General features: G+C 36.2%; 2 protein-coding genes across 2 annotated transcripts; one reads left to right on the top strand and one right to left on the bottom strand.

Moving 5' to 3' along the window:
* The first annotated feature begins 50,029 nt into the window (after nucleotides 1-50,029).
* On the top strand, nucleotides 50,030-114,676 carry CCDC39 (coiled-coil domain 39 molecular ruler complex subunit). Its single transcript, XM_058295389.1, has 20 exons — nucleotides 50,030-50,290; nucleotides 71,490-71,609; nucleotides 74,114-74,260; nucleotides 75,434-75,592; nucleotides 76,783-76,875; nucleotides 76,972-77,100; nucleotides 80,088-80,279; nucleotides 82,055-82,158; nucleotides 82,480-82,612; nucleotides 84,606-84,800; nucleotides 87,643-87,807; nucleotides 90,747-90,884; nucleotides 92,516-92,724; nucleotides 100,210-100,333; nucleotides 108,597-108,756; nucleotides 109,146-109,252; nucleotides 111,133-111,273; nucleotides 111,415-111,594; nucleotides 111,742-111,827; nucleotides 113,396-114,676. The coding sequence occupies exons 1-20, from the start codon at nucleotides 50,201-50,203 to the stop codon at nucleotides 113,550-113,552; spliced, it is 2,829 nt and encodes a 942-aa protein (XP_058151372.1). The 5' UTR covers nucleotides 50,030-50,200; the 3' UTR covers nucleotides 113,553-114,676.
* Nucleotides 114,677-116,361: 1,685 nt separating this feature from the next.
* On the bottom strand, nucleotides 116,362-127,122 carry TTC14 (tetratricopeptide repeat domain 14). Its single transcript, XM_004477626.5, has 12 exons — nucleotides 126,962-127,122; nucleotides 126,367-126,491; nucleotides 126,058-126,257; nucleotides 124,846-124,930; nucleotides 124,579-124,708; nucleotides 124,079-124,234; nucleotides 123,600-123,671; nucleotides 122,644-122,763; nucleotides 122,414-122,536; nucleotides 119,979-120,096; nucleotides 118,642-118,751; nucleotides 116,362-117,779 (listed from the first exon to the last, which is right to left on the bottom strand). The coding sequence occupies exons 1-12, from the start codon at nucleotides 127,120-127,122 to the stop codon at nucleotides 116,870-116,872; spliced, it is 2,310 nt and encodes a 769-aa protein (XP_004477683.1). The 3' UTR covers nucleotides 116,362-116,869.
* Nucleotides 127,123-144,179: the final 17,057 nt, after the last annotated feature.

The following is a 144,179-nucleotide window of genomic DNA, read 5'->3' as shown; positions in this document are numbered from 1 at the left end:
AATGAGTTTCAGAAAAAGTCTTTATCTTTGGAGATACGTACTGAATATTTTGGGTGAAATTATATGATGCCTGAAATATGCTTCCATAACTTCAGGGCAGAAGGGGAATAAAGGATACAGATAAATCAGGATTGATATTGTATTCGTAAAGGTTGAAACTGGGGAGTACATATAAAGAAGTGCACTATATTAGTTCTTGACTTTTGTATTGATTTGAGAATTTCCATATTAAAAACACTCTCTAAAAGCCATGTGTTTTAAGAGTCTCTTCTGGATATTGGGAAATAGAACAGAATGCCACTGAATTCTTCCTTCTTTTAGGTCATCTCTCTTTGCCTGAATTAAAACATAATTCTGACCAAGTAAGAAGAGTCGCAGGAAGAAATAAAATTCTTAGGAGGAGACAAACATGTTAATATCTCAATGTTTCATCTCATGACATAAAGCAACTAGCCATTTAAAGATTTTGGATATTAATACATTTAAATGATTAAAAATATGAATCATTGATACTTCCCTAATATCCTTTGGTTATTTATTCAACCCATGTTAGAATGTGCAAAGTGATGAGGAAGGTTCAGAACAGCCTAAAGGATTTTGTAAGTTCATGGAAAAAATTTTTAACCGGTTTGCCGGCACACTTGGGGGTGGGGTGAGGCAGAGATTTCACCACATGAAATCCTCTAAAGGAAAGGTCTATCAAATTATCACCTCCATGGTTGAGTTTGTGGAAGTTGATCTAGCCACATTCTTGAAAAGATAAAAAATTCTGTAAGAATAAGAAGTTGGTAAATTAAAACTTAGTATCAAAATAAAGTCATATTATTAAATATATGTCCTGGAGACTTAAATCTTTGGTCTGTTCATAGGCCGATTGAGCCCTGAATCTCAGCAGAGTTGCAGCCAACACCTACTGTTCAGATCACTGGACTCACCCAGGATAACTAACAAAAGGATGATGACAGACAAAGCCCATCCCAGGAAGTGGAGAGTGTTTGCAACTGCAAGCAAGACGGTTCCATCCATCTGCCCCATGGGATCTAAGCCCCCTTTCATTTGGAGGCAGGGTGGGCATCACCATCCCCAAATCCTCGAGACTGAGGAATGAGCAAACATAAGGGGGGAAAGCAATTATGGACTAAAGTAGACTCATTATTATTCTAGCAATGGAAGAACTTGTATCATTGATATAAAGGCAGTGGCCACCAGAGATTCTAAGGGGAGAGAGAGGGAAGAATAGGTGCAATATGGAGGCACTTTGGGGACATTGAAATTGTTCTGGATGACACTGTGATGGTGGATACAGGCCATTATACATTTTGTCAAAACCTATGAAGTTGTGTAGTGCAAAGTGTAAACTATAATGTCAACTATAGATCATGGTTAGTACAATGTTTCAATATGTGTTCATCAATTGTAAAAATGTATGACACTAATGAAAGATGTTAAGGTAGTTAAGTGAGGGAGGGTGAGGGGGTGGAGGATATGGCATCCCCTATGTTTTTTATATATTTAATAACATTTATGTAATCTAAAGCTTCGTTTAAAATATATACTTTAAAAAAGAATAAGAAACTACATACACTGGCTAGGCAGGTAATAGATGCTCAATAAGCTCCTTTTTAGTGAGTAAAAAAATAAAAATAAAAATAAAGTAGTATTCATGACAGTTTGGAAAATGACAAAGGCAACTACTGTGCAGGCTATAGAATATTTAGCAATATAGTTGCTGGTTTCATCCTTGATTTTCCTTTATGGTAGAGCATTTATTTAAAAAAAAAAACTTGTTGAGCACCTATGTAATGCAAAGCACTGGACATGGGAAGACAAATAATTCAAAGATCCAACATAAAGCTCTGGTATTGTAGGCAGCTGTGGGTTCTGTACCTCTGATTACCCTCTCATTCTCTCATTCCCCCAGCTTATATATATATTAAGATCAGGTTAAGAAAATCCTGAAAACCTTTATTTATAGTTAGTTTGAACCAGTTAGATACACATAGATTTTTTCTCTTAATAACAAGGAGAAGTGAAGATGAAACACTATTGGATATTATAGTTTGGTGCATTTGAGAGCTAAGTGTAGGGAAAAGTCGTTTTTCTTCTCAATTCATTTCTTCTCCCATGTATTTCTTCTTTTTTTTTTTTGTCTTTTTATTTTTTTTAATATTACATTCAAAAAATATGAGGTCCCCATATACCCCCCACCCCCCTCACCCCACTCTACCTGATAGAGCCACAGTGAGAATTATTTTAATTTCCAAAAGCCACTTCTGCGGAATAGAAAAACTTTCATAGGTAATAGAAAGAAATGTTAAAGCAGGCAGAGTGCCATCTGTGAAGGACACTGAAGTAGCTAATAGTTCCCCTAAGAGATTACCAGTGGAGTGGTCCTGCATGAAATAAAGGTGGCATAAAAAATCATTGCTTCAATTGTTATTACTGGATTGCTAGTCCCACAAAAATCATCTGGGGAATCGTTCTGATTGGCCAACTGGTCCCATCAAAGGTTGTTTGTTTAGCTGTGTGACTAATGCCACTGTTTTCAAGGTCTGTTCATGGTACTTCAATGAGCTGGAGGCTGTGGCAGTTGGAGGAGCTTTCTTGAACTCTGCTGAGTTTCAGGAAAGGAAAACTTTTCCATTAACTGTGAAGTTAAAAAAAAATCCTATAATGTATTTCTTAATCAGATTAGAAACCAGAACCTTGGTAGACTTTTGTTATTTTCTGAGGGTGCTCTGCTCAGGCCATGGAAAGAATGAATAATAATTCACATTGAAAACCTTAGCATTTTACTTAAAAGCCTTATTTTCAAGTTTTGGAAAATGTGACAGCAAGAATTAGTACTGGAACTTCTGTTTCAATAATGGTGGTGATATTTAAATGACAACAAATGCGTAATTGGACTTACATGCACATTTATGGACACAAAAATGTTATTACCTATTTTGATGGAACATTTTACACTTCTATAAATAACAAAATTCAGCTTAAGTTGTTTTTATCTATAAGCAATGAATCAATGTGAGAAGCCCTTGGGTATCCTTTCTTTGAGAAAAAAATATTTTTTTTATTTCCTGATTTTGAAAGGATGAAATTGTATATTTTAAATATGACCCTTGATGAGTTTTCCTAAAATAAATTTTAATCCATTTCATAACATTCTGAAAGGTCTTTTGAAGATCAGTAATTAGATACCTCTCCAAATTAAAAGATAGAGACAAATTGTAGCATAACAATCCTATGCTTTCCTCAGTTTGATTGAGCTGAAATTGTGTATTATTGAGTGTGATATTTAGTATTTTATGGTGAGAACAGGGAAAAGGAATTAGGAGAAAGAATGTCATGGGAAGAATGGAAGAACTCATTGATAAGGCCCTGGGTACCAACCGATTTTCCCTATAGAAAATACAGCATAAATAAAATGAAATAAACGCAATTATAAAAATGTGCTGTGATTAATTGTACCAAATGTTCCACACCAATGCAAGGGGGGTGGTGTATGGGAATCCTGTATTTTATGCATGATTGCTGTATAAATGCACAACTGCTTGAATAAAGAAAAAAAAGTGAACACACATGAAAAACAACTACTCTTCTCCCAACTACTGCATAGATTTCCATTAAAAAAGTAAGAATAAAATTAATTTAGATATTAATGAGAAATATGGTTATGTGCTCAAAGACTTGCTATGAATTCCTGGACTCCTGCCATGTCTCTCTCTAATTTTCTGAGACAGGTAAGAGTCACAAATACTCTTATTGTTACTTTGGCTGCCAGTTTCTTTGTATTACTCTATATTCTATTTGTTCACCTGAATTAAGTTAATTAATTAAAACATATGGTGCCTTAGTAGGGTGTTATCCCGGATGTTGGATTAATATCACAGATGTTGCCAACCTAAAGGCTACACATGTATGAAACTTCAAAATGGCCATTAAACTGCTAGTTTTCTCCTAGATACCATTTAAGTCCCTCTATTAGTTGGAACATAGGAGAAAACCTTGCAAATTAAATATGCAGAACAACTAGCTACACAAATGTATGTTAAGATTGTCCTGTCTTTAGTGTCTTTTATAGGATGAATCTGTTTTTTCTCTGTTACAGTGGCTCAATGAGAATGTGGCTGTTACTGTCAGTTGTATAGATTTACAGTTTCTTTCCAAGGCTTGGAAAAGTCTCTGTCCTGGTTTGACCAGGTTGCTTATAAGCCCTCAGTATTTCCTGAATCAAATAAAACGGACACTTCTTCAATAGATGGCCAGTACAATTTGTGTTTATCTTGGATTCTGAGGAGGAGTGCAAGCTGTCTCAAATGCAGCCCATGGTGGACTGCTGTGCATTTTTGACCACTAATACCTGGAATGATCACTCTTCTCCAGTAATGTCCTTCTGTCGTTATTTAGTGACCTTATGCCTTTTTTTCTCCTATCAAACCTAACCTCAAGAAATAATATTTTAAACTTACAATTATAGTCTAAATAAATTCTATTATTTAAAGGATTATATATCTCAGGCATGTTTACTAGCTGACATAAATTTTAGATAATAAAATTATTCTTTATTGGTAGAATTTTGGGTCTCAAAGAGCATGTTGGAAAGTTTTGGGGCGGCAGTGGGGTTGTGAGTCAAGAGGTCCTGTCTAGATTCGGAATATACTCCCAGTCTCTTACTTTGCTTACTTACAAGATTAGTTCTGGTGAAGAATAACTTCCCTTCTCCAAACCATCTCTCTCTCCCAACCTTTATATTGAAAATCAGAGGAAACCTCCACTAAGACACTTTTTTGATTAGTCTCACCATGCTTCAGCCAGCCTGTTTAAATTCCCAGCCACTCTTCTACCGTTATCAGGTTAAGACCTCTGATGGCCAGGGTCCTTCCACTTTTAAAGACCTACCCCACATCCCATCACATCAAAATGCACCAACATCCCGCATTAGCTGCATATATATATATGTCATTTGAAAGGATTTTAGTACTTTTACATCCATAATTATTTGGCTATATGTAACTTGCTTATTTTAAGATTTTTGGTAATCATTGTGCATACTCAGATATTTCTGTGATGAAAAGATATACCTTACTTTAAAAAAAATAATTTTTTTAACCTTACTTTTTAAAATGCAGTTAAATTTGTATGAACATAAAAGTTCACTGGGAGAAGTGGACATGGCTCAACTGATAGAATCCATCTACCATATGGAGGGTTCAGGGTTCGAGCCCCAGGGCCTCTTGACCTGTGTGGTAAGCTGGCCCAAGTGCAGTGTTGCTGTGTGCAAGGAGTGCTCTGCCACGCAAGGGCATCCCCACGTAGGGGTGCCCCATGCTCAAGGAGTGCACCCTGCAAGGAGAGCCACCCTGTGTGAAATGCGGCCTCCCCAGGAGTGGCACCACACACATGGAGAGCTGACACAGCAAGATGATGCAACAAAGAAGAGACGCAGTGTTCCACCAGATAATGCAAGCAGATGCAGAAGAACACACAGTAAATGGACACAGAGAGCAGACAATGGGGGGCAGGGGGAGAGAATTAATAAAATAAATCTTTAAAAAAAAGCTCACTGGTAATGAAGAAGACATTAATGTGACAGTTGGTGGAAACTTAAACACACTAATTTATTTTTAAAGGTTTTTTTTTTTTTTTTTGGTATTTTGAAGGACTTTTTTTCGGGTCTCAAATGTTTTTACAATCCATGGACAGATCAGAAACACTAGTTTTAGCAACTCCTACCTATCAGACAATGTGCTAGCTGCTGAAGTTACAAAGCTGAAAAGACAAAACCCCCGATCTCAAAGAGTCAAGATATGAGGCAGACAGATATTTATGCAAGTAATAACATTGTGGTGTGATAATACTATAATCACAATAGAATTAGGAACCCACAGATGATTATAACTAACTCTGCTTAGTCAAATTCTCAGAAGGGGTAACTTTTGAGTTTAAGAATGACTGACCGCAGTCTTTCCTCAATTGAAGAGTCACTAGCTTATATATTTCATGGAGGACTGTCTCCTTAGTTTCACATTCTATTTCTTAACTAAACCAGTCTTGAGATGTTATCACAGAAAGTTGGAACAGCCACAAGAATTGATCTGAAATGATTTTCAACCCATTAAGGCATCCTCTTTTCAGGCACATCCTCTTCTACTGTAGGGAAGGAATATGACTCAGCAGGAGGATCCAGTTCCATGTCATCTTCAGAGAGAGCCTTCAAGGTCAGAGCTATCACTATCCCATTTTACAGGTGAAGAAATTAAAACTCAGAGAAGAGAAGTCATTTACCTAAAATCAGTGAGCAGTAAAATGGCAGGGTTGGGATTCAATCTTCCAGCTGTCTGACTCCTCAACCCTTCACCTTACCACTATGTAGACTGGGACCCTAAATAGCACCTTCCAAAAGGCATTCCTGTGTTTTCTGTTCTCTAGATAACTTTGTATGCACATTTTCTTATTAATTTCCTTCTCTGACAATGAAGTATAAAAAGACTGAAAAAAACAAGGTCGGGGGGAGGAATCTCAATATACCCAGGAAGAGGTAATAACTTATATCAGGAAAAAACATTGAGCATAAAATCATCTTCTATGTGCCCCCAGTCTTCCCTCTAGCTTCTTTTATAAGGCGACAAGCATTTTCATCTTCACACTATATTTTTGCCTACCTTAGCAAGAAATATTTTGCTTGAAACATAATTCTTGATAAGGGAAGATTCATCAGAATAAAAAACTATAATATGTCATATACTTGAATGAATTTTAGGATGGAAGCTAAACAGAACAATTCATATTCATATTATAATTATCCAATTTTAAGGTTTTGTTAGAAGCTGAAAGTAGAACCCATACAAACTGATTTAGTAGATTTAGTAGAACCCATACATACTGATTTAGTGAAAGGTACTAATAGCAAAAATTCCTCAGAGCCAAGAAGATTAGTCTTTGCTATAAGTTAGGATAATATTCTGTTAGGAGAATTCTGACTTCAGTATTGTGCAAACTGTTTTCTTAATACATATACTCTCTGCCTAGGTGATATTCATGAAATAAAGCATAGATAATACATTTAGTAACACTGAGGTGAATCATGAGAAACATAATTTGTGTGCAGTTTTGGGGAGTGTAAAATAAAAGTTGTTTTAAATGTCAGAGAAAAACACCCATAAAAATAAAGCATTCTAATCAGAGAAAAAAATTCGAAAGCTTGTGTCATAAAGGAAAACAATTTACTTGTGCTGGTACCCTTAATAAGTGCCCAAACCGTTCCAGTGCTGTTACAGTCTCTAATGATATTACAGTATGTGGCACATCTCATCTAATCTGTTAGTAAAATCCTAAAGTCACTTATGTCAGTCTCTAATGCAAGCCAAATGAGTCTTTCCAGTAATAAGAAGCTTCGCAGAATTAGTTTTCGTTTTGCAGAAAATTGCCATTGGGGCTGGCACTTTTATCTAAAAATTTCACTCGTGCATAAGCAAAAAACTCATATATTATTTGGTTACATTCCATCAGTATGAGAAATAACATTGTGAGAATTCTATGCATGCTAATGATATATAGAAATCCACCTGCTTTCAGATAAAATGAGTTTAATTTTCTGTTGCCCACTGCCTGGTTGGCCTTTCATAAATTACTTATGCACAGCTATTATTAAAATAGAGGAAAAGCAAATTAGAAAGTCCTCCTATCTCTCCACTGGATTTAGCCAAGGCAGGGCTGTGACAGCTAGAGTCAGCGTTTTTGAAAAAATTCTGCTCTCTTGAAAAATTTTGCATCTCTATACAATTCTATACCACTGTTGTAAACGTTCTGACCTGCCTTCTTACCAAATTAACCTAAATCCTTTCTATTTTTCAACATTAATGGAATCCTCTAGAGCCCTGCTGATATATATTAAAATATATTTATTGGTTAATTTGAATTCCAGCATTTTGTACCTCATTTCAAGCTCTCCTGTTATATCTGAACAGCCTTGGGCTTTAGCATTAAAAACTTATAAATTAAGATACCTACAGTACATCTTACAATTATCAGATCAAAACAACTTAACTTTTATTGGAGGACAGAATGGCAAATTTAACTTTCTGATAAAATGGAAAATGAGGGCTGTCTGTGTGAAAGAGTTAATTGGATTTCAAAGAGTGTTTTCTAACTGATGGAGGGTCTTTATTGGTCAGTGAATACTTGACCTCTTCGTTTTAAGGACAGGTGAAAGGTTTTATTTCTAGAGGGTTTTGAAGTCCAGAGTTCCCAATCATGTAAGATTAATTTCACTTAATTATTTTACTTTGTTCAGTTATCATCACAAGTTCCTCAGAATGTATCAGGGATCCAAGCCTTGGTGGCTGAATAAAAATCATTGAGGAACCTCTACCCTTTTGATGCCGTGGTGCTAAAAGAGCTAGCAAAACACTAAATTTCAACTATAGTTCTTACTGAAAAATATCACATAAATAACAAATCTTCCAAACATTTCATAATATTTCTAGTATAAACATCATTTTTCAAGAGACTTGTAGCCTGTTCTAGAGAGGGTGGCTATATTACTCAGTTACTCAAGTAGCATTTCAACCTAATTCTGAAAATTAAAGATGCTCATTAGTTTCTGTTGTTAAGATACTTCTTCATAGTATTCTGATAAAAGTTTTATACATACATAAATATACATTTTTAAAAGAGCATCTTGATAGTATAAGTCATTAATACAAATAAAATTACAAATTAGTATTTGTGGTGTTATGTGTGGGGTGGTCATGTGGGGACTTGAGAAAGTATGATGGGATGGTGAAGAGGAACACATCTTTTTCTTGTCTCTGCCCTCAACCCAAATTAACAATTTTTCTTCCTTTTTAGAAGAAACATTTCAAAGGTATCAAACATACTTATGCTATTTTTAAAACGTGTTAAAAAACAATACCAACCAAACAAAACCAAGCAGCACAACTCAAAAGACATTTAAATGAATCTGAAAATGATGCTGTTATAAGAAACAGAGGAAAATGACCATTTTCAGGTCTTTTCACAGCAATTTTTAAATAGGGCCATCTCTCTTCCTGGCAAAATTTAATGACAAAGTGTTTGTTCCTTGAGAGCCCTGGATGATAGTTACTATTTAAGTATCCAATATTATTAATTCTAATATTCAGTGTATAATCATATGCTCTTAAGATGCCTTTAAAATACAATTTTCTGAAATTTGCAAAAGTGAAATTCACTAGTATTTGCCAAATGTCTCAAAAGACAGACTATAAAGTTTGAGATCAGCCAACAACTTGGACCCTGATATGCTAATCCTCTGTTTATAAAATAGTTAACTAGTTCAAACTTCTTAGAAGTCTTGTTTTGACCTTGGTAATAGTGGTTTGAGACAAAAAATATCTCAGGGATGTCAAAGTGTCCCCAGGCATCTGCATAAAGTCTAGTACCTGCATGAAAGATGAGCCATCCATTCTTTTAGTTTAAGCTCTCAGCATGTTTGGCATCATGTTGACACAGCTTCCTATCAGTTCTAAGAGATTTGGAATAGGAAGAAATTTAAATTTAAATTAAAAATAGAAAATGAATCAAATTATCAGGATAATTCAGTCTAAATTAAAACATCCATTTTTAAATTAAAAAACCAGACTTTTTAAAAACTAATCCATTAGTTGATTGAGTAATTGTATCTCCATAAATTGCCTAAGAGGAAGCATGCATGGGGTTTTGAAAGCTATGAACTTTTGCATCTAACAGACTCAGATGTGAAACATTGCTATGGTGATACCTAGTTATTAAGACATTATTCTGGCCACTTGAGTCTCAGTTTCTTCATTTATAAAAATGGGATTACAAATACTTTACTCATAGTTTGTTGGGAATATTAAATAAGATTGGGCACGAAAATGATTGACTTTACACATTTTCTTTAATTTATTTATCACTGTAAGTATGTAAAACTATTGTGTGTATTTCAGATATTACATATTTTTGTAGTATATTGGTATAATTTCCATACACAACTTGTCAATATATTTGTCCATGAGTGACGCAGAGAAGGGTTAGTTTTTCAAAAGAGAACGGGGACTTTGAAAATACTAAGTGTTTTAATACATTCTTAAACAAGAAAATCCCTGAGATGATCATTGCAGCATTTGATGGAAATATCAAACAATATAAATGAAAAAAAACCCTCTTTCCTTCCATATTCCAAAAATAATTATTTGTCAACATTTTAATGTTTTCTTTCCATCTTATTTCTAAAAAATATTCATGCTTTTTTTTTAACAAAATCAAGATCATATTGTATTTGTTAAGATTTGATACACATTTCACTTAATTTTTATTAGCACTTTCTCATATATTAAATAATTTTGTAAGCATAATTTTAATGGCCACAAAATATTTAATTGAATAACCATACTATAATTTATCAAACCGTTTACTATTTTGGGGTGCTTAGATTGTTTCTCAATTGGGGTTACACTACAAATTCATTTAATTATAAGTTCTTGTCCACATTTCTTAGGTTAGATAGCTGTTAATCAGTATAAACATTTTGAAGGTATTTAGGATTCAAACCAAACTCCAGAAGAGTTGTATCTCTTTATACTCCCAATAGCAAAATTTGAGAATATCCTTCTCAAATCCCCTCTGCAAAAGTTAGACATGGTATGTTTCAAACGCTTATAAATATGAAAATTGAAGAATTCCATTTCTATCAACAGTGTATGTGTATCAGTTTTCCTGTAAACCTCATAGGCACTGGGCCCTAGCAACAAAACACTGTGTAGACACAGCTTCCTATCAAGGTCTCAGGGATTTGGAACAAAACAAAATAAGGTATTTTACTGGTTTATATTAAATTTATTTCAAAAGCAAAGGTATGCTTGCTTTACTAGGACTTTTTATTGCTAGTGAGTTTGGACTTTCTTTCTGATGATATTGGAATTTGAATATCTTCTTTGGTAAACCATCATTTCTTATATTTTGTTCATTTATCTACTGGCATGTTTAACTTTTTCTTATTGAGTTATAAGACTCTTTTTATATTAAAATATAAGTCCTTTATCATTTTGCCTTTATTGTTTGCTTTTTAAGATTATGATGTTTTAAAATTTATCTTTTGCATTTTGTATAGTGATAAAGTTAGTTTCCTTTATTTTTAATATTTTAAACTTTAGTAATTTCATAAATATTGCTTCCAAACAGTTCAGTCTTAGAGATTAGAATAATTAATTCTAATTTTTTTATAATTTAGTTTTCATGTGTTATAAAATCCACCTGAAATTTATCTTTATATTTAGGATGAAATAATATTTTAGCTTTTTTTTTCCACATAGTAAGCCATTTTTTCCAACTTCTTGTATCTGAATGTCTCACTGATTTATCACACTTTCTGACTTATTTCTCAGCTATTTGGATATATTTATCTATAGACAATTTTTTTTGCTATATTGTACTCCTTTATGCAAATACAAATCTTAGCTATTTATCACTATTTTGTCAATAATAAAATAATAGTATTTATTACAATAAATGATGAAGAGATGGTAAGTATTACCACTTCAGTTAAGCCAATGACTCACTTGCTAGGTATCCTTCGGTTACTTAACACATATGGACATTTTCTCATCTGTAAAATGGATGCTGTATTACCCAGTGAACATTACGGTTGATGTCCCAACATTCATTCCACTCTAGCTCTTTAATGGCTGATTATCATAGTCTTATGACACTTATCAGAGATGACTTAGATAAGAGCTGTGTAAGCCAAATTGGCTAATAAGACTTGAAAAGTCTTGTTCAGGGGCTTCTGGGAAAGAAGCTTCCTTCCTTTTAACAGATAGGAAGGAATAGTTCCTCTGTGTCCCTACCTCTATGACACATACATGCTTTCTCCTTAGACATGAACAAAGTCCTGTTGCTGCATGCCATCTGGAAAATATGAGCAAGTCATTCTGTGGACTAAAGCTGTCTTAAAAAGAAAGGAAAAACTGAGAAAAATAAGATGAAGTGGACCCTGGAGCCCTGATAACACTGCCTGAAGCCCATGTTACTATGGAAGTCCAGTTATAAAAGCCAATAAAATTCTTCATTTTATAAGCCAATTTGAGTGAGTTTACTACTACTTGGCAAACTAAAGTATCCTAACTGATATATATGATGTCTTCTTAGCATAGTGTGCTAATTAGATAAGAGCACAATTTCAAAGTGCTTTAAAATAATGCCAGGAATGTGGCAATAAGAGACCCTTATTTAAATGTCATTAAGGGGAAGCGGATTTGGCTCAACTAATCGATTGTCCGCCTACCACATGGGAGGTCCACGGTTCAAACCTAGGTCCTCCTGACCCATGTGGTGAGCTGGCCCTTGCGCAGTGCTGATGCATGCAAGGAGTGCTGTGCCACGCAGGAGTGTCCCCCACATAGGGGAGCCACGCTCAATGAGGGCACCCTAAAGGAGAGCTGCCCTGTGCAAATAAAGTGCAGCCTGCCCCGGAGTGGCACTGCACACATGGAGAGCTGATGCAGCAAGATGACACAACGAAAAGAGACATAAATTCCTGGTGCCAATGGCAAGAATACAAGAGGACACAGAAGAACACTCAGCAAATGGACACAGAGAGAAAACAACTGCGGGGGGCAGGAAGGGAAGAGAAATAAATAAAAAATCAATCTTTAAAAAAAAAGAGACATCATTAGGTACAAAAATGTCTAGTTGGTGCTGGGGTTTAATATATACCCAGGGAATCTGAATCTCTGGACTGACCATATGATAGCCAGGTCCTGAGCCTCAACAGACTTTAGCTCCTACACTCTGGTTATTGGACTTATCCCACTCAGCTAACATGGAGTTGAAGAATGTCATCCACCACACCATGGAGCCAAGAGTGCCTACAACTGAAAGCAGGAGAATTGCATCCAGCATCCATGTGAAATCTAAGCCCCCTCTTGATATAGATGTGGAGTGGACACAACCATTCCAAGGTCCACAGGATGGAGGAATAGAGTATGGATGAGAGTGGACTTACTGATATTCTATCCATGAACTATTGTGATTAGTAATCGAAGAAAATGTGGCATTGGTGTGGAGAAAGTTGCCATGGTGGCTGCTGGGTGTGGGGAATGGGAGGAAGAGATGACATGTGGAGGTGTTTTCCGGACTCGGAGTTGTCCTGGGTGGTGCTGCAGGGACAGTTACCGGACATTATATGTCCTCCCATGGCCCACTGGATGGAACGTAGGAGAGTGTGGGCTATGATGTGGACCATTGACCATGAGGTGCAGCGGTGCTCAGAGATGTATTCACCAAATCCAATGAATGTCTCATGATGATGGAGGAGATTGTTGCTATGGGGGAAGGAGTGGGGTGAAGGGGGTGGGGGGTATTTGGGGACCTAATTTTTTTTAATGTAATATTAAAAAAATAAATAAAGACAAAAAAAAAAAGATGAAAGAGGTTGTTGATGTGGGAGGAGTGAGGTGAGTGGGGTGTGAGGTATGTGGGAACCTCTTATATTTTTTAACGTAATATTTTTGTGGTCTATGTATCTTCAAAATATACAATAAAAAATAAATGGTAAAAAAAATGTTCTCCCATTATGCATGAATTAGTTATTTCTGAGCATGTAGCTCCAATGACACGGGTTATGTATGTGTAATATATAGATATAAAACATATATTCTGTATATATGTCACACTGTATGTTATATACATTATAAACCTTCACAAAATTTGAAATGAACTAGGAAGTGATAAAACTGAAATAATTAATTTAAAAATAATTATATTTTGCTCATTTATTTGTGTATAGAAAGACTCCTTTCTCCACTATTATTAATATCATTATTATTTTTAAAATTTATTTTATTAAAATATCTGCTGTGTAACACACCAATACCAAACACTGTCATCTCAGAAAAGGTCAAGAATTTTGTAACAGTTGTCCTAAAAAAAGTTACAACTCATTTTTAAGTTCAACCATCCTTTTAAGCACTTCCTGAGGAGACATCTGTAATATACAAGAGATTTCATGATCACTCCAAACTAATTTCAGATATTGTAAAGATTCTATTCTTTAAAGAAACATCTCTATGTATATTTAACCTCACACAAACTGCAATAGATTGCTTATCTATTATCTGAAAGCATGTGGATGAATTAAGGCTTTCCAGTCAACCTCAGGCATTGCTGAAATCATGCACTTCCATCACCAAACTTGATACATCTTTTATGACAGGTTGACCAATTTAGGATGCCAGTGTCAACTATATATTAAATACTTTTAGAGCTGATTTCTTTCCTTTTTAATATAAAATAAATATAAGCATAAACTCATATTTTCCCCATATGTCATGGGATTGTCTTATGCCCTCTTGGCCTGTGAATGCCCCACATTGGAGTCCATTGATTAGATCTCATTTGTGAGCTGCTAAAAAATTTAGCAAAGTCTATAAATTTTTCAGAACAACCACTATGAGATAACATGTCAAAACAATTGAAAAACAAATCCTAAGCAATAGACTATTTTAGTTAATAAACCATTATAAATGCAGTGGCTTTTGTTATTTTAGCTGTAGTATTTATTACAAACTTTTTAATCACAGTAAGGAAAGGCAAAATTAAGTTAGTGATCACTTCTGTTAGCTAGGGAATAGAAATAGGAATTTATCATGATGTAACAAAACTGTATAAAGTATAGTCTTTAAACACTTTCCACATCAATAGAATGCCAGTAATGTTATCATTTATTTCTAGAAAAATTCTGCTGGTTTTAAAAGATAAGGTGAAAATATGGTTGAGCCCAGGTACTATGATCTCTTGGCAATTGAACTGTACTATATAACCAAAATTTTCTATGCCCTAAGGACTAAATCCTCAATAATCACCTATTTTAATGTATTTTGATTGAAAATTTTTCTAGTGTAAGTTTCAATAATTTATTTAGTAAATAAGCAAACCTCTCCAAGAGTCTTTGGCAGATTGTTATAGAAGGCTCCTCTGAGCTGTGTAAGACCATTTGCCATACCCTGAAACGGCTTCACACGGCTTCTTTTTGAGTTCTTGCTTTGCTTTGTATGCTGTATCTGTCTATTTTTTTTCCTCTGGATTGTTATTTCTTATTCAAGTATCAAATTCTGCTTATAGGAAACATTATCCAAGATGCACTCTTTCCCTGTCTATGGCAGTCACTGTTACATGTAAACCAACTTTTCATTTCAAAGATTTAAGGAGGGACTGTAAAAAGAGTGACTAAGGAGTCATCTCCATACAAAATAGTAAGGAGTCATCTCACTATTTAATAGCCTGATCCAGGGCCATTAGAAACAGGTCTTTGGCTCTCTACCCATGTGAAATAGGCTACTGGAACAGATAAGGAATTCTACCTTGCTTCTTCGAATCTTGGAAGTAGTCTTTAGGATGACATATGACATATTGATACATACAACATTTTACAATAACAAGTCCCTTGCCCCCAGAAGCTAATTTCCTTTTTATTTAACACAGAACATATCCTAGGAATTTAGTAAAGGGCATGCTACAATATTAAGAATCCTATAATTAATCTTGGCTAGGATTTGAATTTAAATCCTTTACTTTTCAGGATTTAATTAAAGACTGACATTATTGTGAGTGGAATAAGGCATTTTCCTGCCCAACTGTATATTAAGGTTTTAATGTGTAAGGATTTTATGTTAAAAGTTTAAAACATATTTGGAATAATGTGTTTTCCTTTGATGTCAGAAAGAGTGAAAAGTTATCTTGCCTTAACATAAAAGGAAATCACCTTTGATAAAAAATGGTCTTATTAGGGCAAATGGCAAATATTATTTTATTTCTTTACAATTCTTAGTAGTTCTTAAATACTTTGCAAAATTGTAAATTTAATTATGGATTCGATACCAAGGTAACTGTTGTAGTTTAATGGCTTTTAATTCTAAGTTACTAATCCATTTTAGATCACATTTTTTGCTGCTAAATTTAACTCTTTGGGGGATAATGTTAATATCTGCACATAGCTTAACTGCAAAACAGTTGATATAACTATTGAGGACTGTTGTATATTCAAGTGCTTAATTTTAGGTCTTCCTTGGGCTTTAAGAGGTAGCTTAATATATATTATAGAAAGTAAGCTAACAGAAAATAATCATGTATCATGTTTAAAATGTACTCTAGAAAGGAAATACTATTCATTTTCTGTTAATCAATGCATCCAGACCATTAACTTACATGTATTAACAACATTAGCACGTTAGATATCTGTAGCAACTTACTCTCTAATAATTCGAATGTTTCCACATTTATTATTTCATTGTATCTTAATATCACCATATGTACCTTATTATATTTCAAATCTGCAAATCAATGTTAATTGGAAATAGCACTATAGAACGTAAACCTTAAAGAGAAATTCATAATTGCTGAAATCTATAAACTATACAAGTATAACAAAACCAAACTTCCACTGTGTCATAAAGGAATATACTTCAAAATTTTCAAAGAGGAAAATAGCGGAATTACTTAAAATTCAACTAATAGTTAATGATATCAGCAGGTATAAATAAAACTCCAGAAATGCTATAAAATGAGCCTTCAATTTTTGTGTAAAATAAGTGTGTTTTCATGCTTATACAGGCTTATAATCTTCTGCCCCACTTCTTCCCTGATCTTAGGAAGAAAGGTTCAAGTTCTTCTGCTTTTTCCTCTGTTTTGTCAAAACAGAAATCATAGATCTTAGGAGAAGGCAGCAAAGAAGCGAACAAAGGGCAAAGTTGAGGACCAAGTGGGCCAAAATCAAGTTGAATACATTTCCTCAAATACCAGCATTTTCTGGAGTCGGCTTTTTCAACTCTTGTGTAGTAGTAGTAGAATAAGTATTACTCATTTCTCTATTCTTCCTGAAAATAGAGAAATGCCTGTTAATTTCAGGAAGAGTATAACCTTCACAAAGCCCTTCAGGTAAGATTAGTGCACTGAAGGGAATGTATGAGTATTCACCCATGTTTAATTTGAAATTGAAATTTGATGATTTACCGTTTGATTGTTATCATCAGCAAATCCTAAGGACAGATCTCTTGAAACTTGCTGTGTTTGGGTTCTGCAGCAGAGGGGTTAATTTTCCTTCCAACTTGCCCTAAGCTTTTATTAGAAATTGGGAAAGCATTTCTCCCAATTCCCAATTAAGTTATTCATGGCAGTATAAGGCAGAACTCAAATTCTTCTTTTGAAGAACTTATCACTTCTCAGACTGTAAGGAAATCTAAAGAAGGCTGCCAAACTGCTTCTCTAAGGCACCTCCTCACTTCATAAGAGAGATAAAAATGGAAGATTTACAAAGCAAACTTCAGTGTATGCAATACATATATATTTAAAAACCCGCCACTTTGTCTTATTTGCATGAGCACAAATTGCTTTCAACTTAATGCTGAAGAAAAAGGCAACATTCCCTGTGATGACTTGCTGAAAAGCTCACTGTATTTGTTTGATAATGGATTTTAGTTCATTGTCATGTACTTCACTCTTCATCAGCAGGAGCACTTCAGGGTAAAGAAACAGGCTTTTACCACACTGGAACAAAAGCTATATAAGAAAAAAAAATCCCAAGCAGATGGAATATTATTTGCATTTGCACAAATAGTGCTTTTTAGCACAATCCATATTACTCCATTGTGAGCTAAGGGAAGCCAGATGTGTCTACATCATGCTACAGATGCAGAATCGGCTTTTTGTTTGTCAGACTCAGAGGTCGCAACCTTATGATATCTTTGTGCTTGTATATCCATTAGTTTTATTTCAGGTACTTTTCCATAGGGAAAAGAAGAATATGGCAGTATGTATTTAAGAGGAACACTGCACTGAGAGCCAAATTAACTATTTTTTATTTTCATGAATAAGGATCAAATAGGTTTCGGGTATCTGAATGTCCATCTTGAGGTCTGCATGATAATGCAAAATTTAAAAACCCAGAATGTGACATAATAAAAATCATTTCTCTGTGATTACATTCAATAATCTTAGACATACATTTTTCCTTAAGTATCACTCATGCAAAGTAGTTCAACAAATTATTCAACATGGTTAAAAGAGAATTTCAGAAATGAAAGATATTTTCAACACCATCTAGTCCAACTTCCTTATTCTACAAATCTGGAAACTGAGGCTCATGGAACTGAGGGACATATAGGGCGGTGGCCTAGATGGGCTCAGGGCTGGTCTCCTGACCTTGAATCCCATACTCTATCCATCTATTAGCATTTTCTAAAATGTTTTACTTAGGTTCCAAGCTCAAATACCTTTGACAAATTCAGGGTTTAACAAAGTTAAGCTAATCAGTGTTTTCTGTGTTGTACTGTATTTACTTGTATTTACCTCCTAGAGCAGGTAATAGTAAGCAGCACTTGTCAAAGTTACGTGGCACAGAACTACACTGAAAAGACTTTCAATAATCTCTTTTGCCCATTTCCAAGTCTTGGATATTTTTCCTGACACAACCATGCCCTCCCTTTTGGTTGCATACATTTAAATTTTTTTCCCATTGTGAAATAACTGTCTCTCTACTTGCTTCAACTTTCAAGCTACCTCCATGCTGTTTTCTTTCCTTTTACCAATCAGTATCTTATGAAAGTTGTCTATACTTCCTGCTTTTTACATTCCCTTACCTCGTTTATCTAGTAATCACTGTATTCTCCTTTTAGCACTCACCATTTTATTAGAACTGCTATTACAGAAATCTTCAAAGTTCTACATGCACTATCTAATGCCATCCTTGTTCTATTGGATTTCTCTGAAGCACCCGATATTTCTCGAAATGCTCTTCTCCCTTCTTTCCAGCTTCTTTCTTCTCTCTTGATTATCCTCTTATTTCTCAGGCTTCTTATCTATTCATGTGTTAATTCAATGTACCTTTACTGAGTTAGTCAGGTGCCAGGCACTGTCAGAGAACAGATACACAAGATAATTAAACACAGGACTTGCCCTAAAAAAGTCTGGTAGGTGAAAACAAACACAAGCAAATAATATTTACCATTACTCTAGTGTTTTCTATGTGCTAGTGACTCTAGGAAGAGCTTTACAAATATCTCCTTTATTTTCAAAATGACCTTGTAGGTGTGAGAGAGAGAATATTCTGCTGCTTTTTTACATAGGAGAAAACCATGGCTCAAAGAAAGTTAGCTGGGAAGCAGATTTGGCTCAAGAGTTAAAGCATCCACCTACCACACAGGAGGTCAAACCCAGGGCCTCCTGACCCATGTAGTGAGCCGGCCCATGCACAATGCTGATGAGCACAAAGAGTGCCAGCCCACACAGGGGTGTCGCCCATGTAGGAGAGCCCCATGTGCAAGGAGTGCGCCCCATAAGAAAAGCCACCCCACGTGAGAAAAGTGCAGTCTGCTCAGGAGTGGCACTGCACACATGGAAAACTGACACAGCAAGATGATGCAACAAAAAGAGACACAGATTCCAGGTGCCGCTGACAAGAACACAAGCAAACACAGAAGAACACACAGCGAATGGACACAGAGAGCAGACAACTGGTGGGGGTCGGGGGAGAGCCGGGGGGCAAGAAAGGGGAGGGAAATAAATTAAAAATAAATCTTAAAAAAAAAAGTTAGCTAATTTGCCCAAGGCCACATATCTAGTAGATTGTAGAATGGAAATTCAACCCAGGTCTGCCTGAAATCTGAAATCTGAAGTCTGTGTTCTTGTCCCCAATGCTACAGATGTATGATAAGAACTATAATAAATACATTATTGTACAAAGCCCCATGGACCTGGGACAAAGGTTGAAGTGCTCAATTCTAGTAAGAGAGGAAGAATGGAGAATCCAACAAAGCTTTACAGTGATATTGTGCTTTAGCAGTGTCATTATAGAATGCTATACATTGCTACAGTAGACAAAGGGAAAAGAACACTCCAAGGTGAGGGATTAGCACACACAAAGGCCTACTCTTTAAAAGCTGGTGGGGGAAATGGTAAAGACAAATGAGTTAATATGGCTGAGAGACTTCAAAATGAGTCAGGAGGTCATCAGAAGGGCCATGCTTACATCTCAGCAGGATCTCAGAGACAGCCAAAGTAAATACAAACCCAGGTAGGAGTGTTCCTGAGGGTTACGGAGACATCCATGTCTTACAGTTATGACAGATGGCTCTGGAGTTCAGTGCCTTGTCAGTGGGCCCTACTTTGGAATTTGTGCTCCTGAGTGTGATAGAGTTGGACTCAGATGTGACCTCTCTATGCATACTTCTTCTGTCACTTTTACTGAAACTGTGGTTGGCACTGGGGTTCATGTATGCTCAGGAGACTCGAATCTCTGGACTGTCCATGTCCCGGCTAGGCCCTGAGCCTCAGCTGAGTTGCAACTCTTACTCTCCAGTTTGTTGGACTTACCCAGGTCAGGTAACAGGGAGGTGAGGATGGTCAACCACCACACCAGGGAACTGAGAGAGTCCACGACTGCACTCAGGAGAATCATATCCATCAGCCATGTGGGATCTAAGGCCCCTCTCGATTTAGAGGTGGAGTGTCCATCGCCATCCCAGGGTCCTCAGGATGGAGGAATAAAATATGGATTAGAGTGGACTTGCTGGTATTCTACTATAGAACTATTGTGACTCTAGCAATGGAAGAAATTGTATCATTGATGTGGAGACAGTGGCCATGGGAGTTGCTGAGGGTAGGGAGAGGGAAGAAGAGATGTGATGTGGGGGTATTTTCAGGACTTGGAGTTGTCCTCAATGATATTGTAGGGACAGATGCAGGACATTAGATATCCTGCCATAACCCACTGAATGGACTGGGAGAGAGTGTAAACAACAACATAAACTATAATCCATGCTGTGTAGCAGTGCTCCAAAATGTACTCATGAAATGCAATGAATGTACCACACTAATGAAAGAAGCTATTAATGTGGAAGGAGTGGGGATTGTGGGGAGTGGGGTATATGGGAACCTCTTATATTTTTTAATGTAACATTTTGTGTGATCTATGTATCTTTAAAAAGAAAAGATAGTAAAAAAAGAAAGAAAAAGTGTATGTTTTGGGAAGCGGACTTCACCCAATGCGATAGGGCGTGATAGGGCGTCCGCCTACCACATGGGAGGTCAGCAGTTCAAACCGCGGGCCTCCTTGACCCACGTGGAGCTGGCCCACGTGCAGTGCTGATGCGCACAAGGAGTGCCGTGCCACGCAGGGGTGTCCCCCACATAGGGGAGCCCCATGTGTGAGGAGTGCGCCCTGTAAGGAGAGCTGCCCAGCGCTAAAGAAAGTGCAGCCTGCCCAGGAATGGTGCCGCACACATGGAGAGCAGACATAGCAAGATGACGCAACAAAAAGAAACACAGATTCTCGGTGCCGCTGCTAAGTATAGAAGCAGTCACGGAAGAACACACAGCGAATGGACACCGAGAGCAGACCACTGTGGGGGGGAGGGGAGAGAGAAACAAATAAATGAATAAATCTTTAAAAAAAAAAAAAGCAGATGTTTTAGAATATAGAGGGTTCATCTTCCACCATCTTTTATTTCTCTCAATATAGGCTCTATATGAACAATCTTATCCACTGCAGAGGCTGTAAACACTGGTATAGATATATTACCCTCAAACCTATATATTTTTGTGAGTTCCCTATGGATCATCAGAACTGTATTCTTTTTTTTTTTAAAGATTTATTTTATGTATTTCTCTCCTCTTGCCCCCACCTCCACCAGTTGTCTGCTGTCCGTGTCCCTTCACTGTGTGTTCTTCTGTGTCCACTTGCATCTCGACAGCGGCACTGGAAAACTGAGTCTCTTTTTTGTTGCGTCATCTTGCCGTGTCAGCTCTCTGTGTGTGTGGCGCCACTCCTGGGCAGCGTGCGCTTTGCTTGCGCAGGGCAGCTCTCCTTACTGGGCACGCTCCTTGCACATGGGGCTCTCCTACGTGGGGGACACCTCTGCGTGGCATGGCACTCCTTGCGTGCATCAGCACTGCATGTGGGCCTGCTCACCATATGGGTCAGGAGGCCCTGGGTTTGAACCCTGGACCTCCCATGTGGTAGGCAGATGCTCTATCAGGTGAGCCAAACCCGCGTCCCCAGAATTGTATTCTTAACAACCCACTGGATGTTTCCACTTTGATATTCAGCAAGTGCTATAAATGAAACCTGTTTTGTTCCCCTCCAGCCAGGTTTTCCTCCTATATTTAGGTTAGTCTGATTTCAGAATCTTCTTAGACTTCTTACTCTTTCTCAACATTTAAAATCCTTTTTAAAAAATCACTAGGAACTATTGCTTCTTTCTTAAATATATCCTGAAATCTGTCTGTTCATCCTATCCTTACTGCTATTGACTTAACAGCTTTTATTTATTACCTAGAATGCTTTCTGATGGTATAGGAACAATGTAGCATAGAGATGGTAAAGTAAAAAGAGCATAGGCTTCTGAGTTAGATAAACCTTTAAAATACCATTTCCAACTCTTAATAACTAACTAAATCTTTGGAAGTTACTTAAGTTCTTTGAGTCTTGGTTTTTGCCTTTGTTAAATGGGGAGTCATAACATCTACTCTTCAGGTTTATTGTAAGGATTTAATAAGACAATGTGCATAAAGTACCCAGCACCATGCCTGGTAAATGGCAGATATCTTTTACATTAGTTAGGACTTTTTTTCAGTTGCCAAGTGAAAGAAATATAACTCAAATTAGCTTCAACAAAAGAAAGACTATATTAATACATGTAACTGGGAATTTCAATTCAGGACTGAAGCATTGTTCATAGGGCTCTTCCTCTCATCATCTTTTTGCTTCTTTTTCTTCATGTGTTGGCTTCATTTCCACACTTTCCCTATGTAATGGCAGAAGTTCTGCTAGGAACCCCCAGCCAACATCCTTAACATATTATCAGGAAAGAACTTCAGGAAAAAAATAACAATGACAACAAAAAACCTTAGAAAGGAATTCAAATTGGCCTGGTTTGGGTCACATGTTTATCCATAAACCAATCACTGTGTACCAAGAAATGCAGCATTAGGACTGAGCCAGCCTTGTGGTTGTGTGGGACACTGTGATTGATTGACAGGCCCATCATGACACCGCAAAGTGGAAGTGATGAGGTTCTCACCAGGAAATGAAAACTTTCAGACAAAAACAACATGCTGACCACATGGAATTATCTTTTTAAAATAAAGAGAGTATTATGTGACTTTCCAAACCTTAAAAAAAAATTGTATCTTGCTCAGAGAACAAATTGCCAACCTCTTTAAGGGCTTCAAATATGCACACCAATGTGACCCCAACCAACCACACCTTCCTTTCTGCTCTCTTCCACCCAAACCTACCATTCCTTCAATTCACATAAGAGTTTTCACTTTTCTTGCCATGTTCAAACTCTTTTTTCTGTTTTGCATGCTTCTTTTGTCCATGATAGCTTATGCATGGCCAATCTGTCTTTTTAGCCTATGAGGGAATTTTTTTTTGAGGGGGGTTTAGGCAACAACCCTCTTCTTTTGAGATCCTGCTTCCTTTCACTGCAACTATGTGTTTCTGGAAGCAGGTTGGGCCAATCATCATGCTTGTGGCCACAAAGATTTGTCCAAGGATGAACAAGTAAGCTAAGCTGGGCCGACTGGAGCCCTTTCTATATTGAAGCTGGGGAAGACACACTCTCTTTCCTTATGGATTATTCATTTGGACTGATGTCAGTCCACAACTGCTAGTGATCATGTTCCATTATATGAGGAGAAAGCGCACATACAGTAGAAAATGATGAAGCCAACTAGAAAGAGAAGCAGATAAGAGAGACGGAGAGAAAAAGTGAGTCTTGGTATTCTAGCCCTTGGTCTTGCCTCCATCCCATAAACTCTTTAATATCAAACTACTTTGAACTGAGAGCCCCTATTACTTGAAAGAAATAGTCACCCCAGGTACAACTTAAATATTTCTTTCTCTAGGAAGCCTTTCTGGACTCGGTCCTTTGGTTCTCTTTTATTAAACTGACTATTGTCTGCTTACTCTGAAGATACATTTAAACAGTTACCTACTTTACTAGGTTCATTCATTCAGTTACACTTGCCAAGTGTTACCATGTTTCTGGCAGTGTCAGACTGTGACTTGACTCTTAACCCTCTCAGAACAAGGTTTGGTACACAGTAGAGATTCAGAAAATGTTTATCAAATTGGATTGCCAGAGGTCATGGAAAAAAGGGTTTTCTTCCTATTTTGCCTGATGAAACGAATTTCTCTCTCCATTCCAAACTGTGCACTGATAAAAGAATTACAAATAATCTAAAATATTTTAAAATATTTCACTGAAAAGTAATTTTTGAAAAAAAAAATGTGAACAATTGGAGAATATGAGCTACATTTGAAGTAGAAAAAGGTTACATTTTCAATAAAGAAATCAAGTCATTTCTCGGTCTTACCTCTAAATAGCAGGTACAAATTGGTTTATTTGCATTTTCTTGGTTAATTACACATTTTGGAATGATCTTTCCATGTGGAAGTCATTGATAACAGGATCTAATTCCAGAGACTAAAGAGTCATTAGTTCCTTTGAATTGAAGCATTTTCAAGGGTTGGAGTCAAAGCCTGGAAATTAGAAATCATGGGTCTTAATTACATCATGGTCACAGATTGGTTGTTTTCCTGGAAGCATATAGCCTCAAGAAATTCAAGTTTTTGTGTTTTTACATCTGAAAAATGAAGATGAGAATCTTTGCTTTCAACATCAGATCCTTACATGGTCTGGTGAAATATTATCTAAAAAGACCTTTGAATCCTGAGGATTGTGTGCTCCTACTTCCTTGAGCCCTTAAACAGAGGGGTTATTTTCTCATTGTGGAACAATAGGTAAATTAAGATCTCGAGGTCAGTGATATGCAGAGTCTAGTTGTTCGTTAAGGAGGCACAGAAACAGGGTGGGAGGAAGCTGTCAATTGGGTGCCTAATTTATAGCAACTGGGTTCTGGGTGAAGCTCTTTACCTATCTTTTAATACTTAGAAAAATTTTATGAGAATTTTAATTTTTATAAAATTTTAATAAAAAGAATACATTTTATCTATAATGGAACTGAACCTCAGATATTTTCAAGGTCTCAGAAGAAACAACTGGATGATGGTTTGTGTGCTAGTCTTTTGTAGACTCAATTATATTGTAAAAAGCTATGCTATTGGTTCTAGCAGACTAGGTCATTTACTTATAACATTTAATAGAAACTAGGCACCCATTATAGGCATCTTATGAAAAGTAGTGCTTTACATTTTATTATTTTTTTTAGCAATAAGGGGAAATAAAGGATGCATTTGAACTTTAGTGTGCTTTTGTTCTGAGTGGCTCACAAACTTAAAAAGAAAATAACCACTGATGTTGTCTCTAGATGGCACTATAGATGTCCTCTGGGCAGTTGTTTTCAAACTACATAAGATTGGGTCTCAGATTCAAAGGCAAAGCTTGTTGAAAAAACCAACCCTTGGTCCATTTCACGTAGGCTCTGACTCTGAGTCAGTCCATTTGCAGTGGGGCCTAAGTGTATGTGTGTGTATGTGTACCTGCTTTTCACAAAACCCATTTGGCAGAGCCATTACCTGGTCTTAAAATGCTCTGGTCTCTCAATCTGGAGCAGACTGAAACCAAAACAGTGAAGAGAGGTGAGGAGGCAGCACTCTGGGTGAATACATGAAGCAGCTAAAGTGAGAGTCCTTTGGCAACAAGCCGAAAACCTTACCATGAAGGGAGCTGCATCTCATTCAACTACCAGATAAGACAGGATAATGACCTTCATGTTTCACTTGGCCAGTTCATAATATGCCACTCTAAAGGAAGCAAGTCTGTCAAGCTTGTGCTACATTATCTGATTTTTCCCACACTGCTCCTGCCATCCCCGCATTGTGTCAGAAGTGCATTACTTGTTGGAGCAGTGAGGCTCAACCAATGTGGAGAGTGGGCCTGGGAGGATTACGTGAGGAGCAGTGAGGCTCAACTAATGTGGGGAGTGGAGAGAGGCAGAGAGACACATAACACAAGCTCTGCTTTGCCTCACACGACCAAATCCAGTTGAAAAGCTGGTTCAGATTTCTGTGTAACAACTCTATTGGCAATAGACAGCGAGAGTTTTTATAAAGCTGTTTCTTTTGAGCTCAGAGGAAACACTGTTAGAAGAAGGTGAATCCCACTCCCTTAATTTCATTTATTGAAAGGAAGTCTAATTATGTGTGTACGTGTGTGTGTGCACCTGTGCACGTTCATTCATTATTCCTTACACTGGCACGGAAACATGGAAGAAATCTTTTTTAGAAATGGCTACAGAGTGCTAAAGGAAAAAGCTATTTCATTATTTTATTTTATTTTTTTGCCCACAAAACACAAAATTCCTTTCCCATGGAAATGGGCAGAAGTCAAGCAAGGGAGCATGGATGTCTACTGAAGATTAAGGTGTGTGAGGGTTCCCATCTTTTTTTTTTTAAGCAGTTCATTGAGATATAGTCACATACCATGCTATCCATCCAAAGTATACAATCAATGGCTCTCAGTATAATCTCAGAGTTGTGCATTCTTTCACAATCAATTTTAGAACATATTCACTACTCCAAAAAGAAAAACCCCATGCCCCTTACATTCCCCTATTATTGATACCTAGCATTGGAGTAGTACCTTTGTTACAATTGATGAGAGACTATTAAGATATTACTTTTTTTTGTTTTATTTTTAGGAGGTACCAGGATTGAACCCAGGACCTTGTACTTGGGAAACAGGCGCTCAACCACTTGAGCTACATCTGTTGCCCAAGATATTATGATACTTTTACCTATAGTCACTGGTTTGTATTAGGTGTAATTTTTCCCCATGTATCATTGGGCTCACATCTATATGTAAATGCAATTTGTTAATTATACAAACTATGAAAGGGCACTGTTAAAATATTACTACTAACTATAGCTCATTTCTTATGTTTAATGTATTTTTCTGTTATTCCCACCTGATTATTAACACCTGTATTAGATCATCTGGGGATACTGAATAATTCATTTAAAAAACATTATTTCTTAGTCAATTTAAGTTTAGTAATCACTGATTGATCCATAGGGATCATTTAAAATATTGACAGTGTAACAAGTTGAAAAAGACGTGGTCATAGAGGACATCCTCCTTTTTCTTACCTCCTTGCCAAATAAAAATTAAAATTGTTCAGGTGAGAATACCTTTTAAAAAGTGTGCAATAACTTCTACCCAAGAGCATCAAATGAATTTTAAAAATTAACATTAAAGAGTAAAATATAGTAATAATAAAAATAGCTACCATTTATTGAATAATTATTATATGCCCAACATAGTGGTGTTTTACATGTATTTCATGTAATTCTCTAAGCCCTATATACTTGATGCTTTTAAAATCCCCAATTTACTAATGAGGAAAATAAAGCCTAAAGTGTTCAAAATAACACAGGTACAGTAAGTAGTGGATTTTAGGAATGGAACCTGTGAAGTCCTGATTCCAGGAACCTAGCACTTAATCATTACTCTAGCCCAGAGATGTAACAAGAGGATTTAATAGACTTGTCATATTGTGTATCTAAGGCAAGGTTTTCCAAGTTTGTAATTTGGAGTGGTTCACTAGATCATATAAGATCTGTGTTACAGCAAATCAAGTAATCCTTCTTATTTGTTCGTCTGTGGTCAGTAAAGGATGGACCAGAGATCAGAATTTCAGTTAAAATTTGTTCCAAACAGGGTCGTTCATATAAACTTATATAATGTACACAATTTTCATAGTCAAAAGGACCCCTGAGGTTCTCTAGTACAACCCTTTGGGTTATTTTGTAAAATAAAATTTTATTGAAGTATATCATTCATACACGAACATACATAAACAATGAATGTATAGTGAAAGTTGTGAACTTACAAAACAGACATGCATATCATGATACAGGGTTCCTGTAATCACCCCACCACCAACACCTTGTGTTCTTGTGAAACATTTGTTATTAATACAAACTATGAAAGAGCATTGTTAAAATATTACTACTAACTATAGCTCATTTCTTATGTTTAATGTATTTTTCCCTTACCCTTTATTAGTATTATATATTTGTTGCCATTCATGAGGGAACTTCCTCATGTTTGTCCTCTTAATCAAAGTTACTTTTTAATTAAAAATTGCTATTTATAAAAGCAATATACTTTCATTGTAAAAAAAAGAATGGAAAATACAGATCTATTCAAGAAAAATATCACCCATAATCTCAACATTCATAGACCACTGTTTACTTTTTATTGTTCCTATAGTCTTCCAGTCTGTTTTCTATGGCTATATGTCTCTATTTTCAAAATGAAAATTAGAAATGCCATAATATAATTTCATTTACTATCTGTTATGGGTTGAATTGTGTCCCCCCAAAAAGACATGCTGAAGTCTTAACCCTGAGTACTTCCAAATGTGACCTTATTTGAGAATAGGCCAGTTGCAAATGAAATTAGTTAAATGCAGATGAAGTTGTACTGGAGTAGGGTGGGTCCCTAATCCAATATTACTGGTGTTCTTATAAGAAAAGGAGAAGATGATAAACCCAAAATAATAACAAGGCCTAGAGCAACTTTGTGCCTGGGAATTTCCTTCTGTCAGCCTTCATGTTACTCAAATGTGGCCAGTCTCGAAGCCAAACTCAGCATGTAAATGCAATGCCTTCCCCCCAGCGTGGGACATGACACCCGGGGATGAGCCTCCCTGGCAACGAGGGACCACTATCAACTACCAACTGATGATGCAACTGGAAAATGACCTTATACGGAAGGTTCAATGCGGATCAGCAGAATATCCATGTCTACATAAAATACCATGACTTTAAAATGCTGTTTGACCTAAAGTAAGGGGGAAATGGAAAGGAGAAATGAGTTTATATGGCTACGAGTTTCTAAAAAAGAGTCTGGAGGCTGGCAGAAGGTTTGCCCTCATGCACAACTGAGCAGAGTCAGAGAGACAGATAAAGCAGATACAACCCCCAGATATTGGTTCCTTTGAGGGCTAAAGAGACCCATGGGAGTTATGGTCATGGCCGATGGGGTTAACTACCAGGGCAGATGGCCCCTCTTTGGAAATGGTGTTTATGTGTGATGAATCTGGACTCAGATGGGATCTCCCTTCATAAGACTTTCATGCTAATGTGCTGGAGGTGCAGTTAATGTTGGGGTTTAAGATATATTTAGGGGATTTGAATCTCTGGACTGACAATGTGATAGCCAGATCCTGAGCCTCAACAGACTCCAGCACCTACAATCTGATTTATTGGACTTACCACACTCAGCTAAGATGGAGGTGAAGAAGGACAACCACCACACCATGGAGCCTAGAGTGATTACAACTGAAAATGGGAGGATTGCATCCAGCATCCAGGTGGAATCTGAGCCTCCTCTTGACATAAAGGTGCAATGGACACAACCAATCCAGTGTCCACATAGAAGAGGTGGCATTGGATTGGGAAAAGTGGACATAATGGACAAAGGGTATGGGGAAAGGCAGGAAGAGATGAGAGGTGGAGGCGTCTTCGGGACATGGAGCTGCCCTGGATGGTGCTTCAGAGGTAATCACCGGACATTGTAAATCCTCACAGGGCCTACATGATGGAATAGAGGAGAGTATGGGCCATGATGTGAACCAATGTATATGAGGTGCAGAGGTGCCCAAAGATGTACTTACCAAATCCAATGGATGTGTCAGGATGATGGGAACGAGTGTTGTTGGGGGGGGGGGAGAGGGGGGGTGGGGGGGTGGGGTTGAATGGGACCTCACATATATATTTTTAATGTAATATTATTACAAAGTCAATAAAAAATAAAAAAATTAAAAAAAAAAAAAAAGAAAAGGAGAAGAGACAGACACAGAGAACCCCATGGGAAGATGGAGACAAGAAAGACGGTCATGTGGAGATGGGGGCAGAGATTGAAGTGATGCAGCTACAAGTCAAGGAACACCAAAGATTGCTGACAAACGCCAGAAGCTAGAAGAGTCAAGGAAGAATTCTAAAGACTTCATAGGGGCCATGGCCTTGCCAGTACCTTGATTTTGGACTTCTAACTTCCAGAACTGTGAAGACAAAAAGTTTCCGTTGTTTTAAGCTGCATCCTTTCTAGCACTTTGTTACAGCAATCCTAGAAAACTAAGATACTGTCTTTACTTATACATGTATCATAAATATAATGTTATTAATACTTGCTTCCTCTGCAAGAAAATGTTTAATGATTAAGGATTACCGTATGTATTTTTCAAATACCCTGCTAGACATTTCTTTCTTCATTTTTGCTTATATGAACAGATCTATAATGACACCTACTCGTATCATACTTTACATGATTATTTTTTAAGTCCTAATTCCTAAAATTAAAACTACCGGATATTGCAGTGCTTAGGAGCATAGGTTATAAAGCCACAGCTCAATTTCAGGCCTTATGAACTGTGTGACTTTGGGAAAATTACTTAGTTTCTAAGTGTCTCAATGTGGTTTTCTAGAAAGTAGGTTTTAGTACCTATCCTATCATGTTGTCATGAGGATTCATTTTTATTATTTGAGAACTACTTAGAGCATATAGTATCACATAGCTATTTGTTAAATGAATAAATAAATAAATGCTGAAAACAAAGGATATGTACCTTTTTAAGGATTCTAATTTATATTACAAAATTAGCTTCTGGGAAGATGCTATCAGCTTATGTTTTGTTCAGCAGTATATAAGTTGTCTTGACCCCAGACATAGTGGTTAAGAGTGTGGAAGATCAGACCATCTTATCTCAGAATCCAGCTCCACCACCCAGAAGCCATTACTTAACTATGCTAAGCTTCAGTTTCCTTTTCTGTAAAATGAAGATGAAATAATACTACCACTAATGGAGATGAAATTAATACTTACTTTATAAGTTTGTTGTGAAGATATAATGAGATGATATAAATACAGTGCTCAGCACAGTGCCTAGGTTAGAGCAAAGGATTGATAAATGCTGTTACTTGGTTTGCAGTCCCTTTATTTAAAAGATTAGGAAAATTAGATCCAGAAGGAATGGCATCCATGGTTGAAGCACCAAGCTAATAAGCCCAAATGACACATGAGATCAGGTGATTAAAAGGAAACATATGGTTCCAGATGATAATTTATTTGTTCCTGAATGATTGAAACATCTTTATTAATAGTGTCAACTATAAAACATTGCAAATGATTACCAAGGTAAGCTATGTAGTCTCTTCAGAAGTATTTAAAATAGGACTTTTTTTTGGTAGTGGTTTCAGATTATTTTGTTGGGTCTTAACTAAAGGCAGCAGAATAGGCTAGGTAGACTCTCAAGTTTCCTTTCTATGATTTTATGATTTTTTAAAAAGACTTGATCCTATAGAGATTGCTCTGGCTTCTTTTCTATTGCAGCTACCCAAGGAATAGCTGTTGCCTTGACAACAAGGGACAGACTCAGGTTCCTCATATGCTAATAGGAAAACGGCCGATTTTCTTGTTCATAAAAGAACCTGGAGAAACTGTTGGTTAATGTGTGTATCTTTCTTTCTCTCTCTCTCTCTCTCCTACCATTGCTAGCTACCCTTCAATGAACCTCAGTGAGAGGAAGAGTCAAAAGGAAATAAAGGATAGAAGAGTTTGTATCTGCAGAAATCCCAACTGAAACTTAGGAAACTCATTCACAAGAGAATTTGGAGTAAAATAATGCTGTGGAAATATCAAGAAATCAGCATTCATTGTGAAAAGGAAAACAATGGACAGCATACAATTCTTAGCCCATAGAAGAGATTCTAAGAGGAAGGAGTCAATATACCTTCATAAATATCTCAATGTGGGATGGCATCTGTAAGACAGTTTTTCAAATAAGTGCCGCCAACTATCCAGGCACATATATACAAACATTATGTACTTTGGATTAAACCGAGTAGATTGTGTTTAGATCCAGTTTTACATAGGACTCACAGAACAGAGCTGAAGAATAGCAATTACTTCCACACACAAGTCACTAAGGTAATAGGCAATAATTAGTTCCCCTAGGGTAAAAACTATGGAATAATCCCTGCTTTTGCTTTTGCTACTTGAAATGTAGCCAAACGCAGACCAAGAAACAGATTGACAGCTGATAAAAAGTGCTTTGAGTAAACTTACCCATATATTATGTGGAGAGCTACAGCTCACAGAGTAAAAGCAAACTACTGCTCTCCAGTTTCTCTTAAAACCTGAACTATTTTAAAGCCAAGTTTCTTACCCCAGTAGAGAGCTGCTTTTTTCCATGCAGCAGCATGTAAGGTTCTAACCAGAATTACATACCAGCCTTGTTTTCGTGCTGTGCTTACGTGGCTGGTGTGTACAGTACCGTGACAAACACATTTCCTTGTCTATTTACCCAACATTTTTCTATACAGTAGTTACATGTGAGTATGTTTTTCGATTATTGTTTCACCATTCCCCATTCCCTACCAAGAATTTTTTTCCTTGGTATTTTTGTTGTTAAAAATTATTTTCTTCTCATTATAAAAGTAAGACTTGCTCATTGAAAAGAATACGGAAAAAGTTCAGAAAGGAACATAGAAGGAAATCAAAGAATCTTTGTATTATTTTGAAGCACAATAGGGAAAGTGAAGAAAGCCATTACCAGTGTTTCTCTTACCAACTGCTAGGCAGCCTGAGACATGGAATATAAACACCCTTCCTTTTCCTGTCCCTGTCTTTCTGTGCTGAAGCCTGTAGACGCACGGACCCTGGAGAATAGAAGTGCCATTACCAGTGTTTCTCTTACCAACTGCTAGGCAGCCTGAGACATGGAATATAAACACCCTTCCTTTTCCTGTCCCTGTCTTTCTGTGCTGAAGCCTGTAGACGCACGGACCCTGGAGAATAGAAGTACTCTGATGATGCACACAAATGTGCAGGTGCCATAGGTGTCAGTATACGCTCTGGGAGCTTAAAAGGGCGTGGTTATGAAGCACATTGGAGGATAAATAGGGTTTGGAAAGACAGGCAAAACACATTTACACTTTGATGAGGTAATCTTGAGGAGGTTTTGAAAACTTTGCCATGTGTGGCACAATATCACTGGTAGCTTTTAGGGTTAACTTTTCTCACCTGAAACTCACTGTTCTCTAATGTTCCCACAGGAGAATACCATCCTCTTGGCTGGCTTCACTCTAAACAGACATAAAGTGTTACCTATTCTATCTCTTGTCTCTTCCCTTATTTCTGTCACCTTTACTGGTCTCTCTTCCTTCCATCTCCCCGATTTGAAATGATTGCCTACAAGACAATATTTTTGTGATCTGGTAACTTTCAACTTTCCCAGCATCATGTCACTTTCTGTAGCAGGTTGAATGGTGTACCCTCGAAATTCACATCCACCTGGAAACTCAGGATGGAGTTAAGAAGAAGTCCTACTGGATTAGTGTAGACCCTAAGTCCAATGACTGGAATCCTTGTATGAAGAAAAGCAGACTCAAAGAAATGCACATAGAAGGCAAGAAGGCCATGTGAAGATGGAGGCAAAGACTGGAGAGCTGCTGCTACAAGCCAAGGAATGCCAGGCAAGGAAGAGGCAAGAAGTGTTCTTCCCTAGATCCTTCAGAGGGAGCTGATATCTTGATTTTGGACTTCTAGCCTCCAGAGTTGTGAAAGAATAAATTTATGTTGTTTTAAGTCCCTCAGTTTGTGGTAATTTATGTCAACCCTAAGAAACTAATACACTTTCCCAGGCAAAAACCACTCTTGAAAACCACACTAGTCTCCAGCTTTTCCACATTATTCTCTTTTCATTGCTGTTCCTTCTAGTGCAATGCACTTTGACCTCAACTTTTCACCAGGAAACCTTGTGTTCCCATCTATGAAGCTTCATGAAAGAAACTTTTCTTGTGGGAGTGGCTCTTCTACCCATTTCTCTCCTACCTGGAGACATAGATGTGCTTTTCCTAATGAGTCCTGAATAGCCTCGCCATACTGTGTGCATTTTGTCCTCTTTTGTTTATTGAACAAAAGTTCTGGAAGGCAGCATCCTAGGCTATTTTGTTCACTGATACATGTCCACCATCACTTACTACAGATAGAGTGTCATAGATTAGGTTGTCAACTTCTATTGATACAAAGAATGAATGAATGAATGTCCCAAGTGTTTGAGAGTCAGTGCTAAATAAGCTTGACCTATGTGCTTACAATGTGGTAAGGGATCCAGAGAAGTAAACAGTATAAGAAGTGTCATAATAGTGAAATCATGCTACTAGGAGAGCATGTATTCAGACAAGTCTAGATAGAGTGATGTTGGCTGGGTAAATATGGGAAGAGTGCCCAGGCAGAGGGAACAGATATGTGAAGGTTTGAAACGAGAGAGAACTCAAGAAAAGGAAATAAGTTCAATGGGCTAGAATTTCCAGTGTGAGGTAAGAGAGACTGGGAAAATCTGAGGCCAATTCATGAGGGCCTTGTTAGCCATGTTAGAGAGCCATGGAGGGCCTTCTTGGGGAGGGGGTGATGTGCTCAGATATGAGTTTCAGTAAATTCAATTTGGCTGTTGTACAGAGATGGTATTAGAGAGATCAAGGCAGGAGGTTGGGATGTCAGGAGGCAGCTTCTGTGGTAGGCTTCTCCACTTGAAGGTGAGCTCCTTAAGGGAAAAGATCATTATTTTTCAACTTTGTAACCTAAGGATTTGGCTCAGTGTTTTTACAAATGCAGTGTTCCTTTAATGCAGGACAAATCTTTACTTATACAATTATTACAGCTAAAAAAAAATCCAATAAAAAAGTCACTTCCCCTAAGAAGTTGTATCCCTTATGGCTCATCTGGTCATTGGGTCATTGTTACAGCCTACAGGTAGCCTGGTTACACAAAGGAGATGTTAGCAGCACCTTTCTCTGTCTTTATCTCCCAAGTTGATTTACATTACCTCATTTTGCCCTTATTAAAATTGATCATTTGAATTGTTTTCTTTGTTGTTTTCATCAGGTTCTCATTCCCTGGTTAAAGCCATGGCTTTTCCATGTGATGCAATCTACAGAGGAATAACCAATTTCAGTCCTGCCTCTGAGTTTGCTTGAAGACTGGTAAAATAATGAACAAATGAAGGGAGGAAAGCATAAATGGCAGAATAGTCATCTTTAAGACAAGTTCTGACTTCCCTGTATTTGTATTAGAATCTAGTCCTCAAAGGGGTCTATTTTGAAACCATTGGTCAGCAGATTATGAATGTCTATATTTTGTGTAGCACTCATTTATAATTAGTGAATATAGCTCTCATTTTTCTTTTGGTTCAATGAAAAGAATAAAAGAATTTTCAATGAATATGAAAGGACTTTATGAAATCACATCACCATTAAGTAAATCAAAATTAAATGCAATAAATCAATACAGTAATGACAATGTCTAATTTTTATTATTCGTTGATGTCATCTTTATCTTTGATTTATAAAACACTTTCAAAGTATTCTGAATATGTGAACTAATAACATTACAAATCTACAAAATAAAAGAAGGCAAAAAAATGGTAACTTCTGATCCAGATTTCTTGTAAGTTTAATCATTGTGTTTATAAACAATAAGTAACATAAATCAACTGTTTGTAGGTTGCTGGATGATATGGATTATTGTGTTGATACCTAAATGTGGTCCAGAATTTTCTAAAGCTTTCAATTATTGATGATTCACAAATCACCATACTAATTTGTATGGTTAGCTTAACCACCAATTCAACAACTAACTTCATGTTTAGAAAATTTCATGTACCTGTTTTTAAATGTATGCCATGTTCTTAAATGGTTGGTTTATAAATCAGCTAATTCATTAAAATCCTAAATTTGAACTTATTATTTATTATTATTATTATTTTGGTTGCTACAAAACAATGCCAACTAACACTGTTTATAAGAATAAAAGAGACTAAGATTTTGTATCTGGATATTTTCAATGACTGACAAAGAGGTCTGTGAGAAACCAAAGATACTGTCCTTTTAGAGTGAGAACGAACAGAGGAAAATAAACTGTTAAAGATTGTTAGGTTGGTATTTGGTAAATAATTATTTCTGGGGAATTTTCTCCTTAAATACATCTCTTGTGCTTCACCCAGAGATTTGGCTCAGATGCCACGAATAATGATCTTCATTATAATAGTAGATGAGAGTTCTGGCATACACGTACACAAAAGGCATTTGCGATACTTTATATATACAGACATGTAGCACCATCTACTGGATTAGAGTACATGAATAAAATCAATAAACTGTGCTTCCACTGTCAAAAGTGTGAAAACATGAATATCAAAGCTTCTTATAGTATTTATTGGTTTAGCCAATTCTTCACGATTTGAGGACTGTTTTACCGATATGTAAGAATACTTTGATTTAAAGGGCCATCTTTTTCCCTTTGGGCTGGGATCCTATTTTTTTCCAATGAGTCAGTGGATTTCCATGGGCAAAATAAAATTTTTAAGTGCTTATTTCCAGAGGTCTTTCCTCTTGCTGAAGTAGAAAATATTTTATTTAAATATAGTTATGGCTCTTGTTATTGGAGAAATAAATCCTTAGGACCAGCCGTTCATTAATTCATTAATTCAGCAAGTATTAATCAAGCAATTACTACATGCCAGCAACATTTATAAAAAGGCAAAGGAACAATGATTTCAGGAATACTGCATAAAAATTTGGCTGTTATTATCAGTGCTCTTTTGTAAAGACTTATATCTATCTCTTTCACTAAGGTATAACAGAACAGCCAAATATCTAATACAGCCTTATAAAATGTACACGTTTTCTAAAGGTTATAGATACTGGCTAAAGCGTTCATCAATAAAAACATGTTTTGTTTGGTAGGGAAATTATAGAACATAGCAATTGTGGGATCCCTCTGGCATTCTTCTTATGAGTCTACCATTTCATTATCCAAGTGAATAATATGTGTAACCAAATGGATTTCCTCAGGAGGTAGTGAGTGCCTGGTCAGTGAGAGTGTAAAAGCATTGCTGAATGCATGTCTTAGCTGGGGCACTATTCAAGGTTTCTTCCAATCCTGAGGTTATACAAATGTTCTGTATCTAGTCGCATGTATCTCTGTTAATGATTAATTACAAATTTCTGGATTGGAAGATAATATACTAAATGTGTCAATTCTCCTTAAGTTGTTTTTTATTCCAGGAAATTTCAATAAAAATTACTAGGACCTGTTTTTTGTTTTTTTTTTTTAACTTGACAGAGCTGATTTCAAAGTTCATTTGGAAGTATAAGTATTTGAAATTAGGTGAAAAAAATTTAGAAAAAGGAAAATAGTTATAATGATGTTTCTACCATATTAAAAAGTTAGGCTCCTTAAAACAGTGTTGTGTTGGTGTAGAGATAAATTAATTAATAAAACAGAAGACATCCAGAAATGTATGTTTGCATATATGACAACATAGTGTACAGAAAAGATGTGTTTCAAACCATATGAGAAGGATCAACTATTCAATTAACAACACTGTGACAATTAGTTTGTTTTGAGAAAGAGTTATGAATTTAATTCCTCTTGTACACAAACATAAATTCATATGTGTTAAAGTTTTTAATGTTGAATATATAATTATAAACGTACTAGAAGAAAATAGTGTAGAATGTTTTTATAATCTTTGGGAAAGACCTGCCTTAGTGTGGCACAAAAAAGTCAACAAGGAAAAGAATGTCAGGTTTAAGTACATAATAATTTGAAAGGCTTCAGTCACACATTATTTTCTCAATAGGTATTTATTGAGCACTACTATGTACCAGGTAGTGTTCTAGTTTCTTAATATAGGATGAACAAAATACATATTGTTCCTACCTGTATGCATCTTATAGTGTAGTGGCAAAGATAGAAAATGAATAAGTGAACAAGCAAACAAAAGCATAATTACCAATTGTGGTGAGTTGTCTGAATGTGAAAGGTGCTATAAGAGAGAATAAATGGGAAAAGCTATTTGGATTGAATGGGTATGGAGGGTCTCTCTAAGCAGGTTTTATATAAACTGAAGCATATGGAGTCCCAAAAAATATTATAGAATAAATCATTAGGGAAGGAAAAAGGTCCAGGCAGAGGGACCAGAATGTATAAAGACCCTGAAGCTGAAAAGACCTTGGTTATCTGAAGATCTGACAAAATAATTTTTGAAAGTCATTATGGCTGAAAGGTAGTGAATGAATATGATGGTAAGAGATAAGGCTGGAAAAATAGGTAGGGTTTAGATTATGCAGGGCTGGTGATCAGGTTTGGGAGTTTGGATTTAATTCTAACTGCTTTGGGAATCCATTGAAGGAAAATAAATCTGATTTGAGTTTTTTAAAAAGATAACCCTTAAAATGATATAACTTTGGAAAAAAAATTTAACATTTTCTTCACAAACTAAACATATACCTAAGTATGGTCTAGTAATTGCACATTTTGGTATGCATCCAGGAGAAATAAAACGTATTTATACAAAAAGACAGGTATGAGGGTACAGGTTAACAATTCTGAAACTACTTTAAATGTGTATTGGGGATGAACAAATAAGTAAATGGGGGAGCAGATATAGCTTAGTGGTTGAGTGCCAGCTTCCCATGTACAAGGTCCTGGGCTCAAACCCCAGTACTTCCTAAAAAAAATAATAAAAAAAAGTAAATGGATAATGTTGGGGATAGTTTTGTTTCTCAATGTCAGAGAGGATGGTTACAAATAAGTAAGAAGGAAAGGCTAGAATGTGGTACTACATTAGAGTCAGAGACATCAGCATGAATTTGTGTTTGGCTTATATAGACAGATACAAAAACAGTTATACATATGTATGAATTCATGGATTAACATAAATGCATAAATTGCCAAGCTCTGTCTGCCAAGAGGGCCCAGAAGCAATGACACCCCAATGCCGAGAGGGCCCAGTTAAGCAGCAAATACACCCAACACCCAGATCTTGGTTTCTAAATACCATTCCCCAATAAAAGGAAGCAGGGCTCTTTGGAGAAATGGATGATTCTATGGCTGCAGCAGGGAAAACATAAGACGAGTTTAGAGAATCCTGTAGCAGCAGAAAGTAAGGAGGTGCTCAAAAACAAAAAGAGGGAGGGAGGTCAAAGACACACAGGAGCCAACCTGTAAGAGCTCCCAGTGACCAAACTAGAACAAATTAAACAACAAAATAAATAAATGCAATTTGAATACGAGTCCATAAGGATATAAATGATCGAAAAATAAACAAATGGAGAAAAGACAGTCTTTCTAATAGAAAAATACATGTAGATGCTCCTTCTCCAGGAGGTAGAGCACAATCTCTCTTCCAAACCCTTTCTCTTCCAGGGTGGGTTGAATTTAGCACCTGGCTTCCAAAGAATAGTGTATGGAGAAGGAAAAATAGTAACTTTACTATTTTGGAGAAGACTGGCAAAGACTACATAAAAAAATGATGTCATGTGGGTATCATGTACCCCTGAGGAAAGACACTTTATCTTTGTGATAATCTTCCCCCAAATCCATAAATTCCAGTCTAATTTTGAGAAAACCATTATGCAAAACTAAATTGAGGGACATTCTACAAAATACCTGACCACTAATCCTCAATACTGCCAAGGTCATGAAAAACAAGAAAATATCACAGACCAGTAGAGACAAAGAGACCTGACAGCTAAATGACAAAGTTACCTTGGTAATGTGAAATTATAAATTAGGGGAAATTGAAATTGGGTGAGGGGTATTTGGAACTTTGCAATTATTCTGTAAATCCAAAGTTATTCTAAAATAAAATGTGTATATTAAAAATACTCTTATAAGATTGTTTATAATAGCTTTTTAAAATCAATTTTATTGATACATATTAATAAAGCATAAATCCGTCCAAAGAGTACAATCAATGGTATTCCATGTAATCACATATTTGTGCATTCATCACTTCAATCATTCTTAGAGCACATAAATTATTTAAATCATAATTATAAACAAAAAACAAATGAACAAAACTCATCACTTCTCAATCACTCTATGCTTCCCTGCCATACATAGCTGCTATTGTTATTCTCTCTCTAGTATATTTGTATTAGCTGCTACTCTTATTCTTTCTCTCTAGTATATTTGTATTTATATTTTGAAAAAAAAACAGTTATATATACAATATCACCCTAATTCATGTTTTAAATGAGGTTTTACTATCTTATATAGCCCCATGTTATAGTTTTTAGCTTTCCTTTTAGTAATATACATGACTTTAGACTTACCCTTTCAACCAGTCATACCCATATAATAGCTTTGCTAGTTCCAAACACCATGATGTGCTTTCACCATTTCTACTCATTTCCGAAGATTTACAAGCAATCTTTTTACCAGTTCTGCACAGATTAATCCTCAGTTTTCCATTCTCTACCGTTATTGTATTTTCTTGGCATTTATATTCTAGTTATTAACTCCATGAATTTACATGATATATTTAGTTCATAATAGCACAATCATACAGTATTTGTCCTTTTGTGTCTGGCTTGTTTCACTCAACATAATGTCTCCAGGGTCATCCATGTTTTCACATGCTTCATGACTTCATTTTTTCTTACCACTGCATAATATTCCATTGTGTGTATACACCACAATATGTTTATCCACTCATTAGTTGATGGGCACCTGGGTTGTTTCCAACTTTTGGCAATCGTGAATAATGCTGTGATGAACATCGGTGTGTAGGTGTCTGTTTGTATCTCTGCTCTCGGTTCTTCTGGGTATATACCTAGTAATGGTATTGCTGCGTCACATGGCAAGTCTGTATTTCAACTTCCCTAGGAACTGCCAAATAGTCCTCTACAATGGCTGTACCATTCTACATTTCCACCAACAGTGAATAAGTGTTCCTATCTCTCCATAACCTCTCCAATATTTACAGTTTTCTGACTTTTTAATAGCGGCCAGTCTAATAGTTTTGAAATGATAACCCATTATAGATTTGATTTGCATTTCCCTAATTGCTAGTGTTGTTGAACATTTTTTCATGTGTGTCTTTGTCATTTGTATTTTTTCCTTGGAAAACCATCTTTTCAAGTCTTTTGCCCATTTTTTAACTGGGTATTTGGTCTTTTTATTGTTGAGTTGTATCACATATTATTGGATATGTGAATGCCAAGTATTTTTTCCCATTGAGTCAGCTGCCTTTTCATCCTTTTGACAAAGTCCTTTGAGGTACAGAAGTGTTTAATTTTTAGAAGGTCCCATTTATCTATTTTTTCTTTTGTTGCTCATGTTTGTGCATAAGGTTTAAAAAACTACCACCTACCACAATATCTTGAAGATGTTTTCCTACATTTTCTTCTAGGAGTTTTATGGTTGCAGCTTTTATATTTAGGTCCTTTTTTTTAATTCAAAGATTTATTTTATTTTATTTTATTATTTATTTCTCTCCCCCTCCCCCACCACCCTGGTTGTCTGCTCTCCATGTCCATTTGCTGCATCTTCTTTGTCCGCTTCTGTTGTCCGCCGCATGGGAATCTGTTTCTTTTTGCTGCGTCATCTTGTGTCATTTCTCTGTGTGGGTGGTGCCATTCTTAGGCAGGCTGCACTTTATTTGGCGCTGGGTGGCTCTCCTTACGGGGCGCACTACTTGCGTGTGGGGCTCACCTACACAGGGACACCCCTATGTGGCACAGCACTCCTTGGGTGCATCAGCACTGTGGATGGGCCAGCTCCACATGGGTCAAGGAGGCCCGGGGTTTGAACCACAGACCTCCCATATGGTAGACGGACACCCTAACCACTAGGCCAAGTCTGCTGCCTTATATTTAGGTCCTTGATCCATTTTGATTTAATTTTTGCTTAAGGTATGAGATAGGGTTCCTCTTTTTTCTTTGGGATATAGCTATCCAATTCTCCCACCATCATTTGTTGAATGGACTGTTCTGGCCAAGCTGCATGGGTTTAACAGCCTACTCAAAAATCACTTGACAGTTGATGTGAGGGTCTATTTCTAAGTTCTTGATTTGGTTCCATTGCTCAATCTGTCTGCCTTTATGCCACTATGCTGTTTTTACCATTGTAGCTAAGTTATATGCTTTACAGTAAAAAAGTGAGAGTCCTCCAACTTCATTTTTCCTTTTTTTAAAAGACATTTTTGGCAATTTGGGGCCTCTTACCCTTCCAAATAAATTTGATTATTGGCTTTTCCATATCTGTAAAAAAAGCTGTTGAGATTTTTATTGGGATTACATTGAACCTGTAAATCAGTGTGGGTAGAAATGACATCTTATCAGTATTTAGCCTTCCAATCCATGAGCATGGAATGTCCTTCCATTTCTTTGTCTTCTTTGGTTTCTTTTAGCAATGTTTTGTAGTTTTCTGAATACAGGTCCTTTATGTCCTTGGTTAAGTTTATTCTTAAATATTTGATTGTTTTTGTTGCTGTTATAAATGGAATATTTTTTCTGATTTCCTCCTCAGATTGCACATCAGAAGTATAGAAATGTTATTGATATTTGCTTATTAATCTTGTATCCTGCCACTTTACTGAGCTTGTCTATTGATTCTAGGAACTTTGTTGTGGAGTTTTCAAGATTTCTAGATACAATATTATACCATCAGTGAATAGTGAAAGTTTTACTTCTTCCTCTCATATTTGGGTGCTTTTTATTTCTTTATCTAGCCTAATTGCTCTACTTTAATACCTCAAGCCCAATAATGAATAATAATGGTGACAGTAGGCATCCTTAACTTGTTTCTGATCTCAGCAGGAAAGCTTTCCACCTTTCTCCATTGAGTACAATGCTAGTTGTAGGTTTTTCTTATATGCACTTTATCATGTAGAGAAAGCTTCCTTGTACTCCTATCTTTTGGAGGGTTTTTATCAAGAAAGGATGCTGTGTTTTGGCAAATGCTTTTTCTGCATCAATCGAGTGGATCATGTGATTTTTCTTCTTCAATTTTTTCTATGTGGTTTATTACATTAATTGATTTTCTTGTGTTGAACTACTCTTGCATATCTGGGATAAAACCCACTTGATTATGGTGTATAATTCTTTCAATGTGTTGTTGGATTCAGTTTGCAAGTATTTTGTTGAGGAGTTTTGCATCTATATTCATTAGTGATATTGGCCCATAATTTTCTTTTTCGTAGTATCTTTGTCTAGTTTTGGTATTAGGGTGACATTGGCTTCATGAAATGAGTTTGACAGCATTCTTTCCTGCTCAATTTTTTTGGAAGAGCTTGAGCAAGTTTGGTATTAGATCACCATTGAATGATTTGTAGAATTCACCTGTGAAACCATCTGGTCCTGGGTTTTTAATCTTTGGTTTGTCTTTGATGACTGTTTCAATTTCTTCACTTGTGATTGGTTTGTCGAAGTATTCTATTTCTTCCAGGGTCAGTGTAGGTGGTTTGTATGTTTCTAGAAAATTGTCCATCTCCTCTATATTGTTTAGTTTTTTAGCATACATTTGTTCATAGTATCCTCTTATGATCTCTCTTATTTTTGCATGGTTAGTAGTAATGTCCCCCCTCTCGTTTCTGATTTTATTTATTTGCATCTTCTGTTTTTTTTTCTTTGTCAGTCCAGCTAAGGGTTTGTTGATTTTGGAGTCTTCTTGAAGAACCAACCTTTACTTTTGTTGATTCTATTGTTTTAGGTTCTTTTTCCTCTCAATTTCATTTATTTCTGCCTGATCTTTACTATTTCTTTCCTTTGACTTGGTTTGGGAATAGTTTGCCATTCTTTTTCTCATACCTCCGGGTGTGCAGTTAGATCTTCAACTTCAGTTCTTTCTTCTTTTTTAATGTAAGCAATGAGGGCTTTAAATTTCCCTCTCAGCACTGCTTTTGTGGTGTCCCATAGGTTTTGATATATTGTGTTCTCATTTTAATTCATCTCACGATATTTGCTGAATTCTCTTGCAATTTCATCCTTGACTTATTATTTAAGAGTATGTTGTTTAATCTCCATATATTTATGAATTTCCCTTTTTTCCATCCATTATTGATTTCCATCTTCATTCTGTTATGATCAGAGAAAGTGTTTTGTATAATTTCAATCTTTTAAAATTTATTAAGACTTCTCTTGTGACCCAGCATATGGTCTATCCTGGAGAAAGATCCATGAGTGCTTGAAAAGAATATACATCCTGCTGTTTGGGGGTACAATGCTTTATAGATGTCTATTGGATCTAGTTCATTTATAATATTATTAAAGCTCTTTGTTTCTTAATTTATCCTTTGTCGAGATGTTCTATCCAATACTGAGAGTGATGTATTGAAGTCTCCAACTATTACTGTAGAGACATCTATTTCTCCCTTCAGCTTGGCCAGTGTGTGCCTCATGTATCTTGGGGCACTCAGGTTAGATGCATAAATATTTAGTATAGTTATTTTTTTGGTGAATTGCTCCTTTTATTAATATATAGTGGCCTTCTTCATTCCTTATAACGGTTTTGCACTTAAATTCTATTTTGTCTGATATTAGTATTACTACTCAGCTCTTTTTTGGTTACTATTATATTTCTATGGAATATCTTTTTCCAACATTTTCACTTTTAACCTGGTTGTGTCCTTACAACTGAGGTGAGTCTCTTGTAGACAACATATAGATGGTTCATATTTTTTTATCCATTCTGTCAGACTATGTTTTTTTATTTGAGAGTTCAAGCCATTAACATTCAGTGTTACTACTGTAAAGGCATTACCTACTTCATCCATTTTGTCCTTTGGCTTTCTGTTATATCATACTATTGTCGGTCTTTTTTACCCTTTAATTTATCCTTCCTGATAATCTTCATTTCTACATTCTTCTCCAAGTCTCTTGCCTTGTTTTTTCCTTTCAGACTGCAGCACTCCTTTGTAACTCTAGTTTTTGGGTAACATAGTCTATCTGTTATTGTTTGTCTATGTAGACTTTGATCTCTTGCCTTTTTTTTTTTTTTTTGCAGCTCTTCTTTGATATTTGGTTTGACCTATTCTAGGTCATTAAAATTGCTCAGCTTAAGTTATCAAGGGAATTCACTAATGGGTGCAGATTTTCTCCCAGGTGTTGAGTACAGAGAATATCAACAACAGTTTTTGTCCATGCAATTTCCAGACTGGCCAGCAGATGGCCTTCATCAGCACAGCTTTCCATGAAGGTATTTCAGTCTCTGCCATCCTGTGTTTTGGTTTGGTCAGAGGGGAATTTCAAAGGTGGCTCTGCTGGTCAGATTCACTGAAGAAAAACTCGACTCCCTGTTGGGTCCAAGCCCCTCAGCCAGAGTGGGGGAGTCAGGGCCATTAGCAGAGAAAAAGGCATGAGCAGCCACGGGGAGTTTATGCATATTGAGTTTATTCCATGCTCCTTCCCTTCCTCTGCTCTCTCTCTGCTCCTGTTCCCTCAAGCTTCCTTTGTTTTTTCTGCTCCTCTGTTTACATGGGAGCTGCTTTTATATTATGACTATCAGAATATATGATTGGCTCTTATAGTGGCATACCCATCATATCACATTTCCTAATTAGCTGGCATATGTGTCAGTCAGAATCAAGTTCATTTCCTGGAAGCTGAGTGCAGTTATGCTGTGTCATTGAGTCCCAGATATAGCAAAGAAGTATCAAGGATACTAAGGCCATTTAACTATTGGGCTCTAGCTATCCCTACACTTCCCCTCCCTCTTCCCTTGTAACCACTGACAGGGCGGAAGATGTCTGTTCCCCTCTCAGTCAGGTGCAGTGAGCCAGGATGTTTTACCCCAAATTAATATCTTGGGGATGGGAGAGGGGAACCCTTTCTGCTACCATGGAGGTTTGGTAGTTCAAGTTTGTTGTTTCTGGTTCTTTGGCTCTCTGTCCCTTAGAGTGTGAAGCACTCTCCTGGTCCACTGACCCCCAAAGTATGTTCTTCAGCCAAGTTTTGGCTCTTCATTTTTGTGAGAGAGTTGAGCCCTGTCTGTCAAATCTACCACCATCTTCCCACAATCCCTATATGACTTTTCTATACTAAATGTATTCCTAATTGTTCCAAACTAGAAACTATCCCATAGTTCATCACCAGAAGAATGGATAGGAAATTGTGTTATATTTAGGAAAGGGAATCTTTTTTTTTTTTTTTTTTTTTAAGGAGGAACTGGGGATTGAACCTGGGACCTTGTATGTGGGAAGCAGACACTCAACCACTGAGCTACACCTGCTCCCCAGGACAGGGAATACTACTCAACAGTAATAAGAAGAAAAAAAAACCCAACCTATTGATTCATTCAACATGGATGAATATAAAAAAACATGCTGAATGAATAAAAAGGCTTACATTGAAAAGTATAAATCTGGCATCAATTAAGAGAGTGGAAGCACAGAGTTTGAACAGGGAAAGTTTAATATAAAGCAGTGTTAACTGCAACAGAGGATTACAGTAATGAGGGATTGGCTGTTATGAAGTAAAGAAAATTCTAAAGAGTAAAGAAATAGCACCTATAAGGAGCAGCCACTATCCTGAAAGCAGAGATAGAGAACCCAAGGAAGAGGTATCTCAGGACTGGCTGAATAGCAGGGAAGTTGCTGATGTACAGTGCTGGGGAACTTGCTGGAAATCTACTGCTGGGGGTGCCAGGGAAATCAGTGAACCAGACATGTCTCACCATTGGGATCTCTGGTGTGAAGTGAGAAGCTGCCAAGGGTGCTGGCTGCTGTGCATTGCAGGCACTGGGAACTGGAGCTAGATTCTGGAGAAGCTGTTCAAGATGCAGGAGCCTGTAGGTGAGCACACTGGAACAAAAAATAAAAAACATTTTCCTCCTGCAATGTCTCCTCTGTGCCCTACACTGATTAAGCTTGATGTACCAAATGTCAAAGGAGAAATATTTCAAGGGTTTGTGTTGCACAAAGCAGCACAAATGGTTCATTTGTGCCAAGAGGCAACATAATAGTATATTGGTATTTTATTATTATCAAATAAATAAATTTCCATTTATTTGAAATTTTAAAAGAGGGAAAAAGTATCTATGATAGCGAAATCATCAGAATAGTAGTTGCCTCTGGGTTGGGGGAAAGGGGTGTCTTGGAGGTTGAAAATGAGGGCAAGGATTGACTGGAAGGGGCAATTGGGAACTGTGTGGGGTGGTGGTAATGTTCTACATCTTGATACTAGTTTAGGTTTACCAGGTGTATGCATTTGCCAAAACCCAAGATTTGCATGTATTATAACATGTCAATTTTACCTTAGGAGAAAAAATGTAAACAAAAGTTAACATATGTATGCTGAAGTATTTGGGGGAAGTGTATTTATGCCTGCAAGTTACTCTGAAATGCATCAAGAACTAATGAATACAGAAATGGACAGCTGGATAGAAATGTGATGACACAAAATTATTAAAGTGTTAATGGTAGGACCTAGGTCAAATCTAGATGTCAGGGATATTAGTATTCATTGTACAATTACTGCAACTTTTTTGTAGTTGAGAGAGAGGAAGCCCAAAGGGGAAGGTTACACCTCCTAGATATCAGCGATCATTTTGCTTCAACACGTGAGAACTGACTTTGGTAAGAAAGTAACCTTCGGTTGGACTCTTTAGGGCCTTGTAAATGTATCCCAAATAAATACCCTTTATAAAACTCAACATATTTCTGGTACTTTGCATTAGCACCCCTTTAGCAGATTAATACAGTAGCTATTATTGTTAAGTGAAAATACAAATATAGAGAAAAATATTTATGATTCTGTTTCTGAAGGAAAAATGCAAGTATGTATACATTTATAGCTTCATTTTTAAAAAGCCATTAGGGTAAACATAAAACAGTGGTAACTTCTTGGGAATGGGGTTGGCACAATGGTGAAAGATATCTTTGCCTTTTCCTTTATATAAATGTACATTTTTCTGTTTCCCCCCTCCCCCCAAATAAAGAAGCCTCACCCATCTTTTTATATTTTAACCTGAACAACCTGATCTGGGTAAAGTCAGACCTATCTAGGAATGAGATAGCAAAATTTATTTTAGTAATTTTTTAAATTAAATTGATTATGTCATGGTTAGTGACAAACTTAGGGTTTTGTTTCCAAATCTAGATCTGAAAGAAATCAAAGAAAGTTATAATACACAAGTAGTAGAATTATAATAATGGGAATTAAGTGATATAGTATGCTGTGGTGATGTGGTAGAGGGGCAGAGATATAATTTTAAGGCAGAATCAGAATTTGAAGAATGCGAGAAATAGAATCTTTGCAATATGAGATATGGGGCTCTCTGCAGGCCTTTGGTTGCCAGACTTTTTTCATTGCCCCTGGGGCTTTGAGGAGTTCCCACCAGAGACAGCTGCAGTCATGTATTTGGCAGCAACAGCTGATTCCAAGAGGGGAGGATCAACCCATCAGCACAGGCCAAGGCAGCTGCCTCAGTATTCACATTAGGAATCAGCATGGGAAATTGGCAAGGAAATGCTCAAAATACATTCAGTAACAAACTAATAATTTAAAAAAGCAGCATTGCCACAACAAATCTCAAGTATAAATAAGTATATGTCATCCTCATATATGCTGAATACTAACATTTTCATCAGTAAATATGACTATTGTAAAATAAAGGGATTGTACACAATGATCTATAAATTTATTTGAGTCCTAAAATTTCATTATTTCATTCAGGTCAATAATCCCTCAGCAAGGTGATTCTCTTCTCCCTCCCCACTTTGAAATTTAAGCATTGGGGAAGTAGGGAATTAAATGCCTTGCTAATTCCTGTCTTTGAAAACATTTTATCCACAAGATTAAATTTATGGAAAACAATCTAGGCATAAAAAGACAAAGCTATTAAAGGACTATTTTAAAAGTACAGATGAAAAACCAACTGTAAAATGATATTTTCAGAATAATTGAAGAAATATGAATATGGAATGGTTATTAGATAATATTAAAGAATTTTTATTAATTTTGTTAGAAAACAATAAACACTCCTAATGAGTGCTCAAGAATTTAGGGGTGAAGTGTCATGATATCTGTGATTTATTTAACATACTGGAACAAAAAAGATACACATGAAACAAATGGCAAATGTTAAATCACGTTGATGAGTATTAGGGGGTTCATTATACTTTGTGCTCTATTCTGATGTATATTTTAAGTATTTTATGATTAAAATTTAACAAAGTACAGGTAAGATATATTTTAAAAAGGGCAAAAAAAGTTAGAGTTGGTAGCTTATGGGATATGCAAAATTAATATTCACGATGCAGCAGTACAGGGTATTATTCCGGCCAAGAACACCTTGGATTGGAAGACATTTAATCCTAGTGTAGAACCTGCCTGCTTTTAATCACTTCACCTTGTGGAAGCTCCGTTTCTTTATCAAGAAAACGAAAGAATTAAATTAGTGGATTGCTTCGTTCTTTCCAGTTCTGAGATACTATGCAACAGAGGCGACTCAAATGGCTACGAGTGTCAAAAAGATCAGATTAGTGAATTGGTGAAGTGCGTGCAGGTCCAAAGGGGTCACCTCTATAGCTGAATATTACCTTTTTGGTACTATGGGCTCAATGTGATCTAGCTTTTTTTTCCCGAGAAAAGAAGAAAATACTGATTTGTAAGTGAAACTGCAGCTTTTTAAATGTTAACAAGTGCAAACAAAAATAAAGGCGTACGAGTGGCTGGGTACAGACAGCTAAACTTGGCATTGCAAGTTTGCAATCTTTACGCGGATCACGTCTGCGGTCCGCTAGACGTCTGCAACGGGACGGAGGAGCATTGTGTGAAAAGCCAGAAAGGAAAAGCACGAAAATGAGATATCCAGCAATAACTCTAGGGAGTGAATTCTGTTTGAGAATACCACTCTACTTCGATCTGCGCGATTTTATCTACAGTAGCAAATACACAACTCAATAAACACGATTTGAAAAGAAAACTCGGTTTAGCTTCCTTAGCTTTGATCTTCACTCGGCATAGAGCAATTCCATTCCAGTACCCTGTGCTCCCCCAGCTGACTCCAGGGGCCACAGATTTTACATCCTCTGGGACCACCGGGAAACGCTCCAGAAACGCAATTTGACGGAAATTCACGCGGGCGCCTGGCAACCCAAGCGAACCTCGGGACGAGCAGCTTGCAGGGTTTCCCTTGGCGTCCAGAAAGACTAAACGGCTTCCACCGGTTCGAGGGAGAGATCTTAAACCGGAAGTTTCGCTTCGCTCTCTGAGCGCTTCCTGTTTGGTAACCAAGGCGCTGACCGGTTGCTAGGGCTCCGGTGGCAACTACCTTGGAGCTTTGTGGGTAACTCAGGTTGAGCCGGGTACTGTTCACAGGCGATACAAGGAAGCAGATCTTTCCTTTGCACCTTATCTGGGGTCCCCTAATCGTCTGCTATTATGAGTAGCGAATTCCTGGCGGAGTTGCACTGGGAGGATGGGTTCGCTATCCCGGTGGCGAACGAGGAAAACAGGATCCTGGAGGATCAGGTGAAAGCGCGGAGGAGGAGGTGCGGTTGGGACTGTGTGTTTGGGAGTGATTTCTGGTTGTATGGCATACTACGGCCCTTTTATTTCTTTCTCTCTTTCCTCAATCCCGTTCTTTCTCTGTCTAACGCTCCCCTGACCATGTCCTCCTTTATTCTATCCGCACTTTCGGAACTTGTTAAGCATTATTATTTTTTAAAATATTTAACAACAGTTAAATTTCAAGGTTTATAAAACCGCATCGATAGTCCGTTCCCCTCTCACACTCCACTTACTCATTTCCATCCTCCTGGACAGGAGAGAAAAGGCTGGTTCTCGCGCCCCCTTTTTCTTTTCTCAGAATGAAGCGCTCCTTGGAAATGGACTTCTGAGGTGTCCGTAGCAACAGTTATTTGTGGAAGTTTATAAACAATAAAGCATGTTCTGGTTGACTTTTTTTGAGTGTGATTTTCTGCCTATGATTTTAAAGCTGAAGGTTTTCAAGAAAGACGATCTAGTAAGAATGTAAGATATGTAATTTACTGCTTTTTAAAGTGAGGATAAAATTGCCACATAATGCTATGAAGTATTTTACGTTGTAAGGAAGTATATGGCCAGCTTGAAACCAATTCATATTAGTTGTTGCAAAAAAAAAAAAAAAAAAAAAAGCAACGCTTCAGCAGGCTTTTAAAAACCTTGCTAGCAGGTAAAGTTCCATTGTATGATAGTTGTGTGGAAGAGGGTCCATGAAAAACAGATAATGCTTACATTATTTTATAGAAGAGAAGGTTTTTCTCCTCTGAAAATCTTTTGATATATTTTGAAAAGAATGGAAACACTTTTCAAAAAATTCAGACCTATTTATTACTGTCTAATTTAGAAGACTGAATTTTTTCCTAAATGTGACTATATAAGGAAACATAAGTACTCAGTAAATACTGAGATATAATATTTCTAAGAAGTATCCAACCGTGGGTTCAGAGCCTATTTATCAGAAGTCTGTTTCTTCTATAAAATGGAGGTAAATAAAATAATGCCTTCACAAGGTTGTTATAAGGTTTTAAGGAAATAATATACGTGAAAATTCCATTAAACATGAGTTTTTAAAGTACTTTTGCCACTATATTTGCCTCGCAGATTTTATGTATATTATTTATATCAGCTATTTTAAAAATTACAGAATAGTAAAAAGAAAAAAATGAGGGCCATAATCTCTTTTTTTGTTATTTTATTAATTTATTTTTATTAGGGTAGTTGTGGGTATACAGAAAAATCAGGAATAAAATATAGCATTCCCGTATACTACCTATCATTAACACTTTGCACTGGTACTTTTGTTGCATGTGATGAAAGCATATTTTTATAATTATACTATTAATCTAGTCCATGATTTAACTTAGGGTTCACTGTATTGTACAGTCCATGAATTTTAAAAATTTTAATCTAGTAACATATATTTAACCTAAAGTTTCCCCTTTTAACTGCATTCAATTATATAACTCAGTTCTGTTTTCACAATGTTGTGCTACCATCACCACCCATCCATTACCCAAACTTTTCCAACATCCCAATACAAACTGTATTTGAAACATTAACTCTGTTTCCAACTACCAACCATCCCCTGGTAACTTATATTCTAGATTCAACTCTATGAGTTTGCTTATTCTAATTATTTCAAATTAGTGAGATCATACAATATTCATCCTTTTGTGTATGGCTGTTTCACTCAGCAGGCTGTCTTCAAGATTCATTCACATTGCCTCATCTATTTCTTACATTTTGTGGCTGAATAATTGCATTGTCTATATCACATTTATATATCCATTTACCAGTTGATGGACATTTGGGTTGCTTCTGTCTTTTGGCAGTTGTGAGTTATGCTGCTATGAACATCCGTGTTCAAATCATTGATTTCAATTATTTTGGTGTATACCTAGAAGTGGGACTGCCGAACCATAAAATAATTCTATACTTAGCTTTCTGAGGAACTACCAAACTCTCTGCCACAGTGGCTGCACCATATATATTGCCATGAACAATGAATGAATGTTCCTTTTTCTCTATGTCCTTTCCAGCACTTGTTATTTTCTGTATTTTTTTATTTTTTATTTTATTTGTTTTAGGAGGTACCTGGGATTGAACCCGTGATCTCCTACATGCAAAGCAGGAGCTCGACCACCTATCCACACTGTTCTGATGTGTTTTCTTTTTTTAAAATAGTAGCCATTCTAGTGGGTGTGAAATGGTATCTCACTGAGGTTTTGATTTGCATTAACCTAATGGCTAAAATGAAGTTGACCATCTTTTCATGTACTTTTTTGACTATTTCTATATCTTCTCTGGAAAGATGTCTATTCAAGTCTTTTGCCATTTTTAAAATTGGGTTTTTTTGTTGAGTTGAAGGATTTCTTTATATATTTTGGATATTAAACCATAGTTGGATATGCGACTTCCAGATGCTGTCTTCCTTTGAGTAGATTGTCATAATAAAGCCCTTTGATGTTGGAAAGTTTTTAATTTTTATGAGGTTCCATTTATCTATATATTTTTTTTGTTGTTTGTGCTTTGGGTATGAAGTCTAAGAAACCATTACCTAACATATGGTCTGAAGATGCTTCCCTAAGTTTTCTTCTAAGAGTTTGAGAGTTCTAGCTCTTATATTTATGTCTATGATCCATTTTGAGTTGATTTTTTGTATATATTGCAAGGAAGAGGCCCACCCTCAATCTTTCACATACAGAGATGCAGTTTTTCCAGCCCCATTTGTTGAAGAGACTATTCTTTGCCTTTTCAAAAACCAGTTGACCTATATAAAAACAAAAACAAAAACAAACAAACAAAAATCAGTTGGCCAAAAGAAAAAAACAAATAAAAACAAACAAAACATCAGTTGGCCATAAATCTGAAGGTTGATTTTTGAACTCTCAATTCTATTCAGTTGGTCTATGTGGCTGTCCTTGTGCCAGCACCACGCTTCTTTTTTTTTTTTTTTAATTATGATTGCATTGTAATAAGTTTTAAGATTGATGGGTGTGAGTCTTCCAGCTGTGTTCTTTTTCAAGATGGCTTTGGCTCTTCCAGGCCCCTTAACTTTCATATAAATTGGATGATCGGCTTTTTCATTTCTGCAAAGAAGACTGTTGGAATTTTTATTGGGTTTATGTTGAATCTGTAAATCATTTTGGGTAGAATTGATTTCTTAACAATATGTAGTCTTCCAACCCATGAACACAGGATGCCCTTCCATTTATTTAGATCTTCTTTGATTTCTTTTAGCAATGTTTTTTAGTTTTCTGTATACAAGTCATTTCCTTGGTTAGATTTGTTCATATTTGATTCTTTTAGTTGCTATTGTAAATAAATTTTTTTCTTGATGTTTTTTCATCCAATTGTTCATTACTAGTGTAAAGAGGTGCTACTGATTTTTGAGTGTTGATCTTGTACCTCGCCACTTTGATGAATTCACTTACATCTAGGAGCTGTGTTGTGAATTTTTTAAAGACATGTTTTTTATTTATTTTTAAAACATACTTAGATTACATAAAATGTTACCTAAAAAAAATATAAGGGGGGCAGCAGATGTGGCTCAACTGATAGAGCATCCGTCTACCTTATGGAGGGTCCAGGGTTCGCTCCCCAGGGTCTCCTGACCTGTGTGGTGAGCCAGCCCATGTGCAGTGCTGCCGCATGCCAGGAGTGCCATCCCATGCAGGGGCGCCCCCGCACAGGGGTGCCCTACGCACAAGGTGTGCATCCCCAAGCTGCCCCATGTGAAAAAAGTGCACCCTGCCCAGGAGTGGCACTGCACACGCGGAGAGCTGACGCAGCAAGATGACGTGACAAAAAAGAGACGCAGTTTCCCAGTGCCACCAGATAATGCAAGTGGACACAGAAGAACACACAGTGGATGGACGCAGAGAGTTGACAACAGGGGGGATGGGGAGAGAAATAAATAAAATAAATCTTTAAAAAAAAAGAGAAACATTGCTAGTAACCATGGTCAATGGTTTAAAATACATATATATATTTTATATAAGGGGCTTATATATATATATAAGGGGCTTAAATATATATAAGGGCTACAACCAGCAAGATGGCAGCAGAGTAAGGAGCTCCAAGAGTCAGCTCCTGCTACAGGGAAGTTAGTAAACACCCAGAGCATTCTTGAGCTGGCTGAAGCACCTGTTTGGGGGCTCCAGGAGACCAGAAGAGCATCCTGCCACATCCTTGAAGAAATGGAAGGAGGAGACTGCCCACCTGCAGAGAAGACTTGTAAGTAGAGTGCTCCACACCACAGAGGCCAGTGCCCATCCTCCACTGGAGGCACAAGCTGCCTCCGGAGCTGTTCTGTGGCTGGAATTGAAAGTTCCACTTCCCCAAAATGGGGGAGGAAGAGACGGTTGGGCACCAACTTCAGCTACTGATGAATAAATTCAATGGGCTAAAGTTTGAGCCTGTCCAAGTCAGAAAGAGGCCAGTAGGCACCACCTTAACTCTCTGCCTGGCATGAGGGGAAGTGGAGTGGACTGAAAATCACAGTGCTGGTGGGGACTGGCTTCCTTCTATCCAGATCAGATTGCTGGTGTAGCCTAGGCCCCAGTCCCACCTCTGGCAGGGAGAATCTGGGGGGATCTGCACCAGCCTCTGGGAAATTACCAGCCAAGCCACAGAGGCTGGTGATTATCCCACACTGACAGCACAAGCTGCCCAATAAGCTATTCTGTGGCTGGAATTGGAAGCTCCATTTCCCAAAAACAGGGGAGGAGGAGATGGTTGGCCACCGATTTTGGCTACTGATTAGTAGACAGGGCTGGCTAACATATGACCCTAGAAACAGCTAGGTTGTGAATCTGTCTAAGTTGGAAAGAGGCCAGTGGCTGCCATTTTGACTCTGCCTCAGGCACGAGGGTGAGGTGGGCTGACTGAAAATCACCGTGATGGTAGGAACTGGTTTCTTTCACCCAGATCAGCTTGCAGCCCTAGACTAGGCTTCAGTCCTGCCTCTGGCAGGGAGGAGGCTGGCAGGCCCTGCACCAGCCTATCCAGATAACTGCAGGTAACTTTGGCTGGCACAGACTGAATAACTGGAAGTCTACCAGGGCAACTGTAGTCATCTTCGACCCACATTACATAGATTGCTGCCCACACCTGCAGCCCCATCCCTGCTCTAGGCAGGGGAGAAAGGGGCTTGAAGCTTCAACTAGCATCTAGGCTTCCACAACTTGAATTATTCCACACAGCTGTGACTCTGTCGCTATCCCTGGCAAAGGACAAAGTTAGGAGAAGCTTCATCAATCCCTGGGGCAATGAGAGCAGCTTGAGCCTCCACAGCTTATAGCACCAACTACATCCTTGGCTCCTACTGCACAACCAGCAAGGGAGAAAGGGCAGAAAGCCCTATACTAAAGAAAAAAAAAACAACTGCACCCAGAATAAATACTCTAGTATGCTAGATGCCAAGGTACTAACCAAAAATTACAATCCACACCAAGAAACAGATATGGCCCATTTAAAAGAATAAGATAAGCCTCCAGATGACATAAAGGAGTTGAGACAACTAATCATAGATGTTCAAACAGATCTTAATAAATTCAATGAGAAGGCTAAAGAGATTAAGGATATTAAGAAGACATTGGATGAGCACAAAGAAGAATTTGAAAGCATACAAAGAAGAATAGTAGATCTGGGAATTAAAGGTGCAATAAATGAAATTAAAACAAACATTGGAATCATATAATAGCAGATTTGAGGAGGCAGAAGAAAGGATTGGTGAGCTTGAAGAAATGGCCTCTGAAAGTGAACATACAAAAGAACAGATGAAGAAAAGAATGGAAAAAAATTGAACAAGGTCTCAGGGAACTAAATGACAGCAAAAGGCATACAAACACATGTGTCATGGGTGTTCCAGAAGGAGAAGAGAAGGGAAAAGGGGCAGAAGGAATACTTGAAGAAATAATGGTAGAAAATTTCCCAACCCTATTGAATGACATAGATGTCCATGTCCAGGAAGCACAACATACCCCCTCCAAAAAAATCCAAATGAACCAACTCCGAGACATACTCTAATCAGAATGTCAAATGCCAAAGACAAAGAATTCTGAGAGCAGCAAGAGAAAAGCAATGCATAACATATAAGGGATACCCAATAAGATTAAGTGCTGATTTCTTACCAGAAACCATGGAGGCAAGAAGGCAGTGGTCTGATATATTTAAGATGCTATAAGAGAAAAACTTCCAGCCAAGAATCTTATATCTAGCAAGACTGTCTTTCAAAAATGAGGGTGAGATTAGAATACTCACAGATAAACAGAAACAGAGCATTTCTAAGCAATAGACCAGATTTTCAGGAACTACTGAAGGGTGTGCTAGAGCTTGAAAAGAAAAGACAGGAGAGAGAGGACTGGAAGAGAGTCTAGAAATGAAGATCAGATCAATAAAAGTAATTAAAAGTGTCAAGAGAGTGGTGAAAATAAAATATGACAGATAAAACTCAAATATTCTGGAATAAACTTAACCAACAATGTAATGCACTTGTATTCAGATAACTGCAACTCAGTGTTAAAATAAATTTAAAAAGGCCTAAATAGCTGGAAGAACCTTCCATGCTCATGGATTGGAAGACTAAATATCATTAAGATGTCAATTCTACTCAAATTGATATATAGATTCAATGCAATCCTGATAAAAATTCCACCAACATTTAAAAAAAAATTTGTAAGCACAATTATCAAATTTGTTTGGAAGGGTAAAGGTCCTGAATAGTCAGAAACATCATAAAAAAGGAAAAGCAAACCCCCATCTCCAGACTTTAAATCATATTACCTAGCTTTAGTGGTATAAACAGCATGATACTGGCATAAAGATAGACAAATAGACCAATGGAACCAAACTGATTGTTCAGAAACAGACCCTCACATGTACGGTCCAGTGATTTTTGACTGTCCTGTCAAACACAGCTCGTGCAGAACAGTCCATTCAACAAATGGTGCTGCAAGAACTTGATATTCATAGCTGAAAGAAGGAAAGAGGACCCCTATCTCACACCTTATCCAAAAATTTACTCAAAATGGATCAAAAACCTAAATATAAGAGCAAGAACTAAAAAGCTTTTAGAAGAAATTGTAGGAAAGTATCTTCAAGACCTGGTGGTGGGTGGTGGATTCTTAAAGGAGATAAGAGAAGGACTGAGATGAACTGCTGATGTTTAATGTATGTAGAAGTTTTAATTAGCTTTATTGTAAAAGTGTGAAAATGTATAAAGTGGATGGTAACACATAATGAGTAACAGTTTATAAATTGGGCTGTGGCTGAAAATGGTAGTCTAGGTATGTCAATGCCAATTGACAGAATGCTAGAGAATAATCTAGGAACTAAAAAGCACAGTAAACCAAGAGGTGGATGGGAATTGTGGTTGATGGTATGGATGCAAGAGTTTCCTTTATGAGCTAGAGCAAATATATATCACTACTGCAGGGTAGTGGGCATGTGGAGAAGCATGGAAAAAATATAACAGTGGATGGTGGTTAGCAGTAATAATATAATATTCTTACATCTAAGCCAAAGACGTGCTGTGTTGATAATGGGGCAGTATGGAAAATGTGAGCTAAATGTATACTATAGACATGGTAACAATCAGATGATATTATCTTATCTGTAACAAATATTCCACCACAGTGTGGTGTGTTAATAGAGGGGTGTTATTTGGGAATTCAGCACATGTGCATGATTGTTTTATAAGTTTACAACTCCTGTCATAAAAAATTTATTTGAAAAATAATAATAGGGTGGGTTGGGGGAAAAACATACCAAGTGTAAGATAAGGACTATAATTAGTAATAAGATTTTGACAACATCCTTTTTTTTTTTTTTTTTTTTTAAAGATTTGTTTAATTCCCCCTCGCCCTCCCCCGGTTGTCTGTTCTCTGTGTCTCTTTGCTGCATCTTATTTCTTTGTCCACTTCCGTTGTCGTCAGTGGCACGGGAAGTGTGGGCGGTGCCATTCCTGGGCAGGCTGCACTTTCTTTCGCGCTGGGCAGCTCTCCTTACGGGGCGCACTCCTTGCACGTGGGGCTCTCCTACGCTGGGGACACCCCTACGTGGCACGGCACTCCTTGCGCGCATCAGCACTGCGCATGGGCCAGCTCCACACAGGTCAAGAAGGCCCGGGGTTTGAACCGCGGACCTCCCATGTGGTAGACAGACACCCTAACCTCTGGGCCAAGTATGTTTTCCGACAATATTCTTAATAATTTGTAACAAATGTCTCATGACAATGCAAGATGTTGGTGGAGGGTTGATATATGCGACCCCTGTATGATGTTATGCATGTTTGCTTTGTAAGTTCACAAGTTTTACTACACACTTATTGTTTATGTATGTTCATATATAAATGATATAAAGATAGTAATAATAGGGTGGTTTGGGGGAAAATACTTTGGTTAGTAGTAATATTTTGACAGTGCTCTTTAATCATTAGTTGAAACAGTTTAACAATAATGCAAGGTATTGGTGGTAGGGTGAGTTATGAGAGCCCTGTATCATGTAATATATGTTTGTTTTGTAAGTTCACAAGTATTACTATACACTTATTTTTCATGTATGTTTATGTATGAGTGATATATTTCAATAAATTTTTAAAAATGAAAAAAAAGTAGAAGGGATTCCCATATTCCCCACTCCCCACACCTCCCACCCTTCCCCACATCAACAACTTCTTTCATTAGTGTGGTACATTCATTGCAATTGATGAACACATTTTGGAAGATTGCCACCAATGATGGATTATAGTTTACATTGTAGTTTACACTTTCTCCCACTTAATTCTGTAGGTTATGGCCATATATATAATGACCCATATCTGCCATTGCAATGTCACTGAGGACAATTCTGAGTCTTGAACTTGCTCCCTATATTACACCTCTTTGTCCCTCTCCCTGACTTCAACACTTCCATGGCCATGGTCTCCAAGTCAATGATATAATTTCCTCCATTGCTAGAATCACAATAAGTCTACAGTAGAATACTAGTAAGTCCACTGTAGTCCATATTTTATCCTCCAATCTGAGAATTCTGGGATGGTGATGCCCACTCCACCTCCAATTGAAGGGGGGATTCAGTCCCATATGACTGATGGATGGGAGTCTCTGCTTGCAATTGTAGACTTTGTAGACTCTCTTGGTTCTTAGTGTGGTGGTTGTACATCCTCACCTCCTTGTTAGTTGCCCTGGGTGATTCCAGTGAACTGGAGAGTAGATGTTTCAACTCTGCTGATGCTCAGGGCCCCATTGGCACTTGGACCACCCAGAGATTAAAGTCCCTTGGATGTACACCTATCAACTCCAGCACCATCTATTTGTTCAAATAAAAGGGACTGAAGTGACATGTGTAGAGAGGTCATATCTGAGTCCAACTCTGTCACACCAGGGAGCAAAATCTCCAAATTAGTGCCCATTGGTGAGGCACCAACCACCAGAGCTATCTGCCATGACCATAGGACCTGAGTGTCTCCAGAGCCCTCAGGAGCCCCACAATTTGGGGTAGTATCTACTGTGACTATCTATGAGATCCTGCTGAGATGTGCATAAGCGTTACCTCTGGGAAGATCACCCAACTCATTTTGAAGTCTCCTAGCCCTATAAACTCATTTGTCTTTACCCTTTCCCCCTTTTATTCAAGGTCTTTTTCCAATTGCAATGCTCATTGGTATTTGGTAGTAATCCCTTGATGCTGGGGAGGCTTATTCCTGGAAGTCATGTCCCATGCTGGGGGGAAGGTAATGCATTTATATGCTAAGTCTGGCTCAAAGAGAGGCCACATTTGAGCAACAGGGAGACTCCCAGGATGCAACTCTTAGGCACTCTACAACACCAGGCTATGTTGCAACTTCAAGGTCAAAGGTTCATAAGGATAGTTTTAAATATCAAGGGCCCATCAATGGACACTAGTCATTGCCCCTGTAGTTGGATGATTGTTGCTGTTCCATTAGAGAATATGGCAAAGCTCCCCAGAATGGGAATTCAATATTCTTTCAATTGTGTGAATCTCTGCACACCGTGGCAATGCTCATGAACATTTGAACACATCCATATATCCTATATGTATGCCCAAATGAACCTCCTCCCAAGGATCCCCTATCACCAACACCCCACACCAGTGGTCCACACCTGCCACAGCTGCAACCCCTCTGTGATCCAAAACCTCCTCAAAAGTGAAGCCCAGAATATTGCCACATACAGTTATTAGGAAGATGAAACAACGATAGTTCCAAATAGAAGAAACAAAACATGTAATACTTTCGAAAAACTGAAACTAAAATAAAGTAAAAAAAAAAAAGGAATATTAAAAAAATAATAATTAAAAAAATTTTTTTCACATTTTGCCTTTCATAACTGTAATATCTGTTGTCCTGTATGTACAGTGGAATTTTTTTCCATTTCTTCCCCAGTGCTTTACTTTTTTTTTTCACTTTGTCTTCAAACAAGTTTTAGGTCACAGTAAAGTCACATATAGAATATAGGGGACTCCCATACATCCACTATTGTCTCGCCTTTCCCTGCTCTTGAATCAACAACCTTTTTACATGTTAATGGTACACTTGCCACAACTGGTGCACAAATTTTGATACATAGCTACCAACCATGGTCACATTATGGTTTATACTTTATAAAATTTTTGATAAAATTTAACATGTCCTGTTTCCATCATTGCAGGATTGTGCAGAACACCTACATTGCCCTGTATATACCCCCTCTTCCATCTATTTCACTTCTCCCTCCCCCTCCCCCAGGGCCCACTGCAACCACCAGGCTTCTCTCTTTGAAGGACAAAATTCATAGATACCTGCATCAATGCTGAGGGCTTGACACACCAGTCTGTCCTTCCCCATTAGGAACCTCCCATGCTCTCAAGAGATACCTTCCCCTCTGTTTGAGAACGTATCAGGCTTTCCCAGGATGGGAGTCCAACTCCCCCCCTGCTCACCATGTGGGTCTATACCCACTGATTGTGTTGTGAATTTTGAAGAATTTTCTTCATATAGGATTATGTCTTCTGCAAATAGAGTTTTATTTCTTCCTTTCCAGTTTGAATGCCTTTTATTTCTTTTTCTTGCCTAAGTACTCTGGCAAGATCTTCCAGTATAATGTTGAATAACAGTGGTGACAATGGACATCTTCATCGTGTTCCTGATGTTAGTGCGAAAGCGTTCTGTTTTTTACTGTTAAGTATGTTGTTAGCTGTTTTTCCTGTATGCCCATTATCATGTTGAAGAAATTCCCTTGTATTCCTAGTTTTCTAAGTGTTTTTTATCAAGAAACTGTGCTGAATTTTGTCAAATGCCTTTTCTGCATCAATTGAGATGACCATGTGGGTTTTTTCCTTCATTGCATTAATGTGCAATATTATATTTACAGATTTTCGTATGTTGAACCATCTTTGCATATCTGTATACATTCTACTTAATCATGGTTTATAATTCTTTTGATGTGCTACTGGAATCAGTTTCCCGGTATTTTGTTCAGGATTTTTGCATCTATATTCATAAGAGATATTGGTCTGTAATATTCTTGTCTTGAGGCATCTTAATCTGGCTTTGGTATGAGGGTGATGTTGGTCTCATAGAATGAATTAGGGGGTGTTCCCTAATCTTTAAATTTTTGGAAGAGTTTGAACAGGATTGGTGTTAATTCTTTTTGGATTGGTGAAATTTCCCCATAAATCCATCTCATCCTGATCTTTTCTTTGTCGGGAAGTTTTTTGATTATCAATCTTTTTATTACTTATTGGTTTGTTAAGATCTTCTATTTCTACTTAAGTGAGTATAGGTTGTTAGTGTGTTTCTAGGGATTTTCCCATTTCATCCAGGTTATTTTATTTGTTGTCATACAGTTCATAGTATCCTCTTATAGTCCTTTTTATTTCAGTGGGGTCAATAGTAATACCTTCTCATTTCTGATTTCAGTTGTGTCCTCTCTCTTTTTTTCTTTGTCAGTCTAGCTAAAGGTTTGTCAATTTTATTGATTCTTTCAAAGAGTCTATTTGCTGATTCTATTTTTTTCCTTTATTTCATTTATCTCCACTATAATCTTTGTTTCCTTCCCTTTATTCATTTTGCTCTTTGTGTGTGTGTGTTTCAACAAGTTGGCCATGTTACTCACTGCAGTGAGGAAGAATACATTCCATGAAGAATTGTACAGTTTCTTTTTTAAAATTTAATTACCTTTTTTATTTTTAAAGAAGTTTTAGATTGCTTAAAAGGTACACTGAAAATAGATTTCCATATACCCTACTCCCTCCCCTTCTCACATTTTCCCTTATTAATAACATATTTCATTAGTGTGGTACATTTCTTATAATTGAGGAACAAATATTGAAGCATTGCTACTAACCATGGTTTATAGTTTATGTTATGGTTTACATTTTGCACTGCACAATTTTCTATGTTTTAGCAAAATGTATAATGGCCTGTATCTGTCATTGCAATATCATGCAGAACAATTTCAATGTCCCAAATATGCCCCAAGTTACACCAATTCTTCCCTCTCCCTACCCTCAGAACCTCTGGTGACTACTGTCTTTATATCAATGTTATAAGTTCTTCCATTACTAAAATAATATTAAGTCTACTTTGGTTCATGGTTGCATTCCTCCTTTATGTTTGTTCATTCCTCAATCTTGATGATTTGGTGATAATGATGCCCACTCTGCTTCTGATTGAGAAGAGGCTTAGATCCCACGAGGCAAATAGATGGAACTATCTTGCTTGCAGTTGTCAATTTGCTCTGGGTTATTTTTGGGATGGGTGTTGTATATCATCATCATTTTGTTAGTTTTCCTTGGTGAATACGATGAACTAGAGAGTAGGTGTTAGCTGCAACTCTGCTGAGATTTAGGGCTCATTTGACATATGAACAGCTGGAAGATTTCAGTCCCTGGGACATATATTTAATGGATTTTGTGCTAATTATAGGTTCAAATAAAAGGGGCAGAAGAACAAAGTGTAGGAAATTATAAATGCATCTGTTACATTGAGATAGATTATTTTGTATTCCAAGGTAAGGCCCTCCAATGGGGGTCCTGATTTCCTGGGGTTGTCTGCCCTGCCTGTAGTGTTCAGATATCACTAGAGTCCTCAGGAGCACCACTGCTTGAGGCATTGTTTACTGTGGCAGTCAGTGAGAGCCTCCTGAGATGTGCATAAGCATAACCTCTGGAATAACCTTCTGACTCATTTTGAAATCTCTTAGCCATAAAACTCATTTGTGTTTAATATTTCCCTCTTTTAGTCAAGGTCTTTTTCCAAATGCATCACTATTTGGCACTTAGTAATAATCCCTCAGTGCCAAGGAGGCCTATTCCTGGGAGTCATGTCCCATGCCAGGGGAAATGTGATATGAGCTTACATGCTGAGTTTGGCTCAGGGAGAGGCCACATTTGAGTAACAAGGACTCTTAGGCAATATATATTACTAGGCCAAGATTCAATTTTACAAGAAAAAGGTTCATAATTACAAGCATTAATATTAAGGGCCTGGTGTATTGGTCTGTCCTCTTTTACTATGCACTGCTTATGTACTTTAGAGATCTTACCCCTCTGTTAGAGAATGAGGCAGGAGTCCCCAGGATGGAAATTTTAATATTTCATTGATTGTTGTGTGGGTAGTTCACTCTTCTTTTTCTAGTTCTTCCAGTTTTGAGATTAGGTCTCTGGTTTGAAATCTTCCTTCTTTTTTTAAATAACATTTTATTGAAGTATATCATTCGTGCATAAACAATAAATGTATAGTAAAGTTTTTGAATTGACAAAACAAACATGAATATCATCATTTAAGTCTCCCATAAATCTCCCCACCTCCAGCACCTTGCAATTTTGTGAAGCATTTGTTGCAAACTGTGAAAGAACATCCTCAAAACATTACTACTAAATATAGCCCATATCTTATATTTGGTGTACTTTTCCCCAACCCACCCAATTATTAGCACCCTATATTAGTATTATATATTTGCTATCATTCAGGAGAAAACATTCTCATATTTGTCCTCTTAACCACACACAGTCCATTATCCAGCACTGGATTCCCTGTATTATAAAGTTCCATGCTTTGTACAATCCATTCAAAGTGTGTACTCATTGGCTCTCATTTTCATCAGAGTTGTGTTGTAATTATCTCAGTTAATTTTAAAATGTTTTCAGTTTTCCAAAAGGAAAAATTTCATACCCCTTATATCTCCCTATTTTTTTCCTTTAGTTTAAAAAAACCACTTCTTTCCATTGCTGCAAAATATTAAAATATTGCAGTTATTATTTTATAAGTTACATTAGTTATAATTTTCCTGTGTATCTTCATATTATTAGCACTTGGCAAAAGAAGAGCATATTTATCTTTATACTATTAACCACAATCTTTATCCACCACCAAAATCACTCTTATACCTATTCTAGATTATTCTTTATTTTCCTTTCAGTTGACATTACTTCTACCTACTATCCCTTTCAGCCACAATCACATCTATAAATCATCAGTTAGTTATTCTCATTATAATGTGTTACTCTGAACTCTATTCATTTTCATTCTTTTACAATTAACTTAATAATGTTAAAAGAATTAATCATCATCTCTCATTCTCAACTCACTTTGTTTCCTAGGAACCTATACTCTAGAGTTTACCTAAGTGAATTTACTTGCCTTGTTTAGATAATATTAGTGAGACCATATAATATTTGCCCTTTTGTATCTGACTTATTTCACTCAACATAATATCCTCTAGGTTCATCCATGTTGTTCATCCATGATGTCATATGCATCCTGATTTCACTTCTTTTTACAGTTGAATGGTATTCTATAATGTATATATAACACATTTTGTTTATCTATTCATCAGTTGATGAACATTTGAGCTGCTTCCATATTTGAGCAATTGTGAATAATGCTGCTATCAACATCAGTGTGCAAATGTCAGTTCGCATCCTTGCTTTCAGTTCTTCTGAATATATTTCTAGTAATGGATTGCTGGATCATATGGCAGTTCTATTAATACATTCAACTTCTCGAGGTGCAGTTGAACTATCTTCTGGTGACACTGCACCATTCTGCATTCCTACCAGCAGTGAAGGAGTGTTCTGTCTCTCCACATCCTTTCCAGCATTGGTAGCTTTCAATTTTATTTTATTTTTTTAAATAATGGCCATTCAATAAGGTGTGAGATGGTAACTCATTGTACTTTTGGTATGCTTTTCCCTAATAACTAGTGATGTTGAACATTTTTTTCCATGTGCTTTTTGATCATTTATATTTCTTCTTTGGAGAAATGTCTATTCAAGTCTTTCCAAACATTTTTAAATTGGGTTGCTTATCTTTTTATTGTTGAGTTGCATGATCTCTTTATATAACATGAATATCAAATTACAGGATATGTGATTTGCAAATATTTTCTTCCTTCGAGTAGTCTGCATTTTTACTTTGCTAACAAAGTCTTTTGAAGAACAAAGTGTTTAATTTTTAGGAGATTTATTTTCTTTTGTTGCTCGTGCATTGGGTGTAAGGTTTAAGAAATTAGCACCAACCACAAGATCTTTTTTTTTTTATTGACTTTGTAATAATATTACACTAAAAATATATATATATATGAGGTCCCATTCAACCCCACCACCCCCACCTCACCTCTTCCCCCCCCCCAGCAACACTCATTCCCATCATCATGACACATCCATTGCATTTGGTAAGTACATCTTTGGGCACCTCTGCACCTCATGGTCAATGGTCCACATCATGGCCCATACTCTCCCCCATTCCATCCAGTGGGCCCTGTGAGGATTTACAATGTCCGGTGATTGCCCCTGAAGCACCATCCAGGGCAGCTCCATGTCCCAAAGACGCCTCCACCTCTCATCTCTTCCTGCCTTTCCCTATACCCATCAGCCACCATGTCCACTTTTCCCAATCCAATGCCACCTTTTCTATGTGGACATTGGATTGGTTGTGTCCATTGCACCTCTATGTCAAGAGGAGGCTATGTGGACATTGGATTGGTTGTGTCCATTGCACCTCTATGTCAAGAGGACGCCTCCACCTCTCATCTCTTCCTGCCTTTCCCTATACCCATCAGCCACCATGTCCACTTTTCCCAATCCAATGCCACCTTTTCTATGTGGACATTGGATTGGTTGTGTCCATTGCACCTCTATGTCAAGAGGAGGCATTGGATTGGTTGTGTCCATTGCACCTCTATGTCAAGAGATTCCACATGGATGCTGGATGCAATCCTCCCACTTTCAGTTGTAATCACTCTAGGCTCCATGGTGTGGTGGTTGTCCTTCTTCAACTCCATCTTAGCTGAGTGTGGTGAGTCCAATAAATCAGATTGTAGGTGCTCGCTTCTGTTGAGGCTCAGGACCTGGCTATCACATTGTCAGTCCAGAGATTCAAATCCCCTAAATATATCTTAAACCCCAACACTAACTGCAACTCCAGCACATTAGCATGAAAGTCTTATGAAGAGAGATCCCATCTGAGTCCAGATTCATCACACATAAACACCAGTTCCAAAGAGGGGCCATCTGACCTGGTAGTTAACCCCATCTGCCATGACCATAACTCCCATGGGTCTCTTTAGCCCTCTAAGGAACCAATACCTAGGGGTTGTATCTGCTTTATCTGTCTCTCAGACTCTGCTCAGTTGTGCATAAGGGAACCACAAGATCTTGAAAATGGTTTCCTACATTTTTTTTCTAGGAATTTTATGGTTGTAGCTTTTATATTTTGGTCCTTGATCCCCTTTGAGTTACTTTTGTATAAGGTGTGAGATAGAAGTCCTCTTTGTTTCTTTTGGATGTGGCTATTCAATTCTCCCAGCACCATTTGTTGAATAAACAGTTCTGGCCCAGTTGGGTAGGCTTAACAGCCCTTTCAAATCTCACTTGACCATAGATATGAGGGTCTATGTCTGAGTTCTCGATTCAGTTCCATTGGCCAATCTGTCTATCTTTATGCCAGTACCATGCTGTGTTTACCATGCTGTAACTAAGTAATATGCTTTAAATTCAAGAAGTTAGGGTCCTACAACTTTGTTCTTTTAAAAGACATTTTTGGCTATTCAAGGCCCTTATCCTTCCAAATAAATCTTAAATTGGCTTTTCCAATTCTGCAAAAAAGGCTGTTGGGATTTTTATTGGGATTGCATTGAATCTTCAAATTAGTTTGGGTGAAATTGACATATTAACAATAATTAGTCTCCCAGTCCATAAACACAGAATGTTCTTCCATTTATTTAAGTCTTCTTCAGTTTCTTTTAGCAATGTACTGTAGTTTTCTAAGTAAAGGTCTTTTATGTCCTTAAGTTTATTCTAAAATGTGGATTCTTTTAATCTTAAATGGAATTTTTTTCTGATTTCTTCCACCAATTGCTCATCAGTAGGGTATATAAATGCTATTTATTTCTGCATATTATTCATATATCTTGCCACTTTGCTGTACTTGTCTATTCTAGTAGCTTTCTAGTGGATTTTTCAGGATTTTCTAGATATAGGATGATATCATCAGTGAATAATGAAAGTTTTATTTCTTCTTTTCCTATTTGGGTACCTTTTATTTCTTTATCTAGCCTAATTGTTGTAGCTAGAACTTCTAGCACAATATTGAATAACAGAGACAGTGGGCATCGTCTTGTGCCTGATCTTAGCAGGAAAGCTTTCAGTCTTTCACCATTGAGTACAATGCTGGAGCTAGGTTTTTCATATATACACTTTATCATATTGAGAAAGCTTCCTTCTATTCCTGTCTTTTGGAGTGCTTTTATCAAGAAAGGATGCTGTATTTTGTCAAAAGCTTTTTCTGTGTCAATGGAGAGGATTGTGTGAGTTTTCTTCCTCAATTTATTAATGTGTTTATTATACTAATTGTGTAGACACCTGGGATAAAACCCATTTTATCATGGTGTACAATTCTTTTAATATGATTTTGGATTCAGTTTGCAAGTATTTTGTTGAGGAGTTTTGAAACTATATTCATTAGGGATATTGGTCTGTAATTTTCTTTTTTTGGCTGGTTTTGGTATTAGGATGATGTTGGCTTCATAGAATGAGTTTGGTACTGTTCTTTCCTGTTCAATTTTTTGGAAGAGTTTGCCCAAACTTGGCATTAGATTGTACTTGAATGGTTGGTAGAATTCAGCTGTGAAACTATCTGTCCTGGGGTTTTCATCTTTTGGAGGTTTTTTTGATGACCATTTCAATCTCTTTACTTGTGATTGGTTTGTTGAGATCTTCTATTTCTTGTAGGTTCAGTGCAGATTGTTCGTGTGTTTCCAGGAATTTGTCCATTTCTTCTACATTGTGTGGCTTGTTGGCATATTGTTGTACATAGTATCCTCATACGATCACTCTTATTTCTGTGGGGTTAGTGGTAATACCCCCTCTCATTTCTGATTTTATTTGCAAAAATATCTTCTTTTTTACTTTGTCAGTCTAGCTAAGGGTTTGTCAATTTTGTTGATCTTCTCAAAGAGTCAACTTTTGATTTTGTTGAATCTCTATTTTTTTTTTTGTTCTCAATTTCATTTATTTCTGCTCCAATGTTTATTATTTATTTCCTTCAGCTTGGTTTGTGATTAGTTTGCTGTTTTTTTTTTCTAGTTCTTCCAGGTATATAGTTAGATCTTCGATTTTAGCAATTTCTTCTTCTTCCCTTCTTTTTTTTTTTTTTTGGGAGATACCAGGGATTGAACCCAAGACTTCATACAAGTGAAGCAGGCATTCAACCATGGAGCTATACCCACTCTGCTCCTTTTCCCTTTTTAAATATTTATTTATTTATTCCTCCCTCCCCTCCAATATTTGCCCTCGCTCTATGCTCTGTTTGTCTTCTTTTTAGGAGGCACTGGGAACTGAATCCATGACCTCACATGTGCTAGGGAGGCACACAATCACTTGAGCCACCTCTGCTCCCTGCTTGTTGTGTCTCTCATTGTGTTTCCTTGCTATGTCTCTTTATTGCATCATCTCTCTGTGTCATCTTGTTGTGTCCGCTCACCATGCCAGCCTGTCACTTCAGCTTGCTGTCCTGCTCATCTTCTTTAGGAGACCCAGGAACAAACCTGGGACCTCTCATGTTGTAGGTAGGTGTCCAGCTGCCTAAGCCACATCCACTTCCCCACTCTTCTTTTTTAATGTAAGCATTGAGGACTATAAATTTCCCTCTTAGCACTGACTTTGCAGTGTCCATAGGTTTTGATATGTTGTGTTCTTGTTTTTATTCATCTCAAGATATTTACTGAATTCCCTTGCAATTTCTTCTTTTGACCCACTGATTTTTAAGACTGTGTTATTTAATCCCATATATATATGAAGAGATAATATATATGTATTTTTATTATTATTATTATATTTTTTTTTATGTACCATGGCCTGAAAATTGAACTTGGGACCTTGTAAATGGGAAGCTGGTGCTCAATCACTGAATCATATCAGCTCCCCTGAGTTGGGTTTTTCTTTTGTTTGCTTGTTGTTTATTTTTGTTTTTAAGAGTTACAGGAACTAAACCTGGGACCTCCCATGTGGGAAGCAGGCACCCAACTGCTTGAGCCACAACCTCTCTCCTCCATATATTTATAAATTTTCCCTTTTTCTACCTGTTATTGAGTTCCAGCTTCATTCTGTTATGATCAGAAAAAATGATTTGTATAATTTCATTCATACAGTCATATGTTAGACTTGATAAATTAATCTTTTAATTTTTCTCTCATTTCTTTCTCTCTCTTCATCTTTTAATTCTAGTTTCTGTGAAATACCTTCCATTTTTTTCTTCCACAAATTGCATTGCATTTTTTTTAATTTGGGAAAGTATGTCAATCATATTTTAATTTTTCAGTTTCTCTACTTGTTGCTTTTTTGTAACACTGTGGTCTTGTTTTAAGGATACAATATCATTTTCCAATCTCTCTGATTGTGTATGTATGTGTTTATGTGTTTTTAGTTCTTGTCTTATATGTCCTGAATTCTCTGTTTACTCTGGAGTCAGTTCTTTTTGGTTTGTTTATTTATCTTGGTATACATCACATAATATACATTTTGAATAACTATCTGGTGATCCTTTCTTGTGCTTTTATTTTAAGACCTCTTGAGCTTTTATTTTTAGCATCTTGACAACTTATTGCAGGGAAAATGTTTCCACAACCAGTAGGATGCAGAAAATGCTTTCCAAGAGTTCATCAAATCCTGAATCATGGATTTTTACACTACAGGAAGAAACAAACTTATTTCTCATTGGCAAAAATGTGTAGATGGTAATGGTTCCTATTTTGATTAATAAAAGATGTATTTGAGCCTAGTTATAGTGATTTAAGATTCACGGTCTGAAACTGCAATTCCTTTTGCACCAACCTAATAGAATCTCACTTTTTCCTAAGAATATAGTCCTGCTCCATGAAAAATGCATATTAGTAGTTGACTCTGCTACTGCTGTAAATCTGAGATCTCTGTTCTCTACTACTAATAGTACTAATAGTACTAATTTTCCCACAGTGCTTTCCCAATTGCAAAGGTATTTTATAATATTTATAAGTTCAAATGGATATTTAAATAAGCATGGTTAAATGGAAAGAGGTGATAGCAGCACATTATTGTGAATACAATTAACAGCACGGAATTATGTGGTTTTGGTTGAAAGGGTTAAGTTTAGGGTCATGTATGTCTTTAGAAGGAAAGCTAGAGGATAAAACATGGGACCATATAACACAGAGATCTTGGTTGTGGATGGTAACTCTGGTTAATAGTACAAATATAAGAATGTTCTTTCATGAACTAGAACAATTGTATGTAACTATTACAATGTGTTAATAATAGAATGTTACATGGGAAAATACACCTAATGGGAACTATGGACTATAGTTAAAAGTAATATCTTAATATTCTCTCAGTTGTAGCAAAGGTACCACTCTAGTGCTAAGTGTCAATTATGGCAGAGTATAAAGGGTATGGGGTTTTTCTTTTTGGAGTAATGAATGTGTCCTAAAGTTGAATATGGTGAAGAATGCACAAGCCTGTGATTATACCAAGAGCCACTGATTTTACACTTTGGATGGATTGTATGGTGTGTGAATATGTCTCAATAAAACTGCTTAATAAAAAGAATCAGAGTAAATGAACCCTTAATTTTCTTTTGGTTTTAGGTCCTACAATATCATAAAAACTTGGTAGGGGTTTGATTCATTCTAGAATTTATTATTTATAGTTGTCCAAGCTGCAAAACGAAAGGTCAAGCTTGCAAGATCAGCTACGTGACTATGAAGATCGAATTAATGCTATGACTTCTCACTTCAAAAATGTGAAGCAAGAGTTCTTGTTTACACAGGTACAAGTATTGTAGAAATTCATGCTGATTGTATGTCATGGAACATATCACAGTACATTTATATCTGATTTTATTTTAGTGATGTAATAGGAAACTTTAACATATCTAAACTTTTGTTAACATAAAGTTGAATTTAGAAGCAGGTAGAAAAAAGTCTTTGAGAAACTACTTCCATCAAGTTCAAGTAAAATCAATTTATATGAAAGGAGAAATCATTCAAACAATCTGATATTAGGCAGCACATTATATTAGAAAGAGACAATGATGGCAGTGGAAAATGATGGCTGTAAGCAGAAACAGACTTAATGTAACATATAATAGAGTTTCTATCTACTTTTAAATTTTTCAGCACAACCCACTGGGGCCATTTTGAATGGGAGTAACAGTAGCCCCTAGGATATATGGTATTTTATTTTATTTTATTTATTTTATTTTATTTTATTTTATTTTATTTTATTTTATTTTATTTTATTTTATTTTATTTTATTTTATTTTATTTTATTTTTTCCTCCCCCTTCTCCCCTCTCTGTCGTCCCCCTCCCCACCACCTGCTGTTTTTTGCTGTGTCCATTTGCTGTGCGATCATCTATGTCTGTTTTTCTTTTTGTCTTCTCTTTGTTTTCTCCTCTAGGATTTACTGGAATTCAATCTTGTCACTTGTGCCACTTCAGTTCCTGGTTTCTGCCACGTTTTGCCTTGACTCCCCCCTTCATCTCTCTTTTTGTTATATCATCATCTTGCTGCATGGCTTGCCAGGCTGGCACTAGCTCACCACATAGGTAACCGCTTGGGCACTGGCTGGCCATGCGGGTCATGGTATGGGCACTGACTCGCCTTTCTTTTTTTTTTTTTTTTTTTACCAGGAGGCCCTGGGGATCAAACCTGGGTTATGGTATTTTAGTATTGTTTAAATATTGAAATTTAAAATGATAATTCTGCGATAATATAAAAGTTAAATTATGTTTAGGAGACTTTGTTTAAGAGAGCTGGGGACAGTGTAGTGTCTTTTAGAAATATTTTAACACATAATAATAAAAGTTAAAACTTTTATTGACTGTTTTGTGGCAATCTATTTGTGTGTAGTATCTTCTCCATGATGATGCCCAGCAAACTAGATTGCTTGACAAATTAGCATTAGAGAGTTTACTAACTTCCATCTTAAACTATATTTTTAAATGCATCTATTTCTGAGAAAAAATATGTAATTCTTAAAAATCAATAGTCATGTTTTAATACAAATTCATAACTAATGAAGTAACTGTTTTCATGATTAACAAGTTTTATTAGAAAGTTTTAAAATGTAATGAACTTTTAAGAGCAATTTTCTAGATTCTTGACCCCTAATCTGACTAAGTAAATAATAAATTTTTTGGAATAGTATTTTTTCCCTAAATTATTATTAAACCACTGAGTTGGGGATTGGAGAGACAGAGACTATGTGTGTAGCTCATTTCAATTAAAGCTCAATTAAACAGGATTATGGAGACAAAAGACAATAAACTTCCTATGATATTAGCTTTTAATACTGTAAAGTTAATATTGCAGGGAAGTGGATGTGGCTCAAGCAATTGAGCTCACTTCTACCATATAGGAGGTCCAAGGTTTGATTCCTGGGGCCGCCTGGTGAAGGTAAGCTGCCCACACCAGCTAGCCTGAGTGGGGAGTTAGCCAACGTAGAGTGCTGACCCACGCAATGTGCTGGCCTGCACAGGAGTGCTGGCCTGTGTGGAAAGCCAGCACACCTAGATGATGCAGCAAAAAGAGACACAGAGCAGAGAAATTAAGAGATGCAGCAGACCAGGGATCTGAGGTGGCGCAAGAGATTGAGCACCTCTCTCCCACTCTAGAAGGTCCTAGGATTGGTTCTTGGTACTGCCTAAAGAGAAGACAAGCAGACACAAAAGAATATACAGCAAATGGATACAGAAAGCTGACAGCACAACATGGGGGTGGGGGTGGGAGATAAATCTTTACAGACAAATTAATATTGTGAATAATAACTTTGAAGCACTGCAAGATTAGTAGTTAACAAATACTATTTATTAAGTAAAGCTTAACATAAAAGCATGATTGTGTATTAATATATTTTAGGAAATATTTATAACCACCAATGTTTAAATAATTATTTAAAATGGTCTCTGTTAATTAGAATATGTGATAATTCATATAAATATCCGATTTCCCAAATATTTTTTTAACATTGTTTCTTATTTTTAGATAAATAATTAAAAATAGTTAAGTCTCACTTTATAAACTTTGGTTTTCTTTGGTTTCCCTAGGCCAGTATAGTATATGGAAACTGCTGACAACAGTATTTTCTCCTAGTCCAGTCCATGGATTGATGACACTGTGATCACAAAGTTGAATGTGGTATAGGTTTTACAGTAGTGGAATTAATAATAACTAAGTTTTGTTGGAATTTTATTTTTTGTCTAATGGATGATTATAAATGTTTCATAATATTAAAATTTAAAAGTCTTTCTATCTTATATGTTATTCTGTAGTCTCTTTGCAAAGCCAGGGAGAATGAGATTGAAAGTGAAGAACATTTTAAGGCCATTGCTCAAAGAGAACTGAGTCGAGTGAAGTATGAGATCCAACGACTAGAAAATGAGATGGCTTCCATACAGGAAAAGAAAAGTGATAAGGAAGTATGTGTTGAAATGTCATCTAAAATTTTATACTACAGCAACTTTTTCCCTCACCAAAGAAGCATTACTTTTATTTGTTTGTTTGTTTGTTTATTTATTTATTTATTTAGCTTGTGCAGGAAAGGCATTCATTAGTTTCCTGGTATTTGCTTCCCTTTTTTTGACAATGAAAGGTACATGAAGTTGTAGTTTGAATGAGACAGTAATAGAAGTTTACATTAATTTTCCCTTTGTTCATTCACCAACTGCTTATTGAATCTTTAATATACAAAGTACCATACTGGCTACAAAATACTAGGCATAATTTATATGTATAAGAGCTACTTTGTAAAGTCACATTTAAAAAATCACTTTTAGTTTTGAATTTCATTAAAATTTTACTTTTTGTATTAATTTACCATGTTTGTGACTCTAATATTAATCTAATTTAACCTATTTTCCTGTCTTTTCTTTAGTTAAATAATTTAGTTCTTTCCAAATTCTGAACACTATAATCTTCTCTTTACATATATATAAATATACACATATGTAGATATTTTGTTACGTTAGTTTGTATTTGTTATCTTGATCTCTGACTTCTAATATTAATCTACATTTGTTAAATTAATACATTTACAGAAATATTTTAATCTCCTTAACTACTATATTCATTTCAATTAGAGGTGTTTCTAAAATTTCTGTATAGCAGGTTCTTTGGAGCAGCAATCTGATTGGAAATGGGGCTGAAGAGGACTTGTCTTGGGCTTGAGTTACCATATCAAGCACATTATTTTTGCTAAGATTACATACATATTTGAGGTGGCTTTGGGGGAATGATTAATGAGATTATTGTGTGCATTTATTGTTTATGTATGAGTGATATCTTTCAATAAATTTTTTTAAGAAGGTAAAAAAAAAAAGAGATAGTTGTAGGGGAGCTATCCTAAAGCCTTTTAAAGTTAACTTTGGCTCAGTTACTATTCACAACTTTGTAAAAACCATCTGTCCTCTATTTTACAACTTAACCATTAAGATACAAGTATGATAGTTATTTAAATAAATATGGTGGTTTGTAAACATCTGGAAAGCTGGGACAGGATAACTTCTTACTTTTTAGTATTTTCTGTAGTGTATGTTTTATTTTTCCTTTGTATAGTAAATAATGCTTTGTTATTTCTCTGTCTTGGAAAATAGAATAGCATATTTAAAGCTACTCAAAAATTGGATGGTTTAAAGTGTCAAATGAACTGGGACCAGCAAGCACTAGAGGCCTGGTTAGAAGAATCAGCTCATAAAGACAGTGATGCCCTCACTCTTCAGAAGTATGCACAACAAGATGATAATAAAATTAGGGTGAGAAATTATAAATTGTAATTGCTAGGTTTTCTTTGACTCTATACTATGTCAACATTTTTCTGAAAATTGTACATATGATTTTTAAGGTTCTTAAACTTTTTGTGTCAGGAACTCCTCTGAGAATCAATAAATCTAAGAATCATCTCATTAGAAATATGGCTATACTCAAATACCTATAAAATTTTGCAGATAGCTTTATAGATCCTCTGAGTTCCTTCAGCCATTCCAAGTTAAGAATCCTGATTTAGATAGATTACAAAAAGCATTTCAGACAACAAAATTTTGTATTAGAACTTCTTTTAAGTATTTTAGCTATTTCTGTCTAAAATATAGTTTGAATATTATATATATAGTTGTTGCTGTTTTGAGACTGTAGTACTATTGATTATTTGATATATTATCATGACTATCACTTAAAATATAATTAAATCTGGTAAGGAAAGCGGATTTGGCTTAACTGATAGAGCGTCCGCCTACCATATTCAAACCCAGGGCCTCCTGACCTGTGTGGTGAGCAGGCCCCTGTGCAGTGTTGGCACAAGAAGTGTTGTGCCACACAGGGATGTTCCCTGCGCAGGGGCTCGACATGCAAGGAGTGCACCCCTCAAGGAGAGCCGCCCCTCGCAGAAAAAAGTGCAGCCTGCCTGGGAGTCACGCTGCACACACGGAAAGCTGATGCAGCAAGATGACGCAACAAAATGAGACACAGATTCCCGGTGCCGCTGACAAGAATATAAGCAGACACAGAACACACAGTGAATGGACACAGAGAGCAGACAACTTGGGGGAGGGGAGAGAAATAAATAAAAAATAAATCTTAAAAAAAAAGGGACTAATAAAAATTGGCTAAAATTATTAAAAAATCTGGTAATACAAAGCTTTGCTATTTCCTAGTAGATTTAATACCAAATACATTATTTTATATCATTTTAAATGAAACAATATAGTTTAATATTTTTTCTAATTTAATTAAAATATTAAAAGTCATTTTAGAAACAGCTGAATACAAACACATTAGATTAGCACGTTAGGTAAAAGATGAAGAAAATATATATTGTATAGTTTTATATATCAAATAAATATTGTATATTATATAATATAGTATTTGATGTCAGATATAGTATTTAACAGCTTTTAAGTTAATAAAATGATAATTGTAAATATTTTTGCATGCAATTACCTCACAGGCACTCACCCTACAATTAGAAAGACTGACTTTGGAATGTAATCAGAAAAGAAAGTTACTTGAAAACGAACTTATAGAGACTCTAAGTGCACAGGTTGGTTTAATGAAGATTTTAATTTCTTAATTTTTAAGGTGATGTTTGCAAAAGCACTTAAATTCATAGAAATGTTATTTGCTTTTCATTTGACAGTTAGAATTGGATAAAGCAGCACAAGATTTTCGTAAGATTCATAATGAAAGACAAGAACTCATTAAACAGTGGGAGAATACAATAGAACAGATGCAGAAGAGGGATCAAGACATAGATAACTGTGCCTTGGTAATGTAGTTATTTGGTCCTTATAATGTACAGCTGTATTTATCTCTTTTGTATTTATTTCATTCATTTCAAATGTAAATCACATTTGAAAGTCACTTTTGTAGCAGGATTCAACAGTTTTGGTAAGTGTTTTTCAAAGCTGACTGTATATCTTTTTAGAAATGCAATTTTATGAAGATTTTTAATCTACAGTGTTATAATACCTAAAGACTGGATCCTGCTATGTCTTATGGAACAAAGGAAAGTCAACAAATAATATTATTGCAATAAAACTGATCACCTCACTTACATATGGTTGTCCAAGTTGCCTTGAATTTAACATAGGTACTATTTGATGGTAAGGAAATGGAGCCTTGTAGATAGCCAAGAAAAAAAAGAGGGAGAATCAGAAAAGAAACTTAGGGTACAATAAAGTTTCACTTTTGAACCTTGGCAACCAATAATGGGATAGAATTTGGAAGGGGAGGATACCATACTGATAATACAAACTTAGTCTTTTTTTCTTGCTACATTCAGAGATGGTTTAGGTGAACTTCTTTTGGGAAAGCATTAGGGGATGTAACAATAGCTTGCTGGGAAATAAACGTGGAAATATTAGGGAATTGTGAAGGAGAAAAAATTGAGGATGAAAAAGGCTGGTAAGAAGCTGTGTTAAATTCCATTCTTTAATCTACTCCATAGAAACATTAGGTAGGCAGTTTAGGATGCTGAGGGTGTGGAATTCTGATATCTGGATGCAGTTTACTCGTGATTCTTTTCTTTTAAATTTCTGTAATTGTCTTAGTTTGCCAGGGCTGCTATGATGCATACCACACCCTGGTTACCTAAAACAAAAGGAATTTATTGGCTCACTGTTTCAGAGGCCAGAAGTTCAAAATCAAGGTGTCAGGAAGGTCATGCTTGCTCCAGTCTGTAGTGTTCTGGTTATGGCACTCCTCCCTCATTGGGATCTCTCTCTTTGGCTTCACGTTCTTCTGGTTTCTACATCCATGTCCAATTTCCTATGCATATAAGGACTTCAGCCATATGGGATGAAGGCTTACCTTCCATCTTCAAAGGATCTAATAATAGCACCTTCAAAGGTTCTATTTACAAAGGTCATATTTACATACCCACAGGACCAGGAATTAAGGATTTGAACATTATGGGGGACATGAGTCAATCCCCAACAGTAAGTAATGAGCATTTTATCAGCAAAATGAACCATGCCTCCCTAGGAGAGAAAGGGGAAACCAGTTTTAACTATGAAGTCCTCTTAATTCTTGGTGTCTCTTTCTTAACTAAATATTGCTTTCAAGCATCCAGTGTTGACTGCCTTCTCTATGTTAAATCAAATGCAATAGATCCAAGATTGCAGATCCCAGTCACAATCAAATAGGTATTCTCACTTAACCCCACTGCTGAATTTTTGGCAGAATCAACAATTAGTGTCTCCTTGGCAATATTCACAGTTGTTCCTTTTTTACAGGGTTAATATCTCCTGGTTGGCTGTGTTGTCAGAGATCAGGGAGGGTGCTAAGATTCAGTTCCATTTGGTCAATGGTATGTTTCTAAGTGTTTAACATCCATCTCTCTGAAAACAAAGCAAATTTTGAAAAAAACAAAACTGATTTGTAATGTTTCTGATTTTTGTGGTATAACTAATTCCATCTTGCTCAATTCATTTTCAAGCTACCAACGCAACACCACTGAACACAGAGTTGAGAAAAGATATGCAAATCGGATCTTATGAGCCAGTGAGAGCTGGTTCCCACACAACCTGGGGGTCTATACTGAGAATGGGCCCTTTTGTCCCTCTTCCCCAAAACAATTCCAGTCTTCTCAGTGCCTTCTTGGCAGGGATCTGCAGGGCATACAATGCTAAAATTGGCTTTTAAAGGAGGCTTTTACCATACTAGAAAAGGAAAAAAAATTCTATGCTTTTATTGCGCTATAGAAATTTTAAGATGTTATTTGTAAATAGAGAATAACACTAAGAAATAAGAACATTGGAGAAAATATTAAAGCATCTAATTGGTAGAAAAATCAATATAAGGCAGTAAACTGTCATTTGACATATACATTTAGGAAGTTTTGGCATGTCTTATGGCTGAATTAATAATAAATCTACAGAATGCAACAATTAAAGAATATTATAATAGAGAACATAGGGGAATACCGGATTAAACAAATTTAAAATGTTTTTATTAATGCACTGCATCTCAGATATGTATTCATTTAATATGTTAATACATAGAATATTACATGTAACATTTCTGAAACTTACTGGTTTCAGAACATATACCCTGGTCCTTCCTTGTCTGGTTTCCTGGAATTAACTGGTTGGTGGGACCCCATTTTGGAAAACTTGGAAAAAAATACATTTTAGGGAAATTTTTCCTTTTCCTTCCAATTCATCCAACGCATTGCCATAGAATAAAGTGTACAAACCACAATTGATTTTTTCTCCACAACTGATTTTTTATCCTCATCTTTAAAACTTCTTTGTTACACATTGCTTACAAGTTGAACGTCTTTAACTTGGCATTTGAGTTTCTTCACAGTTTTGCTCCAAGCTCTACCTTTCCATCTACCTTTCCATCCATACCTCGTACCTACTTAATATAGTCCCTTTCCATTGCAACACTCTCATCCTACTCTTTAACCACTTTAGACTATTTATGCATCTCCGTTCATTTTTATAGGCCTGACTTAAATGATGTCTCTTGAGAAATGCATTTTAATAAGCTTCTTGGATAGACGCATCATTTCTATTGGTTTTTTGTTTGGTTGCATGTTGTTTGTTTTTGTTTTTTCAGGAGGAACCGGGAACTGAACCCGGGACCTCCCTTGTAGGTGGTAGGTGCTCAACCACTTAAACCACATCTGTTCCCTCTTAAGATGTTTTGGTAAAATAAAATACCAAATATAATAATAGAAAATAGTCCTTTTAATTTTGTATATGTCATATGAACATATATTTAATTAAACATTTTGTTAAATCCCAGGCATTATCAAGGATAAAGCAGGAAACAAGAGAAAAAGAGAGTTTGGTTAAAGAAAAGATCAAGTTTTTGGAAAGTGAGATTGGGAATAATGCAGAATATGAGAAAAGAATTACTGCTGCTGACCGTAAGGTTTTAAAATGTAGAATGGAATATCAGCAACATGAAGCTAATAGAAATCAGCTGAAGGATGAGGTAAGTCAACTAAAATGACTGCTTTGTGTGTTCATGGTAGATTATTATGAAAATTAACATAAAGGCAGTCCTTTGATTGAAGACCTGCTAGAAGTCAGTTTCTAGTTCTTTTTCTTACATGTCTTCATATTTTGAAACCCTTAGGATATTACAACTGAGCCCCCAAATGGTGGAGGCCCCAGGGGATGCCGTTCACATCATATGTTATGTGAAGGACTCTTGGGTGTTGTGCAGACTGTACCACATCTGCCTACCACATATGTAAGGGACCCAAGGCCAAAGGCTCCCCAAGGATCTAGACTGGAAATCATAATGACAGGATGACAGGCAAATATAAGATGAATATTGACTCAGTATTATCAGAGATAATTTCTAGTGTTACATGTTCATGTATAGCTTTAACTTTCAACTTCTATGAGGAGTTACCTGTTTAGTTTCTCATTTTGTTAAGGAGTAATTTTTCAGTCGGGTAGTAGGCAGAAAAAAGAGAGAACAAGACTTCTGCCTTGGTCTTTTTTTCTTTTGCAGGCATACATGCCAACTAGATTATACCATAGGTAAAGTAAGTAATCCCCTTAGTTAGCAAAGTAATATTTATGAAATTTGTGCTTGAGGCCATATTACTATCGTTTAGATGGGAAATTGGAATATTGTAGAACATTTTATTTTATAAGTTATAAATTTTGTCTTTGATAGAGAAGGAAAGAATTTTTTTTGTATCCAAAGGGAATAATTATATAAGAGCCCCCCAAAATAAAAATAGTCAATTTCTTTCCTAAATTATATGTCACTGCTGATAACTCAGTCTTAAAAAAATTTTGTTTAAACCAATTGCAGAAAAGAATGCAGGGATTTATTTGTTTGTTTATTCATTCATTCATCAGTCATTCATTTGTAATTTATTTAGATATAACTCATATCTCATAATTCATCCTTTAAAGTGTACAATTAAATGATTATTAGTATATTCACAGAGTTGTGCAACCATCATGACTATTTAATTTTAGAACATTTTTGTCACCACAAAAAGAAATTTGATATCCTTTAGTAGTTACTTCCAATTCCTCCCTCCTTGCAGCCCCAGGAATACTAATGTACCTTCTGTTTCTATGGATTTGCCGATAAACATAAGTATAAATAGATAAATGAAATCATACGATATGTGGCCTTTTGTGTCTGGCTTATTTTACTTCACATAATGTTTTCAAGGCTTATCCACGTTGTAACATGTATCAGTACTTACTTCCTTTTCATATGGAGAAATAGTCCATTGCTTGGATATACTACCTTTTGTTTCTACTTTTAGGCTGTTATGAATAATGTTGCCTTCAATATTCATATACAAGTTTTTATGTGGAAGAGAATTAATGCTTTTCTAAATACTTTTTCACACTTCTAGGTGTTAGAGCCTCACTCTTATAGTGGGATAATTTAACCCTAATTCTTTTTTATAGTTTGCAAAGGTTCATTTATTTATCTTGAATCCTAGGATGTGTTCTTATTGAGCAGGCCTAGTGATATTGGCTATTTCTGCATTTATTTTCAACAAATATATGTGTGTTTCTATAATTTGCCAGTAATATACAAGTTACTGAAAATTAAATATTAGATCAATAAGAAAAACTGTTAAAATGTTAGTTACAGCAAAAAGGTCAATGTATGATCTGTGATGTAGGTTAGAATTTATTCAAAATGGATAGAGTAGAACTTCTCAGCAATGAAATTAATTTATAAGATATAGAGTAAATAAAAATTTTTGTCTGTTTAATAAATAGCTGGAGTCTTTAAAAGCCACTGTGAATAGAAATTCCAGTGATTTACAAGCTCTGAGGAAAAATATTTCCAAATTAAAGAAGGACATTCATGAAGAAACATCAAGGTAAGGAAAAAAGATACTTCAATATGTTTATGGTTTTCTACTACTTCTTGACAAATCATCAAATATTTTAAGCTTTTTTGTTAAATAACTGCAAAATTATAGTTACTAAACTGTTAAACTTAAAAAAAAGTCTTCTTGGATTTTTTTATCACAAAGGCCTGGAAATAGCAATATTTTGTGGCCTATTATTTTAAATATATATTGGTAATAAAAAGGTTTACAACCTTCAATTTATATTAAGTCTTAGAAGAATAAACTACTCCTTATTTATTTGTATTACTTTGTGGACATTGTTTCCATCTTTTCCTCATAATTTTTTAGGCTAAAACAAATTAAATCTAATAATCAGAACATAAGAAAAACTTTAAAGCAGATAACTGAGAAAACCTTGTCTGTGGAAGAGAAAGCTACTAATTTGGAAGATATGCTAAAGGAAGAGGAAAAGGGTGTAAAGGTAAAGTTTAGATTTAATTTTTAAAAATCCCAGCACATTTAGAGTAGTGAATAATGAATAGTGACTTTTGGAGTCAGAGGCTAGAGGTCTCTTCAAAGATTCAGGTTTCTGTGTGATCACTTTTGTAATCAGAGGTTTTTGACCTCTTTTTGTATTGTTTCTGAAGATGTTTCTGACCTCCTCTAAGTCTTTTTAAGAGCTCCATTTGCTCCACTTAGAGCATTTAACTTTGATGTGTTCTTTTAAAGTTTACCCCTCTCCTAGATTCCATTCTTTCTCATTGCCCAAGACACCTAGATTCTGTGTCCTTGCCACCATCCACAAATGTGTTGGCATATTGCATTAAATATCTTAAAAAAAGAACCTTGTTTTATACTTGATTTCCTCCTGATTTTCATCTTATATATTTTATATTTGTTTGTGACCAAATTTCCCAAAAATGGTCAACATTCGTTATTTGTGCTTTTTCGTCATCTACTTTTTCTTTAACCCCTTACAATCTGGCATGGTTTAATGGAAAATGTGCTCTTGAATGCTATCCCTTTGCTTATTCTACTGGTACTCCCTTTTACCTCAATCTCTTTAGCATGTTAGCAGCATTAAAGTCAATTTTTGAGGTTAGGAAAGGCTGGTTCACCATTTCCTGTTTGAAAACTTCAAAGTGCCTTCTAAGTGTGAACTGACACTGTAGGCACTACTCCTTGCTTTTATTCTTCTAAGGGAGGAGAAGAGAGTTTAAGTTGAAAATGGTGGCAGAACTTTCCAATATTTGCTGAGGCTCATACAAGTATGGTTTCTCTTACATTTTGATGTGCTATTGCATGTTTAAAATTCCTGAGTAATGGAGTCATGTAGCAATCTTGAGTGGTGTTTTGAGTCCATATTGTACAACATCATTAAAAAAAAGTTATTTTTTTCCCTAAAAGCATCACTTTCTAGGGTACATGAGATGGACGTTATTGGAACTCATTGGAAACAAAGACTGTGAAATTAATATGAAGTAGACTTATAATCACAGAAAATTAAAAAGTCCTAACATTTTAAAAGAAATTAGCTGAATTAGCAAAAAAAAAAAAAAAAGATTGGCAGTGTGTTTATACTAATGGTACTCTTGTAGGCATTGTTCATGACCTTGGTTTTCTGTTTTTAGTTTTTGTTTGTTTGGTTGTTTTTTTTCCTGGTAAAAAATCTCAACCCTATTTGTTTTAAAGATGTACTATGTTATTTACCATCAAGCACTGGCTTTAAAATTCTGCCAGGTGTTTGTCGAGAAGGTCTTAAACCTAATGAAGATTACCAATTATATGAAAAATAATGCCTTGACTATGAGATTATATACTTTACTTTGTGACGATTTAAATGTGCCAAGCACAGATAACTTTGGTTTCGTATTGGGGTCAAAGGGAAACATGCTTATCTGAGTGTAACAGTGCAGAGGCAAGTTATTTCACCATTGTAAAATGAAAACTTTTAATATATCTTGGCATATTTTGTAGATTTATTTGAAGCCTAGAATACAGTTATCTCAAGGGTCAAGACGGGTCTGCCTCCTAAGAAAGAAGCATTGGGAATGGGGATAGGTCTCTATTTCCCAGGAAGCTTCACATGGCAGAAAGCGGCAAACTGGTTGATGTGATTCCTTCCCTTTAACACCCTCATATCTTCAGTAAATAATGACCTTGCAAGTTGCATGTCTCTAGTTCTCTAGTGGATTTTATTTTCTAAGGAAACCAGTGGGGTAAAGTTCTGAGGCTAGTACAATATGGGATGGAATTAGGATTTTAAGTCAAGGTGCATGATGTGGAAATAGTAAACAGTAAAAATGACAGGAAATATTGGAGATTTATTGAAATTGTGGAAGAGCCTTAACTCCCCAAGGCCTGAAATGTTGCTGGATTGAAGTTTATTTATGAGTCCCTAAATTATACTGTTCATATAAAAAAACATAACAAGGTTTTATAATTTCATTAATCACTGTTATTCTTATTACCAGGAAATAGAAGTGCAGTTGAACATAGTGAAAGATGTACTATTTAAGAAAGTTCAGGAATTACAGAGTGAGACAATGAAAGAAAAAGCTCTTGTATCAGAAATTGAAGGAACTCGTTCCTCTTTAAAACACCTCAACAATCAGTTACATAAACTGGATTTTGAAACCTTGAAGCAGCAAGAAATTATGTACAATCAGGTAGATGTTCCTATTATGAATGTCTTTCATACTGATCTGTTATAATTATCATGGTTAAGATGCCCCAGTGTCCCAATAATGCAGATTTCTAAGCACTTTTTGGAGGGACAGAAAAATGGTGAAAGTCGGATATCATGCTAGGTCAATAGTAGTGAAAGCTAATTTTTCTTGATCTGAAATAATTGGGAGGAGAAACAACTAACTCTAGGGAGGGAAATCCATGTTTCAAAGGAACCTGGGCACCTGAACCTGGAGTAAAGCAAAGGAAGGTGTGGGCTATCTGAAACCTAGAGAAACTGTATATTATTTTCTTGGTTGTGCAAACATGCCCCACTCCAACTCCTCAGGTCAATGGATTAAATATATCTTTTCCAGTTTTTCCTTTTTTATTCTTATTTCTATATCTGTATTCAATTCTCAAGTTAAATTCTTAATATCCTCCCTTTCTTCATCTTAATTTCCTCATCTAATAAGTGTTTTATTTTTTTAAAAAATATATTTTTATTTATTTTCAAAAGATACTTAGATTACATAAAATGTCACTTACAAAAATATAAGGGATTCTTACATGCCCCATTCTCCACACTTCCCACTTTCCCCCACATTAACAACTTCTTTCATTAGTCTTGTACATTCCTTTCAATTATGAACACATTTTGGAACATTGCACCTAAGCATGGATTATAGTTTATATTGTAATTTACACTATTTCCCACTCAATTCTGTAGGTTACAGCCATATATATAATGACCCATATCTGTTGCATTGTCACTCAGGACAATTCCAAGTCCTGAAAGTGCCCCTTTATTACACCTTTTTGTCCCTCTCCCTGACTTCAGCACCTCCAGTGGCCGCTGTCTCCACGTCAATGATATAATTTCTTCCATTGCTAGAATCACAATAACTTTATAGTAAAATACCAGTAAGTTGACTGTAGTCCATATTTTATTCCACAATTCTGAGGATTCTGGGATGGTGATGCCCACTCCACCTCTAATTGAGAGGGGGCTTCGATCCCATATGACTGATGGATGAGACTCTCTTGCTTGCAGCTGTAGGGTTTCTTGGTGTAGTGGTTGTCCATCCTCACCTCCTTTTTAGTTGTCCTGGGTGAGTCCAATGAATTAGATAGTAGGTGTTGCAACTCTGCTGAGGCTCAGGACCTCGCTGGCACATGGGCAGCCCAAAGATTCAAGTGTCCTGGATATATATCTACCAATTCCAGCATCAACTATAGATTCAATTAAAAGGGACAGAAGAGGCATGTGTAGAGAAATCATATCTGAATCCAACTCTGTCACACTTGGGAGTACAAACTCCAAAGTAGGGCCCACTGGTGAGGCACCAACCTTCAGAGCTCTCTGCTGTGAACATAGGACCTAGGTGTCTCCAGACCCTCAGGCACCCCACTATTTGGGGTAATATCTACTTTGGCAGTCTATGGGATCCTGCAGAGACATGCATAAGTGTTACTTCTCTAATGACCTCCCGACTCACTTTGAAGTCTCTTAGCCATATAAACTCATTTGTCTTTACCCTTCCCCCCTTTTATTCAAGGTCTTTTTCCAGTTACATTGCTCAGTGCCAGGGGGCTCATCCCTGGGAGTCCTATTCTATGCTGGGGGGAGTCCTGTTCTATGCTGTTTAGCTTAGAGAGAGGCCACATTTGAGCAACATGGAGGTCCTCAGGAGGTAACTCTTAGGCACCCTACAATACTAGGCTATGTTGTAACTTCAAGAACAAAGGCTCATAAGCATAGTTGTAAATATCAAGGGCCCATTAGTGGACACTAGTCATTGCCCCTGTACTTCATTGATGGCTGCTTTTCCATTAGAGAATGTGGCAGAGCTCCCCAGGATGGGAATTCAATATTCTTTCAGTTGTTGTGTGAATCTCTACCCACTGTGACCATGCCCCATGAACATTTGAACATATTTACATACCTTATATGTATGCTCCAGTGAACTTCCTCTCATGTATCCCCCATTACTGACACCCAAACCAATGATCCTCCCCTGCCATAGTTGTAACCCTTCTGTGATCCAAAAATTCTTAAAATATGAAGCCAAGAATATTGCCAAAAACAATTATTAGGAAAATGAAATAATAAGTTTAAACATAAGAAATAAAATACATAGTAATTTAGAAAAATGAAAACTAAAATAAAGTAAAAAAATATTGGGATATTTAAAAAAATGAAAAATACTTTAAAAAGTGTTTTTTTTATATTTTTTCCTTTCATCACTGTAACATCTGTCATCCTGTACAGTGGCATTTTCTTTCATTTCTTCCCCCTTGTCTTACTCTTTTTTCATTTTGTCTTTAAAGAAGTTTTAGGTCACAAAGTCACATACAGAATATAGGCAACTCCCATACACCCAAAATCATCTCTTCTTTCCCCCCCCATAATGCATCTTAATTTCTCAAAATAAGAGATGTTTAAGTTTAATGTTAAAAATAATTCATAAGGAGTTCAGCAAATCTGAGCCTTTCATGGCTAACAATTTGTGACTCTATCTTTTTTGTACTCCGTAGAAAATGTAAACTCAGAAATCCATGTCATCTAATACACTGAGGTTCCATCATGGTAGTGTGATCAACATACCCTTAGCTGACTTCTTTGCTGTATTTTCAAAAGATGACTTCTGTGTCAATATCATGCACTCTGGTTGTTGAAGAATAGTTTGCTATAAATTACTCAGGATCAAGGTGACTGTGAAATGATGTCAGACTGGGTAAATGCATAACGAAATAATTATTTCATTTTTGCTTTAATAGAAATGGTTTTAACTGTTTGTTTCTCCTTAATAACTTCTTCTTTCAAAAAACTGTCTGTAACAGGATTTTTACATTCAACAAGTAGAACGTCGAATGTCACGGTTAAAGGGAGAAATTAATTCAGAAGAAAAACAAAGCCTTGAAGCAAGAGTTGGTGAACTTAGAAAAACATTGGAAGAGAAGAAATCTACATTTGACCTTTTAGAAACACAGATCAAGAAGCTTCATGTAATTTAGCCAAAATATTTTGTATGCTTTAAAATATTCTAGTCATTTATCATTCTGTTTTAAACCAACAAAGTTCCTAAATCTTAACTCAATAGGGAGATTATCAAGCTACCTGTAAGTAAAATGAATGTATGAACTAATGTTTATGTTCCTATTGTGACTATTAGAATGTAATATTACCATTGCATTAGCATTTAGTATATGCTAAGTATTGTGTTAAATACCTTCATATTTATTGCATATCATTTTCATAAATATTTGGTAAGGAAGATATTATAACCCTGTTTTTTCCCCCAAAGATTTATTTTTTTATTTCTCTCCCCTTTTCCCCACCCCCATTTGTTTGTTCTCTTTGTCTATTTGCTGCGTGTTCTTTGTCCGCTTCTGTTGTTGTCAGCGGCACCGGGAATCTGTGTTTCTTTTTGTTGTGTCATCTTGTTGTGTCAGCTCTCCGTGTGTGTGGCGCCATTCCTGGGTAGGCTGTGCTTTCTTTCACGCTGGGCGGCTCTCCTTAGGGGGCGCACTCCTTGTGCGTGGGGCTCCCCTGCGTGGCACGGCACTCCTTGCGCACATCAGCACTGTGCATGGGCCAGCTCCACACGGGTCAAGGAGGCCCGGGGTTTGAACCGCAGACCTCCCATGTGGTAGACGGATGCCCCACCACTGGGCCAAGTCCGCTTCCCTATAACCCTGTTATAAAGATAAAGTAACTTGCCCAAGTTTATTCTACTAGTTCATGGGAGAGTGGGGATTTGATTCCTGGTCATGTGATTTCAAAATATTCTCTCAAATAGTATAGTATATTCATGTAGAACATTAATAAATTTTAGTATTCTGTGTCTGCCATAATAATTTGATTGCCCTTTATCTTTGAATTGATATCTAAAAAAATTAGCTGCTCTTTTATGGATCAACTGTTATTCAAAATTTACTTATTGAAAAATAAACAATATTTCAAATGATTTGATTCTATTAAGAAGGTGAGCACATTCTTCATTTTTAGGTATGTTTTTGTACTATCAAACATATGTTAGGGAAAATTTTGCTCTAGCTTTCTCTCACTGAATAGTGAGAAAGTGAGAGCATGGACCCAAATAGGGATGAGAGAATTTAGCAGGGTTTAAAAATTGTTTATCACTAGAAAGACTAGTGATGACTGTCCTCTAGTGGTCATAAGAAGAATTCCCTGAATTCCTTGAAGATTACAAAAGCCAGCTGTCAGCTGTTACTTTTTCTTTTTAAAAAAATTATTTATTTATTTTTTTATGATGACAAAACCTTTGGTTTGGAATAGTTTTTAGTCTGGTAAAATATTTTTTTAACTGTTTCCTTAGTTTTGTGGAAAACAGCACATACTTTGAAATCAGAAAGAACTGCTTTTTGAATCTCAATGTTATACCACTACTGCATATTTTACCTTTTTTGTGCCCAATTTACTTACCTATTAAATGGAAAAAAAAGAACAAAAATCAAACCCCTCAAAACCATGTACTATTATTTTAGAGCATTTGGGAAAACCAGAAGCAACATATAACTTAACACAGTGCTTTTAGTAGATACTCAACAGATGGTATTATCTTTGTTATTTAGAATATTAGAGTGTTGATGCTGCAGAATGATAGGTAGTCCTGTCATTCCTTTTGTAACCTGCTTCTTGAGCCTGGCCTGGGCTATGTCTCTTTTGCTGTATATGAATGGTTCTAATTCTTCCCCCTTTTAATCCTGGCTAAAAGAAGATCCTGGCTGCTCTTCTACCATGCAGTTAGCTAGTGTTTATGACTAACCCAACTCTGATTTTAATAGAAATATAAGTTAAAAGAAAATCAGGTAAATTTCTTTAAGAAATTAAAGCTAGTTAACCAAATGAAGGTTTTCTCTGCTCAATAGTAATGACAGATTGTAAAGTCATTCTGCAAGCTCCTTCCCATGCTACTCCATCTAATATTTTGCAAAATAGAGACTAGTTTCTTCTGGCAGAAAAATAACCTTAAGTTCCAATTCTTTTGTTCTAAAATTTAATTTTATGAAACTATTTTCACGCTAAAAAAATTCCTGTTCTTATTGGATTGCTGCAATTTTAGCTCCTGATACTACAGAGAAACACAGGGCATGAGAAAAGCAGAGAGAAAGAGATCTTAGAACTAGAAAGTCTTTGATGGAGGAACCAAGAGGGGACTAAGAGCACAAACTATATAAATTTCTGGGTGGGAGGAGAGGTACAAATCTAGAAAACTGATTACTAGAATGTATGACCCATTTACTGTACATTTGATGGAATTAAGGCCTTATCTAACTTTTTCTCTCTAGCAATATGTAATTATGTCTGTAATAATAATAGCTGACACTTACATGGCACTTCTATGTGTGAAACACTGTTGAACATACTTTTTAACAGTAAGTTCTTTACTCCTCATAACAACCCAATGAGGCAATATAGTTATCATGTCCATTTTAGAGATAAGGAAACTGGGAGTTGATTGTCTACCAGAGCCAGATGGCTAAAGTAATCGAGGCCATCTGATTCCAGAGCTAATACTGTTAACTAGGACCCTATACTTTCCCAGACTGTTAATGTTTTTACCATCCAGTACTTACGTTGAATCAAATAATGAACTCCAGAATAGGAGTGGTGAACCATGAATTGCTCCTATTTCTCCCCACAAATGGACGACCACCTAATAATTCTGGTTGAATTGTAACTATATATAATTTTTAAATAATTATTGAAATTAACCTATACCAAAAACACCAATAGATAACATGAAAATATGTCCATATAAATTATCCATATATACCACTTTAGAGACATTATGGCAGGAAGAGCAGCTTAAATCTATTATGACTTTAATGTATATAATTCAATGTAAGATATATTTGATATTGTATGTATCTAATGTTATTTGAAGCATATTTATATGCCTTTTTTGCCTTTTTTACAGAATGATCTTTATTTTATCAAGAAGTCAAACAGTAAAAATTCTGATGTAAAAGAATCTCTCATAAGCAAAATAAATGAACTAAACCTTTTCATTGACAGTTCAGAGAAAGAATTTAATAAAACTAAAGCTTTTAAACAGGTAAAAAATTATATGCATATATAATATTAAAAATCATATGTTTTCATGTTAATTGTAGGAGCTTTTAAAATATAGCAAATTATAAAGAAGAAAATGCAACTATAATGACTATAATCAAGATAAACTGTGTTAAAGTTCATTTCTTTCCAGTCTTTTTTAAAAAATTGGTTTTGTATATTTTAGTTTAAAAAACTTTAATATATAGTACTTGTTTCCTAAAATATTAACTATTCTTTTAGAACTATTTCTTAAGTCTTCCTAAATCCATTGTTTGGAGGTACCATAATTTGTTTAACCATCTCTTATTTGCTAGATATATATTTGTTTTCAATGGTTGTATATTATAAACAGTACTGTCATGTATAATGCACAAATATCTTTATACAGTTGTTCAATTAGTTCTTTCGGACAATTCCTAGCTCTATAATTATAACTCCAAAAGAATGAATATTTTCAGTGTCTTAAATCTATTTTTAAGCCAAGTTGCCCTCCAGAGGGTTCAGTTAATTCTCTGACCAGCAGTGTGTGAGCATTCCATTTTAGTCACCACCACCCAAGGCTGGATATTCTTTTTTAATTTAATTTAATTTTATTTATTTCTCTTCCTCCCTTCCCCCTGCCCAGTTGTCTGCTCTCTGTGTTCATTCGCTATGTGTTCTTCTTTGTCCGCTTGCATTCTTTGTCAGTGGCACTGGGAATCTGTGTTTCTTTATTGGATATTCTAGTTTATAAAATTGTTGTCAGTTTGATAGGCAAACATGATATCTCATTGTTTTATTCTGCATTTCTTTATTTGGTGATATTTTAAAGCATTTTATCCGTAGTTTATATTCTTTCTCCATTTTTCCCTTGGGAAACATATATTTTTAAATTCCTTTGTAAAAGCTCTTCATATGTAAAAACATTAAGTCTGTGTCATAAATATTGTCAATATTTTTCCATTTGCCTTAAATCTTCAATGTTTTTGACATGAGGACTTTTTTAATTGAATTTTTTGTTTTTTTTCCTTTATAATTTTTATGCTTAGAAATTTGTCACACCAAATGTTTACTCTTTCTGGTAATTCTATTGGTTTCATTTTTTTCCATTAAGTTTTTAAATTCATCTGGAATTTTTGTTTGTTTTCTTCTTAGCATTTTTTTTTGATACATATGAGATGTATAGGTTTAATTTTTTCCAGTTGAAAGCCACTTTTAAGAAATACTAAAATCTTATATTCTGTAGCGTTTGTTTCTGGTGTTTCTATCCTGAAAATTGGTGTATCTGTTTATGCTTGTGCCAGTCCTTTACTCATGACTGAATTGTTTTAAAATTAAACATTTTTTTTACCTATTATTTTGTGAGATTTAGTTTAGAATATAAAAATGCCCATCAGTGGGACTTCATATAAGTTTTGATATCAGGAATAACTCTTTTTTGATGTTTTAGTAAAACTTGAATTTAATATTAAATTATAAAAAAGATTTGGAATAGTGATAAACACTTTCTTGGAAGGTAGGAAGAAAGGAAGGCAGGAAGGAAAGCTAGAGGCAGAAGTTCTGAGCAATCTATGTTTCATCCTAGATAAGATATTTTGGCTTTTGTATGAAAAATAATTATTTAAATATATGACAATTTGGTTGTGTTGATAGGATTTGATGATAGAAGACAATCTTCTAAAACTTGAAGTTAAACGAACTAGAGAAATACTTCACAGTAAGGCAGAAGAAGTTCTTTCTCTGGAAAAAAGAAAACAGCAATTACACACAGCTATGGAAGAACGCACCGAAGAAATTAAGGTTCATAGAACAATGCTTGCATCACAAATTAGATATGTGGATCAAGAACGGCAGAACATCAGGTAATCGTTAGAGTTTTAAAACATTAAATAAGCCATTTTGAAAAAAAAATGTAATAGTGATGTCAGGAAGACTGGCTGCCCTTCTACCATACCAGATGTCCATCTTTCTCTTATTGGATTAAAAAGGCTTTTAATATAATAAATAGGGCATATTATAGCTATAACTCTATGCCCTTTCTTCTCTTTCTCCTTTGACTAACTCCTCATTCTTTAGATTTTCCTTTTTGCCGTTAGATCATTAATTCACTTGGAATAACATGTCTCCCTCTTATGGATATCCAGTAGCTTCATTTACTTTGGCAATTTTCCTGTCGAGGCTTTGTATATCTTTTGTAAGGTTTATTTCTGCCTACATGATTTTTTTTTTTACATTACTGTCAATGTTATCTCCTTTTTAAAATATTTCATTTTGGTTTGTTGCTTGTATGTACACCTGCAGTTGATTTTTTAAATATTGTTTCCGGGAAACTTGTTCATACTCTTATTAATTCTAGTAGTTTATCTGCAGGTTCTCTTGAATTTTATGTGAATTTCATTCATATTCTATACAAAAAATAACAGCTTTGTTTCTTTCTTTCTGGTCTTCATAACTTTTCTTTTTTCTGGTTTTATTGCACTTCCCATCAGTTAAATGTTGAATACTGAATAATAGCATTGGTGCTTGCAGGTACCCTTCTTTGTCTTGTGCCTAATCTCAAGGGAAAGCTTTCATTATTTTATCAAGTATGAGGTTTACTGAAATTCTTTTTAGAAACCCTTTATTGTATTAAAGGAGTTCCTATCTATTTTTATTCTTTGTTAGGAAATTGGTTTAGTTTGTTTAATCAGGAATGGACATTGACTTTTATCATATGCTTTCTCTGCATTCATTGACATAATGTAACTCCTTTAATCTGCTAACATAATGTGACGGTTAGGCTAATGTGTCAACTCAGCCACATAATCATGCCCAGTTGTTTGGTCAAGCAAGCACTGGGCTAACTGTAAACAAGGGCATTTATGAACTTCAGTCACCATTGACTTTACTGCAGTGGTAAATCATAGATAGCTGATTACAATTACATCAGTCAGGGAGATTGCCATCATCAAGAGTGAGGCTTTAGCCTATCAGTTAAATGCCTTAAAAGGGGAAGTAGTTCCAGCATTGAGTGAGAATTTCCCAGCTTATCTTTCCCAGACAGCCACTGTTTCTCAGAACTCATCAAGAACCTTCCCTGAACTTTCATTGGAGCCCCTGGTTGCAGCCTGCCTGCAAAACCTGGACTTGTGCATCCCCATGGTCACATGAGAAACTGATAAAATCTCTTACTATCGACAGGTATCTTTTGTTGATTCTGTTTCCCTAGAGAACCCTGACTGATAGACATAGTAAGTAATATTGATTGATTTTCTGAAGTTAAAACACATTGCAATCCTGGAATAAAGTCTATTTGTCCATGACATATTACCTTTTGTTTATATTTGGATTTTCTTTCATACTATTTTTATAAAATTTTTGTACCTATATTCATATGTAAGAATGACCCAAAATTTTCCTTGCTCTACTTCCTTGTCAGGTTATCAGGTTACCATGGTTATTTCTACCCTCATATAGTGATTTATATGTGTTTCTTCTATTTCTGTGTTCTGGAAAAGTTCATATAAGTTTAGAATTATATCTTTCTTGAATTTTCAAAGACCTGGTAAAAGAATTGGTGTTTTCTTTGTGGGAAGATTTTTGAGTACTGATTCAATTTTTTAATTGGTTAAAGGACAATACAGATTTTGTATTTTTTCCTGAGTCAGTTTTGATTAGTTATATTTTTTTCTATGGGAAAATGTTCCATTTCCTCCAGATTTTCAAATTTATTCCCATAAAGTTGTTCATAATATTTATTTGTTTAAAACTTGCAATATTTATAGAGATGCCCCCTATATTAAACAGGGTTCTCTAGGGAAACAGAACTGACAGGAGATATCTGTAAATAGTGTGAGATTTTATAATATTGTCTCATGCGACTGTGGGGGTGCCCAAGTCCAAATTCTGTAGAGCAGGCTGCATGCCAGGGACTCTGATGAAGGTTCTTATTGAATTCCCTGGGAGATGCTGGCTATCTGAATAGAGGTGAGGATTCTCTAGGAACCATTTTCTGTTTTAGTTTGCCAAAGGACTGCCGAGGCAAAGTATCAGAAATGTGTTGGCTTTTACAAAGGGTATTTATTTGGGGTAAAAGCTTACAATTCTAAGGCTGTGAAAAGTTCAACTCAAGGCACCATAAGAAGTGCTTTCTTACCTAAGTCAGCTGCCACGTTATTGAAGCAAGATGGTGGGTGATCTTCACCTGTTCTCTGGCTTCCTCTCTGGGCTATATATCATCTCTTGGAGCTCAGCTGAGGGCAACCAGGCATAGAGTTTTTCTCTTACTGGGCCTCTTGTTTCAGGCTCGGCTGCTCCACCTTCTTCCTGAATTCAGCTGCAAGCTATCAGGCAGATAGCTCATCAATCCCCAGGGCCTCAGCTGCATGAGCCTCTCCCATCTGTCACATGGCAGGGCCAAAATAGCAGAGCTCTCTTTTCTGGTGTATCTCCATTTTTTATCGGACCCAGCAAGAGGGCGGAGACTCAACCTGAGTCATGTCTCACTGACATAGTTCATTTGAAAAGATTGCACAAACCCATAGGAATAGACCAGACCACAAACATACTCTTTCTCTTTTGGGGAGTCATAAAATAATCTCAAACTGCCACACTCTACCCTCTGAGTTCCAAAAATACATGTTCCTTCCATATACAAAATTATTCATTTTATCACAATATTTCAGAAGCCTTAAATCATTTCAGTAGTACAAAATCACTTAAAAATTATTTTCAGCTGGGGAACAGATGTGACTCAAGCAGTTGAGCACCTGCTTCCCATATGGGAGGTCCTGGATTCGCTCCCTGATGCTTCCAAAAAAAAAACCAACAACAACCCTGCCCACCCCCCCCCCAAAAAAAAAAAAAAAAAAAACAATAGGCAAACAAGTGAACAAACCAACTCAGGGGAGCTGATGTGGCTCAGGGGTTGAGCACTGGCTTCCCATATGCAAGATCCCAGGCTCAAAAAAAAAAAATCATGCATGCAGTTTGTCTTGGGTCAAAAATTCCCTCTGGCTGTAGACCAGTGAAACTTAGAAAACAAGTTTTCTGTTTCCAATATATAAAGGGGGAACAGACATAGGAGAAATATTTGCAATACCATAAGGAGAGACTGGGAGGGAAGCATGTGTCGTGAGTCCCCAACAGTTCTGAAAACATACAGAGCATATGCCATTGGATTTCAAAGTCTGAGAGTCATCCTTAAAATGACAGTTTCTTCTCCTTAGGGCCTCATTCCCCCCTCCCCCCCCCCCCCCCCCCCCCCCCCCCCGACTGCTTTCCACAGATTTGTCCAATGGCTATAATTTTGGTTCTACCCTCTTCCCACATCTGGCTGGTGTTGAACTCCAGATTTCATCCTCCAAGAACATTGGGTGATAGCCACATTTTCCCCAATCTCTGGGGTATAGTCTCAAGCACTTTAGCACAGTGAGGTGGCAGCAACAGTCTCACTAATCTCTGGTAGACAGACCCAACTCCCTCAGAACTTTGGTGTGGTGACTGGCTCTTCTTAACCTATGGGGAAGAGGTCCCTCCGAAGTGGGGTGTTGACTGAAGTTTCCCCAACCAGGGAATGGGGTACCCTCTCTGTAGCCTAGGGCAGTCAAACTCTCCCTGAACAATGGGTGGGAAGATCCATCCTCTTCAAATGCCAGGGGCATACTCACCCTTTCCACGTATGTGTGGGGTCTTTCTCCTGGCCCAAGGAGATGTCTTAATTCTAGACCTCAGCAGCATCCATGGTTTTTCTCTTGTTTTTTTTTCCCTTCAATCTCTCCCTTTCCTGTTCCTTTTATCTGACAGTGGTTTTTTGTTCATACAGGTCATGCAAAAAACTTGTTGGTTTAGCATGCAGGAAACAGACCTCCCAGAAAATAAAATTTTATACAAATCATTCCTGGATAACTGCATTTCCAATTCTGCCTTACAAGTTCCAAGTTTAGATAGGTCCTCTCATGGGGCACTATCCTCTGTGGGCTTATTTTCCTAAAGCTTGGCATTTCCCAACTCATCAGTCTCTGGTTTCTTTGTGCCCAGCAATTTAGTTTTCAGCATATTTCTTTCCTTTCTCGTTTTGCTATAAGCTGTGAGGAGAAGCCAGGCTGCATTTTTCCATGTTTAATTTGGAAAGCTCATGTTTCATGAAATACAATTCTTCTTTTGATTTTTTCCAACCATTTTAAAATGTAAAAACCATTCTTAGCATGTGGGTTGTACAAAAACAGGTGGCAGGCAAGATGGTTTGTTGACCTCTGCTTTTTACTACTGAATAGTATTGTACTTAATACATATACCCCAATTTGTTTATACATTTACCTTTTGATCAACATTTGAGTTGTTTCCAGTTTTGACTATTACAAATAAAGCTGCTATGAATATTTGTGTTCTTTGTATGAACATGTTTTCTTTTCTCTGGGGTAAATCCCTAGCTGTGGGATGGTTGGTTCCTATGATGGATATATATTTAACTTTTCAAGAAACTTGAAGAAATTGTTATCTGTTCATTCTTTTTGTCTTTCCTACCTTTCATTGGCTTAACCGAATTTTGGTTTTCCTATTTACCCCTTTAATTGCTTGAAAGATATACATTCTAATTTTAATTTTATTTTTGTGGTTATTCTTAAATTCAAAAGAAACTTTAATCTTCCCTATTTCTCTATGAATATTGAAGGTTAGTTCCTATTATTTTCCTCCTCCCCAAAACATAAGACCTTCAGCACATTTTACTTCTTTTCTTCTCCCTGTCTTTCATGTATTGTTAAATTGCCAATTATAGTTTCAGATTGTTCTTTATTGAGTTTTACATTGTATCTCTACCTTTTAAAGAACTCCTTTTTTTTTGTAACTTGCATGAAGCTGCATGACCAATTGTCTGCACTAAATTCAACCTAACTATACTTTTCACTTGTTTCTTGGTTTTATATTCTTTTGTGTATCTGACCCTTGTTATCCTATTTTCTTGGACTCCTTTTTCATTTCTCCAGAGTATCTTTGAACACTTTTTTTCAATATTAGAGTTTTCTGAGATTTTTCAATCCTTGTATTTTTAAAATACATTTATTCTACTTCAAGTTTTAATTATATTAGAACTTAGCAAATATTGCTCCATGTTTTTCTAAATTATAGTGTTGTTGATGAGAGGTCTGATTTCAGGCTAATTCAATTTACTTTGTAGGTAACCTGGTTTCTGTTTGTTTTTTGTTTTCTTTCTGGAAGCTTTGAGACAATCTCTTTATCCTTGGGGCTTTAGAAATACCCCTGTTATGTACCTGAGTATTTTGTCTTTTTATTCATTTTTCTTGCTTTATCATTGGTGAACTCTTTCGGTTATTTTATCCAAGTCTTCAGGTTAGAGAAATACTTTTATTATGTTTTTAATGTTTTCTTACCACCACTCTCACTTCTCATTCATGCTTTCTTTGCTTATTTTGTTCTTTTCATTCATGCTGCTAGTTTTCCATAAATGTCTGATGATGCTTGGCTTTCATTTTAATTTGAAATGCTTAATAATCAGTGATGATTGGTATAGCTAGCTGGTATGGGTTTCCTCTGCAATTAGGCAGTTATCTTTCTCCAATAGGTCTCCTCTAAATCTGAGGGCTGATTCTAGGCTGTGAGCTAGAGAACAAAAAGATGGTAGTCAGGGTGAGGACTTCTAGTTACAAAAAGTTAGGAGGCATTTACTTTGGGTGAGGAAGACTATTTCATTCCTGGGTGGAACTGCCTTTCTTTTTCATTCTCTTCCACTGTTGTGGAGTGCTGGAATTATTTCATGCTCTTTTTAAACTTTTTTTTCCAGTTCCAACATACATGCTAGGGACGCAAGTAATTTTGGGGTTATAATTGAAGCAGAAACAATTCCTGCCAATATCTCTATATTTTGCCATATCTCTATACTTTAAGGGGAATGGCCAGATGTTCTGCAGGCAATCCTTTTATTAATTACCTTGATAATAGCCTCAAGGAGCACTACTGCTTCTTTTATTTCTTATTCTTGAGTTTGGATTTTTTGGTGGAAAATGACTCTTCCTTCTGTAGTAATTTTCTTCTGTGTATGTCTTCACTATTTTTTTATTACTCTTACTTATCATTTTTCTATTTCTCTATGAATTCATGAAAACACTCTTGAATCTTTCTTCTTCCAAGAGTTGTTAAGGATATTTTCTTTTAATATTTTCTGTCTTTTCATTGAGATTTTGGGAATAAGAAGAAATATGCTTGTGTTCAGCCCATCAAGGATGAGTAAATATTTTCTGATGAAACAACAGGGATACTGTCTTAAAAATAAGCAAAAAAATAAGCAAAACTTCTGATACTTAATATATTTTAACAGCTATTTTCTCTAGAAACAGGAAAACTGGTAGGTTGAAGCTTTCTTTTCTTCATGGTTGGATGACACTACCATGAAGTAGTAGAAGGCAAATGAATCATCCTTCATGTTGCCACATCTATATTAGCATTACTATAAAATAGGTTATAAAAATAGCCATAAAATATAAATTTACTGAAAAGTAAAAGGAAAGGTAGCCAGCAGATTTAAGAATCTAAATGTTAGGAGACAGTTCTCCACAGGTTTCTCACTTTTCAGCACATCTTACAAAGAAGGGCACTAACTTTCCAGTTCTGGACCACCTTTTAAAAGATGTTTGTATGGCATACAACCGTGGAAGGTAGAGATAATATCTCCTTCTGGAGCAAAGGTTAGGCATGTCTGCTTATTTTGCATTATAAAATATTTGGGTTACCTAAATTTGGAGTTCCTCAGCTATGACATAAATCTTTTGTGTGTGCAGCCTCTACCTGAGCGCCTCCACCTTGCTCAAATAAGGGGGTCTTGGGAATTATGGGAAACCGGCAGAAATAGGAAAGTCATGCTATATTCTGTGCCATGAGTAATAAAGTCCTTTGTTTCTGACCCAGAAATCTGTGTCTTCTGCCAGTATGCAGGAACTGTGGCAGACTAATTTGTTAGCTCTCAATTAGGGTGAAATCTCAGACCCTTCAGACCAAATTATAAAATTGAATAGAAAAAGAACAACACAGTTCATCTGTTTGGGTTCAGAAGTAACACAAATGTAAATGTATTCAATAAGAACATATTATAGTCCTTTAAAAAGATAAGTTCTAATGTAAACTATAGACCATGGTAGGTAGCAATGCATCATTTATTTGTTCATCAATTGTAACAAATGTACCACAATAATGAAAGATGTTATTAATAGGGGAAAATGTGAGATGGGGAGGGGGTGGGTTGTATAGGAATCCCCTACATTTTTGATATAACTTTTATGTAATATAAAATTCTTTAAAAATAAAGAAAAAAAGATATGTTGTTTTACAATATTTAATTTTTTCTTTCATATTAGTTCTGAGTTTCATGAACGACTAAGTAAAATTGATAAATTGAAGAATAGATATGAAATTCTTACTGTTGTTATGCTGCCTCCTGAAGGAGAAGAGGAAAAAACACAGGCCTATTATGTAATAAAGGTATATTCTTAATTGCTTTACAGTTGCGATAGTATGAGATATCCTATTTTCATTAACACATTCTTAGTAGTCCTCTTGACTTGAAACTACCAATATATAAATTTCTTACACAATTATGTATATATAATTTTTTGCCATGAAATTGGGCTCCTGGCATTCTAGCAGCTATTACACTTAATTAGGACCATAAAATATTAGTTGCTAGATGGAGGTACTAAAGCAATATTAGTCCATGAGGTCAAAGTACTGCCCCCTAGTTTCCAAAACCTACTGCTAGCTTGATTCAAAACCCTTCTTCTTTTGAGGTACAGGTTATTCTACTTGACTACTCTTTTTTTTTTCCCTGTCTTACATCATATCATTTTTCTTCATTTATTCAAGAAGTATTCCTTTTACTTGAAGACCTATCATCACTCTGGGTGCCTTCAGCATAGATGTGATAACCTATTCGACACCCCAGGCTCAGAGCTTTACTTCACTATACCTATTTAATTCTATGGCCACACCCTGGATATTTCATCCTCTGGAGCTATACCATCTCTGAAATTTTAAACTCCAATTTACCATTGCAATCCTGGTATGGCAGCTATTCAGAGAGGAAGAGGTCTGCTATTCTGTCCTTAAATTATATGGGAGACAGATCAGGTGAATCTGCTCTCTTCTTTCTCATGTTTGAGAGTTGTCTGCCAATTTACCTAGTAATTCACAAGGAGAAATTCACAAGTGATCAAGAATTGGATGATATTTTGTTCTATGAGTACTGCTATAGTCATCTTTCACGGGTAGGATAATACTCTGAGAGGGATGATATCCTTAAAGGAAAGGTCTGTGAAGTGATTCAAAACACTACAAAGAAGAAGGAATGGATATTTTTACTTTTACTCATTTCCTGAATGATACCCAGTTTATACGTTCAGAGAATCATCCTTAGTCCTTGAAGATGCTCCCTCCCAGGAGCGGATGTAGATCAAGTGGTTTAGTGCCTGCCTCCACATGAGAGGCCTCAGTGCCCCCTAAAAACAAAACAAACAACAAGCAAACAAATGAAGAAGCCAACTCAGGGGAGCTGATGTGCTTCAGTGGTTGAGCGCTGGCTTCCCAGATACAAGGTCCTGGGTTCAACCTCTGGCCCACCGCTCAAAAATAAAAAGATGCTTCCTCCAATCTGACTTTTATCAACATAATTTCACGTTTGCTTCTGTGGCCCTTCTTCTATTTTGCCACACTATGTGTGGTATGCCTGCCACTTTGATTCAGGAAATTCTACCTATCTATATGAGAACTCAGTCCCAGCTCTCAAGCCCTCAGGCTTCTTATAATTTATTAGTCTACAATATCCATCTGCTGTCCCCTTCCCCCAGGTTCTAAAAGTTCCCAAGGAGTGCAGGGTAGGCTCTAGTCCTTTGAGTGTGGGGAAGAAGGTAGACATTGCAATTCCAAGATACGTGATGGGTTACCTGAAAGCATTGGTGTTAAACTGCCTTTGTCCATATCTTGGTTCAGTCAATGACTATGTGGGTGACCTTGAATAAGTGATTTAACCACTTGAAGCCTCATTTTCCTCACCTGCAAAATGAGGATGATATTATTTTATTATTTTATTATTTTTGTTGTGAGAATTAAATGAGGAAATATATGTAAAGTCCTTAGAATGGTGCCTGGCACAAAATGAGCCCTCAGAAATGTTAGCTAGCATTAGTGTTATTGCTGTAATTATCATTATTTTTGAATTTTCGTCTAATTCTCAGGAAAACAGGCAGATCTTAAATAAGGAAAGAGTATTCCTTCTTCACAGTGAAGGTGCTAAATAAATGTCAGGGTAATAATAGATTAAATGAATTGAGGCTATCAGTTACCTCTCTCAATTTCCTGTTGCCACACTTTTTCACTTTCTATCTTTTCCAGAGTCCATGGCTTGCCACAAGTTATTCCCATTTTTTTGTTGAATATAAGTCCCATCTGTGTAAAAATGCAATTTTATTTCTTTCCAATTAAACTCAACCTAGCTTATGTCAGGAAAAAATTATCCTTGGCTGGAATGGAAAAAAGCAATCACTGGAAGCAATGATACCATTGCTCAGTGACACCAAACACTTGACATTTTCGAGTGGGCCCTCCAGAGATGATCTGATTCCAATAATAGTGCACACCTGTAACTGACTTTCTATTGATTAATCGGGGGATAGATGATGACTTATAGATAATTGGTAGAATGCAAATGATCTTGTCCAAAACTGATGCAAATTAATTTTAGCCAGTAAAAATTAAGTTGGTTTCTGTCCTATAGAAAAGATAACCCCAAGCATTGCATTTATTCCCTTTTAGATATTAACCAGTTTAACCTATACTAGCAAATTCATATCAGCATTTCTTGCTCTTTTTGTGTATATATGTAATATCTTTTCTTCAAATTCTTGTTCAAACTAGTCTTAACACATTCCTCACTAATGAGCTGAATAAAATCTTTGACATATGTTCATTTTATATTTGTATAAAAATTATCTTTAATTTTTAAAAGATAATATTTTATTATTTCCACTGCTGGGAAAAAATTAAACTTGCCAATTAGAAATTAACTGTCACTGCTGTTTTTAATATGATAGATTTAGGATTTAAATCTAGTAAATTCAAGATTCTTTCCTTTTCCTGTATCCTTCTTACATTCTCCCCAAAGGGGATCTTTCCTGATGTACTCATATATATGTATATTTATGGTACTGGGGAAGAGGATTTTCTTACAGTCTAATAAACAGTGTTCTGTTTTCTGCGTGCTCTAAATCAGGGGTTAGCAAACTATGAACTGCAGGCCAAATGCTGCTCACCATTTTTTTATTTATCTATTTCCACCCCCCACCTACTGAACCCCGCCCCCCCCCCCCATTGTTTGCATTCGCTGTCTTCTCCGAGTCTGTTTGTTGTATGCTTGTCTTCTTTTCAGGAGGCACTACCAAACCCAGGACCTTCCACGTGGGAGGGAGGCACCAAATGGCTTGAACCACCTCTGCTCCCTGCTTGTTATGTCTCTCATTTTGTTTCCTTGTTGTGTCTTTGTTGCATCCCCATGTTGCATCAGTTCATCCTACCAGACCTTTTTTTTTTTCAGTTAGGCCAGTAGTTTATTAAGAAAATGAGAGAAGAGAAATGGGAGAAAATAACAGATTACAGGTCCCAGGTAGAGAGAGGAAAAGGACTAAAAAGGTATAAAAATGGCTGATTTACAGACAAGTCTCCATTGGGGATTACAAATTCCCAGGTCTACTTGCATTGCTAATCCTGGCAGGGCAAGAAAGGACAAAACAGCAGACCAGTTATTTTTATAAAGTAATTGAAACATAGTTATTCATTCATTTTGTATATTGTCTATGGCAGCTTTTATGCTACAACAGTAGACTTGAGTACCTATGACAGAGACTAGCTCAGAAAGCCTAAAATATTCACTATCTAGCCCTTTACATGAAAAGTTTGCCATCGCATTTTCTGCCTTGGCCTCTGGGGCTTTCTTTTTCTTTTTATCCATATATATCTTCTAACTCTGTCTGTATGTCTATCATCTCCCCACACCTTTTTCCTAACACACACACACACACCTAGAACTTGGACCAGAGAAAGTTTATGGGCCAATTTTAAATCTGAGCAGATTTTTTTTTTAAAGAACAAATTTTAACTTTTTTTCCTCCCCCTTCATATCCCCCTGCTGTTTTTTTGCTATCTGTGTACATTTGCTGTGTGATCTTCTGTATCTATTTCTCTTTTTGTCTTCTCTTCTCATTTTTCTCTAAGATTCACTGGGATTTGATCCTGGGGACTTCTGATGTGGAGAGAGGTTCCCTGTCACTTGTGCAACCTCAGGTCCTTCCTGGTTTCTGTTGTGCCTCGCGTTGACTCTCCCCTTCGTCCCTCTATTGTGCATTATCATCTTGCTGCATGACTCACTTGTGTGCGCAGTGGCCTGCCGTGTGGGCCCTTGGCTCACCATGTGGGCATGCTTTCCTTTTTTTTCTTTTTACTAGGAGACCCCAGGGATCGAATCCAGATCCTCCACATAGGAGCCAGAAGCCCAATCACTTGAGCCACATCTTCTTCCCCTGAGCAACTTCTGAGCTCTACTCAAATTCCTTTGCAGCTGAAGTATACTTGAACTTACTCTTTCTTTCTGGGCAAGAAAATAGCATGTAATCACATATGCCTCCCTATTCTATGTTTTGTGGTATAAATTGTATTCTTTCAAGTTCTCTAGGCATTTTGTTCTTGATATTTAAAGCTAAGATTTTGAAATTCAGCAAAGTATTTTTTCTTAAATGTCTGATCTTACAATTGAAAACCCTAATTTTTAAAATTGGTGTTTCTGCTATGAGCTTCAACAGCCTACTTTGGAAGTAGAAATAAAATATTGGGTTCTTTGGTCTGCCTTGTATCTGCCATCTCTTAGAGAGCAGTAGTAATAAAATTACCTTTGCTGCCTGAATGTGGGTTAAGAGTGATGGGTACAAGGACATTTACAAGGGAGAGAGGGCAACTTCTCATTACCTTAAAAACTTTTCCTTCCCCCCACAGATTTTCAGCCTTTTCTCATCTTCTGGTTACAATTCCCAGCCTGTAAGCATGCCTAGGGATAATTCTCTCTTAACAGACAAAACAAAGTCTTTGCTCGTCTCTCCCCTACATTTTTACATTTTGAAAATTTGTAAATATTAATTTACTGCTAAAGTTCTTAGAAGAACAGTCTACTAATTTCTACCTCCTTTCCTTCCCTTATGCATTAGCCCACCACATCATACTTATGTCCTCTAGCATTTAAATTAAAGTCTCTTGGCAATGGTTATCCAGGAACCTCTCAAGTGTCAAATTTAATTGTTTCTGGGGAAACTTTTTGCTTCAAATCTTCCTTCTTCAGTAACTTATCTTTCCTATCTCCTTTGTGGGTGCCTCATATATACTTCTAAGTTCCTTAAAAGTGAATGTCTTTTCTCATTTGACATGATCAGCTCGGGCATTTTCATTTATTTCTATGGATTCATTTATATGTTGCTGATTCATAAACCTGTTACCACTTTAGACATCATTTTCTTTAAGCCATTTCAAATCACCAGAGGTAGAACAGAATTCTCTGCTTGGTACCCCTTCTTTGCCTACTATGTCAGATATAGCAAATGTATAAGAACTGTTTGTTGAAGGAATAGATTGAGTTATGCTGAAAGGAAATACTTCTCATGCAGTTTAGGGTCTCACAGCTTTATTGAGTAATTCATGAATCAGGCAGCATCCCATTCAAAAAGAAGGGAGCTCTGCTAACGGGATGGAAAGGGGAAGCTTATATGGGGGAAACACAGAAGCAAGTAGACAGTGTCCTGACTGGCTGATGATAAGTTCCCATTTTACATAGAGGGGAGAGTCTTATAGAGTAAGGAGCAGATATACATTGGTTAAACGTATGGTATGGCCAATTTGTTATGCTTTCCTGAACCAAAACTGGCTAATTGCCAAGTGTTCTGTGAGATGTGTTCCATTGTTCCATTTTCTTGGAAAGGCCCTGCAGGTCAACTGTTATGTACCTTCTGGAAAATCCTGTTCCAAAAGGGCTCCCTCCCAACAAGACCCAATGCAGGTGATGATTTTATTTTACTGAATAGTCTAAGAATTTAGTTTTTATTAATATTCTTTCCATCCTAGTCTATTAGTCAGCCAAAGGGGTGCTAATGCAAAATATCAGAAATCTGTTGGCTTTTATAAAGGGTATTTATTTGAGGTAGAAGCTTATAGTTACCAGGCCATAAAGTGTAAGTTCCCTCATGAAAGTCTATTGCCACATGTTGGAGCAAGATGGCTGCCAACATCTGCCAAGAGTTCAGGCTTCTTGGGTTTCTCTCCCGGCTCAGCTGCTGTGCTGTCTCCACAAGGCCAGCTGTAGACTATCAGGCAAATGGCTGTCTCTCTTCCCAGGGCTTCTGCTGTGTCTAAGGAGCCATCTTTATTCCTCTGTGTTCTTCTCCAGTGTGTTTACTTCTCAGGCTCCACCTGAAAACATGTCCTTTGCCATACCTTTCTCTGTGAGTCCCCACCCTTTAGTTGGTGTGTGGGAACTCAATGCCCTGATGTGGTCCAATCAAAGTCCTAATCATAATTTTCAATTAAAAGTAATACCTCTGACAGACCAGTTTACAAATATAATCCAATAACTATTTTTAGAATTCATAAACAATGCTAAACTGCTATACCTAGAATCACATATTTCTTTCTAATTTGCAAGGTTTCAGTCCTGTAACCTTTATTGTCTGTTGGCTAAACTTTAAGCTAGTGAGTTAGTGACTGGAGTGAGAATATCTATTTTTGGCACATATGGCACAAAAGAAGGGAATCAGTTAACACTTATGCTTCTGGTTCTTAAGAGAGTATTGATTTCTGCTATTTCCTTGAAAATTACTTTCTTGGATTATCATCCAACTTTAGGCTCTTAAGAGCCAGACAGAAACATATAAGCAGTAACCAATGAAGGACTGACATCTTCCTAATTTACTTCCAAGTTCCTCTTAGTCTTTATAAGGAAACAATCCAATTTTGACTACAATTTAATGAAGTTGTACAATTAAGTTACTTTAAAATATTAGGCAGAAAATTATTTTTAAATGTTTCTTCCAAATATCAGCTTTCTAATCCAAGATAAAAGGTATACCTTATAGTGTCATTTAGGAATGAAAAAAACGAATCATAGAATTTTAGAACTTTGAGAAAAAAGGATTTGATTAGGATTCTGTATATGAACAATATAATTCCTCCATTTTACAAATGAAACTGAGCTCAGAGAAGGGAAGTGAATTATTTAATGTCACTCAAATTCACTACTAGAAAATCCAATATTAAAATCCAGGAGTTCTGATTAATTCCAGGTTTTTCTTTCACTGTATTATTGTATTTCAAAATGAAGTGGTTTCCAATTTTAGGCTCAGCTTAAAGAATTAAGATAGTTTGTCTAAGGATCTTCTTTTCTTTTGCCAAACTTGATTTTTTATGTAACATGTTACAAAATACGCGCAATACACATTTTGAAACATAATAAAACACCTGCGAGTGAAAATGTTAATTGGAACATTACCAAGAAATTGGAGTTAAATATATATAACATCTAGAAGCTGAATAGGTTTAAAATTTGAAATTAGTTGACTAAAAATGGGTTTTCCAGCACTTTTAAATATATATATGCATGTTATCCCTGGCAATCCTCAGTCTGAATTCTTTGCAACTATATGGAGTAGAGCCTAGCCTAGTGACAGTTACCATAGTAAAAAGTCAATGAGTATGTCCACTCATGAAGAATTTTTGGTCTTTGGTAATTTCTAGATTTCATCTTTTCTAGCCATGATCTTTCTCTAATTTTAATAAGTCAGCTGCTCAAAGGTGTTGAAACTCTACTTTCTATAACCAACACATACCTGGGTTGGATATAAAAAGCATTTTTCCTGGATGGACCTTACTTTTTTACTCCTTTCCAAAATTTTAAAGAATGAGAATGTATTCCAGGGCCTCATTCAGGCCAGAAACATATTTTTCTGACTTTTTAATACCCTATTTCTCTTCCCAGTAAAGTTCATACTTGTTTAACTTTTGGCAATTTTTTGCTGTAGAGCTATTAAGTTTTCATCAGTAACTACATTTTCATTAAGGTTTTGTATTCTATGTGCCAAATTTTGAAGGCCGAGAATTTTGTTTTCTATTCTAAATTCAAAGTGCAAATAGGGAAGGAGATGTGGCTCAACTGATAGAGCATCTGCCTACCATATAGGACATCCAGGGTTCAGTACCCAGGGCCTCCTGACTTGTGTGGTGAGCTGGCCCATGCACAATGCTGCCATGCATAAGGAATGCCATGCCACGCAGGAGTGTCCCCTGCACAGGACAGCCCCATGTGCAAGAGTGCACCCCACAAGGAGAGCCGCCCCAAGCAAAAAAAGCACAGTCCACCCAGGAGTGGCGCCACATGCATGGAGAACTGACACAGCAAGATGACACAAGAAGAAGAGACACAGATTCCCAGTATTGCCTGACAAGAATGCAAGCAGACACAGAAGAACACACAGTGAATGGACACAGAGAGCAGATGGGGGTCGGGGGAGGGGAGAGAAATAAAAATAAATCTTAAAATAAAGAAAAATAAAGTGCAAATAATTCCTAGTGCTATGTGTAGGCTCAAGGCAAACTGATAATGTTCCTGAAGACATTTTCCCTCAGGATATGTTTATTTGATTCCGTTCTGTTCTGTATTTCATAGGCTGCTCAAGAAAAAGAAGAACTTCAAAGAGAGGGTGACAGTTTGGATGCTAAGATCAATAAAGCTGAAAAAGAAATCTATGCTCTAGAAAACACCTTGCAAGTGCTGAACAGCTGCAACAACAGTTACAAACAATCTTTTAAAAAAGTGACTCCATCTAGTATGTAGGCGTTATTAAGCACTTTATGAGTATATGTGATGAAAGTTGTACAGTTGTTTATTGTAAAAAGAGAAATACTGTGAGACATGGAGAGCAAATTTATACCATGTTTGATTGAGTCAGAAAAATTAATCCCTTCCCCCACTTTGTATGTAAGTGGCCTGCTGTTATCTCCACCATTAGTTCAATAATTGCAGCATATTGCTGCTCTATGTTTACAAACCAAGAAATGGGTCCTATATATCCACAGCTTTTCTACAAGTAGACGTAAGGAATTAAACCTTTTATAAACAAAAAAATGTTAGAAGCATTAAATTTAATGCATGTAATACTTTTAAAGTTTGCTTTCTACACTTGAAAATTTAAACAAAAAGTTCTTTGAATTCTAGGTGATGAGTACGAGCTAAAAATCCAACTGGAAGAACAAAAACGAGTTGCTGATGAAAAACACAGATACAAACAAAGACAAATCAGAGAACTTCAGGAAGATATTCAGGTAAATTCTACTTGCTGTTTAATAAGCCCTCAATAAAAGTCAGTTTTCAATATTTTGACTTCTACTATCTTCCTATCTCATACAAGGAAGACAGTTATTTAGAGTCTCTTTTAGGGAAGCAAATAAGAAGAGATATTAGTCTTATTTAAATGAGAGAAAAACAAGTAATCACTATACTAAGTGAATTAGTTAAAATCCCAGTTCCAAGCACGGTATGGACTCCTGACAATTGTTAATTAGCTGAGAGATCATATCTAGCTAATTATCCATACACTAACCATTATTTAATGAACTTTTAAGTCCTTGAAGATTACATTAAGGGAAATGCAAATCGAAACCATGAGATACCACCTCACATCCACTAGAACGGTTACGATTCCGAAAAAAAGAAATGTTAACATGGATGTAGAAAAATAGGAGCCCTAGCACATTATTGGTGGGAATGTAAAATGTGCAGCGTCTGTGAAAAACAGTGTGGCAGTTCCTCAAAAATTTAAACATATTCCCACCATATGACCCAGCAATCCCACTTCTAGGTATATACCCAAAAGAAGTGAAAGCAGGGACTAGAAGATACTTGTACACCAATGTTCATAACAGCATTATTCACAACAGCCAAAAGGTAGAAGGAACTCAATTATCAACAGATATGTGGTATATACAATGGAATGTTATCAGCTGTAAAAAGCAATGAAGTTCTGATGCATGTGTACCTTGAAGATATCACATTGAGTGAAATACGTCATACACAGATATCATATAATCTCACTTATATGAGAGAAGTAGAATATGCAAAATTCAGAGACAGAAAGTAAAGTGCAAGTTACTAGAAGGATGGTGGTAGGGAATGGAGAGCTAATGTCAGTGGGTATAGGTTTCTGTTGGGGGTGATGGAAAAATTTTGTAGATGGATGGTGGTGTGGGTAGAATACAGTGAATGTGATTAATCTCACTGAATGGTATACTTGGGAATGGTTGATATGGGTAATTTTATGTTGCATATATTTCCACAAGTTTTTTTTTTAAATAAAGAGAAAAACTATGACAATTAAATGCAATATATGATCCTGGACTAGAGCTAATAAAGGAAGAGAAAATGCCAAAAGGACATTGTTGGGACAATTGAAAAAAAAAAAAAGAAATATAGACTGTATGCTTTATATCAGTTTTAAATATCTTGAACTTGATAACTCCACTTAATGAAATTATGTAAGTGAATATCCTTGTTCTTAGGAAATATACACAGAAATATTAAGTGTTCAGGAGCATAATGTATGCAATTTACTCTTAAATCTTTAGAAAACAGAGAATATTGTAACAAATGTGGCAGGTTAATTGTTGGTAAATATGGGTATCAGGGTTGGGGGTGTATATTGTAGTTATTTGTATTTTGTATTATTTTTGCAACTGTCCTATAAGTTTGAAATTATTTCAAATTAAAAGTTTTTTTTAAACTGTATTAAAGATTGTTCCTTAATTAAAAAAAAAACTTTGAAAGAAAAAATCTTTCTACTGAAGTATTTACTAAAGCACATCACTGAAAAAGAAAACAATGTGCTTGGGAAGCAGACCTATATAAAATCAGATGGTTTTTAATAATAAAAGTGAAGGAAGAAATCATATGAATTGTGAATCTTTGAAAACTGTATGCTTTCAATAGTCCCTGCTATAATACATTGCTTCTCCCCCACCAAGTATCATAAAAATATTTTCCAGTGGAATTATATACCAAATTTAATCCATAAATCAATTATACATATTCTCCACCAAGAAAACATATATATTACCTACAAAACTAAATGAATACTTGACAAATGGCAAGTTATATTATTGTTTACATTTTTACCAGTAAGTATATACTAATACTTTATTCTCTGCAGAGCATGGAAAATACATTAGAAGTCATAAAACATTTAACAAATAATGTCAAAGAAAAATTATCTGAGAAGCAGGCTCTTTCATTTCAACTAAGTAAAGAGACTGAGGAGCAGAAGCCAAAATTAGAGAGAGTAACTAAACAGGTATTTAATCTTTTTAAAACTGACCTTGTCATTATTAGTTTTTGAAGTTCCAAATGGCAAACCTAAATGCTCCTTTATCCATTAACAAAATATATTAAGTTCCAGAAAATAGATATAAAATTATTTATTATTAATCAACAGTGTGCAAAACTCATCAAGGAAATCCGTCTCTTGAAAAAAACTAAAGATGAAACACTAGAAGAACAAGACATCGAACTTCGGGAAGTGAAACAGTTCCACAAGATCATTGATGAAATGCTAGTTGATATTACAGAAGAAAATTCTGAGATCCGTATTATCCTCCAAACATATTTTCAACAGGTAAGACAGTACTGTTTATAAATATTCCTTAAACGCTTTGATGAAAATAAAAATGTTTATGCATACAGCATAAAGTGGAATTTAATTAAAAATATTTTCCTCATAAAATGCAGTGTTGCTAATGATCACTATTGGACATTCTTTCAGAATGGTTTAGAACTACCTACAGCTAGTACTAAAGGCAGTCGTCAAAGTTCTAGATCTCCTTCTCAGACTTCACTGTTATCTGCAAGGTAAGTGGAAAGTTAAAAAAAACCTCTTCCTTAAAACAATACCTCCTTAACTCTCACAGCTTATCTGGTGAAACTAGCCACTTCCAAAATCAACACAGCTATTAGATTCTGTCAGTTCACTGTAAGTGTCCTTCTCATCCTCAGCTACCTCCCTATGTCACTGTCATTGATACCAGGCAGTAGAGCGAAACCTTCTGGCTTCTATCTGGTGCATCCATTTCCAGAAATTTCAGTGGAATGAAGCAGAGTGATAATTTGAGTTACCTCTGTCATGCTGAATTCCCAGTTGGGGGAAGCTGTTTTTAAACCATGAAAGGACAACTGAGATACAGACATGTGGAATATAATTTTTGCAATTAAAATCACCTGGAAAATTTTGAAGATACGATGTTATGTAATTTATGCTTTATTTTGTTAAAAAAAGGAAACTATTCTTAAATGCTGTTGACTGTTAACCAGAATTCAATCATTAGGGATGTCTGATCAACTTCGCTGATGAGAAAGGTGATCCTAATTTTAGAATATCGGATCTCCTATATTCATCAGTCTCTTATTATCACTTTTCATTAGTCGATGTAGATTTCATAAAGAAAAAGGGAAGCTCTAAAAGGCAGTGGTTTAAGTATAAAAATGCTTTCTACATAAACAGTGGGCAGCCACTTGAGCATTACTGTACTTTCATTGTGTGTGTGTGTGTGTGTGTGTATATATATATATATATATATTTAAAACTTGACATTTTAGAATTGCATGGCTAAAGTTATGCTTTCCAAATCTGGACCCCTGAGGTAAGGCAATTTACACTGTAACAGTTAATGAGGATATGTAAAACCAATTAAAATTTGTGAAAATTTTCTACTAACAAAATACACAGGCCACCGGGACTCAATGTTTTATTCCCCGTTTAGACAGTGGTAATTCTGTTTTCACAAACAATACTTTTCACATACCCTATGTCAGTTCCTTGGTGTCCTCACCCATGACTCCACTCTCCTCAGGCACTTCCTTGAAAAGCTATACCCAGGGTCTTGTTGGGCAAAACTTGTCTTTCAAATCACAAATCCAGATATCCCAGTTCTGTCCCAGCCTCCTCTTATTCTATCAGCCTCACTGGAACCCCAATTCCATTCCACTTTATTCTTGTTAATAGGCTACTCCCTTTCCTCTTCAGTTTAAATTACATAAACTGTCATTTTAATCATTCTTGCCAGCACCCAAATTCCCTTGCCCATCTTCTTTTTGATATGATTATGTAAAAAAAATACTTAATGATTGCAACTCTATAAAATTAGTTTAAAACATTTTTTCTCATTATAGAAATGTATTTTAACTCTTTTCCTATTGGCATGAAATTTTCTCTCCCCACCTCCCCCCCGTTTTTTTTTTTTTGTTAATTTTCTTGATATATATGGTCATGCTTTTAAAATTTATTAACACTTTTGATAATATGTACTCTTTGATCTATTTAATTATTTATGGAATTACATCTTTTGCTGATAATGAGGAGGGGTCTGGACTAAAATGTAAATTTTGAATTAAATTTGTAATAATTCTGGTTTTCCTTTTAGGTCATCTAGGACTTCAAGTACTTCTGCTTCTCAGACTTCGATTAAAGTATTAGAGCTGCACTTACCCGCTTCTCCTTCTGTAATAGGCAGGACTTCAAGGCCAGCTACAGCTAGTAGTAGCTCCAGTAATGGTAAAAGTAAAAAGAGCAACAACTAAACATTTTAAACTCTTTTGAACACGTTGTAAAAACAAAAATCTTACATTTTAATGCAAAAAATCCCACTCTGATTGGAGGGGGGAGGTAATAAAATAATGATAGTCCTACTGAAATATTGTTAGACTTTTAACAGGGCTACATGTTATACAAGTACAAGAAAAATGATGTTCTTCACTGGTATCTTGATGTTCTATTTGAAAATAGTGTGCTTCATGAACGTCTAAGAGAGTTCACAATAGGACTAAAATTCTCATTTACTCTGGACCATCTTGTAATTAGGTTTTCCTTATTCAGAAAAACATGTATTTCCCAGACTTTTTGTGGAGAAATTTTTTTAAGGCACTTTGTTCTTCTGATGTAAATTTTTAACCGAAGAGCATTCCTCACCACCCCAAAACACAATTGATTGGAGAGAGAGACATAGCACTAAAAATGCAGCTTAACAAATTTCCAAGGAAGAATTACTCTCCTCTCTTGAAATAAACACATTAAAGAATTTTTGAGACACAGACAACCAAGCATAAAGAGTAAAAACATATTTTGGAAATTTCCTTGATTTAATCAACAATTTAGATAAATCAGCTGTGACTGATTCGCAATGGAATTATATCAATTTAAAGTGGAGGTAGGCTACCAGATTTAGAATTAGCTTTCCCAGTTAATACTTTATTATAATATGTGTCCAATGCTTAACTCTTGGAATAGACTGTATAGAGTATCAGGGCAATGTTATGAGTTTCAAATAAATACATGAGAACCTATGTACTTAAGTGTTCTCTCCTTCAAGGCAGCAGCCTTTTGGGGGAAAAAAGTTTGGAACCATCACTCCCAGTTCCTTCTTTTGAAAAGAAGTCATGGTAGTCAATCTATTTCTCCTGATCATTATGATTTTTTTTAAAAGAAATAGCCAGCAATAGACATAGCTAAGTCTAATAAATAAGATGGGTAAAAATGCTGGATAAATTTTGACTAAAATTATTCAAATTCATGATATTTTGTAAGATCAAAAACTGATTGTTTACAATCCCTTTGTATGTTCATCATAGTTCTTATTCTCAGCCCTATATCATTAATTTGTAAATCTTAGATCTTGAAATATTAAACATTGTAATCTATGAAAGCTGAATTGTGTCTTAGTTCTGTGACTTTGGGCAATTTATGCTTTTTCCCCCTTATTTTTAGTATGGAGACAGTAATAATCACTTACATCCTAACTTAATTGAAATAATGAGCTAATATATACAAAACTCACAGGGTCTGACACATCATAATCATGCAATAAATTCTATTATTGAATTACCACCCAGGGCCTACCACGGAATGGTTTGGCTCGCAAAACAAGTCTACATTTAACTCTTAAATAACTTCCAACTTTAGCATTGCAGTGTAATAATCCTAACTGGTGAGAAAGGGAATCAACCCCTTTATCTCCCAATCTGGAACTACATTTCAGGGAGTTACATCCATCTGCTTTGTTACAAAGTCATGCTTCATTACTTACGGAAACTGGTGTGTGTATAAACTGTAATCATGACACTAAGGAAAAAATTGCTTGATATATTACTAGGGATTCTTGACAATGTAAATTATCAGTATTTTTTGCTATGGCTGGCTTCCTGAATACTGCCTTAGAAATTGGTTTGTGTACTCTCTTCATGATGTCCCATGAAAGAAGTGTGGGGAAAATTCAGGCAGCCTGCTAGACACTACTTTTTTTGTACCCAAATGTAACGTATGCTACAAAGCAGCTTTGGAAAACTACAGTGCTGGTTGATAGTGACACTCATTTTATTATAAAGATATTAATATATAGAACTAGGGGGTCTTAAGATGAGTTTCTTGGTGGAAAGACTAATTCCTGAGTGACTGGCCTATTTCTACTGCCATTTTCTATTGCTTTTGACCAGGATTTTTTCCCCAGTTCTACTGCAAAGCAAATTTCAATTTTTCCATTAGGGTCCCACTACTGGAATTTGAAGGACACAAATAGCACACACAGTACTTCAAGTTTTGGTATTTTACTGTTGGCAGAAACCACAAAACAGGACAAGGAATAAAGTCTTCTTCCTCTATCATTCCTCACTTAGACCTTTGTAGAGGGATACCCACCTGCCTACCCATGCAGTGATACTCTAAGTATTAGTACTAAGGGTCACTGTAAAGACCATCAAACCCCAAACACCTGTATCTCCCCGAGAATATACCATTCAGCTTTCAGTTATTTTCGAAGAATTTTACAATCCAAGTCTTCTCTTCCTTGAGCTCTGTTGGAATTTATTCTGAGTAATAACAAGGCTCAGGTTGGCCTAGTCATTTATTTAGAGACCCAGAGAAAGGAAGTTATCAGGGGAGAGGAGATGCAAAGAGAAGAAAAGTAAGACACAGGCCAGCTCTAAGCTATTTGAAAACATGCCTAGTACCTTTCCAACTGAACATTTTGCAATATTAGGAGTTTCCTAATTTTCTTTCCCTAGAGGAAAACCAGATTTTCAGTGTGCTGTTTTTTTGCCACTGCTATTTGCTTTTGCTAAAAGGATTCTTTTCTATTCTGATCTACTTTTGCTTAATATAGTCTTTATAGACTTGTCAATATTTAAAGTAAAAAAATTTCTTAGGGCTCTGTTAGCAACAAGGCAAAAATGTAGAAATAAGAAAACTGGGCTCATATTCGATTTTCATGGCCTTATTCCTGTCATGGTAAGGTACTTGAGCTGGATAGAAGACAATGAGTGTGCACAACCCTTTTAAATTAAAACAAGCCTTAAATGCCAATTAAACAAGACAGATAATCTGTCTACCATCTTAAAGTAACTGTGCAAAATGATTTATTATTTAAACAAATACGAAATGCAACTTAAGGAACATTCAGACATATAAACTTTTAAAACTCTTAAAACCTTTTAAAGCGCTTTTAATTTAACAGAACAGAGAGTGAAGAGATTTTTAATGAAAACAATTCAAGTGTTCAATGCACAAATTTAATAACCAGCAGGAAGTAAAAGGTACATCCAGGAATTCTCATACATCATTATAATCAAGAAACAATACTTTCAGAGAATTATCTTTAGGTAAATAAGTTTAAATTGTCAGTCGGGCAAAGAAATACTGTACATACACACATGAAAAGTCTAAAAATCAGGCTGTGAAAAGGGGATCTACAACTGAAATAATCTGAGAAATGCTGAAGGCATTTGTTCTCTGCAGTCTCTAAAAATAAAATAATTGTAGGAGCAGAGACTTTTGAATTGGACTATTATGACTGAAGACACAATTAAAAAAATCTCTTTATGGTAATGGTGTTGATATCCTTGGCATATTAATTTTTTGGCTTATTTCCTTTTTCTTTCTCAAATTCAGCTATCTGATTAAATATATTGAGCAAATTTTGAGGTAAATTTTTTTTAACTCCACTTTCTGACTGTTCTTTGCTATTTAGTCCATCTTCTTCTGGAACCTCTGTTTTAATATCCTCCCCATAATTGTCTTCCCTTTCATATTCTCCTTGATTTGTATTTAGCTGATATCTTTGCTCATGTCTACTAAAGTCACGTGATCCAGAATAAGTATATTTTTTATATTTGTCAACTGACTTCCAAGGGTAGTCTGAGCTTGCTGGTGAAGTAGAATACCTCACTGAACCGGGCTCCCACCTTCTATAATGCTCTTTTCTTCCCTCTATATCCTTTTCAAATCTTCTATAACCATAAACTTTTATCTTGTCATCTGAATTCCTACAGAAAGTATCTGAGGAATCTCTTCTACTAGAAAAATGCCTTTCTGATTTACATGGCTGTTCTGTTTTGCTACTACCTGCCTGAGATTTATAGCTATTGTACAAATCTCTTGGATCATTAGACCTACCTCCAAAATCATCCGGAATTTCAACTGAAGATGAAGAGAGACGGTATCTATCTTTCTCTTTTACCTGTGTCTTCTGATATGGTAACCTATCTTGTTTTTCCAATAGTTTTTCCACTTCTTGTTTCTGGTGAAGGAAAGATGCTGAAGTATTGGCTGGAAGTGGATAGCACTCATCTTTTCTATTCTGATCTATCTGATTTGAAGATGCCTTAGATGAATGTCTTCTGGAACTGCGAGAAGACTCTGAACGGTTTCTCTTTCGTTTCTTTTGTCTCCTGTGACCAGAAGAGGATGATGAAGAAGAAACTGATTCATCAGCAGAGGAAACACTTGAAGAAGATGATTTTTTTCTTTTCTTTTTTAACCTAAAAAATATAATTAAGTCATCAGATGTAAATATAAAAACATTTCTACTATATTATCGATAAAGATTTGGTACTATTTTGTTCTCTCTGAAGAATTCATAAAGATTTGTAAGTTGTGGCTTAGGCAAACAACATTATAATCTCAGTCAATACAGAGCTAATTGTACTAACAAAGGTATAACTTTGGGGGGAAAATATTCGTGTAGACAGGTGTCACTTATGTAAATCTATCATATCTGAAAGACACAGTGACATTTCAAACACTACTTTAAAAGCTTAAGACTACCTGAACACATAAAGGAAAGAACTAAAGTTTTACATCTGACTAGCTCTAGTTCACTGTTTTTCCATCTCAGCACTACTGACATTTAGGGTCCAATAATTCTTTGTGGGGTTGAGGTGGGGCAAAATGGGGGAGGGCCTGTTCTGTGCATTGTAGGATGTTTAGTGCAATCATCAGTCTCTAACCACTAGATGCCAGTAGCACTCTACCAATTACGACAACCAAAAATGTTTCCACATTGCCAAATGTACTCTAGGGTGTAAAATCACCCCCAGTTAAGAACCACTGCTCTAGTTCTTAAACATTTCTCCATAAAATACAGATAATTAAAACAACTCATTATATATTTTAATTCTACAGTAAGTTCAATTTTTTAAAAAAAATGAACAATTCTAGTCTTAAGAGTCCACTTTGCTTAATCTCTTTTTACAGAAAAACATACATTCTTGGCTAAGAATTCTTAGCAGTCATTGATTATCACTTAAAAGTACTTTCATTTCTTACTTACTTTATCCATATGGTACTTTGGTTCAACTCAGTAGTTGCTTTAAATTAAAAATACTGAATATTATAGTTTACCTCTTCTCCTCTTTTAAGAGCTTACGCAATTTTTCTGCACTTGTTTCTATTTTCTTAGTTTTCTGCTTTTCTTCTTTTTCAGCTTGTTTTTCTCTTAATTCCAAAGATTTCTTTTAGAACCCAGGTATCAGAAAAAACCACACGTTAAAAATAGCAAAATATATAAAACCCAATATTCAAAAGACCATCCCCCAACCGACAACCAAGTTTAGTATACCCAAATTATCATACATCCAGCATTATACAAGTATTTTTGAACATATGAAAAATTAATCATTCAGGTATTTGGCATTAATCATTGCAATAGCCAGAACAGTATTGAGGACCATATTGCAGTTGGTATCCAGTGAAAAAAAGGAGAAGCCATTGCATTGGTATACCCATGAACCAGAGTATAAGAACAAGGTAAAAACAAAGAATACATGAAAAAGTATTTATTAAAAAAAAAAAAATTAGAAAAAATTAAACAGGACACAATTTTACAAATAAATCCCATTAAGGTGAATTGAGGGGAGAATCACAATGTTTAAATACAAACCATTATAAAAATAGCACAGCCCAGTTGGATGCATGATTACATAAGAAATCATTTTCCAGTTTGTGGATGGGGATGAGCAGCACCAGATGTCAGACACAGCAGCAATGGTCCAATTCAGAAGAAAATGCATGAGAAAACATCATCATCAGTATTACAGGAAAAGACAGCTTAAAATATTTCTCAAAAAGGTTTATAATTAGCTCAATTATGACAGTTTTCGCTGATAATTTTGCAACCACCAAGAAAGCTCACTATAGGCATACCTAGTTCTATTGCACTTCATATTGTTACACTTTGTAGATACTGCATTTTTTTTACAAACTGAAGGTTTGTGACAACCCTGCATTAAGCAAGTCTATCAGCGCCGTTCTTCCAACAGCTTATGCTCACTTTGTGTCTCTGTGCCACATTTTAATTAAGAAATGCACAGTGTTTTTTGAGACATAATGCTATTGTACACTTAGTAAACTACAGTATAGTGTAAATATAACTTTTATATGCACTGGGAAACCAAATCATTTGTGACTTGCTTTAGTGTGACATTTGTGTTACTGTGGTGGTCTGGAACTGAACCTACAATCTCTCTGAGATATGCTTATACAAGGACAATTCTCAAAATCACATACCAAAGGGAATTTGCTATTAATTGTATTTTTGAGCAATGACAAAAAAGATATTCTATGCGTTAATTTCAAACCAAATTAGGAATTTAAGTAATCTACAATAGTTTTCCCTTGAAGAAAGGTATTTGCATTGATTTCAATTATCACTAAATTTCTAAGAGGAAATAAAGAATCACCTGCATATATTTGTGAAGTTTCTGCAATGCATCCTCTGCATCTTTAAAAGTCTCATCCAAAGCCAAAGCTTTCTTATAGTAACCTTCAGCATTTAAAAACTTTTCTTCTTCTTCTAACCTAAATTCAAAAGGAAGACTTAGCTTTTATATAAAAACAACAAAAGTTCCCAAATATGCACACAGGTTAGAGGCTTACATGAGAGGACTATTACTAGGGAAAAACCATTTTAAGCAAATTATCCTCCAAAATAAACAATACTTAAATCATGTGGGTTTTTTACTGGTTCTTATTTGGTAACGAGATCATATAGAACAAAGAAGAATCAGGTACTAGTAACTAAAGCTGCACTATAGGTCCAGTATTGTTATGTTTTAGTAATTTATAAAAAGACATTATGACCTGGTATCTCCTGCAAATTTAGTTTAAGATCCTGAGTGTTACTCTAGAATTATAATTATGTAGGCTGGCTTTTCTTAGTCATTTATGAAAAAATTTTCCCCAGATAATTGTCAAAATTCTTTGGAAATAACAACACACACACGTGTATCAAAACCAGCCTGTAGTTCTTGTAATCTACTACCTTTAAAAAAAAAAAAAAAGCAAAAAAAAATATGTTAAGAAATTTCTATCTGTAAGTTATGCTTTTCAGTTTGTTAATAAAATCTGATTCAAACTGCAAAAAAAAAAAGCTAATTAATGGTGGAATAAGGGTAGAGGCAAGAATAAAATGTGGCTTGCCCCACTGAGCCCTTCCAACTCACAGCGCAGCTTCCAGCATATCAGATTTACTGTTCACTGTATTCCAGATTTATGGAAGTGGATGGTCATTGCATTCTGTTTGAAGACTCATTTGTGTCTCCATTTTAATGCAGATTTTCTCTTTTCCCAGTTAAAAAAGACCTTTCCCTCTTTGAGGTTCTCTGACATATCAAATTATATGCATTATATATATTTCATATATTATAAAGAATTTCCCAACTCTATAACAAAAGCCGTAAGATAAAGAGCTACCTAAGAAAGCACTTAGATGAAAAAGACATCTTTATCAAAAACAAATTAAGTGGTGTTATTATGATTAATCACTGAAATATAAAGCTGTCTATTTACAGCGTGTGTATATTTACTTTTCTGACTCACTGCTGTTATTGGTTTTGCACTTTATTTCTGTTCTGATAAAAATTGTAAATATGTTAAAAACAAAAACAAAACAAAAACAAAAACCAGCCTGTAGGTAGGAAAATTGATGACGATCATTAAGTCTATGCTACGAAAAATCATAATTAGAAAGTTTGAATATATAAGAGTGAAAGGATTTTGCAAAATGTTTTCAATTCTTTAAAAGGAAAAAAAGATAATTATTGAAAATATAAACAAAAAACAGCAGTGTCAATGGAATCACTTATACATCAGTAAACTGGATGTAGAGTATAAGGGATGAGCCAAAGATGACTAATATTTCTGGGTTGCATAACTACATGGATCGTGCTGCCATTCACTCAGCTAAAAGAAACTAAGATGTAGGTAATAAGACAACCACAAGGTACTATCTATCTATTATCTATCTACCTAGTGAGGAAGTTGAACGCTGCTCCAATTACTCGAGTCTAGTTAGAAGTTCCTATAATTTGTTTTAAAAACAAATATCATTAAAACTCATCAATTTGTGATTTGTGATCCTTTAAACCAGAATGTTCATACAAACTTGAAGGCAAATTCATGAAACAGCAGAGAGATTACCCATTTAAAAAATTCAACAGCAAAAAAGAAGCTACTAATTATTAATCTAAACTGGCTTTTAGTCATTAAAGTAGGCTGTAATTATTTATACTGGATGTTTCACGTTTCTTCAAAATACTTAATAAATTTTCTGGTCTGTTACTCATTAAATTTTTATGATACAATTACTAAGTCAGACATTATGCCAATTTAGAATATCTGGTTCTTAAGGATCTGTTCTTCCATTAAATCTAAATTTGTGGATTTTTATTGGACAGGGTAGAATAATTAATTTGTTTCACAATTATAGAACCCTCAATTCATATTTTTATGTATTTAATTAAAATGAAGAATCCTAGTGTATGTCCAGGGAAAAAATCCTTAATCTAATTTCTTGTACCTTTACATTTATATTTGTATGCAATGGAAATGGATATTTTAAACAATAAACTTGAATACAAAAATATCTCTAATAATTCAGTTTGTTTTTAGGATTAAATAAGATAAATGTGCCTGGACAGGATTTTTGAAGTAATGTTTTCATAATTTATTAAGCTTTTTTTGCCTGCTATTTTATTTTTTGAAATTTAAATAGTTTTTAATTAAAAAAAAAATGATGTTCTGAATTAAAACGCTATTTCCTTACATTAAGTTCAAGATTGTATAGTAGTTCGTGAAATATTAGACCACCACTATTAACAAAACACCTGACACTCACTGCCCTCCTCTTTCTACAAGTGTCTGGCAGAGGTATTTTCTTGCGTTCCTGTGACTTGGACAGTTTTCCAATGCAAGCTCAAAATCTTCTATTGCTTTATTCAGACTTCCTTTTGTTGCATATCTAAAGGTAGGAAGAAACAAAGTTAGGGTAATTTATCTTGTGAATTATATGTAAATCTTATACACATTTACCTTGTAAACATTTCTTGAAATCCTTAATTCACTTACAGTGCTCCACGAGCTACCAAAGCTTCCACATTTTGTTTGTCTATTTCCAGAGCCTTATTGTATTCATTCATAGCATCCACATGACGTCCAACCTTAAAATAATCAACTCCAATCTTCACACTAAAAAAGCATTTGTAAAGCAAAATAAACATTTTGCAGAATACCCAAATAAAATATTAGTGTGAATAAATTTTAAAAGCAACTACCATCAAATTTGGTAAATATTAGTTTTCAATACTCAATATACCTAACAAGCATTCTGCCTATGAATATTTTCATAATAATATATTAAATCAAGATATCAATATAATAATTTCTTTTGAAAAAAACGAAAAAGCTAAAAAAACTTAAGTTCATTAAGCTTATAACACAGACCACACACACCTATTTAAAAAGGCTACTATTGGGAAATGGATTTGGCTCAACTGAAAGAGTGTCCACCTACCATATGGGAGGCCCAAGGTTCAAACCCAGGTCCTCCTGACCCATGTGGGGAGCTGACCCATGAGCAGTGCAGATGCACGCAAGGAGTGCTGAGCCATGCAGGGGTGTCCCCCGCATAGGAGAGCCCCAAGTGCAAGGAGTGTGCCCCCACAAGCAGAGGCACCCTGTGCAAAAAAAGCGCAGCCTGTCCAGGAATGGCGCTGCATACACGGAGAGCTGACGCAGCAAGATGATGCAACAAAGAGACACAGATTCCTGGTGCCACTGACAAGAATGCAAGCAAACACAGAAGAACACATAGTGAATGAATGGACACAGAGCACAGACAATGGGGGTGGTGGGGGAGAGAAATAAATAAAGAAATAAATCTTAAAAAAAAAAAAAGCTACTGTTGAAGATATATTTTACCTCATTTATAAGTAAATTTGGTCTTAAAAATGGTATATGAATACTTAAATTACTGTAACCTTTTAGAGTCACTAAAGCAATATTGAAAGACAAAGTGTTCATACCATTTTAAAGCCCAAGATGCAGACTGTTTCTTTCTTAATGCAGAAGCAAAATCGTCTTCAGAGAAATTTTTACTATTAAAGGAAATAAAAATCAAACAATAAACACTTTTTAAAAACTAAACTTCATACTACCTGATAGACACTCTACATTGAAAGCATGAATTCCAAAAAAACCATGTTTATTCCATTTACAGAGCAAAATCCTTTAACAGTCAGGAATGGTTATTACTGTTAAATAATTATCTCTTCAGCATATACATAAAACTTGTAAGAAAAGTGTGTACATGAGAAGTGTGCACATCTTTATTTGGTCCACATCTAATCCCATTCAAAGAAATGGGATCACCTGTTTCATTCAACGTTTGACATGAGGTCAAACCTGCTACATAGGATGGCTAAGTATGCCCCTTGGTTATGTAGCTTCTAAGCTCAGCACTGTTTCCCTCACCATCTAAGAGAAAAATACTGATTTACTATACCTTTGTAGGCCTCTCATTAAAGATGGTGGATTAGATTCATCTATTCCTAGTTTTTCTAGAAGGAATTCAACTACTCCTGGATTAACAAATCCCAAGGAACTCTGCATGATATTTTCATAGGACTCCAAAGGATTGCTATTTAGTTCAACACTCCTCCTTTAAAAAAAAAAATCACAACAAAAATACAATGACTAATAGAATACTGGATATGATTCTTCAAGTGATATGAATCTCTTTACCATACAATACTCTTACAGTTCTTCCAGAATGGCTAATTAATTAGCATGTCCCATTTCTACTAAAGAAATAGCATTATCATATGAAGTTTAAATACTCATACCATTTTTGTACATGATGTGTGGCAATATTATGAATTGGTTTCTTTTAACAAGTTTGAGATACCTTAAGGGTTAAGAAAAGAAAATTAACATATTTTGCTATTTTTCATCGAAGAAGCTGCTTTGTAATAAACGGTTATTGAAATAAAATGAATAAATTACCTGTAGTACAATGGTAGCTCTTCAGAATTAATTACACCTAACTTAATCCCAGATAGGTGTGGCGGAAGAGAGGAGCTATACAGAGATACCGCAAGCTTTTCATGGTATCTGTCAATATCCTTGATTCCAGCTTAAAAAAAAAAAAAGAGGTAAGCCAATTAATAAGAAAATGCAAACTAGTAGGAAAATAAACACTTCTCTACATAGTCATTATTAATAAAAACAAAAACTTGACTTTTTGTTTGTTAATATGAAAAAACTGATCACCTCGGATGATGTCACCAATTTGGTAATATGATAAAGGATCCCCATGGTTACTATGAGAAGGTACATCTCTTAATGGACAAAGAGCCTGCAATGAGAAGTATTTTAAAAAATCAGACATTTCATTCTTTAATGAGAATGAGATCCTCTTTTACTCTAGTTGTTTAGTAAAACAGCTAATAGTTGCCATGAACATAAAAAAAAACCAAAAAACCCTAAAGTGTACATTTAAATAAAGGCTTAAATTACAAATAATTTCTATGCCCAAATATAAAACATGTTTTCTGGTTCATCTGAGAAGCTAAAATCTCATGAAACTTTCCAATTAGTTTTAGGAACCAAACATATCTACAGATTATGAAACAAAAAGGTATTTTGTGCTTGTCAAAAATAAAACTAAAATTTGTCCAGAAAGTACAATTCCTATGATATATGAAAATATAAATTTCCCAAAGTTTATATAAACTGTTATCCACTGTGATATCTTCTGCTTGTCTTCTTTTTTCATCTGCTAAGATAGATAGAAAATATCAAATCATTTAAAGTGACGTACTATTTCAAATTCTGGACTATTCATCTCAGGCAAAGGGTCTTATAATGTAGAAATCAATTATTTAATTATTGGAAATATACAAATATCACAGTAATTTTTCTCTAAATTATCCACATGAATAATTTACTACTATGACTTTACTATATAATCTACTATGAAATACTAAATAATTAAGAACCTCTTCAACTAGAAGCAGCCCAGAATACCAACCTCATCAGGTTCACAGATAACTCTTTGAGCAGTTAAAAAAAGACAATCTCAGTCTTCCCAACATGCCCCAAATCAAAGAAACAAAACAAACAAAAAACCCAAATCCTGACATGGAAGAAGAAACTATGCAAATAACACTTTCACTGCTAATAATTTTTTTTTTAAAGAAGGCTTGTTTATATCTCTCCAATTAATATTTAATTCCCCAAAGTATCTGGGCAGGGTATTCTTTTTTTTTTTATTTTTTTTATCTTGTCCTTCTCTCTCTTTCTCCTTTATTAGAGAAGTTGTAGGTTTACAAAACAATCGTGCGTAAATTACACCACCCTATTATTAACACACGGCAGGGTATTCTTAAGCACAACTGCATAACCAAGACCTAATTCATGCATTAAATGGCACTTTTTATCAAAATAGAAGCAATCCAAACAAATGAAAAATGAGTAACTTACCGTGATTTCTAAGTGGGATATATCTCTCATAATGCCACTGCCTAAACAGATCAATACCATGAAAAACCCAAACTCCCGAATGGAACTAATTCTTCCAATCACTATATCACCACGCTCAATATCTCGGAAAAACAATTCTCTCCGGTCCATACTAGGTATCTCCATGAACTGCTCTAAAGGTGGCATGACTGCATAATGATCTGAAAAAATAATTAACAAAATCACTAACAATAATTTTGGGCTCCGTTTCATATGAAAGTACTGTTAAGCTACACCGCAATCTTAGAAAGATTTTAAAACTAAATTCACCTTCATTGTCTTCATTAACTTCAGAACCTACAGGTACATCTGATTTCCAGGAAAGTGCAAAAAGCAGATCCGCTTTTTTGGAAATGAATTTTTGTATTTCAATGTTGTCAACTCTCTTCTCTTTTCTTAAAAAGAAACAAAATCTGAAAATTCGTCTATCCGTAAAGCCTTTTCACATACCCAAGTTACTAGTTATGGCTTTCACTGCCCAATCAGTTCCCTTCTAAGCTCCAGGACGTGTATCCTCCGAGAAAAAGTTTTAACGAGGGATTCTTTCATTTGCCAAGCTGGAATTAGAGGGTGGAGAAACCTAAAAAGTAACTCCCTCACCTCCAGACACGAAAGCCCAAGGGATATCGGCCACAGACTCCGCGCCACGGCTAGACAGTGCCAGGGAAAAAAGTTCAGATCGCAACCAGCATTTCCCACACATCCAATGAGCGAATCCTCCTCCACCCCTCCCTCAGCACCAGTGCCACAGCTCTTAGGTGCACATGGCCACGTTCCCCTCCTCCCGGAAGCACTCCCGGCTGCCGTAGGGGAGCCCCCAGCTATGTCCTTTTCCCATCTTGCAGCGGCGGCGCTGTCGCATTACCTGCCCTGTAACTGCTGTTGGGACGGCGGGCCCCGAAGAGGCTCAGCCACCGACCCTAGCAGGCTCCGGAAGTGCGGATTGTCCTGTTGTTCGCTCCGGAGCAGGGACAGCAACGATGGCCCGTGGCAATTCAGCGACTGCCGCAGAAGGTCCCGGTCCATGGCTAGAGTTCACTGGACCTGAGAGCCGGCTGGCTGCTAATTCATCCCTTTCGAGTCCACTACTTCAGCCGCTGGCCCCGGGGGCTTGGGTAAGCAGTCCAGAAACCGCCGGAAGCACACATCACAGTCTCACAAGATAGTCTCCCGGAAGTGTTCCGGAGCTGCCCTGCTGCGGTGCCGCGGCTGAGCGCAGCTTCGGTCTCGCGAAGTCGAGCGAGAGTACGGAAGCCGAAGGATTGGCCTAAGCCTGCAGAGTTCTGGGCTATTTAGGCGTTTGGGGTGGTTATTTTTTGTGAGAAAGTTGTTTTTTAGATTTCCACAGTGTGGTGGTGATATTGAAGTGACTATTTTAAAGTTGGCAGTTTCACGTTTGCGGAGACCCTTTGTCACCAGCTCTAATCAATGGTAAATAGTAATTCATCCGCATATTTACTGAGCCGCTTTTAATGCCAAGCCCGGGATGAGGACTTCAGCTTCTTCCCTCAGAGTTCTCGCTGGGTAAATCACTATCTACGTTTTGGACATAAATCATATAAAAACGGCTGCTTTGCGAGGATTTCCGGGTTGGCTAGAAGGCAGAAGAAAGGAAGGGCACTAAAATAATATTATTAAGTACTGGGCTTGTGTTTTCCACCCATGCCCGGTTCACTGTTAGTGATTTCAGCGATGTCTTAAAGCCAGGATGCCCGGATATCTGCACATATATATTACTGTTTTATTTAGTCAGTTCATCTCCGTCAAAACTTACTGTCCATTAAGAGTTACTGTACCGTGTTGTGTTCACTAAAGTCTATATATACTGTACTTATGGATAATTAAAGTGGTTTTCAAAGGTATTTCAGGCTTCTTTTTTTTTTTCCCTTGCGTATTGGCTCAAGAACCTAACCGTTACTACCTCCTTGTACTCTCATTTTGGACATTGAGAAAACTACCCTAGAGAGGGTCAGTAAGTTGTGGAATGTCATCCAGCTAGGTAAGTGACTAGAGTTAGGATACCAACTTAGGTATTAATAGATTCTCACAGGCAGGAATGCTGGAGAAAATATTTCATCATGTAGAAGGTCTGACTGACTTTAATTTTGAGTTGGGGCTGTATGTTTGTATTCCAGTATATTAAAATCTGTGCCATTTAAATATGGATAATTGGGTATAGATAGTCCTCTTGAAGAAAAATGTGTGCACCCTCTCCAGCTATGTGTCTCTGGATGAATTTGCCCTTCACTGACTGAAATCCTAGGTAGAAGACTGGGCCAGAGCATAGTGCATGCCTCCACACTGTGGAAAGTCCTGGCAAATAAGTAGTTTACTGAAACTTGAGAAAATGCAACAAAGAAGAGTGCAAGCTTAAAAGACAAATTTCAAGTAAATATGGGCATGATAGGAAGCTTTAATAAATGGTACAGACTGATTTGCTTTAAGCCATAACTCTAGAGCATGGTTGCTCTTAGGAAAGAGGGTGTCACTGAAAAGGGAAACCCTGCCAGTAAAAATTAAATGTATAGGTGTTGTGGTAAATATGTGATTATAGTTAGTCTTTCTGTCATCAAGGATCTAATTATCCCTAGAAGAACCGAAAAGCCCAGTATCTGCGAACCAGATTCCAGAGCATGGCATTTAGCCTTGGATGCCAATTTGTGAGGCCATTCTGGAGTAGCATACCCCTTCATCTCCATGAACTCTGTCTACCTTTCTTTCTGATTCTCACTTCAGAGCAACTTACAATGACCCCAAAATTTGAACTTATAAAATTGTTGTGGGATGGAAATGGAAAAATAAAATGGTTTTAGAAGGTCAGAGCATTCAGCAAGAGTGACATTTGTCAAATGCCTATTATGTATAGAGCAGTGTCAGAAATAATGAGCTTGAATCAGGTGTACTCAAAACTTGGGCTGGGTTTTCTACTTTGGTTAATGTTGATCTTAAGTGGGGTAGCCACAGTATCAGGTGGTTTCTTCACTTCCCAAATATCATTCCCATGCAGGGGATAAAGCCTTTACAATTACAGGTGTATCTAAATTCATCTTCTACTGCGACACTTAATCCCTTGGACTTTGAAAGGAACAGGAAGTTGGCTCTTTGATGTAGGAGTCAAGGGGGAGAGGAAGGACAAACTGAAGGGACTAGGCACCAAAAATGAAATCAGGTACAAAGAAGATAAGCCTCATAAAGACTCCAAGGATTAGTACTAATAGTTAGGTCCTATTCTGCTGATTATGTTTCTAATCTGCCTTCTCAAGGAACAGAGGAAGGTAAATCATCTGCTAGTAGTTTGCTTTTCAACTGGAGGAATCACTCTTACATGGAACTTTTTAAGATGGGCACAGAAAGGGAACTTTTTTTTTAGTACTTATTTACAGTTTTGTTTAATGGTTTACCTTTTGAAAGGTCTAGGGTGTAGCTCAGTGGTTGAGCAACTGCTTCCCACGTATGAGATCCGGGTTCAATCTCCAGCCCCAGTTCCTCAAAAAACAAAACAAGACCAAAAAGGCCTAGTGATCATTTGGCTTCCCTTATTAATATTTTCCAATAAAAATTTTCCAGGTTTAATGGTGTAAATAATTATGTGAATGTGTGTGGGGTGATGACAGAAAATGCAGGACATCCAAAATAGGTCTTTGGTGTCTGGCATCTGGGCCTATTTTCATTGTGATGTCAAATTTCATTTCTAAATGAGCACAACTGTACATTCTTTAACATATACTCTCTAGGTCCTAGAGATATAAAGGTGAAGAAAATGTTCCTGGATTTTGAGTGGCTCACAGTCCAATGGAGGAGTATACACAAGAAGAATAAATACGGCACAGTGGTAGTACTCTTGTTGTGGACACCTACTACTGTGTTTGCTTAGATCCCTTTTCTCTGGAGGGTAGGATAGTGTAAGCTGATATGGGAGACAAGTATGTGTGTTTTGGGATGAGGGTGCAATATATTTAAAGAAGTAGAGGTATAAAAAAGCAAGATGCATTCTGAAGACTGCAAGTGTGAAATTGAGGTGGGTAGGATATTTTAGTTATGGACATTTTAGTTATATATATTTCATTTCAGGAAGGCTAACGACTGGTGGAAAGAGATCCCCTGCCTTTTCTGTTTGAGCGCGTGCACATATACACAGTAAATCACTGGTTTATTCAAAAAATACAGAAACCTTGTAAAAGCAAGGTAGCCATATTTTGCAGGGACAGAAACAGCATATCTCAGTGTAGCTTTTCTTGGATCTTCCAAGTTTTCCAAATAACAGCTGCGTGACAATATCTGCAGAAGATAGTCCGTCTAGTTCTCAGAAACTTTTATATTACTATAGTAGTTTACCTAAGAGCTGTTGATGCAAAGTACCAGAAATCTGTTGGCTTTTATAAAGGGTATTTATTTGGGGTAAAAGCTCACAGTTACAAGGCCATAAAAAGTCCAATTCAAGGTTGCCTTCTCACCAAAGGAAGTTGCCAAGTGTTGAAGCAAGATGGTCCTGATCTCTGGTTGATTGCTGCCTTCCTGTCTAGGCTTCCTTTTCCTCTTGAGCTCCGTGGGCCCAGTCTCTTGAGGTTTTGTGCTTAAGTGATCCTGTAGTCCTCGCTCTCCAGGCTTGGTTCTTTCAGAGCCTCCTATGTCAGTCTCAGTTGTTCTGCTTTCTTTCCAATCTCAGCTGTAATCTATCAGGCAAAGTCTTTTCTCACCCCAGGGCCTCAACTGTTTGAGCCCTCTTTCTGTCACATGGTAGGATCAAAAATGACAGAGAGCTTTCTCCTCCTGTGTGTCTGTCTGTCTGTGTGAGTATCCATTTATATCAGACCTAGGAAATAAAATAAAAAAGCCCTAATCTTAACAGGTCATCTAATCAAAAACACATCAGATGAAATTAATCAAAAGACATCACACCCAGAGCAATAGATTAATTAATTTACAAACATAATCTTTCTCTTTTTGGTATTCATAAAATAATCTCAAACTGCCACAAGTACTATTCCATAAGGATTTACACAAATAATCTATGACTTTAAATAAATATTTGTTTATAGGTTTTTCTGGTTTTTCATCCAAACAATTTCAACCAGGCTTCAGCTTATCTGAGATTTCATTAGGGATGGGGTGTATGTATCAGGGAAGGAAGTATAGAACCAAATTACCCCCTAGGGGTCTTTTACAGTAATTCTGCATTTATTTTTTCAGCAGCTCTTCAAAGGACCCCACTTTTAATTCAATGGACTAAAAAACTCCCGCCCTTTTTTTTTAAGTTGGCTTGAATAAATTTATGTTTTAGTATGAAGAAGTCTTGACTAATACACTAAGGAACTACCAACTAGTAGCCTCTGCCTTATTCACTGTAAGGCATGTAAGACAAATATTATATCCATTTTAAAAAAAAGAAAAACAGACAAGGAGATGTTAATATGTTCAAAAATTGACTTTAGAATTCTCATCTTTTTTGATGTATCTAGTGCTCTTTCCACTATGCCATGCAGTTTAGAGAGTCAACTGAAATCATTTTCATAAAGGATGTAGTTTATAAATATATATGTATGGAATTTAGTTTATTTTAAGATATCCATTATTATGTTATTATCCAAAGATAGTCTTGAACCTTTTTTCCTATTATGGAGCCACTTGGTTTAGTTTGGAAGTACATGGTGCAAAGGATTAGATTACAGCTTTATTATGTTTAAAGTTTATACTTAAAACCTCTCATGGAAGCCATGACTTTTATCTAAAAGTGACTGAGAGAGAATGAGGAAAACTAAGTGGAAAGTATGGCTAAATCTGGCAAAAATCTATCCACATAATTAGAGAACTATTTCAGACCACAAGACGTTCTAATAAGGTTGGTACATCTTTTTTCTTCATTCCAGTAGTCTTTGTTTAAAATGATTCTATCACTTTTTCCTTTTTTTTCTTGAAGAGAAACATTATCAGTCTATTATTAACCCACCTGAGGGTGCTATAAGATCATTTTGGTTATCAAATTTTATGCCCTTTACCAGAAAACCTATTGTCAACTGACTATGGCTTTTGGGATGGGGAATTGTACTCTATTGTAGTCAGGATAGATGTGTCTGTAACACCTTCCTTATTAATTTACTAGCATATGTTTTGAGGATACTATTTTAAGATAAATCAGTTCTTACCTCACTGTCCAGAGTTGATTGCTTGGTAATTTTGAGTTACTTTTTCCAAGAGGAATGATCACTGATTTCAGTTCCAATCTAGGTAAGTTCTGAATAGATCCAGAGCCAAATATTGTACAACTCCAGAGGTGGGGCTGCATATGCATCATAATCTGTGTATGTGGCACTCCTGGAGATGTGCAAAGCTTGACCATATGCAGTGGCCATCTGCAATGCTATTCTCAGCCAGCCATTTTTTTTTTTCATGTTTGCTTTTGTTTACTAAGCTTGTAAATGGAGTGAGGCTATTTCAGGAAAAATCCATCACTACTATTCAAGGTAAAAAAACGGCAACTGAAAGATGTATACAGTACTGACATGGGGCAAATCCGTGTGCTCATCTTTATAATGACTGCTCATAAAGAACCCCATCCACATGCATACATGTACCTATTTTTCTTTGATTCTCGTCTTGTGACAAATTCTCATAATACTATGCCAGAGAAGATGTCAGGATTATAACCAAGAAAATTAAGTTTAATTAATGCTAAATAAATAGTATCCATAGTCAGTATGTTCTGGATTGGTTTGGTAACCGTTTTTAATGCAGTTTGGACATTTCTTTGAAATGATAGCAGTTGATCATCTTTTAATTATCAAACAGTAACTCCTTTTTGTTTTGTTGATGCCAGCACCAAAGATGACTTTCAATGACTAAAGATGTATTATTGGCTTAGTATACTGGAATCCATCAGAAGATCCAGGGAAGCGGATTTGGCCCAATGGATAGGGTGTCCACCTACCACATGTGAGGTCCAAGGTTCAAACCAGGGCCTCCTGACCTGATGCATGCAGGGAGTGCCCTGCCAAGCAGGGGTGTCCCCCGTGTAAGGGTGTCCCCCATGTAGGGGAGCCCCACACGCAAGGAGTGTGCCCCCTAAGGAGAGCCACCCAGCGTGAAAAAAGTGCAGCCTGCCCAGAATGGCGCCGCACACATGGAGAGCTGATGCAGCAAGATGACATAACAAAATGAGACACAGATTCCTGGTGCTGCTGACAAGAATACAAGCGAACACAGAAGAACACACAGCGAATGGACACAGAGAGCAGACAACTGAGGGGCGAGGGGGAAGGGGAGAGAAATAAATTTTTAAAAATTTGAAAAAAGAAGATCCAGCATATCAAGAAAAGGATTTTTTTGATCATAGGCATTGTTAATTGCATTATTCATTCAGATGCTAGTGAAACCATAATAGTGATAAATACATAATGATACTGGCCTTCATGGATTTAACATTCTGGTGGAGGGAGACAGACCATGAGCAATACACATAATACATAAACAAATAATGTAGTATATTAGAAGGTGATAAATCCTATAGAAAAAAAAGTAAATCAGGGTTAGGGGCATAGGAAGTACACAGGGATGAGTATAGTAGTTTTAAATAGCATAATTAGGGTAGATCTCATTGAAGAGATGACACTTAAGCAAGGACTTGCAGCAGATGAAGAAGTTAGTCATTCAACTTTCTTGGGAGAAGAGAGTTCCAGGCAGAGGGAAGAACTGCCAGTATAAAGATCCTAAGGTAGCAAGGTGCTTGGTGTATTTGAGAAACAGCAAGGAAGACAATGTGGCAGGAACAGAATGAGCAAGAACAGAATGAGCAAGGAGGTGTAGATCATGTAGGGCTATAGCAGGGAGTTGGCTTATGCTATTGGTGAAATGGAGAGCCATTGTAGGGTTTTAAGCAGAAGAGTGACATGATATGACTTCCATTATAAAAGAATCACTTTGGCTGCTGAATTGGCTTTAATTAACTATTGCTGATAATAGAAGGGAGAAAGTTTTATTAAGTGCTGAATATCTTCTATTAATTCTTAGGAAATGTAATTTAACTTAAAAATTTACCCATCATTGAACAGAATGAGAAGATGAAGTTGCAGTGGCTACAAGAAGATTAAGTGTGTGAACAACTATTATGGTGAGTCAGGGAGTTATAGTGGAACATGCTTTAGCTCGGGAATGGTCGCTATGTTTTTCAGGTAAATCATCTAATTTCTCAAAGCCTTTCTTTTGTCACCTTTAAAACTAAGGGGTTGGACAAGATGAACCTTGAGGTCTAGCTTAACATTCTGTTCTATGATAAAAAAAATAGTTCAAGTGCAACACTGCATGTCTCTCTTTAAACCACTGTGCTTCTTTTTCTATGAAATCAGTATGAAGTTCTTTCCCTATTGTATTACATTGTTCGTCAGTGTGGTTCTACTGTGGCTGGTCTTTTCAAGTGAATGAGATTCCCTAGTTGCTTTAGTTGTGTTAAGAAAAGAAATCAGCTAAAGAAGTCAGAGAGGGAGATTGGTTGGTCACTCTCAGGAGGTCTCACAGTATGGCAGTTGCTTGATGCACTCTGGGCACCTCAGTTTTTCAGGTACAAAAATTCAACCCAGGTTTGGTAAAGTGATACACAATAAACAAACTGAGTAGATACTGATTTATATATCACATCAGTAATGTATTAATTGTGAGATATAAATGCCATGTGCACTAGAAACTCATATTGGGTATCAATATATTCTTATAATTTTAGCTAGACACTTACTCAAACAGCCTGATTTCAGAGCAAAAGCCCTGGGTGATGGTAATGACTAATTTCATAAAATATATAATCTTGGGCACCCATTTTTTCTGTATGAGTATTTCTTCCAAGGTCATCAGATTTCTTTTTCCAAAGCTTTTTTGGTTTTCAAAGTTTTTTTTTTAACTTTCTTAAAATGGAAGTCCAATATACAAAATAAATTATAATAGAACGAATCTTGTTGAAGCAGTGGCAGGAAAATATTGGAAACTTGTTCCTTTCATTCCCTTTCCCCAAACCTATTTGCCCCCTAGTGATGCTGAAGTACCTTTAAGGAATATCTCAGAATTGTTAGCACATGACTTTTTCAGGCTGGTTCAATATCACTGATTACGTTTAAGCTTAAGTTATAATCATATTCTAATTATTCCTCTCTCTGTCTATACTTTAGTACAGACCGTACATTTCTCAAACTCCCTAGCCACAAACTTTCTTTTTTTGCTTGTAGCCATTTATACAGAAGGTAATTCTTGTTCATTATGCTATGATCTTCTCAGTTTCATTTTCTCAGAAGGTAATCCTGTTTCCAGGTTCAGTAGGCCTCCTTTCTTTGCTCTAATGAATTCATCATATATCCCTTCATGATCTGGTAATTGACTGCAGTTACTACCCAATTTTCTACCCTCTTCCTCATTCATCAGAATTCAGTCATAGAGACTTTCTGATATTTTCTAAATACTCCAGTTTTCCCCAACTTCAAGACTTTTGTACTTGCTGTTTTCTGGAATGTTCTTCCTTGCTTTTCTTTGTTGATTTATTTTTATCTTCGGGTTTCAGCTTAAAGATTAACTCTTCTCTCTGAGCTCTCCACTTACTTCCATAATAGTGCTTACCATAATTTATTTCCTTATTGATTATCTGTCTTCTCCTCTAAAATATAAGCTCCATGAAGTTCCATGAAGGCAGGATCATAATTTTCTTATTCATGACTCTGTGCTCAGAAACTAGCTCAGTGCCTGGCATATAACTGGTATGGAATATATGTCTTTAAATGAATGAAAGACTATGTGCACATATTTATGTATAGATACTGTGGTAACTTGGAATATATACCCCAGAAAAACATATTCTTAATCTCAACTCATTCCTATGGGTATGAACCCATTGTAAATAAGCCTTTTGATATGGTTGCTTCAGTTAAGGTGTGGTCCAACTGAATCACGGTGGGTCCTAGTCTTAGTAATGGAATCCTTTATTAGGAAATGACATTCAGGCATGTAGAAAGCCACAGGAAGAATCCAGAAGTCAGCAGAACCCAGAGAAACCAAGAGAGGCTGCCATGCGCCCTGACATATGACAGAAAAGCCAAGGACCAAGGATTCCTGGTAATCAGCCTTAGAATGCTACAGTCTTATGGGAAAAAGCATCACCTTGATGACATCTTGATTTTGGACTTCTTCCAGCCTCAAAACCGTGAGTAAAAAAATTCCCATTCTTTAAGCCAACTCAATGCATTCTTTAAGCCAACTCAATACTTTCCTGCCTGTTTTACCAGGCAGGAAAGTAAAACAGATACTCAATACTTATTCAGAGTGATGGGACACAATATGTCATTTACTGGTATAGATCTGAGTGTGGTTCATTTAACCAGGATGAATGGAAGGATACCTGGAAATGAACTATTTATGGCAGGTAGTTATGGTAAGCAAAACATATCTGGAAATTATGGCAGCAGATAAAAAATGGTATTACAAAAAGTAATCTATAATGGGGGATCAATGTAGAATTTGAAAAGTGCTTTTTGGACAGGTGCATTGAGCATGGTGATTGCATACTCTGGAAGCAGGTAGGTTGTTTTTTTGTATTTTTTTAATGAGATATTTCTTTAAAAGCAGACTCAAATATGAATTACATAGTGTGGCAGCTAAAAAAAGGAAATGTAATCTTTCTCTCTTCCTTCTCTTCCCTGGTTTACATTGGTTTTTTGTCTTTTATCTTGAATTACTATTTGTTGACTTCTTTGTATTTGTTACTAAGAATAATCTCATTGTGAGATCCCAGAGAGGCCACACTCTTAGTTTTAGCCCTAAGAAGCAGGGTTACAACTAGCCCTAGAGACTGTTCTAGACCTGCTCTAACAAAGTTGAGCAAGAAGATTCAGAATGATCAAATTAATCTCCAAGTAACTTAATTGCCTGCCAGAAAAAAACTCAAGTATCTTTGAAGGAATTCATCAAAATCCCCAAGTAATTACATATCACTATGTTTAAAATCTAGTGAAAAATTATTAGATTTGCAAAGAAGCATGCAAATATGATCCATAGTCAGGTGAAAAATTCATCAATAGACACAGATCTAGAAATGACAGAGATGATGAAACTAACAGGCAAGGACTTTGAAAGCAGCTATTATAAATAGGATTTAGGTAAAAGAATTTAGAGTGAGAATAGAGATGGAGGGAAGGATAGAGGGCTTAAACATTGTTTCTGTAGTTACTTCCTTGAAATGAATTGACACATAAGTACAGGGATGGGAGAGAGCGGTGGTAAAACTCTGACTCCCTCATTTCCTCTGGTAGATTTATTCCCTGCGCCTCACCCTTTCTCTCTGGAATTCTGGTAGTTAGCTGAGGTCTTTCACACCATAGAAATTTGAGAGCGATGCAACAGAGGGCTAGAGGGATGTTATGGCATGATGAGTGCCTGCTGACAACCCTAGAATCTTTTGTGGTCTAAGAGGTATATGAGGAAGCAGTAAACACTTCTTCGTATACACAAGAAAGGGTACAATCTGTAGGTGAGAATAAGAGACTCAGCAGACCTTCAGGTGGTTCTAAGGTTCTCATCCAGGATGAGGGGACCCCTGGGGAGAGGAAGAACAGAAGATGATACTGCCAAATCTCAGTGGATTACCAATACATTGGGGGGAAATACTCTCCAAGGATACCAGCTCAAGAGTGAGAATAATTAATATCCAAAGTGAACAATTCTTCTACCTGGGTGTCATGGTGGCATTTTGTTTAAGTTCCCAAACTTAGCAATACCCAGGGAGAAGAAAGAGGAAAAAGGGAAAGCAATCTTAAAGAGTAATTGTTTTAGTTTTTCAAAGCTTCTCAAAGCAGATACCATGAAACATGTTGGCTTTTAACAATGGTAGTTTATTAGCTTATGAGTTTACAGTTTTGAGACTGAGAAAAATGTCCAAATTAAAGCATCACTAAGGCAATGCTTTTTCCCTGAAGACTGGCTGCCAGTGACCCTGAACTCCTCTGTCACATGGCAAGGTACATGGCAGTATCTGCTGGTTTCTTTCTTCTCTTCTGGGTGTCACTGCTTTCAGCACTTGCTTCTGTGGCTTTCTCTTTCTTTGTCTGAGAGATAAATGAAGTCTGAGCTTCATTCTCTTATTAAGGACTGTACAAGTGAGAGGATTCATACTCAACCTGAATGAGGAAAGTCCCATCTTAGGTTAAGATCTGGCTTACCAAAAGATACTATTTACAATGGACCCACACCCACAGGAATGGATTAACTTTAAGAACATACTTCTTGGGGGATACATACAGCTTCAAACCATCACGGTACTGAATTTTTATGTTGATATATCTCAGTTTGTGATTTGTTAAATAGGCTAAAAGGAAATGTTTTCCTCCGCAATTGTTCTTCTAAGTATCTACCTTAAGATTTGTTACTAGATAATTTTAGAAATATGCCCATTTTTATAAAGGAATAAACATGAAGCCAGCCTACAAACCAGTGAGAAGCTAATGCACTTTGGTTGGAATGCACATGTAAAACTAATATGTAGGTACATTATTGAAAGGAAGGTAAAAAGCACAGTAAACAGCTAAAAATGGACTTCTCTATCATTTTAGAAAAGATGTGATGATTAAGTACTTGCATACTTTGTCTTATCAGCAAATATAATACAACAGCTATAAAAAAATCTCCATCTACCCTATCAATATGATCTGGGAGAACTGAATACTACATCTACCTGGTTAAAGCTTTTCCTCTCTAAAGAATGATTTAAGGGGAATATACATCCAGACTTAGTCTTAACACTTCCTTGCCACTCACACGATATATTCAATATGGTTTGCAAGTTCATGATTGCCCCTGGTTAAAACATCACAGCTTTACCCACTTTTTATTATCTCATTATACCAAAATTTCTCTGAGACATAGACATCCATTTCTTCGAGATTTGATTTTAAAATGCTGTTTAGTTTTTGGTTGTTTGAGCTTTGTTGTTTCTAAATTCTTAAAATAATCTAGATCTTTCCAGCTTTAAATTTCTGTGACTGACTGATTCTTTGGGTTTCAAAACAATTTATCTTGGGGAAAACGGCAATCCATTTTCAGAGAAAGAATCCTGAAGTGTCATTTTATCATTATTAACAACAAATTGACCTACCAGTCCATTATGCATTGCTAACTGTTTTGGAAGAAAATTGAATTAACAATTCCTATTTATTAGGAATTAGTAATTTGAAGAGAATACTTAATTTGTGCACAGTGCTTATAGATCTATAAAGCTAATGTTATCAATATAAATATTTAATAGCACAACAGATCAAATTATTGCTCCATGGGAAGTTTTATATGTATACACATATAGGTATATACATATATATACTTATATATGTACACATAGATCAGTGGTTCTTAATCTTTTTTGTTCCATGGACCCTTTTACCAGTCAGGTGAAAACCATGGACCCCCTACTAAGTCCACACTGTCTATTATTTAATAAATACATTATACCCATACCAAAACATCCCTACAAGAATAGTTTTTTTTTAATTTAAATTCAGGCTCACAGATCCCTTGTTAAGAACTCCTGACATAGCTAGATATAGTTGTACATGTAGTTTCATTACATAAAATGTGGAAATTTGAGGAAAGGTAGAAGTTGTTCCCATAATTTTCTAATGCTTCTTAGTCAGCCCATACTAGTAGTTTCTATAGAGTCCTGACCATCATGATAATTGAGAACTGAAAAGTAAATTGAATGACCAAATAGGCCTCAAGTGCCATTTATTATCTTTTGGTTGCCTAGCATCTGTTTCCTCTAATTTTGATAACAGTGCCTTACCCAATCTCTGTCTTTATGCTTTGGGTTTACTAGACTATTGACTCTAAGGATAGGCATGTGACAGGCCAATCATGTTTTATGATTGGTTAAGGTGGTTGGTTTGGCAATGGGCAGGTGACTTGATTGAGGTCAGTAGGAGCCAGGACCAGGAACTCTGCTTAAACTATTTAAAAAAAAATTTTTTTTTCTTTTATAATATTGAGAAAAGTAATCTTTTATTGTGTTTTTTTCTCCTGGACTTCAACCTAAAACTGCTATCAGATATCTTGCCACCAATGGAGACTTGGAATGAAATCTACATGGAGAAGAGCAGAGCTGAGAGATAGAGACCAGATCGCAGTGATCATCCTTTGAAGTACTGGTCAAGTTGCCCCTGAATTGAGGTATATAACCTAATAAATTCCCTTTTTGCCTAGGCAAGCTTGAGTTAGTTTTTCTGCCACCTGCAGGGAAAGAGTATTCTTTAGTTTGCTAAAAGCTGCTGGGAGCAATATACCAAAAATGGGTTGACTTTTATAACGGAAATTTATTACGTCAAAAGCTTACAGTTCTGAGGGTGTGAAAGTGTCCATATCAAGGCATCATTAAGAGATGCTGTCTCATCAAGTTGCAGTTGTGGGAGATCAGGCACATGGCAGAGCACAATGCCAGTCTACTTGTCTTTCCACTCTCCTTTGGGCCTCACTGCTTGTTCTGATATGTACTGTTCTGTCTCTGGCTTTTCTCTCTTCCAGGTTCCTCCCTGAGTTCCTGGGTTCCTTCTCTCTGTCTCTGCAGCTTTTACCTCCATGTCTGCTCTTTTTAGGACTCCAGTAAAAGGGTTAAGACTCACCCTGAGCCCTGCATTCTAATCACAGGCCCTAAACTGAAGCGATTCCAATCAAAAGATCCCTTAACTGAATCTCATCAAAAGGTCCCTTCTACTGTGGGTTTACAGGCACTGGAATGGGTTGGCTTTATGAACAGGATTTTTGGGGGCTACAAAAGACTCAAACCAGGGAAACGGACTTGTCCCAGTTGTTAGGGCGTCCGTCTACCACATGGGAGGTCCATGGTTCAAACCCCGGGCCTCCTTGACCCGTGTGGAGCTGGCCCATGTGCAGTGCTGATGCATGCAAGGAGTGCCCTGCCACGCAGGGGTGTCCCCCATGTAGGGGAACCCCACGTGCAAGGAGTGCGCCCCGTAAGGAGAGCCGCCCAGCATGAAAGAAAGTGCAACCTGCCCAGGAATGGCGCCGCCCACACTTCCCGTGCCGCTGACGACAACAGAAGCGGACAAAGAAACAAGATGCAGCAAATAGACACAGAGAACAGACAACAGGTGGAGGGGGGAATTAAATAAATAAATAAATCTTTAAAAAACAAAAAAACAAAACAAAAGACTCAAACCAGCACAGAGTACCGTGTCGGATATCTTATATTTGCCCCTCCAGATTCACTCTCTAATCTTTTCCACCCTTGTCTGTGCCCCAGGGGACCCACCTATATGGACTTCATCGAAAGGCTCTTTTGCCTTCTGGCTTCCACTTGTGTTCAGCCAACAGAATGCATTAGTAGGACTGCCGGGAAAGTGAGGTCATCACATTTGTTCTCCAGTCTCCCTGTGGGACACAAAAGGTTGGCTGGTCTGTCTTTTAAGGCCTCTTTCTTTTCTCACACCATCTCTCTACCTCTCCTCACACTGTCAGAGAGTGGATAGTAATACCTCCCTACTATTGTTAGCTCTGGGATAAAACATTATTCCTAATGGATTTCCCTTTATCTTTCCCACACTTTTGTAATAGTCTTTCTATTAAATTCTCCTCAATTACAGTTTGAGCGAGATGTGTCTTTCTGCCAGGACCTTGAGTGATACATACTCTATTCATCTTGGTCTTAAAATAAATGAAAAAGGCAGTAATTTAAAAAGACATAATCAGATTTACAATTAGAATAATTTATTGATAGTGAATGCTAAATTGAGTATCAAGACAAGACTTCAGACTTTTTATAATACATGGAATTCTAGAAAGCCTTTATTTAGCACAGGGACTGAGAGATGTTGGAACCTACATGAACTGGGACTCATTTTTAAATTTTTGATGTCTTTTCAAGACTGTCACTTTTAGAAACTACCGTCTAGTGCAACCATGGTAGACTTCTTCCTTTTTATTGAAGGACTATGGTAGCTCTACGTAAGCATCATAATACTTTCATAAATTTATGTATTCACTTATCTAGGTCTTAGAGGGCTATTTGAATTTCTGTAAATAAATGAATAAAGAAAATAATTTAGAAATTTATACCAAATTAAATGGCATATACATATGCAAGTAAAGCATTTATCTCTGCTCAATAATTTTACTTCAAAGTTTTCTCTTGCATCATTGTAATTGATTTCTGGTGGCTTTGTAATTAGTTACCATGACTGGCTTAAAACAACAGAAATTTATTGTCTCAGTTCTGGAGACCAGAATATGAAATCTGGTAGGGATTCATATTCATTCCCTTTGGAGGCTCTAGAGGAGAATTTTTTTTTCTTTCTTTTTGCCTCCTTCAGCTTTGGTGGCTGTCAGCACTTATTGACTTTTGTCCATATCATTCATCAACATAAAAAAGGTTTTCTGAGAAAATCAACAGCACTATTTCAGGTTTATGTTAAAAACTACTTAAGAGAACAAACCTTTCATGAATCTTTTTATACTTTATAAGGATGTACTTACAAATATGCTGATTTCAAATTTATTCACTGAAGCAATTTCTAAAGAAATCAACTTGGGGGAAGCAGACTTGGCTCAATGGTTAAAGCATCGACCTACCACATGGGAGGTCCACAATTCAAACCCAGGGCCCCCTTGACCTGTGTGGAGCTGGCCCACGTGCAGGGTTACTGCGTGCAAGGAGTGCGCTGCCACGCAGGGGTGTCCCCCGCATAGGGGAGCCCCATGCACAAGGAGGGCGCCCCTTAAGAGAGCTGTCCAGTGCAAAAGAAAGTTCAGCCTGCCTAGGAGTGGCGCTGCACACACGCAGCAAGATGACGCAACAAAAAGAGACACAGATTCCCGGTGCCGCTGACAAGAATACAAGTGGACACAGAAGAACACACACCGAATGGACACAGAGAACAGATAACTGGGGCAGGGGGAGGTGAGAGAAATAAATAAAAATAAATCTTTAAAAAAAAAAGAAATCAACTAGGTACGTCAACTGAGAAATAAACCCAGCTGCGAGGAAACAAAGGCACTTATTTGGTGTATTAGAATTGCAATTTGGGAAGCACAAATAAAGGTAGCAATCGAAATTATGTCATGTCTTGGCGCTTCCAGGGAAGGGTTTTTTTAAAAAAAGAAAAAGATATATAAGTTGTTTGTGATTGGTAGATATTTGGGGCATGCTCAATGTCCTTCAGGTTAGATAGTTTACTGAATTCCTTATCTTGTGATTTGTTTCTAGTGTCTAGATGTCCTTAGGATTTTGGGGAACATCTTTGCTTGAGGCTTTGCATACTTTGGCAGTTTGTAATATCTGGCTGAGATTTGTAAAAGAAGAACTTCCAGAATGACCTCCTGAATCCATTATAAATCTCTTAGCCACTCTTAACTTTCTTTATTTTGTTTTATTTCTTTTTACATTTCCCCCTTTGATCAAGATCTTTCTCCAAAAGCATTGCTGACCAACATTTGGTATTAGTCCCTCACTACCAGGGAGACTCATCCCTGGGAGTCATGTCCCAAATGGGGGGAAGACAGTGAGTTTATTTGCAGAGTTGAATTAGAGATGGGCCACATTTGAACAACTAGGAGGTTTTCAGAGGATGACACTTAGGCATTCATTATAAATTAGGCTTAATTTCATCATTACAAAAATGTTTCCTAAGCGCAAATTCCAAGATCAAGGGCTTGGTACATTAGCATGACTCAGGAGATAGTTGCAGCTGTTATTGTGAAGATGAAACAATGAATAAGAGACACTGTAGAGATGATAATAAGAAAAAGGATTAGCAAGGTTTGAAATATGCTATGAATCCAGTTTCCCAAGGATACAAGATTATGCCAACTAAATAAGTCTCAAACTTTAGGGCTCCCTAGTTTATGTAATATTTGAATTTTCTCTTTGATGTCTTTAATAGTTATTTAGGTTTAAATGCCTTTGTGTGCAGCCAGTAACTGTGGCCCTTCTGTGGAAGTCTCCTTCTGTAGAGTCTAAATTAACACAGACCTAGTAATTTGATAGATTGTCTAGATGGCTCTTTGTATGACTGAGAAAAAGGATGATGAATGGAAAGGACAGGAAGAGAGGATATGATGTT

The sequence above is a fragment of the Dasypus novemcinctus genome, chromosome 4, assembly GCF_030445035.2.
Source record: "Dasypus novemcinctus isolate mDasNov1 chromosome 4, mDasNov1.1.hap2, whole genome shotgun sequence".
Classification (NCBI taxonomy): domain Eukaryota; kingdom Metazoa; phylum Chordata; class Mammalia; order Cingulata; family Dasypodidae; genus Dasypus; species Dasypus novemcinctus.
Note: the sequence above shows the minus strand (reverse complement) of the source record. Positions and strands in the feature narration are given on the sequence as shown.

Coding starts and splice junctions, on each gene's coding strand:
- CCDC39 (XM_058295389.1), top strand. CDS start 50,201: ATGAGTAGCGAATTCCTGGCGGAGTTGCACTGGGAGGATGGGTTCGCT. Junction 80,280..82,054: donor GAAATCAGCTGAAGGATGAG/GTAAGTCAACTA, acceptor TTTAATAAATAG/CTGGAGTCTTTAAAAGCCAC. Junction 100,334..108,596: donor AGGCCTATTATGTAATAAAG/GTATATTCTTAA, acceptor TGTATTTCATAG/GCTGCTCAAGAAAAAGAAGA.
- TTC14 (XM_004477626.5), bottom strand. CDS start 127,122: ATGGACCGGGACCTTCTGCGGCAGTCGCTGAATTGCCACGGGCCATCG. Junction 124,709..124,845: donor AATTGGTGACATCATCCGAG/GTGATCAGTTTT, acceptor TTTTTTTTTAAG/CTGGAATCAAGGATATTGAC. Junction 118,752..119,978: donor AACTTCACAAATATATGCAG/GTGATTCTTTAT, acceptor GGGTTCTAAAAG/AAATCTTTGGAATTAAGAGA.